Source organism: Desmodus rotundus, chromosome 4 (genome assembly GCF_022682495.2).
Source record: "Desmodus rotundus isolate HL8 chromosome 4, HLdesRot8A.1, whole genome shotgun sequence".
NCBI classification, from domain to species: domain Eukaryota; kingdom Metazoa; phylum Chordata; class Mammalia; order Chiroptera; family Phyllostomidae; genus Desmodus; species Desmodus rotundus.
Window position 1 is genome coordinate 8557973 of NC_071390.1, and position 141950 is coordinate 8699922.

General features: G+C 47.5%; 2 protein-coding genes, 1 long non-coding RNA gene and 2 other non-coding genes across 6 annotated transcripts; 4 read left to right on the forward strand and 1 right to left on the reverse strand.

Moving 5' to 3' along the window:
- Nucleotides 1-1563: 1563 nt before the first annotated feature.
- Nucleotides 1564-37599, forward strand: EIF3A (eukaryotic translation initiation factor 3 subunit A). Of its 2 annotated transcripts, XM_053922522.2 has the most exons (23): nt 1564-1772; nt 7466-7656; nt 8514-8650; nt 9034-9197; nt 11044-11243; nt 12502-12710; nt 14200-14371; nt 16198-16302; nt 16958-17056; nt 18114-18230; nt 18505-18690; nt 19277-19624; nt 20232-20336; nt 20423-20536; nt 22528-22650; nt 23178-23331; nt 24473-24657; nt 30085-30173; nt 30707-31036; nt 31067-31488; nt 34238-34439; nt 35289-35470; nt 36389-37599. In XM_053922522.2, exons 1-23 carry the CDS (start codon nt 1724-1726, stop codon nt 36616-36618), a joined length of 4113 nt encoding a protein of 1370 aa, XP_053778497.1. In that variant the 5' UTR covers nt 1564-1723; the 3' UTR covers nt 36619-37599. The 2 variants fall into 2 exon arrangements, with proteins under 2 accessions (XP_053778497.1, XP_024411323.2); XM_024555555.4 differs by having other exon boundaries at nt 1565-1772; nt 30707-31488.
- LOC112300535 (small nucleolar RNA SNORA19) lies at nt 16673-16801 on the forward strand. The gene has a single exon (XR_002974412.1). It is a non-coding gene; the product is annotated as a small nucleolar RNA SNORA19 (small nucleolar RNA).
- LOC112300534 (small nucleolar RNA SNORA19) lies at nt 17659-17786 on the forward strand. Its single transcript, XR_002974411.1, has one exon. It is a non-coding gene; the product is annotated as a small nucleolar RNA SNORA19 (small nucleolar RNA).
- A 3663-nt stretch (nt 37600-41262) lies between the features above and the next one.
- On the reverse strand, nt 41263-43030 carry NANOS1 (nanos C2HC-type zinc finger 1). The gene has a single exon (XM_024555533.3). The coding sequence runs from the start codon at nt 42908-42910 to the stop codon at nt 42059-42061; it is 852 nt and encodes a 283-aa protein (XP_024411301.1). The 5' UTR covers nt 42911-43030; the 3' UTR covers nt 41263-42058.
- Nucleotides 43031-43167: 137 nt separating this feature from the next.
- LOC123479270 (uncharacterized) lies at nt 43168-65431 on the forward strand. Its single transcript, XR_006654837.2, has 4 exons — nt 43168-43368; nt 45769-45876; nt 46786-46971; nt 65086-65431. It is a non-coding gene; the product is annotated as an uncharacterized lncRNA (long non-coding RNA).
- The last annotated feature ends 76519 nt before the right edge of the window (nt 65432-141950 follow it).

The following is a 141950-nucleotide window of genomic DNA, read 5'->3' on the forward strand; positions in this document are numbered from 1 at the left end:
TCTTGTTTAAGGTTTACCAAATAATGAGTATTAATAAGGTAATTTTACCATTTTCACTCAGATATGATCATGGAAACCTAAGAATGTTTGAAAAGTTTTTCTTGCTATTTAGGACAAGTTTCCCTTTATTTTATTCTGTTACTTCTCTCTATGGCCTACGAGTTTTCTATCCACAGCATTGCAAAGCTGTAATTGCTCTTAGGTGTAGCTCTTTAATTTTGACTTTATTATATATATAAACAAGTCTCTTGATCTTGCTCCATAAAAGTTCCTACAGCTTCTTAGTATTTGTTGCTCAACCCTGTTTCGCTTAGTTTTTGGAGAGTAAGCTCAGACGTTTAGACTGGTTTAAGCATTTTGGAGGAACTCTCTGAATTTTAATTTCAAAATAATCTTTTTTTTAGAATTTGTGATTTACTTTTTATCTGCATTTCCCAACTTTTCTTGCTTTACAGTGATAAATTTACTTAAGTAGAAAAAAACCTCTTTGCTGAGCCAGAAAAAATGAGGGGGAATGCTTTTTGTTTATGTACTGTGGTTTCTTCGTTCATTAATGTAGTACTATCATTAATTCACATATACCGCTCATTATTACAAAATATGTAATAAAGGAAGTTGCAACAATTTATTCCACTGCTGCTTTCTGAATTCTTCTTCTGAACTGTTAAATTTCATACCGCGGGCTTGAGTGACCAGGTTTGGTTTAAAAGACTTCCAAATTCCAGGTATAAACAGTTAATGTTTGGACACTTAAGAGTATTAATCAATAACAAAGACTGCAGCAAAGGGTCTATTATGAGTGGATGTTCTTTTCACTAACGATCCCGTTTCTTAGGTTTGCGATGTGTGCTGAACGTAAATGCGACCACTCGCCATGTATTTTCAAATGTGCAGGGCTGTCCTGCTGCAGCAGGGCTTTTGCCTTCTGCCAGATTGCTCTGTCACTGGTCTCTCCCCATCTTTAAAGTCTCGCCTTGCCTGAGTGCTCCCGTTCCTCAAGCATTGTCTGTCTGTGTCACCAACTTTTACAGTTTACCTAGACATGAAATAAGCTTGTGTATTTTCTAGTTATCTACTGCTTCCCTCCTCCCCAAGCTAGTCCGCGGTGTGACAGGTCACCCCTTTTTCCAGTGGTGAGCAGCGCTGACCTAAAGATACCTGCCCAATGCATTTCCGTTAAACGGATAAATTCCGCATTTTAACTCCAAGACGGGCCCATTCCCTAGGAGGCTGGGCCCTGATTGTGACTTTGCGTGACTCCGCACAAATCACGGTAAAAACGAACCTGTGCAGACGCCTGTCTTCCAGCCAAACAGAAACTCTGTCCCAAATCTCACCTTTCCACCCACAGTCTCGCTTGAGGAGTGAGGACCCTGAGAATCACCTCCCTAACGTTTAACCTCGGAGTTCCAAAGCGCCCCAAAGCGCAGCGACTACGCCTGCCGCCGCCACGTCAGCCGACGCGCGTAAAGCCCAGGGCGCCTGCGCGCGGAAGAAGGGCGGTGCGCACGCGGAGGACCGCCCTACATCCGGGGCCTTGGCGGCGGCGGTGACGCCGCCGTGCGGACGTCACGTGGCTCCCTCCTTTCCATCTCTCGCTAGCTGGGCGCGGGCGACTGCTAGCGAGGCGCGTGGAACCTCGCGCTGGTTCCCCTTCGTCTCCTCTCCCGCCCCGGGCCCCTAAGAGTTCAGTGACTCCGTGTGAGCTGACCCTGCCGCCAAAATGCCGGCCTATTTTCAGAGGCCGGAAAATGCCCTCAAACGCGCCAATGGTGAGTGGGAGCGCGGGGCGCAGCGGGCTAGGGCGGCCGAGGCCTCAGAGGTCGAGGGTCCCGGGCCTGCTTCTCGCTGCTCCGCTGCCTGACTGCGGCGCGGCCGGAGAGGAGGTTGTTGCGGCCTGCCCGCCGCCGTCCCAGCCCGTGGTTGGGCAAGGTTTCTCTTAATCGCTCCAACCGACCGGGGACAGGAACCGTCGCCCTGGGCACTCTGCCTTCCCCCCGCCGCTGTCTGCTGCGTCTTGGGGGCCTCGGCCCGGGAGACTGGACCACCCGGTCTGGTGCTCGTCCACCCTGTCTTAACTCCGCCTTGCTCTTTGGGTCATGGGTCTTTCGCCTGCTTAGGCCCCGCGCCCCGGGCCGCCATCTGGGAGTGCCGGGGAGGAAGAACATGGCTCCCTCCCGGGGACAATGCACGCGAGAACCTCGACTCCACCTCCCGCCGGGGCCGGGAGCCGGGCAGTCCCACCTCCGGCCCTCCCACGGCCCCCTCCGCCCCTTAAATGTAGAGCGGTCCTTTGCTGGGTCAGGGTCCACTTACCCTTCCTCCAACCACTGTCTTTCTGCTTCAGGGACTCTGACCCATTTAACCTGTTTTCAGTTTTTTTCTGGCATTGATTATTGGCAGCCAAAAACCCTATTCGGGATCACAGGAAGTTGGAACAGAGTTAGCACTGTAGGAGGGAGGCTTAAAAGTTCTCAAAGATAACGAAACTGAGACCTAGAGAGAGAGAGTGGTTTGCCCAAGGTCACTTGGGGAGTTAGCTGTTGATCCAGGGAATAAAACTCTGAGGTCTCTTGACTTCCAGATGAGTCGTTTTTTACGCCACTGCGTTACTGCCTGCGATTTCTATTTCCACATGTGCACTTAAGCCGCGGCCCCTCTTGGGAAAACTTGTGCCTGTATTCACTAGGTATTTATTACGTTGGCATTATGGGGGTGCAAATGTATTATGCATATCTCTGGTCCTTAAAAACTTGCTTGTGTAGGGTCCCCCCACCCCCAGACTGACTGTGTTAGGGAGTCCAAAACCCTTATTTTCACCCTCCTCCCAGACAAGTTTTGGGTCTGATCCATGTTGTAGGTGTATATACCGTGTGTGTTACAGTATTATATTTGTGGAGCTTATTTTGTAAGCTGGTTTGAAAATTACTCTTGCGGAAAGTCAGTGTCAGTCATGACATAAAATTGATACTACTGATAATCTGTTAGGGCCCGAGATCTGTTTGTCACATGCTTATTATATTAACTAAAAGTAACAGTTTGGGGGGAGGGTTAACAGTCTGGAATAAGGTAATTCTACATTCTGTGGAATACTAATTGTTTTAAAAAACAGTTAAAACTACAATATAAGGTCTGATCACTTCTCATTCTAACCAGCCATCTAATGGTAGAACAGGGGAGAAGTTTAAGTTTATAGGAAAGACAACAGATGGAAATTTATCACTACCCAAATAAAAAATAACTAACAAAGTTTAAAGTTAAAAATTTAGGATTATGTTAAATAACTTGGCTAAAATTACTACTGGATTTGCTGTTGTGGATCTGTTTTACAGTCATTTGGATGCTTTTACCAACAGGCATTCCCCCCACCCTCATTCTGATAGGCTGTAATCTCCATGGCCTAAATATTTAAATATTACACATTTGATGTGTTCAGGTCTTGTTTCCTCTTTCACGCCTCCTGTCTGAATCTTCGTATGAATTTAGTATTTCAGTTACTTTTGAAAATTAGTAGGGATACGTGATGTGTAACAAGTTTTAAAACTTTTTTTCACATTTCTGAAGTTGAAGTTGATTTGATTCATAACTGGGAAGGTGGGGAAAGCATCTTAAAGTGGGCAAGATGAGAAGGGGATACTGCTACTGCTTGGGAGGGCAGAGTGGATTTTGTTTCTGTAGTTTTCAAAAAAGGCTGTGTTGACTCTCCGCAGCCTTTTTTAAGGTGTAGGACGGGTGTTTCTGTGGTAGAGATGGAATGCCATACCAGTCAGGTAGTAATTTCTGTGCCTTTGATCTTTTGAATAAGAGGTCTCTTCACACAAAGTATCAAGGTAAGCAGAATGTGGATGGCATATGGCACTGATTACAAAACTAAATAGGGTAATAAAAGCACATTTTATTCAGTGGAAATAATCTCATTTTATCTAAATAAGTGTTTTATCTGTAACATTTGTAACCTCAAACACATTTAGACCTAATCCATTGTATTGTCTCACTAAAATGTGAATTACATTTAAGTAGAATAGTCTTTCAGGTCACCCTGAGTCTGTATATCAGAATAATTGCTTTTGGAAACAATTGTAGTACTCTGGAAGATGAGAGCTTGGCCCAGCAGTTACAGGCAAAAAATTTATACCCAGGCATCACTTGGGAAAAGCCCTCTTCCCAGATTATGTTGTTAGTGCCAAGTTAGCTACTCCTAACCCTATAGTAGCTTTTTAATTAAACTACACCCAGGACTTAAAAATAAAGTTGTTATTAAGCCCACAAATTGTGTAACATTATAGCTTATCTACTTGGTCTGTTGCATAAATAAACTAGTAAAATTGAAGGGTTCGCCTAAACTTTTACTTTATAGACAGATACATAGTTTCAGTCATTGTGTCTGAAAGGTAAACTCAGAATGTTCACCCTTCTGCTAGTACAGTTTAAAATTCCAGATTTTTATTTTTATTTCAAGAATATAATCAGGAAAGGAGCATTCTTTAAATGTTACAGTAGAGCTTTTAGTGTGTGACAGTTCCTTCCAGCCTCAGTCCCCCCCCCCCCCCACTAGATAATTCAGAGGAACTAAATCCTCCTTGTCTATGTTAAGAGTAAAAGCATCATGGATTATCATAAGAAACTCGCGTGCGCAACTGGAACCAGCCTGCAACCGAGGCATGTGCCCTGAGTGGGAATTGGACTGGTGACCTTTTGCTTTGCAGGAGGGTGCCCAATTAACTAAGCCACACTAGTCAGGGCGGTTCTGGTATTCATTTTTTAAAAAGATTTTACTTATTTATTTTTAGAAAGAGGGGAAGGAAGGTGGGGGGAGAGAGAAACATTGATGTGGGGGAGAGAGAGATTTGTTGATCAGTTTCCTCTTACACACCCCCCAACTAGGGACCTGGTCTGCAACCCAGGCATGTGCCCTGACTGGGAATTGAACCAGTGACTTTAGGTTCGCAGGCTGGTGCTCAGTCCACTGAGCCATACCAGCCAGGGCTTTTCTGGTATTCCTAATGTAAAAGATAAAATTTAACTAAAAACATTTGCTCCTCAATTTTTGACTAATAGGTACTGTTTTCTTGTTAAATCATTGTGAAAAACACCTCAAATTCTGTTGGATTTTAGGAAATAACCTTACATGCTTACTCCAGTAATAAACTAGGTAGGTCCACCCCTTAAAACAGGAAAGGTTTATTATTCCAACAAGGTATCTGGTTGTATTACATCTTTATTTCATTTTGTAGGATTTGGGAGAGGGGTAGTAAAATTGACAACTGAAAATGGACTTATTCTCATAATGGCAAGATCAATATTGAGTTTATTAACTTAAGTATTGAAGAGAGGTTCGTATTCATTTACATGTGAGGACTATGATTTGATATGATATGGGATGAAGTAGGATATTGTGTAAAGATACTTGTTTTAGTATGTGTTGTGATTTGTCCTGTTGCAAGCTTTTTGATATACTAGAGAGTTAGAATATTGTTTGTAGCTTTCCTGTGGGGAGGAATGTTCACAATCAACGTTCCTGAAAGGTGTGCTAGTTGGAAGAAGAAATACTAGAGAATTACTAAGTCTGTAGATCTAGTAAAACTGTCAAATAAGGGCTCTTTTTGCCTGTTCTTTGCCTAGCATAGAGTTCCATGGTAGATAATGCTATATATACATTGTTTGTTTAACTCTAAAAGAATGTCAAAATTTTTTTTAAAGATTTATTTATTTTGAGAGAGGGAGAGAGGTAGGGAAATGTTGATGTGAGAGAAAGATTGATTGGTTGTTTCTCATACACGCTGCGGCTGGGGACCAAACCTGCAAGCCAGGCATGTTCCCTGACCAGGAATTGAACCTGCCACCTTTCACTTTGCAGGACAGCACCCAACCAACTGAGCCACATTGGTCAGGGCACAAAGTTTTTTCTTTTTCTTTTTTTTTAAGGAGAAAGATCAAAAAAAAGGAGATGTAGTGGCTTAAGACATTTTGTTACTAGTGTAAACTAGAGTTTTAGTTCTCTCGAATTATATTTCAAGTGTTCAGTGAAAAGTTTTTGTCTGTGAAATGTGTCAATTATTGAATTTTAAGTTGAACGTAACCAGATGACTTACGTTAAATAACCTTTTCCCCCAGTTTACTGAGGGTTTGTGCAAAAGAAAGCCAAAATTGAGAAAAAATAAGACAAATTTCAACTTCAGTGAGAAATGATGTGATAGAGGAGCCTTTGCTTTTGACCAAGTTTCAAAATGAGCAATATATATAAAACATGACGTTAGAACTGGATTTTGAAATATTGCCACATACTGAATGCCTTCAGGTTTAAGTGGTGGTAATTCAAGAGTATAAATTTCTTCGCTCTTTATTCTAAAATATTTTTTACCAGTTTTTAATTTTGAGATTTATAGAATTATTACAAAGATAGTATAGTGTTCCCATTTACACCATGCAGAGTTCCCCCTATTGATATCTTTTCTCAGCCTGATGGTACATTTGTCACAACTAATGAATAAATACTGGTACATATTACTAATCAAAGGCCATATTTCATTCATATTTCCTTAGCTTTCCCCAGTGTCCTTCTTGTATTTCAGGACCTCATTCAGGATGCATCACAGTAACTTGTCCTGTGTGTTCAGGCTCCTGGTTCTTAAAGTTGTTTAGATTTTCCTTTGAGGGGTACTCATCTGTATTTTACATCATGTCTCTCAATTGGGATTAGTCTTAATATTTTCTCATGTTTAGACTGTGATAAGTGAAGAGATACTCTGTGCTTATGTGTTGGAAGACTAAATTTTCTTAAGTTGTTGGTTCTTCCAAACTTAAAGTATAGAATATCCCGATTGAAAATCCCCGTGAGCTATCTTGTAGGTGTTTACAAACTAATTCTAAAGTTTCTATGGAAAGGCAAAAGACCTTCTGTAGCCAACACAGCATTGAAGAACAATGTTAGAACATTCACACTAAGTGGCTCCAAGAGTTTACCATGTGTTCTTTTATAGAAATCAAGACTGAAGTATTAGCAAAAGACTAGACACATAGATCAGTACAGAAGGATCAATAGAGAGCCCAGAACTAGATGGACAAAAACAGTCAATTGGTCTTAAAAGCACGTCAGTCTAATGTATTTTTCTGCAAGTTTTAGGGTGAACTAGATAAAAATTACATCAGCCAGAACACTGGGGACTGAAGTCATACTTCATTTGTGGGGAATATATTTTCCCCTCCTGACTTCAGTTTCTGGAAATTTAAAATCACTTGGAATTGAATGAAATCTTGCTTTACTTGTAGACCAGATATTGAGATAATGCCAGGTTTTCAGTTTTACTTTGGATAATTTTGGCATAGCTTTAGAAGTCAAAAATAAATGTGACCTAAAAAGAGATGGTAATGAGTTCAGAAATTAAAACAGACTATTTAAAAAGCAAGATTTAGACTTTGTATAGTATATATCACTGATTTTAATTTTCTTGACTGACTTTTCCAGAATTTCTTGAGGTTGGCAAAAAGCAACCTGCTTTGGACGTTCTTTATGATGTTATGAAAAGTAAGAAACATAGAACATGGCAAAAAATACACGAGCCAATCATGTTGAAATACTTGGAACTTTGCGTCGATCTTCGCAAGAGCCATTTGGCTAAAGAAGGATTATACCAGTATAAAAACATATGTCAACAGGTATGAACAGAGCTGGGTTTAATTTCTGATAAGTGCTTTTAGTAATGTCAAGTTTACTTTTTTAAAGAAAAATTTATTTATTTTTAGAGATGGGGAAGGGAAAGAGAGAGAGGAGGAGAGAAATATCAATGTGTGGTTGCCTCTTGCACGCCTTCGACTGGGGACCTGAACCGCAACCCAGGCATGTTCCCTGACTGGGAATCGAACTGGCGACCCTTGGTTCTCAGGCCTGTGCTCAGTCCACTGAGCCATACCAGCCAGGGCTCTACTTCATTTAAATAAGTTATGTTGGAGAATGAACTGCTTTTGCTAAAAACTTGCTCCAATTTTTAACCTAACTGAAGTAAATCATAGTTCATCTCCTTTGGGTCAACCACTAAAGGTGCCCAGAGAAAGAGATTATAATTACTTTTAATCATACTGTTTTTGCTATATTAATTTTTGTTAGTCCACAGACATAGCTGGAAGTCATAACTACATAGATACATTTTCATTTTTTTTCTACTTATCAGTTAGAAACAGATTGTAAAGTGAGCAAGCATAAATGGGTTTTTTAAAAAAGATTTTATTTATTTATTTAGAGAGAAGGGAAGGGAGGGAGAAAGAGAGGGAGAAAAACATGGATTGGTTGCTTCTCACACACCCTCAATTGGGGACCTGGCCTGCAACCCAGGCATATGCCCTAACTGGGAATCAAACCAGTGACCCTTTGGTTTGCAGGCCAGCACTCAATCCCCCGAGCAACACCAGCCAGGGCTAGTTTACCTTTCAAAGTTAATATGTGTTGTATCATAAAATTTGCTTTTAAAATTCCTTTTTTTTGTTGTTGTTTTTTGTACTGTTTTTTTGTTTGTTAGGTGAACATCAAATCTCTAGAGGATGTTGTCAGGGCATATTTGAAATTGGCAGAAGAAAAAACTGAAGCTGCTAAAGAAGAATCCCAGCAGATGGTCTTAGACATAGAAGATCTGGATAATATTCAAACTCCTGAGAGGTATGTGGGTTAAACTGCTAATAACCTTTCCTCAGTGTTTTTCTTTACATGTGTCTCCCATTATTTGAAGTAGACGTTTATTAGAAATACTGGTTACCTTTGAAATTTTAAATGTATAATAACCAAAAAATCACGTTATTCAAAATTCATACAAGTGGACAATTGCGACCTGCAGATAGGTGGGTGTATACTGATTTCACTGGTCGTACCGCAGATGGGGAATCCACATACTTGGACACTAAGCGGGGCAGCTTTACAGTCTGTCCGAAGTTGTAGGAAGATTTACACTATTTTATAATGATCATCTGGTTTTGATGTTTCAATTGTATGGCAAAGTAGGAAACCGCGGCTAAAAGTGTTCTCGACATTTTTTGTTCCCGCAGCGTCCTCCTGAGTGCTGTGAGTGGTGAAGACACTCAGGACCGCACCGACAGGTTACTTTTAACCCCATGGGTTAAGTTCCTGTGGGAGTCGTACAGACAGTGTTTGGACCTTCTTCGGAACAATTCTAGAGTAGAGCGTCTCTACCATGATATTGCCCAGCAAGGTAAAACAAGAACTGATTTGAAAAGTTGGCTTAGAAATAGGTTTTGCAAAGATTAACTGTTAATGTTAACCTCCTTTTCTCCATAGTACTTATTTTACATAGCTTTTATTCTTACTGAAAGGTTGGCATTCATTTGAATATTAAATAAGTGAGTATAAGAAATTTGTTTTACTATTTAAGGTAATTGTATATGAAATTATTCCATTAATGGCTGAAAGACCTTTTAAAGTCATTTTGGAATTTTTAACTTTCTGATGGCTTTCTGATAAATGAGTTCTACTTTTGGCTCCACTGCTGCATATTCTTGGGAAAACTGCTGAACTGTGCGCTGGATGTGGAAGGTCTTTTAAAGCTCAGGACTTAGGATTCCATGAAATACACATATTTTTCTTAAACAGTATTATTAAATATAGAACAAGCCTTTTTGATGACTCTGGATCATTATTAAAAGTATTCCATTGCTGGCTGCTCTTGTCTGTGGCGTAGCCCCATTCTCTGTCTCTAATAAATTCACTCTCACTTTAAACTCTGAAAAAAAAAAAGCATCTAGTTGTTATACTGCCTATACTTTTAATCTGAAGAAAAGAAAGTATTTGTTCTCCTAATCTTGTCTCCTTCCCTTACCGTCACTTGTCTTGCGTCAATGCAGCCTTTTAACTCTGTGGGACTTGAGAGTGGCTCTTGGCTTTTTTGTCCTTCGGCCTTAGCATGAGCTTGGGCTGCCATTCCTTTTATCGTGGGAACGATTGGCATTTGTTGGTTCAGGTTTTAAGGGACTTTGTGATTATGGATGTTTTACTAGGAGTGTTAGAACCTGTATTCTGTTTTGGTTATGGCTAGCATATATGAATTTTCGCTTAACACAAGTAAACTCGGACTTTTTGATAACTGTTGATATAAGTAATTAACTTGAAGTTAAATTGCATCTCTTTGTTTGAGGCCTGTTGAAATAGGAATACTGATTTTTTAGAAAAGGGCAGGAGAGTTCCCCCCAATTATTCTACTATTACATATATGACAGAAGAAATTACTACTTTAATTTGTACTTTAAAATTATTAATAAGTTAATGTCCATTTATTAATAATTAAATGATTAAAATAATGACAGCAAGTAGTGCATGTGCCACGTCTATGTACGGAGTTGAAAGTAGGTTACCATAAGCCCCCAATTTGTGCATTTTTATTAGTGCAGAAGCTTGCTGTCTTTGTAAGTTAGATTAAAAAGTTGATTGTACATTTAACCCTTGAACAACACAGGGGTTAGGGGCACCAGCCCCCCCACGCAGTTGAAAATCTGCATACTCCTTCCTTTTGACTCCTCAAAAGCCTAGCTACTAACAGCCTACTTTGACGAGAAGTCTTATCAATAACATACAATGAACACATTTTGTGTGTAATAAGTATTATACACTCTATTCTTGTGCTAAAGTAAGCCAGAGAAAAGAAAATGTTAAGAAAATTATAAGGAAGAAAAAATAAATTTGCAGTACTTACTGAAAAAATCTATCTGTGTATAGGTGAACCTGCACAGTTCAAACCTGTGTTGTTTAAGGGTCATCTGTATTTCAGGATAGAATTTTTGCTCTTTTGGGATTTGAAATGGTAAGTTTTAGAAAGGTGAGCCCCTTCTAGACCTAAATTTGAATGATTTCCCATTCATACACTCAGAACCATATTTTAGTCCTAGGACAGGACTGATGACTGTCTGAAAGGGGGTCAGGGCACACAAAGTGAGTTCGGTAAATCTTGTTAAAATAACTGACCTTAATACACGGAATAAACCTTCTTCTAGTACTTAACGTTGATGATGGAAAGTACCTAATATGTCTTACATTTATGCTTACAGCTTTCAAATTCTGCCTCCAATATACCCGTAAGGCTGAATTCCGTAAGCTGTGTGACAATTTGAGAATGCACTTGTCTCAGATTCAACGCCACCATAACCAAAGTACAGCAATCAATCTTAATAATCCAGAGAGCCAGTCAATGCATTTGGAAACCAGACTTGTCCAGTTGGACAGTGCTATCAGCATGGAATTGTGGCAGGTATTGTGTGAAATACTAGCTTTTCTTTCAAGTAATAACAGTCCATATTAATTTTATCCCCTTCCTGAGTATCTTTATCTTGATATCTATTAGTTAATTTCAGTAGATAGGTCAGGAATTTTAAGATCATCTAATGGAGTAGGGAGAGCTCTGGACAGGGACACTCAGAATATTTTGGTTCTATTTTCTAACTATCAAGTCTGGGCCAAATCATGCCATCTCTTTCGGACCCAGTGTCTTTCCACATAAAGCAGCTGGCTCATCCTCAGTGCTGCTTGATGTGTAGTTCAATGCCTGGTGCCAGTCTGTGAACTTCTTACTGGTTTGTGATGAAAGAAGTCTAGAGAAGACAAATTTACAAAGTTTTTTTTTTTAGTAGCAATTTCATGGTAATTTTGTATCTGTTTACTTTGACTTAAAAAAAAAAAACAACTTTCCATTTTATTTTTGTAGTAATTTTATTGCATAGGAGTACTGGTGGTGAAAGGTTGGAAATTAAAAAACAAACTTGTCCTTTCCTGCAAATACAGATGTGCTGCACGAGGTTGTCTCCTACATTTCTTAGCGTTGCTTCGGCTTAGTTAGAATACATGGTGGGGATCCTACATTGGAGATCTCACCGGTGTTGGGAAGCATCTCTTTGGCCTTCTTAATCTTAAGAATTCCACAAAGACATTTTCACGTGATTTTGTAGTAATAACGTGAACCTTTTATATATTTGATCTAATTGAAATTATAGAGGAAGAAACTAAAAGTCTTATCAAAACTTTTTCAGCCGGGTGAAAATGTGATTTTATTTCCCACTCTCTCCTTATGAAACCTTCCTTTTCTGTAGGGATACCCTTAAAACAACTGCCTGAAATAAAAGTAAGCATGTTCATTATAGAAAATACGGATAAGTAAAAAGAGGACAATATTCATTCATGATCTTAAAACTTGAAAATAACCTCTATATTGTGTTTTGTGTCCTTCCAGATTTTTTCTATGTGTTCCCCCAAGTGGTATGCGATTATGTACATTTTTCTTAAAAAGTCTGCTCTCAACTTTAAGGAGTTTAAGGATTTAATATTTTTGCAATTATGACAGTTTTCAGAAATATATCAGATATTAAATTATAGGTGAATAAAAAGAACCACGCTTGAAAGCATTTTATTTGCCACTTTTATTAAGTGTTTTGTGCTTTAGGTTTTATAAAGAGATTTGAATTAGATTTTTTTTGGTTTAGAACGCAATGAGTAATTTATACTACTAATTTTAGGAAGCATTCAAAGCTGTGGAAGATATTCACGGGCTGTTCTCCTTATCTAAAAAACCGCCTAAACCTCAGTTGATGGCAAATTACTATAATAAAGTCTCAACTGTATTTTGGAAATCTGGAAATGCTCTGTTTCATGCATCCACACTCCATCGCCTTTACCATCTATCTAGAGAAATGAGAAAGAATCTTACCCAAGAAGAGATGCAGAGGTAAGAATGTTACAGAATTGAGATTATGAAACAACTGTCTACTGCTAAATGCCATGGTAGTATGTTGTAGATTAGGGCTTCTCAACCTCTGCACTGTTGACATTTGGATTTGGATAATTCTTTGTGGTGAGGGACTGTGCATTTAGGAAGCAGCATCCCTCATTTCTACCCACTGGATCCCTTAGCAGTCCTTCCAGCTTGTGACGACCGAAAATGGCTGCAGACGTTCTTCTTGGACGATATTCTTGGTCTTCAGTAGCTATCTTGTCCAATAACCAACTCTGCCAAAGGCGCAATTGAGAAAGATTGATTAGGAATATTGAATATAAAAGTGTTAAGGTACAAGCTTTCTGTCCCCATAAGGTATTTAGAATCTATGCTTACAACAAATTAGACACTTAAAAATAAATACTCTCCATAAAGTCACTTTTTGTCCTGATTATAAAAAAATATTAACTATGTAAAATATTTAGGGTACATATAAAAATGAATATTTAAAAGGGTCTATAAGCTGACATTTTAAAGACCAGTTTATTTTTAACATTGTATGTAGTCTGTTTTCTTTCAGTCATTTTCCACTTTTATAAAAATAGCTTTCAGTTGGACTTAGGTGATTCACACACCACCCTTTTTCTTTTACTGGTAGACTATGATATTTTGGCCTCTAGTAGAATTGTGTTTTTCTTTTAGCTTTAAAGCTATAATAGAACCAACTAGAAATGAGCTTTTCTAGTATATTTTTGAAACTTGAGGACAGCGTTCACTGTGCAATTTGCTGTCCCTTATGTAATCCCTTACGTCATCGTGTCTGTCTGAGGTAAGAAAAAGCTTGGTTTTCTTCAAGGTACTTCTGTAACCTCTCTTTCGAGAGTACTGTAATAAAAAGCACTAGGTTATTTAGCTTTGCGTTGTATCTTTGCTTCATCAAGTATGTGACCTAAGTTCAGTCTTGAAGGGGGAGAGCTGGGATGCCAACCCTCGGCCGGAGGGCTGCAGAGCTCGCAATCCTTAGAGTCCAGCAGAATTCAACTTCCCTTCCCTCGTGTGTTTTTAAGGGAGTTAAAGTTTAGCTTTTGTTTTCCCCTCTTAATTGTGTTCACTTATGGTCCTTACACGTTTTTTCCCCTTTCTTACTCTCATTTTTTCCCTTAAATTTTAAAGCTACCTTAATTGTTTCTGTAAGGAAGTATGAGGTATACAAATGAGTTTCTGTTGCCTTTTAACCTAGTCTTTTTCTGTATGTAGCTAGAAACCATTGACAGTAGTAAGTGGATGGATGAAGTTCTGATTCGCCAGGTGTTCAACTTAGCGTGGTCCATTTATTAATTAGCCTTATGCTTTGGTGAATAACATTTATAAATATAGTTCACATGGTAGTATACATATTCTGTCACTGGCATATTGTACCAGGTGATCAAAGGGTAATAATCTCTTTCTGCCTCTTATGTAACATTTAGAGATTTAATAGATTTGTAATTTTGTTCTCCAGAATGTCTACGAGAGTGCTTCTGGCCACTCTTTCCATCCCTATTACCCCTGAGCGGACTGACATCGCCCGACTTCTGGACATGGATGGCATTATAGTTGAAAAACAACGGCGCCTCGCAACGCTGCTAGGTCTTCAAGCCCCACCCACAAGAATTGGCCTTATTAATGACATGGTTGGTACAAGTTTGACATTCTTAGAACTTCAAACAAAACTTGGGTCAGGTTTTACAATTCATGATTAAATACTGGGGGTTCTGATGCATTGGACAAATTTTAAGAACTGGTCTTGTAGGTCAGCACTGTGTTCATTTGAGGTGATTCGTCTCTAGTGGCTGAGCTAGATTTAAACCTGATATAGGAGATGAAACATGGACTAGCTCTAAGGAATAGTGTGGACCAGACCACTCAGTGAGAGAAGAATGATGGCAAGAAGGTTCATGGCTTATTGCAGGGGCTGTAGGAAAGTAATCGAGTGTACAGGATTTGGAAATACGATGAGGCTAACATGCAGATTTCTAGGTTTCACCAACGACAGACACTAAATCAGTTTCAGAAAATGGAGACTATGCTTTGTATATTTAGTGTTTTACACTAATGGAACCTTTTCATTCAGCAAAAATTTATCATGTGAATGCCTGTTACCATATTTCTCAGACTATAAGACGCACTCCCCCCAAATTTGGGGGGGGGGAATGGGGGTGTGTCTTACAGGCCGACTGTAGCTTACATTTACATTGGTGAGATATGTTATTTATGTTACTAAATATTTTACAACATTTTTTTGCTTCAAAATTTTTTTCACTATTTTCTTCCTCTAAAACCTAGGAAATACAGTATATGCCAGGCTAGTGATATGTAAATGGAATTAGTATTCGTGGAGAGTTTAGATTTTAGGGATTCTGATTTACTATAGTGTGACTCAGTAGTTACTGTTACTGAAGCAAGTTACTTCACATGAAAAAACAGGGACAGGTGCTTGAGGAAAGGCCTTACTTTCTGGGCAGAATTGATCATTTTAGGTAAGGACTACAATAATTTCCCCCATGTTCATGGTGGATAAATTCCAAGACCCCTAATGCGTGCCCGAAACTACCAAAAGTACTGAACCCTGTATATGCTATATTTTTTCCTATATGTATTAAGATCAAAGTTTAATTTATAAATCAGCCATAGTAAGGTATTAACAACAGTAACTGCTAATAGAAAAGAACCATTATGTCCTATAAAAAATATTATGTGGATGAAAATATTTTAATGTACTGTACTTACCTTTTCACTTAAAGGAAAGCAATTTACAGTTTCGCATCTCCAAATTGTCAGCGTCTCTTAATCTGAGCATTAAGTGAAGTAAGGGTGACTTAAACACAAGCACGGGGACGCAGCTGATCAGATAACCTGTAAGGCCACACAGGGTAGATACGCAGGACAAGGGGGTGATGTGGGGTAGAGCAGGACAGCGTGCGATTTCATTACGTCACTCAGAGTGGCGCACAGTTTAAAACTTGCAGTTTGTTTGTTTCTGGTAATTACAATATTATAAATAGTGGTGCTGTGATAATTTTTGGGAGGTTTAGTTACTTATAAACTCTGGTATTTTACTTGTTGATAACAAGTTAGATTATTTTGGCCACATGAGTTATATTTATAAATATGTTATTGGTAATGTTTAGAGTTTTTATTTCCTTTTTAAGTTCTTGGGGGGCTTTTCAGTGTAGATAGTTGCAATAGTTGTAGATAATTTGGGGCAAGAGGCTCAGCAGTTGTCCTGGATTTCTCTCCAGTAAATTTGAAGATTGAGGCTAGATAGTCTCTCATTTTTCAGACTTCCAGTTCTGTTTTCTTCAATTTATCATTTGTTCAGAATCCCAATTTGAAAATTTCCTTTAGCAATTCAGCCTATTTTTTAATTTAATCTTTATTGTATTTTTTTCCTATTACCATTTAATCCCCTTAAACCCACCTCCCCCAGCAATTAAACCTTTTGTTTTGTTTACTGTAGGTCAGATTCAATGTACTACAATATGTTGTCCCAGAAGTGAAAGACCTTTACAATTGGCTGGAAGTAGAATTTAACCCACTAAAACTCTGTGAGAGAGTCACAAAGGTAAGCCTTCGTATTCCATTGTGTTAGGTCACTGTGCAGCCTGCCCTCTTGCAGTTCTAGTTTGTATTTCTGTTGAGGGCGAAGTATTATATTGTCCTTTGTGTTTGAATTCAGTGCACAATTCTTTCTTGGTTTCCTTGTTTCTTTGCCTCCCTCACTTTCTCCCTCCCTATCTCCCTCCGTCTCTCCTTCCCTGTCTTCCTCTTTCTCTTTCTTTCTTCACCTGAGGACATGCTTATTGATTTTTTAAAGAGAGGGGGAATGAAACATCGATAGGTTGCCTCTTGTATGCGCCTGGAGGACTGAACCACAACCTTTGGGTTAGTGGGGCAACACTGCAACCAACTGAGCCACACTGGCCAGGTCTGCAGTGCACATTTCATTGTCTTTTTTCTTTGCGACAAGAGAACAGGTATTTCTGATGTGTAAACAAACCTGTGGGGGTATGTTAGCAGCACGACTTACCTTAGCTGTTGCTGCCGGTCACCTTCAGACAAGATCCCTAAGTTTCGTAATACATTCTGCATTTCTGTGTGTGGTGTGATGTTTTCGTATGTTTAGAAAATTGGGTAAAAAATTGAAAAAGTTTTGTAGATGTTTTAGCGTCTGTCATGTAGTAAATAAATGTCTTTCTCAATTTAATGTACTTTTATAGGTTCTAAATTGGGTTAAGGACCAACCTGAAAAGGAACCGGAACTGCAACAGTATGTCCCACAGCTGCAAAACAACACCATACTCCGTCTTCTGCAGCAGGTAAAAATGAAAAATGGGTGTCTTATGTAATAACTGGAATTTCTTCCCTTGATTGTTTTGAGTGTGAAACTGAAAAATTTAGGAATGGCCTAGGAAGTGAAAGACTTCCCCAAATTCTGCTCCCTGTCCAAAATTAGTCTTATTTATATTCGATCTGGGAAAAAGACTTTCGTTGAACACTCTTTGTACATTTTCCCCTTGTTGGTAATTGCTTTTCTTTGCCTAAGGGTACCATAACTTATTTATTCAGACTATTGATGCAAATCTGTATTTCTGGGCTTCTTGCTGTTAGAAAGTGTTGCAGTGAGCATATTTCTTTCTTCTTTGAATTTCTGTAGCATAAGTAGTAGAATTAGTCATAGAGTTTATGTGTTTGAAGCTTTAATAGCTCCTGAAAAGATTCTATTAAGGGACCCTCCCACCAGTTGTAAATGAGAGCCTTTTCTCTTGCAAACAGGTATCATCAGTTTTTTAATATATCTTAGTCCAACTTATTAGTTGTTTGACTATTTTAATTTATAATGTGGTTAAAAGTTCCTGTTTTGCTTCCCATTTGTTTCATTTGGGGGAGGGGATTTTATTGTATGTTCTCTTCAGTATTTGTGCACATTTCATTGACCTGCTTTCTCATGTATGTGAGCAGTGTTATTTCTCATGTGCTATACAACTAGTTGAAGGTTAATTAGCAGTATAACTAAATAGTAATGCTGCCAGTCTCCTTCAGACAAATAGTTTTAGAAAAGTGTTCAGATGAATCAGGTAGCAGTCTTTATCTGCAAATATGTCATCAGTTGGGTTTTTTAAATTTTGTTTTATGAAATAAAGAGATGCTTTTCAAAAATGATGTAATATGATGGTTTGAAGCATAGGATTGGATGTTGAGAGCCTTGCATTGGAATGCCAATTCCAGCAATGTACTGTTAACATAGATACTCTGAACTTCAACTACTTTTCTCTGAATAATGGGCATAGTTTCTACTTCCCATGTATGAGACTGCACGTAAAAACAGCTGAATAAATGATAGCTATTATTAGTAACCTTGTGTTTTTTATGCAGGTGGCACAAATTTATCAGAGCATTGAGTTTTCTCGTTTGACCTCTCTGGTTCCTTTTGTTGATGCTTTCCAACTGGAACGGGCCATAGTAGATGCAGCCAGGCACTGCGACCTGCAGGTATGTGTCGTGAGGAGGCACTGAGGGGGAGGCTGGGCTTTGAGGGCTAAAAACACATCTTTTGTGTCTCAGCTTTCGGCACACCGGCACCGTTTTAAAGCTTGACTGAGTAAATCTTCTAGGTTTTTTATTCAACGTCCTTTTGTTAATTTGTTTCTCATTCAGTTGAAATTTTTAATCAAAAGTCATTCATTCGAAGAATGACTTTCTGTGCGTATGGATTTAACTACTGATAATATTATTTAATTTTCTTTCTTAAAAAATTTTTTTAAAGGTTCGTATTGACCACACTTCTCGGACCCTCAGTTTTGGATCTGATTTGAATTATGCTACTCGAGAAGATGCTCCACTTGGTCCTTATTTGCAAAGCATGCCTTCAGAGCAAATAAGAAACCAGCTGACAGCCATGTCCTCAGTACTTGCAAAAGCACTTGAAGTCATTAAACCAGCTCATATACTGGTATGCATCGTTGGGAGAAAAGAACTACAGAAATTTTGAGGGGCCTTTGTGCTAACATCTTTCACAAAAAGGTTTGAGATGGTGTCTGAGAGAAGGGACTTCCTATATTACTGATTCAGTTGTATTTGGCAGTTTCGGTATTCTTATCATTTCTTTATCAGGTACATGCATCAGTGAACTGCCTTCTGTGGGATAAAGTGATGCAGTCCACATAATGAGTGTTGGAACTGACCACATAGTGATGACCGCCCCCCCCCCCCCCCCATAGGGAGTACTGGGCTTTTCCCTCATGCCCAAGTTGTTTCTTTCCTTGGTGCATTCTATTAGTGTTTCTTCTTGGCCAGAACATTTCAAAGTAGATTGGGTGCAGCGAAAAGTGGACTTGGTAGCAAATACAGGTTTTTCAGCTGTGTTACTGCTGTGGGAGGAGTGTCATGGCCTTGGGACTGAGAGCTGGTAGCTTGAATAATCATCTTGTGTTGCTAAATGCAGGCACATAAAGATAATGCTTCGGATTATTTAGTAATTTTTGATACCTAATACCATGGTAGCTCACTTAATCTTTTTAATACATTTGTTTTTGAAGCAAGAGAAAGAAGAACAGCATCAGTTGGCTGTTACGGCATATCTTAAAAATTCACGAAAAGAGCATCAGCGTATCCTGGCTCGCCGGCAGACAATTGAGGAAAGGAAAGAGCGGCTTGAGAGTCTGAATATTCAGCGTGAGAAAGAGGAATTGGAGCAGAGGGAAGCTGAACTGCAGAAAGTACGGAAGGCTGAAGAAGAGAGGCTGCGACAGGAGGCAAAGGAGAGAGAGAAGGAGCGTATTTTACAGGAACATGAACAGATCAAAAAGAAAACTGTTCGTGAACGGTTGGAACAGATCAAGAAAACAGAACTGGGTGCCAAAGCATTCAAGGATATCGATATTGAAGTATGTAGCACGTCACTCATTAAACTCAGTTTTATCTAGCTCTCTCAGAAGTACAATCCTTTACCATTTATTGGTTTATTTTGAGTTATTTGGTTGTTTCACTCATTTTGGTACATAAGATTTATTAACTAATATCTGAAGTAAGCATTTATTTTTAATGGTTCTGCAATTTTTCAGCACATTGGAGGAGGGAGAAATAGATGTTTACTCCTTATAATAAAGTGGAAATACGGCTATTGCAAAACATTTTTATGTTGCTCAAATTTACCCTTTGTAAACATTTACCCATTATGTAAAAAGTAATTTAGGATTTGATTCTAGAAGCAGTGCTTCATTGCATTTCTTTTATATTCTTATTTATTTAAAGATTTTATTTATTTATTTTTAGAGAGGTTGAAAGGGAAGGAGAGAGGGAGATATCATTAATGTGTGAGAGATACATGTTTGCCTCTCCCATTCCCCCAACTCGGGACCTGGCCCACAACCCAGGCATGTGCCCTGACTGGAAATCAAACCAGCGACCTTTTGGTTCACAGGCCAGCACTCAAGCCACTGAGCCACACCATCCAGGGCTACATTCTTGTGATTGTGCCATTTGTATTTTCAGGACCTTGAAGAGTTAGATCCAGATTTCATCATGGCTAAGCAGGTTGAGCAACTGGAGAAAGAAAAGAAAGAACTTCAGGAACGCCTAAAGAATCAAGAAAAAAAGGTAAGCAAAAAGACTGGTAAACTTTTAATATGTCAAATTAAGAGATTTTTTTTTTTTTAAATTCCATTTGTTTTCGTGTTACTCAGATTGACTATTTTGAAAGAGCTAAACGTTTGGAAGAAATCCCTTTAATAAAAAGTGCTTATGAAGAACAGAGAATTAAAGACATGGATCTGTGGGAACAACAAGAAGAAGAAAGAGTAAGATTTCAATTTAATTGAAGTATTTTTAGACTGTAAGCTATAATTACTGTGTTTTTCGGACTATAAGACGCACAGGACCATAAGATGTACCTAGGTTTTAGAGGAGGAAAACAGGGGGAAAAAACCCTGCTCCCCCACCCCCACCCCCAAGCGAGCCAGGTAAGCTACATTCGGATTATAAGACGCACCCCCATTCCTCCCCAAATTGGGGGTGGGGGATGCGTCTTATAGTCCGAAAATGCGGTAAATCCTTTGTCAGCAGTGGGACAATTGATTTATTTTGTATTCTTTTGCCAGATACGGTGTTTTATGTTTGCATATGAACAGATAGGTGGGCCTATGCAAATTCTTGCAGTGAGATTAAAAATGAAACTTGTAAAATAACAAAGGACAGCTGAAAAGTTCAGTTTAGTTTTTAAAACAGCTTTATGGGGATATACCGTACTTTTGCCATGTATAATACACATTTTTGCCCTAATTTTTGAGAGGAAAATAAGGATGTGCACTATACATGGGTAGTACTAATTCCATATCTATATGAATATTTTAATTCTTTTGTTTATGCTTATGTGTTAAAAGTATAACTCTAGAGAACAATAACAGTATTTGTGTTCAAAAATAAATGCTGAAATTTCTTCATAATATAAAAAAGAAGTATCAAATAAATAAATAATTGAATTAAAAATTCAAAACGAAAGTTTTTTTCCCTGAAAGCTTGAGCCAAAAACATGGGTGCACATTAAACATGGCAAAATACGGTAACTTTTTTCAAAGTGTGCAGTTGAACGGTTTTTAGTGTATTTCCAGAATTCTTCAACCATCTAATTTTGTAACAGCTCAAAAGAAACTTGGTACGCATTATTAGTTATTCCTCATGTCGTTTCTACCACCTGACTGTAGGCAACCTCTTTTTTGCCTTTGGATTTGCCTACTTTGGGTATTTATGTAAGGGAATCTTACAGTATATGACTAAACTCCATCTTTACTTCTGTTAGTCTCTGTTTACCTAATGATACAAAAATAAGGTTTGCAAATGCTGGTAGTGGCCGAAGTTGTAATACAAAGAAGTGACCTCATTCTGGATAAGAAGAGTAAGGTAACCACAGGCAGGAGATAGCGTGCACTTATGGGGACTGCAGTGTGGAGAATGTGGCCCCTTCTTGGTTCCATCGACTTGTTGTCATTTTGGGCCTAGTGTTGCCAGTTTGTTTGTTTGTTTTTTTTTTTTTTTTTTTTAAGAAGTTGGGATTTTAGTGATAATTCTCTTTGAAATTAGGAAGAATGCTTCAGACCAAATAAAATATTTAAGATGATTTGCTGCAATCTCTGCCCCGAAGCCTTACCTTTTTTTACTTGGGGCACAAATAGAAAAGCCTGAACCTCCAATTTTATTTCTTTTGTGTGTGGGTTATTTATTTATCTATTTATACATACATACAGAGGGGCAGGGAGGGAGAAAGAAGAGAGAAACATCAGTGTGTGGTTGCCTCTTGCTCGCCCCCTACTGGGGACCTGGCTCACAACCTAGGCGCATGCCCTGACTGGGAATAGAACTGGTGACCCTTTGGTTCACAGGCTGGCCCTCAATCCACTGAGCCACACCAGCCAGGGCTACAGTTGTTTTTAAGGAAGAAATGCCTTTAATAATTAAACCATAGTGCGTATTACCATTTTTTTTGTATTTATTGTTTGTACTTACTGTTTGTTTTAACATGCACATTACAGTTTTTCCTTTATAAAAATTTGTGGTACTGTGGGCCTAAATAAAAACAGTGATTTACAGATGCCCAGGGACTCCTTACCCATCTCCCCGATCGTATTCCTAGGGACCTGTTGGCACAAGGAATAGTCACCCTTCCATTTTTGTGGTAGGGTGGATGGGGCACAAGAGCTGTTTGTACTCCACAAGAATATGTCAGGATGTGGGGTAAATCAGTACTCAGACAATGAAAGCTTTGGAAATTTAATTTTGTGTTATGTATTTGCAGATTACGACTATGCAGCTAGAACGAGAAAAGGCTCTCGAACATAAGAATCGATTGTCTCGGATGCTTGAAGACAGAGACTCATTTGTGACGCGACTCAAGGCCGCACGGCAGTCTGTGTATGAGGTGAGCGGGGGCTTCAGGGACGCGTTTGCTCGGGAGTTTCAGTTGTGCCCTAGGGGTTCTTTTTTCTAACACAGTGGCACGTTCTGTACTGCTCTGACAGACACAATGTTATCGTTCAAATAATGTTTCGTGGAAACATTTCTTAAGTATTTTCCAGGCTAAGCAGTCAACCATTACTATTTTTCTGAAAGTGAAGGTGGACTGCATGAAATTTGTTGTTGATGCAAGCTTTTGTTCACTGTTTAATTCAGAAAGAAACTAAGTGTCCCTCTCTGAACGTTCTAATTTAATCATTCAATTTAGTTTGTGTGGGTGGCAAACTCAATATTGTCAACAGTTTAAATTTTTGGAAATCTTACATTCGAGACAAACTTCAGTCATTTGGAAACCCTGGTTTTTATACTTGAAGGTTGCTTTTTATGGTTCCAAGAAATCTGCAATGGTTTTGTAAAGTTTCAACTTACTGCTATTTGTAGCTCTTCAAAAAAATCTGATCTTAAAAAAAAATTTGGGGTAACCAATTACAGGAAAAACTTAAACAGTTTGAAGAACGATTAGCAGAAGAAAGGCATAATCGCTTGGAAGAGCGGAAGAGGCAGCGTAAAGAAGAACGCAGAATAACCTACTACAGAGAAAAGGAAGAGGAGGAGCAGAGGAGGGCAGAGGAGCAAATGCGAAAAGGTAACTGAAGACCAGTATTGGAGGTGTACACAAGGTTGATACCAGGTCAGATCGTAGCAGTTTTATTTAGAAAATAAAGAAATTGAGGAGACAGGATCGTTGGCTTATTAACTATACCTAACTAGTTTTCGGGTTCTGAGATCTTAACCTAGTTGTCTGTAATTTATTGCATTTAAAGATACTAGGTCTTAACCTACTAGCTGAATTTCATGTTTTTGGTGTTCCTTTAAAAATTAATACTGCCTTTTGAATTTTTATCACTGTGTCTTCGAGGGAAGACCCCAAAAAACCTCAGAATTACCTTCTGGAGGGCGGGCCCCTTGTGGTACAGGCTTCCCCTGCTAGGTGAGTGTTCTAGGAACCCATCTGTACCAGTGCACCAGCTGGCATTGTTGTAAGAAGCTGTGTTTGGCTTCAGTGATTATTTTTTTTGAAGAGTCTCTCAGTGCATTTCATGATGGGTGATTTACATGTGTACCTGCCCACACTGCACTGAGTCTTCGGCAGTATTTGACCAAAAATGACATGACCCTTGAGCCTTGCCCTCCCCATTCACCCGATCTCACCCTGATTTCCCCAGATGAAAAAAGCCCTTAACAGGAAATGTTTTGCTGATGTGGAACAGGTGAAACAAAAAATGACAGAAGCACTAAAAGGCATCAAAATTGACGAGTTCAACAACTGATTTGAGCAGTGCAAGAAATGTCTCGATAGGTGCACTGTGTCAAATGGGGAGTACTTGGAAGGTGACTGAAGCTTAACCATGTAAGAGTACACAGTTTTTAATAAATAAATTCCGAGGTTTTTGGGTCCCCTCTCGTAAGTAGTATTAACATTTATTTAGGATTACCTGCCAGATGGAGTCTGTCAAATAATCCTTTTTCTGGTATTGCATATGCTTAGGAGTTGGAGGGGATTCCTAGTATTTTCTTAAGTCATTACAAAACTGTTAATGACGAGTGGCATAAAACTTGTTTTCTCAAACATCTTCTGTCCTTTAGCAGATTGTAAGCTATTTTTACATTCTTAAAAAACATTTATTTCTGTGTTATGCTGCCTGTTTAATACCAGAAAAGTAGACCTAGCTCTGAGGGAAAGGTGTGGGGAGGAGGCACACTTTCTAACCTAGTAACTTACATAGAGCGTGAAGAGAGAGAACGTGCTGAACGGGCCAAGCGTGAGGAAGAGCTTCGAGAGTATCAGGAGCGGGTCAAGAAGTTAGAAGAAGTAGAAAGGAAGAAACGCCAAAGGGAGCTGGAAATTGAAGAAAGGGAGCGGCGCAGAGAGGAGGAGAGAAGACTTGGTGATGACCCCCTTTCCAGGAAGGTGAGGATTTAGACATTGTTTTTCCCTGGGACGGCTCGTGTTTATCAGCGCTCCTGTTCTTGCACAACGTGTGTGTCCCTGCATGGGTCGACGTCTGGGCTTAGTGCTCTAAACCAGTTACACTCACATCTCTGGTATTGCTTTGTCTTCCCACAGACAGAAGGTTCTTAAAGAGAGAAAATAAAACTTAAATTAGTGAGGCTGAGATTTTTATAGGCTTTGGTTTATTCAATCTGATGAGACTAAATAGTTGACAAAAGATAACATTCATTAGTGCTATTGAAGAGGGATTGTTCTGTGTTCCTTGGAAGGAGTTGCTGTGAGTTAAGAGGGTGAGGTGAGTTCTCTAACTTCTTGGCACTCAAAGTTGGGTCTGGTTGATCATCATCAGTATTCAGCATCCCCTGGGAGCTTGTTAGAAATGCAGAATCTCAGGTCCAACACCAAACCTTCTGAATCAGAACCTGCCTTTTAACAAGATTGCTAAGCAGTTCAAACACTGCTCTATTTATTATGTTTAATTTGCACACATGCCCAGAACTGACCTATTTCCTCTCCCTCTATCTTGTGTCTTTAATTCCCTCTCCTGACTGGTGGCATTGTTACCCACTTAAGTCACAGAGGTTTGAATCCCTCTCTGTCCTTTCTGTTTCTACATTCCTGCCTTAATTCAGAGTTTTCTTTCGTCTGCTGTATTTACTGGTCTTCCTGTGACTCTCCCTGGTCGTAGTCTTCCCCCAGCTTCAGGGCTCCCTCTACATTGTGACCTGCTTGGTTTTTCGTACTGCGTATTTGATCATCCCACTTGCTCTTGGGTTTCAGGCCTGTCTTTCCTTGGTACTCATTGCATGGAACTGAAGGTTAAAACATGTCTTAGCAGGCAGGGCCTTTCCTGTTTACTGCTCTTTTTCATGAGCTTCACCTGTACCATTTTCTTCTTAGTTACCTGTTCTTCAGCCAGTCTGAGCTAGTTTTATGCTTTATCATGTGTCTGTGACATCTACCTATGTGTTCTTTGTTTTCCCTGGGATGTGCCCAGGCTGCCTCTTAAACAAAATTCTGCTTGTTTTTAAGGTTAAGAGCTAAGTAGCTGGAGGATTTCTTGCCTGCCTTTTCTCCACTCCTTTTTTTGTACCCTACCTTTACCAAGCCCTTGTCTGCATTGGAAGGAACCCTTAGTAGGTTAGGTTACCTGTATGGTGTTTGATTTCAGTTTTGTATATATGTGGATAGATTGTCAGTTTTATTACTCTTTGTTGCTAATTTCTATTTTCACTTTCTGGTCATTGGTGATTGTGGCCTGCATGGTTTTTAGATTTTTGGAATTTAATACACTTTTTCCTTTGTATCTTAAAACATGGTCAGGATATATGACTACTTTTGGTTGGGCTTCAAGTTCTGTGCATGTGTATGAAACCAGAGCAGTTGTGTTGTTTGATTTAATTTAATTTACTTCATCCTGTTGATTATGGGAAGTTCATCCTCCGAAGAAAGTGAGGTAACTTACCCGTGATTGTGGGTTTGTGACTTAGTTTCTTTTAGTCTTTGCCAATCTGTGTTCATCCTTGTGTTTCTGTTTTGTGCCCCCCGCCCCCACCTTCACCTTCTCTTTTAATTGGAGAGTTTTTTGTTCTATCTCTTCAATTCAGCATGGTAACTGTTATACTTGTTTTATTTCTAACGTACGGTTTGGACCTTTTTATTTGTTTCCATGTCCCTGCCATTCCTTCTTTTCTTTAAGCCAGACTTAAGAAGTTCCTTTTCTTTACTCTTTTAGTGAGGACCATTAATGTTTCCCAAGATCTATGTAAACTTCAACAGTCTGTAAGTTTTGTGAACTCTTCTGTCTCTTCAGAACAAAACAAAATTCTGAGCATACTTTTATTTGTGTTTTATTGCAATCAGCTGTATATTTTTGCCTCCAGAGCATTAAAACATGTTCTGTCTTTATTTAAGGATTCATTATAGCAATCATGGCAAATATGATTTAGTTTCAAATACATTTACACTGTATCGCCTTGTCCTGTTCGCAGATAACATTTTGTTGTGTATTTTATCTTCTTAATTTTTTCCAGAACGTCTTTGTGTGTGTCTCAAAGGAGGTTTTTGTGTGTGTATCACGGTTGAACCAGGAGTGCGGCGGTTTGGGCTGGTACAGAACCCTCCTCCCTCGGAGGCTTGGAGACCGAGCTCGCTGCTCTAGTCCATGCAGGGGTGGGGAACGGCAGGGGTGGGGAACGGCGGCAGTCTTGGGAGGCTCTGTTTTATTCCCTGGAAGCTTTTAGAGTGTTCTCTGTCCTCGGTGTGAAGGGGGTGGAAGGCCATGTGGAGGCACCAAGTGCGTGGTCTTACCGAGCCGCCCTTTGTGGCACACGTGTCCTTGCTGTCAGAGGAGGCGATTTACTAAGCTCAGAGAGGAAGTCCCTTTTCTTAGGGAAATTTTCTTCTCCTTTTCTCTCTTGTGGGCTTTCAAAGTTCATCTTTTTTAATATTTCACTTTTTTCAACTCTTTGTCCTTTTGTAACTGGTTTTCTGAGATTACTTTTAATTTATATGTTTATCAACAGAGCCTATTCTGCTGCTTGATCTGTCAAGTGAATTTAAAGGTTTGGTGATCATGTTAAATTTTTAGAGTTCTTTTTTTGTTTGTTTAATGGCTCTCATAGCCACCTAAAAAAATCTTTCGAGATTCTAATACTTGTCCTAAAACCTCATAATTTGAATTCTTTGAGTTTAATTTGCAGGGTGAGTATGAAGGGCAGGAGAAACTTGGTCTTCTGGGTGTGGACATTCCTTCCCTTGGAGTGACCATAAGTGACACTGACAGTTGAGGTCCTGTTTTCTCCCACAGTGTTCACTTGGGAATGTCTCGGAGAACAACCCAAGACAGCCCCGAGTCAGTAGCTATGATGGCAGGTGACTTACTCGGCCATTCTAGTTTTTGGAGGTTTTTGTTGCCAAGACACCTTTTAAATTTTAAATTGAGATCCTCATATTCACCTGTCAGGGATCGTAGTTATTCTTAGTTTAATTAGGTTTTTATTTTAGTGCTTGCACGTCACCCCTAGGGCTTCTTTTGTTCTTTTCTGACCGTGGCCTTAGGTTGTGTTTGTAGGAGCAGTCAGGCTGTGTCTGAGGTATTTGTGATTAAACTGTGTGATCTCCCCTTACAAAGGTCGTACCGCATTCACATTTTCACCTGAGGGATGTTGAGTGTCTCCCACGCCCTGTCCATAATTTTCATTGAGCGCAATACTTGGGGTAGGGAACTACTGTTAATCTAACCATCCCCTGTTGGACACTCACGTGCTCCACCTCTGTTTAGTAGGCACTGCCCTGTACATTTTGGGGCACTCGGCTTTTTTCACGTAATCTTTTTTTTTTGATATATTTATTGATTATGCTATTACAGTGGTCCCATTTCCGCCCCTTCACTCAACTCCATCCTGTCCACCCCCTCCCTCCCACATTCCCCCCCTATAGTTCATGTCCATGGGTCATACTTATAAGTTCTTTGGCTTCTACATTTCCTACCCTATTCTTACCCTCCCCCTGTCTATTTTCCACCTATCACCTGTGCTATTTATTCTCTGTGCCTTTCCCCCCCTCTCTCCCCCTGCCACTCCCCTATTGATAACTCTCCATGTGATCTCCATTTCTGTGGTTCTGTTTCTGTTCTAGTTGTTTGCTTAGTTTTCTTTTCTTTTGGTTTTAGGTGTGTTTGTTAATAACTGTGAGTTTGCTGTCATTTTTACTGTTCATATTTTTTATCTTCTTTTTCTTAGATAAGTCCCTTTAACATTTCATATAATAATGGCTTGGTGATGATGAACTCCTTTAACTTGACCTTATGTGGGAAGCACTTTATCTTCCCTTTCATTCTGCTTCCTGGACTTCCTGGAAGTCTATTTCCTTTGCCAGATGAGGGAAGTTCTCCTTCATCATTTGTTCAAATAAGTTTTCAATTTTTTGTTCTTCCTCTTCTCCTTCTGGCACCCCTATAATTCGAATGTTGGAACATTTCAAGATGTCCTGGAGGTTCCTAAGCCTCTCCTCATTTTTCCGAATTCTTGTTTCTTCATTCTTTTCTGGTTGGATGTTTCTTTCTTCCTTCTGGTCCACACCGTTGATTTGAGTTCCAGTTTCCTTCGCATCACTATTGGTTCCCTGTACATTTTCCTTTGTTTGTCTTGGCATAGCCTTCATTTTTTTCATCTAGTTTTCGAACAAATTCAACCAATTCTGTGAGCATCTTAATAACCAGTGTTTTGAACTGTGCATCCAATAGGTTGGTTATCTCTTCCTCGCTTAGTTGTATTTTTTCTGAAGCTTTGAAGTGTTCTGTCATTTGGGCCTTTTTTTTTTTTTTTTTTTTTGGTCTTGGTGTGTCTGTTACTTTAAGGGGCGGAGCCTTAGGTGTTCACCGGGGCGGGGTAATGCTGGTCTCTGCGCTGTGACGTTGTACGTGGGGGAGGGTCCGAGAGGGAGCAATGGCGCCCGCTCCACTCTCCACCGGACTCCAATCTTTCACTCCGTTACCCACAATCAAATTGGGCTCCTCTGGTGCTGGTTCCTGAGTGGGTGGGCCTGTGCACACTGTAGGCCCCTGTAGGTCTCTCCAACGACCTCTCCTGTGAGGCTGGGAGTCTCTCCCACTGACACCCCAACCCCCACGGGCGCTTTCAATCAGAGGTTTGAGGCTTTCTTTCCCAGCGCTGGAGCCCGGGGTGACGCGGTCTGCTTCGCTCCCCGCCCTTTGTCCGGTTTATCTGTGCACGAATGTGAGGCTGCGGGGTGCTACCTGCCGCTCTGCCTGCCCCTTTCTCCGCCACTCTGAGTCCGGCCCTCTCGGTTTATCTGTGCGCCAATGTGGGGCCGCAGGGTCTGCTAGTGGTCAGACTGCCTGCCCCATTCATCCCATACTCCGCCAGTCTCTGTCCCGCCATGGCCACGCAAGTCCTCTCCGCCCCGGTGCCCGTCTCCGCCCCTCCTACCTTCTGGATGTATGTTTTTTTTTATCTACTTGGTGTCGGACTTCCCTGCCATTCGATTTTCTGTCAGTTCTGGTTGTGCGAGGAGGCGCAGTGTGTCCACCTACGCTGCCATCTTGGTTCTCCTTTTTCACATAATCCTAAAAGGGAATTGCTAGGTCAAAGAAAATCTGTAGGCATTTTAAAAGATTCTGGGGGATGCTGCCAGCTTGTTTTCAAGTGGAGTTTCACCATTTATAAAACCACGCAGTTCATGAGAATACCAGTTTCAGTGTACTGCCAGTCTCATTTCAGGTTAAAAGAGAAACGGTTTTAAAACTTACTTATGTTTGAAGACTTGAGCTTGCTTAATATAAGTACAAAAACGTTTGAATGATAATACCAGTAGTTGTAATTGTTGCCAATGTAGAGCGTCTTACTAACGTTTCCAATGTAGGACTCTCGCTGGGGAGACAGAGATTCAGAAGGCACATGGAGAAAAGGACCTGAAGTAGATTCTGAGTGGAGAAGAGGCCTGCCAGAGAAGTGAGTAGAGTTATGGAAAATGCTACCTACTAATCATAGGTTGTGGTAATGACTTTATAGTGGTTTTTCTAATTTGGTTTATTTTGTAGGGGGGAGGAAGCAGAGCTGTGAAGAATTGTGTGCATGTCTGTTACTGAAATGTTTCTTGTAGTTTACTTCAACATTGCTGTAATTACTTATAAACATCTCAAGAAATGAGTTTTGGAACAGTATTAAACTTCGAGGAAGAATGAACAGTTTCGTAACAAATATTTTTTCAAACCATCCTTTAAAATGAAATTGCCAAGGGGCTCCTGGAAAAGTTCAGATACTCTTTTTAAAAAAAAGCAGTTGTCTACTTATTGTTTTATTATTTGTTGCTCTAATATTTTGAATTTAGTATTTATTTGTTTTTATTAGGCGCACATACTATTTTAGGAGTTGGATTAATGAATTTACACTGAAGTGATTTTTGAAAATAAGTGAAATAATTCTCAATAGGACTATGTGCTTTTTAAAGAACATTTAAAGATGTTTGGCCTGTTGCTCTGTAGGGAGTGGAGGCGTGGAGAAGGGCGGGATGAGGAGAGGCCTCAGAGGAGAGATGAAGACCGCCCGAGGAGGTTGGGGGAAGATGAAGAGAGAGAGTCTTCTCACAGACCAGATGATGACCGGCTTCCCAGGCGCGGTGTGGATGATGACCGGGGCCCCAGGCGTGGTCCTGATGAAGATCGGTTCTCTCGCCGTGTGGCAGATGATGACCGGCCCTCCTGGCGCAATGCTGATGACGACAGGCCTCTCAGACGAGTTGGCGACGATGACAGGCCTCTCAGACGAGTTGGTGACGACGACAGGCCCCTCAGACGAATTGGCGACGATGACAGGCCTCTCAGACGAGTTGGCGACGATGACAGGCCTCTCAGACGAGTTGGCGACGATGACAGGGGAAGCTGGCGACATGTGGACGATGACAGACCACATAGACGAGGACTGGATGAAGACCGAGGAAATTGGCGGGCAGCTGATGAAGACAGAGGACCAAGACGAGGGATGGATGAGGACCGGGGGCCGCGGCGAGGAGGGGCTGATGATGAGCGGTCATCCTGGCGTAATGCCGATGAGGACCGGGCTCCCAGGCGTGGGCTGGACGAAGATCGAGGAACTTGGAGGAATGCCGATGATGATAGAATTCCGAGGCGCAATGCAGATGAGGACAGGGGTCCTTGGAGAAACACGGATGATGACCGCATCTCAAGACGGACGGATGATGATCGGATTCCCAGCAGAAGGGGCGAGGACTCGAGACCTGGTCTCTGGAGACCGTTTGTCAAGCCAGGTAAAATTAGTTTAAGGGTTTATTACTTATTTATAATAATTTTAATTTTTATTGTATCTTTATTCATTACCATTTATCCTGTCTTCCATACCGTCTTCCACCTCCAACATCCCTGCCTCCCCGCAGTCACCACACTGTTGTCTGTGGCCATCAGTTCCTTTTGTTTTCATTGGCTCCCTCCAACACTGCCCCCCTACCCATCCCAGCTGTCAGCCTGCACTGTCTTGAGTCTGTTTCTGTTTTGTTTGTTCAGGTTTAGAGAGAGGGGAAGGGAGGGAGAAGGAGAAGGAGGGAAGCATCAATCGGTTGCACCCTGACTGGGACCCAATCTGTGACCCTGGCATGTGCCCTGACATCTAACCCAGTGACCTTTTGCTCTGCAGGCTGATGCCCGGCCAACTGAGCCATACCAGTCAGGGCTCAAATGACTATATTTTGATTTTTTTTTAATAAAAGTTATTTTTCAATGGAAAAAATGAAATTTTAATGGATATATGACAGGTTGGTCCATATTCCTGTTTCTAGATAAACTGATCTTTTCTTTTTGTCTTGAAAATATCTGCAGTGACTTTGGTCAAAGCTCACTTACCTTTAATATCCCACACACCAAAATGGAGTGACTTTGCCCTTTTTTCTGCTCTTTTACTGCTTTAAGGGCTCTTCTTCCTGTGTCCATACCTTAACTGTCTGTTCTTCAGGTTCAGTCCTGACCAGCCTCCTTGTAATAAATAACAAAGAGCAAAATACACTTGCCAGCTGTGGGATTATACTCATGGCAGGAGCTTGTTTCCTTGTCAGTCTTAGGACTGATTGTCTTTTCATACTTTTACTATTCTTGAGCAGTTGTATACGAGTCTGTGAACTTTATCATAGTCTCTGGATGACTTCTTTCCTGCTTTCAGACCTGGTGTTTCCGACTGCATACCGTACACAGCACATCTCCACCCAGCAGTGTCCCTGACAGTCAGAATCAGTCTGTCAAAACTGTGCGTGCGCACACACACACACACACACACGCACCTACTTCTCTTCAGGGACACCTCTCTCCATCTAGCTGTGTAAATCTGGGAGTGCTTTGCTCTTTCTTCTTTAAGTGAAGTCTTTCATTTAGTTTAGTTCTGTCTTGTCAGTGTTCTTAAGCCCACCCGCTTCTGTCCCCCCTGCATGTAGTTGGCTCTGGGCCCGTCATTCTTTCTGTGAGCCCTTGCTGGTACTGTCTCTGCTGGCTCTCTCCCCTCCGAGCCCAGTCTCTGTGCGATAGCCAGTGCAGTCTATTCTAAATGTGGACGTAAGCGGGCAGCTTCCTTGCCTTTCCCCTGGGTGGTTTCTGTTGCATACTCCCGTCTCTTCTGGTCTCACTGCATTCTGCTGTCTAGTCGTGTGAGTTTGGGCGAACCACTTAGCTTTTCTGTGCCTCATGCAAAGTGAGGGTGGCAGTATCATTAATTCATGATTGTTGGGTTTTATAAAGCCTCTGTGAATACTGAACCATTTGCTCCTAGGGAAAGTACAAGGTTAGGTTCCTGTGAGCCTTTTGGTTACCACAGTTTTGTTAACCAGTCAATATATTACTTGTTTCTTACGTTTATATTTAGAGATACCTTATTTAATATATATTATTGATTCATTGGCATTGAATCATGGCCAAAGCTCTGTAATTCCTGAATGAAGCCTGTCTGACCCGTGTATTTTCTCCCATCCATTGCCTTCTTGTGCTTGGGAACACTGGAAAACACTTGGAGGCCATTTTAAACAGTGAAATTGCCAACTAAAAGCACAAAAATGCAAAAACATGGCACTAACTAGACCTTCAAAAGGACACTTATTTCAAGTATGAGAGATGTAGCAAGAAGACAGAGCATTGCCTTATTCAGCCTCAGCTGAGAATGTATTGCACTTGTCAGACAACTGAAATATTTTGCCACTTCGCACATGTCTGCAAGTGACTGTAAACGTTCTCCAATTTACTTCCGGGAGTACAAGTACATGTTAGCATATAGGCAGACTAGCAAGTATGGTCAGGATTGAAAGAGGTAATACATCAGTTTGGAATAGTGCCATGGCACGTGGCAGTTGAGTGCTAACAGGAATAGTAATTACTAGCCTTATGACTGTAATGTGTTTTCATTGAAGTCTCTGCTGCCTTTGGCCTCTTTGTGTGCCACACATAACACACAAAAATAAAATCTTCCTAGATATGGACGGTCCCTGAGTAAGTGTGAGGTATCGGGCAGGGTCTCAGGGTTTATCCTCTTTTCCTGATTCCGTGGGTGGTAAATGGAGGAGGGCAGGAATGTGAACTGAAAGGGTAGTTTTGGTTACAGAGGTTTTGAAATGTTGCAAGATATAAATGAAAATATAATTGGAGTTCTGTCTCAAAGATCTGGCTTCTACCCTTTGTCCTTTAAGTTCTCAGCTTAAATAAGTTGTTTACCATCAAAACAGATTTTTTACACTCAGAATATCTGCGTACAGGTTACTCAGCCCAGGCTTATATAAGTTTCTTATGTCATATTCCTGTATGTTAGAAAAACAGGATAGGTAGTCATGTAAATAGGAGCTGGGGGTTTTGTGAAATGACGTAAGTGGCTTTAGTTTGTTTGTTGTTGTTTTTTTTAATGAAGTTGGGGGTGTCTTATATTAGTATTTAGAATAGTGATGGATTAATGCCAGCATTAAGCTTTCTATTCATTGTTGCCAATCTGTGTTTCTTGAGTAGAATTTTTTTTTTTATTCTTTAAAAAAACAGGTGGATGGAGAGAGAAAGAAAAGGCCAGAGAAGAGAGTTGGGGTCCACCTCGAGAATCAAGACCATCAGAAGAACGTGAATGGGATAGAGAAAAAGAAAGAGAGAGAGAGAGTCAAGATCGTGACGAGAGCAGCAAGGACCCTGAGAGAGAAAGGGACAGAGAGAGAGATGGAGATCGAGAGGATCGTTTCAGACGGCCTAGGTTTGATGCTCTCATTGAAACTATTTGTGGAGTTCTGATTAGGATCATCTTACATACTCTTGTGTGTTCCCAACTGCTTTTGAGAGATGGCGCTCCTCATTCTTCCCCCTGCCTTTAATTTATAAGAATCATAGCTTTTTTTTTTCTCTCTTAAGAATTTTAGAGGTCATCTAGTTGTCAGTGGTCCTCCTTATTAACAAAGTGTGAAAGCATGAGCTCTGTGGCTGTCTGTAGTTCTTGTAACTCTTCAGTAGTGGAACAAGCGCTTGGTTGTCTTTATCAGTCCATGGCTGTTTTCCCTTGTGGTTTAGGTCAATCAGTTTTATTGCCCTTAAATTGTTAAAAGCCCCTTCTTTTTAAATTGAATTTATTGGGTGACATTTGTTAATAAAATTTTATAGGTTTAAGAAAGCTACTTTACTTCTAATAGTTCTTTTGGCCAAAGTGGCTTTGTACTGATAAATCTAGACCATCACTGTTTAATAGAATCTTCTGCAGGGATGAAAATATCCTGTATCTGTAATGTCTGTTATGGTAGCCAACACTCATATTTGGCTATTGACCATTCGGAATATAGTTAGTGTTACTGAGGGAGTGTCTTGACTTTAGTTAAATTTAAGGAGCCACGTGTGGATAGTGGCTACTGTGTTGCATAGCATACACCCAGGTGTTCTTATTTGACCTCCATGCCTGAGGCATGAGATTGAGAGTAAGTGATGAGTTTGAACTTTATCCCTAATACCACATCCCTAAACACTCTGAGCACCATGATGTATTATGATGAATTCACTTATCATTACCCGTGTAGTCTAACATCAGAACTTAACATGTCATTTTGAATGACTGCAGGGATGAAGGTGACAGGAGAAGAGGACCAGCTGAGGAAGCCTCAAGCTGGAGAGATTCAAGTCGCCGTGACGATAGGGATAGAGATGACCGCCGACGGGAGAGAGAGGATCGCCGCGATCTGAGAGAAAGACGGGATGACAGAGACCGCAGGGGACCTCCTCTCAGATCAGAGCGTGAAGAAGGTAGATTATGTGTACAGCTGCTGAACTACTGCAGAACTGTGGCTTCTGGGGAATTTGGGGTTTTAACTGTCTTGTAAATTTATGTGAACACCAAAAATATGGCAGCGGTGTTGAGTGTAGAATTCACAGTTCTCATAAAGTTAGTCAGTGGTTGGTTGCTCAAGACACACTTTCCATTTTCACCAGTACCTGCTATTTGGATAGTGTATGTTGGCCAGTCTCCCTCGTGGTAGAACATCGATTGTTCTCAGTGTCTCAGTTTGATCTCTGTCAATTTCAGCTGGTCTGCCCAACCACGGAGCATCGTCCAGCGAGAAATCTGCAGCATGAAACTTCACAAACCACTTTCGACACGTTCAATCAGTCACAGCATTGTCTTCATACACTGCATAAATCTTTTTTTGCATTTCAGTTGCATTTTTACCTTTCTTGAAATAGTAAAGCATAATATTCCATCTTCAGTATTAGAATGGCTACATACCAGTTTACCAATTTTGATGTTACTGTTTTAAATGCATGCTGACATGACAGCTGTCACAATACAACCTAACCAAATTGTTTCAAATGAAGTTAAAGACAACTAAGCACTACTAGAGCCATCTTATGGGGAAAAAAAACAAACGAACTTTTTTGGCCAAACCAATAGAACAGGACACTTCCCAGGCTAATCATTTCTGTTTGCAAATTTCAATCATATATCTCTTAAGTCTGCATGTTTTCAAGGTTTTGTTAAGAAAATGTATCAAAATGATTATAATGTATTTAGCTTTTATTGGTTTTTAATGCCGATTCTGTATCATTCTTTTCAGCTCAGGATTTCTGAGTAATTTGAGGCATTTCTTTTGCTGAAGTTCTGTTTAGTTTCAGCCAGTAGAGGATAGTACAAACTAATACTCTTTCCTTTAATTTAACTTTTAGCAAGTTCTTGGAGACGTTCTGATGACAGGAAAGATGACCGGGCAGAAGAGCGGGATACCCCTCGTCGTGTTCCTCCTCCAGCTCTTTCCAGAGATCGAGAAAGAGACCGAGACCGCGAAAGAGAAGGTGAGAAAGAGAAGGCTTCGTGGAGAGCTGAGAAAGACAGGGAATCTCTTCGTCGTACCAAAAATGAGACTGATGAGGATGGATGGACTACGGTACGACGTTAAGTCTCAGAAAAGTGGATTCAAACTCCCGTCTCCCATAGGTTTGATCACATCCGAGGATTATTATACTTGTGCTTCAGCCAATCTAAATTGGATTCGTTACTGTTGTCTCACCATAACACAAAGCATGAACTTGTACTAACCCTATACAATAGATCGATCATGCGCCGTTTCCACAGAAGGTTGGAAAACCATGCCATTTTCTGGAATTTAAGGTGTTGCATTCTTTCATCAATCACTTGTTTACAAAAAAGGAAAAATAAAAAATAAATTTAAAATGTGAACCCTTCAGGTATTGAGTAATACCCGTATCTTGGTATAGAACTGATATATTTTTTTTTTTGATTTCTGAAATATATTAATTTGGAATGAGGTAAGGTTCTATTATAGAAAGTGTATTTCAAGACTCTTCAAAGCAGGGGGATAAAGCAATTTTCACACCACTAGCAGTTGAGACATGCCTCTAGATGTTTTGAGGTACCAACTGAATATAAAACGTTCAGGTTCACTCCAAGTGCAGTAAATTTTACGAACTTCGGGTGCAGTGGGATTGTAGATTTTACTCGAGAGAAGGTGAGTGTAAAGCAATTGGCAGTCGTCGTCGTGATGACAAGAATACTGCTCACGTGTGAATCCAAGAGTTACAGCTTTTCAATTTTAAAGTATTTGGTAAACCTTTGCCGAGTTTTTTTTCTGTTGCCAATAGCAAACTGCTTTTCCATTAACGGAGAATTCAGCCTTTCAAGCATTTTAAATAAGACAATATTTATAAGTGTGTGGTTTGGAGGAATTGTTTAAATTCTTTTTCTTAATTTCTTTTCAGGATAGATTCTTTCACCAAGTAATTTGTAGTAGCGACTGTGTTGACTTCAATTTTGGGGTATAGTGGCTGTGTTCGAGATTAACTTTGGTCTCATTGAAGCCAACACAGAACTTGCTGCTGTGTTTTTTCTTTAATGATAAATAAAATACTTACAGAATTTGTTTCTGTGTTGATTTGTGATTACATTTAAAGTGTTTTGTTTATAATGGGGAATTTGTGTATTCAGTTTGTTTTTTACTTGACTTTTACCTGCACCAGTAAATGTCTTAGTTTTTAGTATCAAAACAACCTAAGTGCACTATTAAGCTAACGGGGATAGGATGTGTCCCCAAGATGACGTCCTTCATTACAGCGGACCCTTGGTTCCTCTGTATAGTAGTGCTGCTGTCTCTGTGAGGTTGTGTGCATTGCGTGGTGTGCATGTGTGCACGCGTGTGCTCTGCCATCTTGGATTACCCTCTGAAACTAGAAAAATCGTAATTCAGAGACTGCTAGTTGCAACTTCATAGTAGCTGTATGCACTTAAATTATTTCTGATACTGAGTGGTGAGCATTCCTGTTGGTACAGCTGTAAGACCAGAAGAGGGAGTATTGATGCTTTTTTACTTAAATACTATCACATATGGCCTTTTCTGTTTGATGTTACCAATGATAGAAAGCACATTTTACATATTTAGCTTTCTTTTCAAACAAGTAGAAGTCTTTAAAAGGTCTTGTGGGGAAAGGGCCTTTTCTTTTGTAACAAATAAAGGAAGTTGGGGCAGTAACCTACTCTGAGCTGCACCCCCTGCACCTGGACTCCATTCCCTCCCCCCCAACATGCATGTGGTTTTTCACAGGTGCCAAAGCTGACCAAGCAGCCTACTTACTAATGTGTAGAAGTCTCCATGTTCCCAGTGGCTACTGCATTTTTAAATGAAAGTACCATTCCTGTTAATAAAAGTGGATAAGGGTGAGTGGAGATAGACATTGGCCAAAAAAAGACAATCCCACTAGTTGTCCACAGTGGCCACCAGGAGGAAGTTGGCATCTGTGTGGGGGAGATGTTTTTATGTCCAGGACTACCTGTGTTTTGTTTTTTACTACTTTGACTGTAGATTGATTTATAGTTTTATAAGGGTAATTGACATACGGGACACTGTGGAAGGTATGTTTCTCATGTGGCTAAGAACAGACTAGTAAATTACAACTTTTCGCTGAGAGTACATATATTTGTGGTATAATTTTAAAATGTCATTTTGGCTTATAATAAATCTATGCCAAATGTTGTAGTCAAAGTTAGTAATTTTGCAGCTTCCAAAAAGGACTTCACAGGAGAATTAAAATTCAAAGGCATAAAAAGCCACTGGAAATGCCACTATAGAGGACGGGCAGGTGAAGGCAATGCATGCCTCCAGAGTTGGTAAGGCTCTTCTGAGGATTCCATACACTGTGTTGTTTTTAGCCAAATTTGTAGCATGTTTTTTTTTAAGATTTTATTTTGTAGAGGGGGGGAAGCGAGGAAGAAAGAGGAAAAGAAACATTGATTGCTTCTCTAGCACCCCCAACTGGGGACCTGGCCCGCAACCCAGGCACGTCCCCTGACTGAAATGGAACCAGCAATCTTTCGCAGGTTGGCGCTCAATCCACTGAGCCACACTAGCCAGGGCCGTAGTATGCTCTTATGAAAATATTTTTTTCCATACTGATTTTTAAACTGAAGAATTGGTAGGTTACATTTAAATATTGCATTGGCCAGAAAGTTTTAGTTTTTGCCATACAATGGCTCTAGTAGTGCTTAGTTGTCTTAACTTCATTGGAAACAATTTTGTTAGATTGTATCGTGACAGTTGTCCTCTATCAGCGTGCATTGAAAAAAACTTAGCAAAAGTGGTGAGACTTTGTGCAGCCGTTTTAATATTGAAGATGGAAGAGTATATGCAACATCTTCGGTGTATTATGTTTTATTATTTCAGGAAAGGTAAAAATGAAATTGAAACGTAAAAAGATGTGTGCAGTGTACTGAGAAGATGCCCGGACTGATCGAACATGTTAAAACCAGTTTGTGAAGTTTCTTCGTATTAACATTTTGGTCAAGTAATTCTTTGCTGTGGGGCTATCTTATGCATTGGAAGATGTTCAGCAGCACACCAGCCTCTACCCACTAAAAATTAATAGCTGGAGATAGCTGATACAGCCAAGTCAATAAAGTTATTGGTCAAAATGTCTCATTTCACATAAAAGACATACTGGACTTTAAAGCCAACCCAATACATGAGTGTGGTTACTATACTTCTAATAAGAGATCTCTAGAAAATTAATGGTGGTAGTACCCTCTGTTACACAACTCTCAGTATTTTAATACTAGCTGGAAAAGGCAAATTTTGGGGTCGGGTAGTAATATGGGTTGTGTTTTAAATGGATTAGTACAATAGTTGCCAAACTGGTTGAGGGTCTTCTGGATACTCTTCCCAACACTCTCCTGACCTCGAGACTAAAATCCACGTTCAGTGTGTTCCCAGGTAGGCACATCCCACCCAGTGACTTTTGTACTGAAGGTCTGTCTAGGAAAGCTGCATGCCCAGCACCTGGAAACAGTGTCTCTAGTTTGGCTCCTTAAAAATACAAAGAGACTGCCTGCCTACTCCTCCTGGTCTGAAGAATGCACTGATCTGTTCATAGTGACTCCTGAAAAGGTAGAGAACAACAGTAGGAGGGGTAAGGTGAGTTCACAGTCACCTGAAAAGTACCCCGTAAGCACAACTAATTTATGCTGGTATACCTTGTAGACAGATGAAGGGTTATGTGGCTTTATTAAGCTACTTGAGTTTAGGCCCAGTCAATTTTGAAGTTCTTCCACCTAGGGCTAGACTGGCAGGAGTGGTTTTTTTTTTTCCTGACCAAGAAACTGCATGTCCCCCATCCCTCTCCCTTGTGATGCACTTTCTTCCTCTAACAAAAAGGCTCACAAGCTACCCAAGGGTATTTACCTCAGCCTCTAGTGCACCTTCAAGGTAGTGTTTAAGCCAGTTTGTTATGGAGGAAGTGAGCTCTTATATATGAAAGTAGTCTAATCTCTTACATTGTCCTCCTGGAATCTTTATATACTTAGATTAAATCTCCTGCTGATATTTTCAGATTGGCATTTTATGTCAGGTGATTTCATCTTTATTTCCATTTTTGCCTGTCTTGATAAGCTGCCTGTGATGGTGTGGCATTCAACTCAGGGGATTTAAAAATGAGGATGACAGAGTAGCGGTTAAGAACCTTAGCCTAAGAATCAGGTTCAACCTCATTTATGTGTAACTGGTAGGGTCCCGGAAACATTGGGGTCTTCCAGTGAGAATGGGAACAAAGGTTTTGTTCCTTGTCTCCAACCCCCAGCTCCATAATTACCGCTTATTCTGGTTTGAGGACCTTCTAAGAGTATTCAACAACCCATAGCCTGTGGGCCGCATGCGGCCCAACACAAAATCATAAATTTCCTTAAAACACTGAGTTTTGTGATTACCTGTCGCAATGTATTTAATGTGTGGCCCAGACACACCAAAAGGTTGGACACCCTAAAGCCAGACAGCCCAGAGTGGAACCTTCTTGAACACAGGTTATTACATGAACCTTCCAGTGTGCAAAGGTTTTCATCTTCCACTTAGCTTGAGAGGCAACAGCTGGCATGAGCTTTCCAACTACTTAGGAACCCTGAAATTGAGTGATTCAGGGTCATTTCTATCCCCTCTCGATCTTAAGTGTTTTTAAAGAACTGGAAATGGGGGGTGGGCACACAGACAAAAAGCAAAGTAGCAAAGTTATAGGTAAGATTAATGAAATCATATACTGTTACTGTATAAATACACAAGTCAATTTTTTTAAACAGCACCATTTCCAAGTGTATACACAATATGATTATAACGGCACAATTTTTAAGGGTGGAAAATGCTAGTTGCTAGTTCAGTAATAAAAGATCCGGTACCGAAGAATAAATTGTATTCTACCTGCTACAGATTGTGCATTTTTATACCTCCACCTAGGACAGAAACAAGCCACAAGGAGGGAAAACCCCTCAAATCAATACTGGGAAGTTTACTAATTCTTCACTTCTCAAAACAGATGCTACCAGAGGCTTGCTTCACCTGGAATTAGAATAACTGATTAAGGGCAACTAAAAAATGTTTCAAACAATAAAAGTCATTTTGCCAGCATTCCCTAAAATCATCAGTTTTAAGTTCAATTAAGAGGCTTTTAAAAAAATATTCTAGACCTAGTAAAGTGCCTCCATTAATAAAATTAAACATCCAAGATTTGATTGAGACAATTTCATATTGATGCGCATCTAAAATAGGTCGACGTGTACAGTAAATAAACAGCGCCTCTAAGTTGCCATATTTCAGTTGGAATACACACAGCCTTCACTGTCCGGATGCGCACAAACTAGAACCTAGAGATAAATCAGGATTTTAGCGTCTTGACTCAATGGCAGTACTCCGAACGGCCTGCTTGCTTTGAAAAAACCGAAACGACATCCCAAGTTGAAGCAACTGCTGAGCTCCACGCCTTCCCAACAGCAAGGAAGAGATGGTGCGCAGACCAAAAATGAGTGGGCAGGCGGTGACCCTGGTGGCGTCAGGTGGCAGCAGGCGGGGCTCAGCGCAGCTTCTTGCCGGGCAGGGAGTCCCTGGGGCTGCGCGGGGGCGGCCGGGCGGTGGGCGGCGGCACTTTGGAGAGCGGGCAGTACTTGATGGTGTGCGCGTTGTCGCCGCTGGCGCCGCACAGGGGACACGTGTAGCGGCGCAGCACGGGGCACAGCACTCGCCCGTCGGGGCCCTTCAGGATGTGGGTGGTGTAGAGCGCCACCGCCTCCTTGTTGTTCCGGCAAAACACGCACACCTGCAGCTCGGGCTTGAGGAGCCGGGCAGCCGCCGCCCCGGAGGCTGCGTGCACCCGGGGCTCGGCCGCCCACGCCGGGGCTCGCTCCTCGCGCGGCGTCACCTCGCCCGTGGCTCCAGCGGCGGGCGCGCAGCCCAGCAGCACCGCGGCGGCGCGACCCGCGAACGGGCTCAGCTCGGCGAAGCGCTCCTCGAGCAGCCCGGCCTCAGCGGGGCCTGCGCACAGCTCCAGCGCGCCCCCCAGATAGCGGGCCCGGCACCCCGGCTCGTCACTGTCGTCGTCGTCGTCGTCCTCTTCGTAGTCCGGCGGCCCCAGCACAGGCCTCAGCGCCCCGGGCCCGGGCCCGGCGTGTGGGGAGCAGCAGGAGGAGGAGGAAGAGGAGGGCGGGGAGCCGCCGCTGTCTCTGTCTTCTCCACGGGCACAGCCGAAGCGTTGCTCGCCGTCCACCGCCTTGGTGATGAGCGTGGCGAGCCCCAGATAGTCATTCCACGAGCTGAAGGGCTGCGGGTGCGCTGGGCCCTGGGCGCTCACGTAGCGGGCGCTGGGCACGAGCGCCATGGGCGGGGGGCCGCGGCGGGGCGAGTGGGGCGCCCAGGGGAAAGCCTCCATGGGCGGGCTGCGGGCCGCGCGGGCCGCCTCCCCGCCGCCGGCGCGGGCCGGACGGAAGGGACGCGCAGAGCTTGCCCGCTGGCCTGCCGCGGGGGTGGGGCTGCCTGGCCGCCTTTTATCAGGCCCCGCTCCTCCCCGCCCCCCGGCCTCGCCGCCGCGGCCCTGCCCCCTGCGCTCCCCCGCCCCGGCCACCTCGCCCGCGCCCCGGACGGAGGCGGAGCAGAGGCGGGCACGCGCTCCGCTCCGGACAGCGAGGCTCTAGCGCCCAGCGCGCTGCGCCAGCCTCGCCAGCTGCTGGGTGGCTTTCATTCTGGGAGGGGCGGACCATGCACCGCCACGGGCCCCGGCGCTAATTGGCTGCGGACCAGAAGCCCCCTGCACCACGGGTGCCGCTCCGGACGCTGATTGGTGAAACCGGGGGAGGGGCGTGCCCTGCCCGCGACGTGAGGCCTGGAGGGGTAAGTAGAGAAGAGAAGAGCCAGGGAGGGCTGTCTGCTGGAACCCGCCTACCTCTGAGCTCTGTGCCCTGGGGTTGAACAGGTGACTGGGACCGGGGTTTCAACAGGTGACCAGGCGTCGGGCTCCCTTGGCTTAGTGGTGAGACTCGCCAAGGACGGGATAGTTATGGCGATGGAGGAATGACCCAAGGTCTACACACCCACCTCCCAGCCTTTAATCCCAGAGCCAGGAGCCTCTTCTCGCCTCCTACCTGCTCACCAGCATCAGCAAGAAAAGCTGTGGGGAGGTAGGACTGGGCGCAATCTAAGGATGCAGTTTTGGAGCCAGAGACACCTAGCAATCAAGTAACTTAATGTTTGCACAGCACTTTGGAGAGATTTCAGCTGGATGAAATCCTGCCCAAACCTCTGAGGTTCACACAGGTTAGGGTTGTCGCCTTAGTAAGTAGTGGAAGAGACACAGCACTTCCTATAGGGGCTTCCCAACAAGTGTTCAGAGCCTGGGTGCCATTTAACTGGTGACTTAGGTAGAGGTGGGAAGTGGGCCAGAAAACTTTCCGGCCCTAGGATTAGGGGTGTGCGTGAGAGCAGCTCTGACCCATCCCCCCTGGATGGGGGCACTGTTTCGAGATCTGAGGTGTATGTGCCATTTGAAACGCAAAGCATATTTAGCACCACAGTTTAATACTTTGAAATGCATACAATATTTTTGTAAAAACAATGGAAAAAAGTAGGATTTTTGAATAGGAGGGTGTGCAGTGGTCATGCCTTTCCCAGGAGAAGGGGCAACACTTTTTTGTGTTTTCATGGAAGGGTACTGGGAAGGGGCCTTGTGGGATTCTGTGGGGCTGGGAACATGCCTCTTCTGGTGGACGGGCTGGCAGGGGAGGGCTTTCCTTCCCCCATGGCTATTGAAACAAGGAGCTGGCAGCCCTCATTAGGCAGGTGGCTGTGCCCAGCAGCTTGAGAACGGCCCAGGGGAGGATGCCCAGAGCCTCTGCTGCCACCAGTTCCCGTTAGAATGAAAGAGTGAGTCAGCATGTCAGCGGTGGATGGGGTCTCTAGGGTTAGTCAGATCAGTCTTACTCCCCACCTCTCGGGGAGAAGGACTTCTTTTAGGTCACACGGTGAATGCACTAGCAAGAACTGGGTCCCATCACGCCTAGCTTGGTGGCTTTCCTGCTATACCATGGACCCGGAGGTGTTTCACACCAGGAGTCCATGTGTGCACCAGCAGAAATCAAGTGTAGGACGCGGGACACTGGAAGAAGGGGCCATACCTTTGGCTTGGGCCACTGCCCTCCAGGGCCGTCCAGGGGCCAGGCGGCCGGCATGGGGAAGGGCTTGAGGTGGTGATGTGATTCCGTTCTGGCCACCTGTCCCTGTGAGGGGTCGAAGATTTGTTTCCCTAGTCTCTTCCTCACTTCCTCCTCCCTAAAGCTTGGTTGAAGTCCCGAAACCAGGCAGTAATGCTCTCTCCACTTGCCAACCCAGTTCCTTTTTCAAGTTTGTGTTGGCACCCAAGTGAAAAAGTCATTCCTTTATTTCCTCCCCTTCTCCCACCAAAAATAAATAAAAGAGCCTGTAAGGCGTGGGGCTCCTGCAGAAGTGTGGCAGGTTTGCTGACACAACTCTGAGCTCTTACCACGAGAACGAGGCCCCCAGAGGGGTATGAAGGTTATTTTCTATAAATGGAAAATTCCACTCTGTTCGCACAGCCCTGCAGCCTGCATACTTCCAAGGTATGCAGACACTGCAAGCTCTGAGGGGTGGGAGCCACTGTTCTGAGGACAACTTCTGCAAGGAGAGTTTAAAACCACCAGCTGCTGTGTCTGACCCCTTGGGTGGCCCAAAGAGAGGATGGCCGAAGGTGAGGCCCCTCTCCTCTCTACATGCTGTCACCTTGGGGTTTTACAAGGGGAGTGAAAACCTTTCAGTGCACGCGAACGAGAACAAATGCCTTGATGTAGCGCTGCAGGGTGGGTGGGTAGTGATGATTTCCAGAAGATGCCCTGCCCAGGGGTGGAAGGGAGCTCCTGTGTCCTGCGGGAGGTCTGGCGGCTCCGTGCTGTTTCCCCAGGCTGCTCAACTTGTCTGCTATGGCCTTGGCCATTGTCATATGCCAGTAGGTCTTTGTTTGGAGAGGACATCTGGGAGTGGAGCCCAATGTGCATGAGGGCTTTTGTTTTCCAGCACACACTGGCCTCGGGGCACTGGGTGGCCACAGGAAGGCCTGGGTGGGTGCCTGGTTCAGCTTTGGGTTAACTGGGCGGTTGCTTTTGTTGCCCAGCTAGGCTGCAGCCTGGCCGCGAGCTCTTTAGCTCTCTTTGAGGTGGTGGAGCTTACTTCAGAGATGTTCTTAGCACCTCCAGTGAAGTCTGCCTTTTGTTCCCTTTGCAGAAGTCTGAAACAAAAGACGGAAAGATCCAGAGTGTGAAAGTGTCTTCAAGGGACATCCTCGGGTTGGTGGAGGCAGGAGATCAGATCAGCATGGGCCTCATCACAGAGGTGAGAGGTTGTTGCTGTTCAGTGTCCTCAGGGATGGGCCTGCAGGCACAGGTGGAGGGCTCTGGCAGGGCAGAGGTGGGGGGTGAGGATGGGCTGCGGGGCTCTGCGTACCCCCGCTCTCTGCATGGCCCCCAGCCTGAGCCATTTCCTTTGCTGGCGGCAGAACTGAACCAGGGGAGGCAACACACAGACCTGAGGCTTCTTGAGGCTCTTCAGAAACATGAGGTCAGCCCTGGGGAACGAGGCAGCTTGGCGGGTGTCCAGCCAGCTACAGAGACGCCGTTTGTCAGGCTCTGGGTTCCCGCCGACTTGCCTGCCAAGCTCTTTCGTGGGGCAGGAAGGGCTTTGGCTCCTCAGCCGTGGGGCTTGGATGAGGGTGAGGGGCGTCTGGGCCCGCTGGGGGCTCTCTTCTGTAATAGTGTTGACTTTGTTCACACCGTGTCTCCGGCTAAGCTCCGAGAGGCCTGGGGATGGCGCTCCTGCCCTTTGGGGGCTTAGAGTTGGCCAGTGAGTCGCGAAGGCATGTGGGGAAGTGGTGGGAGCTTCCTGGGCCTTCTGCAAAGTCACGTGTCCTTGGATGAGGGACCTAACCAGTCTGGGCCCCAGTTCCTTCCTGTCATCAGTGAGGGGCTCATGGTGTCGAGTCGCAGGCACTTTCCCCTTCTTGCTTCCTTATTCTTATTCCAGGTAAGTCCGCTCCCTCCACCTCGGATGCGCTGTGACAGGTAGAAGCCAACAGAAACACCCATTTCCCCTGGGCAAGGGTTGGGTCAGGCGAGGGCTGGAGGCCCTGCCCCAGTTCCTGATGTGAAAGCGGAGGTGTGTTAGGGGGATTCTGGGAGGGAATTGGCTCCCTTGTTGATAAAGAGAAAAACAAACTGACCGCTTGCCCTTCTTCTGGCCCACCAGGAGGTCGTGGAGCTGAGGCCACCCTGAGGGGCAAGTCTAAGGACAGAGCGCTGGCACGCTGGGCACGGCTGACCTCGGGATATTTCCCTCGGTGACTTGCTACACAAGATACACACCTTTGTCGTTGCGGCACTGAGTCCGGTTTTCTTTTACCTGCAGCTGAATTCATTCTAACTGGAACACGCAGTGAGTGATATGAAGTGAATGCATTTGGTGGTTCTGTCGGAAAGGTAGGGCACAATATTCTGGCCCGAGAGAGGTGACAGCTGGGTTGGGACTGTGTGTGTGGACAAGGGCAGGAAGGAAATCAGAGAACCGAGAACACGGGGCTTCATGGAGTCTCCTCGCTCCCAAGGCCCAGGCCTTGCGGCAAAGCCTCCCAGCTGTCAGTGATGCTAGTGAGGCCGCATCGTCAGACCAGGTGCTCTACTTTCCAGCACTGGCTCCTGGCCCTCGGCACGACGGCCACGTGAGGCAGGTACCGTGATCGCCACGTGTTACTGCAGCTGAGGCGAAGGCCGCACAGCTGACACTCAGAAGGGCTCGTGCGGAAACCTGTGTCTCTCTCGCTGCAGAGCTGGGCCTACTCAATGCACCTGGTCATCTTCTGGCCCTGGGGCTTTGCGGACCCGTGGGAGAGGCTGGCCAGCAGCACAGGCAGCGGGGGCCGGAGGAGAGCACGCAGGGAGCTCCCCGTGTCAGAGATCGCCCCCCAGACAAAACCCACTCCAAGTCAAAGCAGTCCGGGTTTTCCCGTTTACCCAGGAGTGGGCACTTGGGTACAGTGAGTACTCCTTTCTGTCTGCGTTGCACCTGCCGCCCCCCAGGAATGAGGTTTGCTTTTACAGGTCTGAGTTGTCCCCGTTTGTATTTGGTTTAAAGCAGGATAAGGCTGGAGGCTGACAGTCTGAAAGGCAGATGTCCCAGGGCTGATGGTGCTGATAATAACAGTGATAACAATAGCTCTCAGGTGCGGTGCCCTTGCAAGGCACTGGGCATGAACTGGTATCATTTCCCAAATCCTCCCAGCAGTCCTGCAAGCAGTCCTTTCGTCTCACAAAAAGGAAATGAAGTTTTGAGAAGCAAGAAGAGTGCGCCCAGCGTCTCCCAGTGGGCTGGTGGGTGGGATTTCTGCCAGACCTGTGCTGTGAGCCACCGTCCTTCCTCCACCCTCTCCTGGCCCATGGACGCTCATTCCGTTAGAGTTCACTGCATCCTGCCGCCCCACCTCCTTGAGTGCTTCCCTGAATGGGCCCATCAATCTTCTCGTGCTCATCTTCAACCCCTGCTGTCTGCAAGTGGGGAGGAATAAGAGCTGGGGCCCCGAGCAGTGGAGTTACACATAAAACAGCAAACTGTGAGGTCCAGGTTGTTCTCCAGGGGGCCTGAGGTCCGGGCGGGGGGTCAGACCAGGTTGCCAGGCAGAGTTGTTGTGTACAGTTCTGCAGCTTGTGCACCGACCGCCCCAGGGCTTCCCACTTAAGAGGATGCCTTTTACTGCACAGGCATGGGACTACATATTCCAGTGAATCTATGATCGTTTTCTGGCAGTTCTGGAGTGGTGTCTTTTTCTAATGGAATCAGTCTATTGTGACAGTTTTCCGACAGGCGGAAAAAATTGTTTTGGGGATGAAGTGCCAGTTTCCCAGTTTGCCTGAAGCTTTGGCTCTGGCCAGAGGTGTGAAATGCTAAGCTTCTTGAAAGCAGGCTTCAGGGTGGCCGTCAGCTAGGTGCCCGTGGGCCTTACTAAAGCTTCAGGTGAAAGTGCCTCCCTAGTTGAGCTGATCAGGCAGGTGCTGGTCCTAGAAGGTACAGACGGGTCAGCTGCGCTGCGTGGATGAACATTTTAAAGACTGCTCAAGTCGTTTTAGCCATCTTCTGGTCTTACTTGGCCTACACTTACATTTTCCCAGCTGTCCTGAGTTCCCCAGGCATTTCTTGTGCCCCGCAAGTGCCTGTCCATGATGGTGAGTTGGCAATAGTGTCTGTCCTGGGGCTTCTGTGGCCTAGTGACTGAAAAGAAGGCAGGTGGTGGCCGAGGCTGGTATAAATTGAGCAACCTCGAGCAAGTCATTCCCTTCTCTGGACCTCGGTTTCTCTCATTTAAAATAATTGGATGGCCTAAGGGTTTTCTTGGCTCTTTCCAGCTCTAAAGTTTATTTGTTCACCAGCAAGGCCTGGGACCACGTGGTGAATGGGACTGACCTTCTCCTGAGCTCCTGGAGTTTACACTCTAATTGGGCAGACAGACAAGCAAACAGGTGCTGATGCTTTGGTGGGAGGCTAATTGGGTTTCTCTGGCTGCTGTGATCAATTACCACCAACACAGTGGGTTAAAACAACACACACTTATTTTGTTACCATTCTGAAGTCAGAGGTCTGAAATGGGTCTCACTGGCCTGAAATCAGGTGTCTGTCTGCAGACCTGGCTTCTGTCTGGACGCTCTAGGGGAGATCTGCTTCCTTGCCTTTTCCAAAGTTTCTAGAGGTGCCTGCATTCCTTCGAGTCACCCCCTTTCCCCCTCCTTCTTCAAAGCCAGCATCTACAAACTAAGTCCTTCTTACCTTCTTATGCTGCCACCTGTTTTTTTCTTCTGCTTCCCTCTTTCAAGAAACTCTTTAAAAATTCATTTTAGCGAGAGATATCAATTTGTTGTTCCATTTAGTTATGCATTCATTGGTTGATTCTTGTATGTGCCCTGATCGAGGATCAAACCTGCAACCTTGGTGTATCAGGACAATGGTCTCACCAATTAAGCTACCTGGCCAGGGCCCTCTTCCACTTTTAAGGACCCTTGTTGAGGACATTTTGTTCATAATCCAGGATAACCTCCCTATTTTAAGATCAGGTGATTAGCAACCTTAATTCCATGCCCAACGTTAATTCACTTCGCCATGTAAGGTAGGAGTCAGAAGTCAGTGTGGCCGCTGTTGTGCCAACCACAGTGGCAGTGGGGCCTGGAGCAGGTTGTCCTCCTCCTGAACCTCAGTTTCTCCATTAGTAACAGGCTCCTTAACCTCAGCACCACTGACATTCACTGACAGGAAGACAGTTCTGGGGGCCAGTCTGCACATTGCAGGGTGTTCACAGCATCCCTGGACTCTGTCCATTAGGTGACAGTAGCAACTGCGTCCTTTCCTGCCACGTGACAACCCAAAATCTCTGCAGACTTCGTCACATACCCCATGGGGGCGGAATCACACCTGGTTGAGAACTCATCTGTGAAGTGGGTGCTTCGTGGTGTGGTTGTGAGGGTCAGACCGGGGGTGACAGTAAGAGGTTTGGCACAGTGGCTAGTGGGTGGCGAGGTCCCCCGACGTGGCGGCTGTCCATGTTTTACTTTTCCGAAGGCACATGACTGTTACCGTAATTAAAACACAAGTTTTTAGAATAAACGTTTAGCAGTGGGGCACCAGGCTTGAAGATGAAATATCCCCAGAGCCCAAGTTACCTGTTCAATGAAAATATTACAAATACATTTTAATTATTCAAGTAGTGGATTAATTTCTGTTGTGCAAAATTCTAACAATATAGACAAGGCTGATATTTTCTGTCATCTCCCCAACCCCCCCCCCGCCCCCCATTTCCTTCCCCAGAGGTGATCCCTGAATATAAGTTCCATGAGGACAGGGGCTTGATTTGTATTTTTCATCATTTTATCTCCAGAGCTTGGCATGGTGCCAGGCACACTGTAGACATTCAATTCATGTCTTTTGAATGAATGACTAAATGAGTGAGTTTAGTGTGTATTTGGATTTAAAAAAATTTGCTATATACAATAGAAGGAAAAAGCAAACAAAATATAACCAGAGTCATTGAAGTTAAGAACAATCTAACAATAGCCAGGGCGGGGGTGGGGGGTGGGGGCGGGGACAGTGGGTAGAGGGGATTACAGGAACTACTATAAAGGACACATGGACAAAACCAAGGGGGAGGGTGGAGAGGGGGGAGGGAGGTGGGTTCAGCTGGGGTGGGGTGGAGGGATGGGGAGAAAAGGCATACAACTGTAATTGAATAACAATAAAAAAAAATTTGCTATATAAATTTTAGTGGTGCTTATTATTTTTTACCTTAGTTCCGCAGCTTGCTAGCCATATATATGGTCGAGTGACCTAACCTCACAGAACCTTAATTTCATCTGCAAGCCAGGGTTAAGAATACTACGGCATGGGGTATTGAAGAGGTATGACAGTTCTTCAGCCAGGCATCTGTATGGGCACACACGCGTTCCTTTAAATTGAGCACGCTGCGTGGTGGTGTGCAGCTTGCTCTTTTTCACTTAGTACGTCTCCGGAGTTTTCCGGGCCAGGATATATAGCGCCGTCTCCCCCTCTTTGGCTGCTGTGAGGATGAGCCGCGGTCTATTTAAGGGCTGGTGTCAATCTCCCTGCTCTCCGACTCCCGGTGTCTGGCAGGTGCTCAGCGAGCAAGTATCTTATGCTGAATCATTGGGCAGAGTGCTCCACCAGCTGGAGGAGCCTGTTGATATTTCAGTTTCCATCAACTGTTCAAGTCTTTGAGTCTTTTTGGTTCCAGTGCGTCAGAGTCTGGCCTGGAAATCTGCCCGAGATTATTTTTAGCCTTTTTGGCCAGGGGACCAGCTGCTCTATGGAAATGCGCCCTCGGGCCGAGGCTGGTCTGCACGTGCCGCCTGCGTCAGGCCCCCACAGGCTCTGGAAGGTGTGCCTGGGCCTCGGGTGGACCCGGCTCGGAAGCTGATGCGGTACCTTGGGTTCTGAATCTCCACGCAGGACTGGGGGTCTCCCGGGGTCAGCTGTAGTCAGTGGGTAGGGGACCCGAGGGGAATCCCGGGTCCTTTTCGGTCCCGCTCAGACTGTCTCTGTTGTGGTGGTTGGATGCCGGTGGGACATTTTCACTCGGGCCTCCGCCGCTGCCTCTCTTAGCACCACGCAAACTGTGAGTGTGCATATCTCAGTACCTTTGCACAAGCTGTTCCTGTGCCAGGAACACCCACCTCCTCCTCCTGTCATTCAGAGGTCAGCACATATGTCCCTCTTTGGGAAAGCTTCCCCTTTCCCACCAGGGAAGAGTCAGTCACTTTCTTCTCTGAGTGCCAGGGACTTCGTACCAGCTATATTCTGGTCACGAGGTAGGGCGGACCGCTGCTACCCGTCTACTGCCCTCATGGGCCAGGGGCTTATGAAGGCAAGGACCGTCGGTGCCCTCCTCATGCCTGGCCTGTCGTAGGGCTTTGCACGTGTCTGCGGCGGGAGGGAGGCTCAGTGGCTTCGGAATAAAGATGCTCAGGAACAGGCGGGTGAGCTGAGGGAGTGCGGCGCAGAGGAGAAATCGGGTGATGCGGAAACCCGGGCTGTCTTTAAGAGGCCACGCATAGCTGGCTCTGCTCAGACGGCCCCTCCTCGCCTTCATGGTGGTCCTCCCAGGCTGGCACAAGAGACCCAGGGCAACAGAGACTTCCATTCAACTCTGCTGAAACCGCTTTATGTTCCAGCAACATATTAAAGGAGGGTGGCAATCATTTCAGTGATACTGTATTTTTATTATTTGTAATATTACATGTTATTATGTTGTATGTGTGTGAGACAAAGCATCTCGAAGCACTCTCCACAGTGGAGGTCACGGCAGACATCCATCCCCAAAGGCCACCTTTCCAGGGTGTCTGACCCCCAAATCCCCCGCTGCCTGGTGCGAGGCTACGGAGTGAGCAGTGGGTGTGAAAGGCCTTGGGTAACTCGCTCACTCAGAGAGCCCGACCCAAGCATTTCTGTGGGGCCGAGGGGTGGCTCCTCTCTAGGGACCTGTGAGCTCTTACTTCACGTGCATGTGTAACAGGCACCTTAGTCTGGTTTTTCAGCCCAAACCGCACGGTGGCAGTGATATGGGAGGTAGTGCTGGGTGGAGCAAGCCTGCAGAAAGCAGCGAGACACGGGGACTGAGGACGGGACACGGAGGGAGGACAGCAGCGGCCTGTAAAAGGCGGATGCGGGCCTTGTTAGAGCAGAGCCGCCGGGGTTCAGGCCATTTCGCGTTTGGACAAATAGTCCGACTTGCCTCCAGTCACCTCTGTGGATTTTACTGTATGATGGCAGGATATGACCTTCTGGTGATGTTAATTCTGAATTATTGGGAAAACATTACATTTCAGTGAGTCTGTTTAAGAAGGCAGGCGATGCATAGTGCAGCTGAGAAAATGATTCGCACAGTTTGGTGTTTGGAGTGTATTTCAGGTGCCTGCATTCACCTGTGTGATCTCTCTCCTTTCTCCAAACCAGCAGCAAATGATGGTAACGGTGGGTAGTGTGGCCAGCACTGTCTGAGAGCTCTACCCTTTACCTCCTTCAATCTCTAACGACCCAGGGAGGCAGGTATTATGGGTAATCGCACTTTATAGGAGGCGGAAGGTGAGGCTCAGAGAGAGAATGCCACACATCAAGGTCACACAGCCAACAAGAACTTGAAGGGACTTTGAACCCAGGTTAACCCACTCCAAAGCCAGAGCTCCTGGCCCCTTGGCCCTGCCCTGCTGTGGTTTTCCTCTCTTGCCTTGGCCGACTGCCGCCCTGTCGGGTGTGTCTCCTGCTGTCCTTTAGTCTCTCCACGTCCCCCAGCTCTCTGGCAAGGTTCAGGTGATGGAGTTGCTGCCCAGGAGGCTGGCTGCATGGCCAGGGTCCCTGCTGTCCCCTGCTGCCATATTTGCTGATGAACAAAGGGCTCCCTTCCTGGAGCCACAGCATTCATTGTCCAGTCACAGGAGAAACCTCCCAGGTGTCCCCTGACAGCCCGAGGGTGAATCCTGACTGTCTGCCTGGACAAGCTGCAGGTGTGTCCATGGCCTTTGGTTGAACCGATCGCACCTTGTCTCTCTACCAGGTAAAGTCTGGGGGCATGGTCCTGCATAGTGAAGGCTCAGCTGGAGGGCAGGAAGTGGCAGAGTCCAGGGTTCTGGCCAGGAAGGCACTTTGGCCGCCTCACAGGTTGCTGTGAGGCCGAGCCCTGGAATCTGCTGGGTGGTCTAAGGCATGATCGGACCACCACTCCCTAGGTGCTGCCTTGGGCCGCCCCGGGTGGAACACAGTGTCACCTTCGGAAGGGAACTCATCAGCAGCCACGTCTTGGGCTGGGACGGGCCCTGAGTGAGCTGGAGCTGGGGGAGCTTTCTGACCTACTGGCAACTTGAAAGCTGTTTCCCTCCTCTGGGCCTCAGGTTCCTCAGCATGAAATAAACTGTCAGGCGATGGCGTGGGAAATGTTACCGCCTGGCATGGTTAACAAGGGCCAGCAAACTGTAGGAGCTCCCCCGTGTTGTTAAAGGAAACATTTGGCAGGCAGAGTTGCCTCTGCAAAGTTTGTGTAAAATGCATAGAAATATATAAACATATGTAAAAGTGTAGAAGGACATTTATAAAACTGCTAACAGTGGTCATCAGGTACTGGAATTATGGGTGAGTTTTTCTGCATAGTAATACAGTACTTATTTTAAAAATTTTATTTTTCAATTACAGTTGACATTCAATATTATTCTGTATTAGTTTCAGGTGTACAGCATAGGGGTTAGACAATCCTATGCTTTACAAAGTGCTCGTACTTATTTTTTTAAAATACAGAAAAGTCAAACCCAGAAAAGCCCCCAGTCAAGCACAGAAAAGCACTGTGCTCCTGGCTCATCTGCACTGCTTCCTCTGCCCCTGAACCCTGACAGTGGCTGCCCTCCCTTGTCCCTGGAGCCTGTGGCCAGCTCTCCACAGCGGCCAGGTCCACCTGCCGGGGAGGTCTCAGTTGGCGTGCCTGCTGAATTCTCTGCGTTGCATACCTGAGTGGCAAACTCCATTTCCAACACAGCCCAAGTGGAAGTCTGGGTCCCGTATGTTTTGTTCACCTCTTGCCACTGCCCCCACCATCCTCATCCCCAGGTCCCGGGGTCCAAACACCATGCCGACCCAGGAGAGGTGAGAATAGGAGCAAGGCGGGGCAGGTGAGGGGACCTTTATGGGTCTCCTTCGCTTTCCTCTCTGTCTTAGCTTGAACTGCTGTAACAGGATACCACACACGGGGTGGCTCGTAAACAACAGAAGTCTATTTTTCACAGTTCTGGAGGCTGGAAGTCCAAGGTCAAGGCAATGGAGGTTTGGGTGCCTGGTGGGGGCCTGCTTCCTGGTTCGTAGATGGCTGTCTTCTCCCTGTGTCCTCGCGTGGCCCTTCTGAGGAGATTGGGCGCATTTGGGGTGGTATGGCCGTAGACCATGGCCTCTTCTGTAAGGACACTGCTCTCATTCATCAGGGCTCTACGCTCTTGGCCTAATCACCTCCTCAAAGTCCTACCTCCAAACGGCGTCCTATTAGGGTTAGGTGTCAACATGTGAAGTGAGGCTCACAAACAGTTGGTCTGGAGCCTTCCCCTTCTCAGCCACTGGGCTCACTCCTGTCCCACACTTCTCCCTCTGCTCTCCCAGCTTTCATCCCACAGACCCTGCCCAGCCATCAAGGCCAGCACAGGTGTGTCTGCTCAGCAAAGCTACAGGCAGTTGGCTGGGGTGGTGAGCTCATCTGCCCAGCGCACTTTCCCACACTCCTCTGGTTTCTCTGGAGAACACCCTAGTGCCACGTGCTCCTGGTAGGGCTGTCAGTCATGGCTCCGCCCCTGCCTCGGTGGAGGTCAGGACATAGGCAGACCAGTCAAAGAATCCTGCCCCCATGGCCACAGAGATTGGCTCAGGGATGGCCATGTGACTCAAAGAGGACCAGTCAGACTCTTCCCTGAGATTGATGTGAGAATATCGCCAGCGAGAAGTGCCCTTTTCACCGCCATGGCTCACCTGGCATGCTGCGAGTTTGTAGCTGTGGGGAACCGTTCTGCCTGCATTGGAAGAGCACCTCTGTGCCGAAGAAAACCAGGTATAGACAGAGCTTCTGTGTGCAGCTGAACCTGAAGCAGCTAGCCCTGGACTTCCTGTGTTTTGTTTGAGCTGGTTAGACATGGGGTTCTCTTCCTGGCATCTGAAGGAGACCTGCCTGGGACAACCTCCCTGACCCCGGGGCCCCCCACCAAGTGCAGTTTTGGAGTTAGTGACCCATTTTTTCTTCTGTGCACATTGTCACCACTTCCTGCTATCCTCCTCAGCAGGACCTCCCACAGCTCCAAGGCCACAGGTCATTACAATTAGTGAAGGGTGACTGAGTGAATGGGGGAGGGATGAACCTGTGGTTGCCTGGAGACCCTTCCTGCAGCTGCTACCGCTTCTACCTAAGGACACGCTGGGTCTGAACTTCCCTTGCAAAGAGATTTTGAAGAGAACAAGCAGACCTAGCCCCACCAGCCTGCATTCCAGCTTCAGGAATGAGGCTCAGCCTGTGGTCAGTGCCTCGGCTGTCTGGGTCTGACCAGCTGTGGGCCGAGAGGACAGACAGAACTGTTTCTGGAGCAACCAGAGGGCCCAAGGCCAGAGCACCGGCACCTGCCAGGGACAGCTGGCATCAGAGTGCATCTCGGCCCCTTAGAAGGCAGTCAGGAGGTCAGAGGCGGGTCCCACTGTGTTTGTGGGGCCATGGCTGGGGACAGCGGTCCGTTGGAATGGATGGAAAGCTGAGTTCCTGCCAGGAAGCTCGACCATCTACAGCTTCAGCTCCTGGGGGAAAGTTCAGATTTATTTACTGTGTTGCCACCCTGGGTACCGTCTTCAGTGTGGCTGCAGGAATAAAAGTTATGGCTTTAAAAAAATAAAAATGGAATCAGAGGAGCAACGTGCTTCCAGGCCTGCGACTTTAGAAAGCTTGGCAGGTAGTTGAAGAAATGTTTCCCTGTAATAAACTAGACAGTGTTTTATTTTTCCTCCAGCTAATCTTTCATAATAAATTCTACTGTGGGGTGGTGGGGCAGGGTTCTTTTAAGTAATTCTTTCCTGAAACATAACACCCGCTGGTCTTGAGAGCCAGAAAGGGCCCACGATAAGTCTCATATTGATGAAGATAAAATATTTACAATTCGCATACATTTTTGTTTTGGTTTGTGGAAGTCACCCTCTCCCCCTCTCCTCCTTACCCTGAGTCTTAAGAAGTACCACGGTTGTGACTTCGACATTCAGTGAGTCCATGGTGGTTTTAGCAGGAGCGCGGCTCGCAGGGAAGTCACCTCTGTTTAGAGATTCTATTCCCGTGACAGAAGTGATCCAATGCAATCAACTCACCACTGGCTGGATCGCTGGCTCGTCCCCTTGGGGAATGAACGGTGACACATCCGGAGCCAGATGAGCCTGGAGGAGGTGAAGTCCATGTTGCTGAGCTCGTGCCTCAGCTCCATTCATCCAGGTCCCACGGCTCAGTGGTCACCAGGAAGTCCAGGTGTTCTCCAGTGCGCAGGAGCCTGGGGACCTGGGGGAGGGCTGTGTCGTGGCAGCAGACTTCCTTCTCAAGGGGCCTGTGGCGGATTGTCACGCTTTTGTGCTGTGACATGGGGACTCCCGACTGGGCGGTAGAGTCTGTGATCTCTTCCCTTGAATAAGGACTTAGGTAAAAAACTCATAGCTGGGCTGTAATGGTTGTCACGTGCCAACGTGAGTCAGTTCGGGGATGCTCAGATGGCTGGCAGAACACTGTTTCTGGATGTGTCTGCGTGGGTGTCTCTGGATTAGCATTTGAAATGCTGAGCTGAGTACAGCAGACGGCCCTCCCCTGTGTGGGTGGGCGTCATCCAGCCCACTGAGGGCCTGGATGGAGCACAGAGGCAGAAGAAGGGCTCATCCACTCTGCAGGAGCTGAGACGCCCATCTTCTCCTGCTCTCGACAGCGGTACTCCTGGTTCTCAGGCTTTCAGACTCATACCAGGTGTTACACCGTCGGCTTCCCCGTCCCCTCCCCCATTCTCAGGCCTTCATTCTCGGGCTGAATTATACCAGCAGCTTGCCTGGTTCTCCAGCTTATAGATGGCAGATCGTGGGATCTCTTGGCCTCCATAGCTGTGTGAGATGGTCCCTAGAATAAATCCCCTCTTGTATCAGTCTGTGTCCGATTGGTTCTGCTTCTCTGGAGAACCCGATGAATACAATGGCAGTAGTGATGCTCCTTGGCATCTGGGGCTAGGCTATAAAAAGTACTCCGGTTTCCACCTGGTGCTCATCACGGAAGCTATGCCAACCTTGTCTCTGTGATTGAATACCATCACTTGGCCTCCATGTGCTAAGATTTCATCTTCCCTGTTGAACTCAAGGAACCCAGTTGGATGTCCCCATCATTCCCGGTCTACAGAGAATAGCCACTGTGGAGAGACCTTCAGGGGTGCCGCACAGCCCCCACCGAGGCTGGGTTGGGAGTGTGAAGTGTCTGCCCCACACAGGTACTCTGTCCCAGCTGGTGTCCTTGCTGATACGGACCAGTGGCAGCTGAACCCTTACACCGTGAGGCAGCAGCTGAGTCCGGCTCAGGGGAGCGTGTCCTGTCTGCAGCCCAGAGAGGAAAAGAATCTACGTAGCATCGAAACAGGCAGCAGAGGGAGGCCGGCCAGAGCCCCTTTGAGGAGCAGAGGATGGATGCCACGATGAGAGCGGCAGGGGTGCTACACATGGCAGGCTGTAGGCACCTGAGATGACCCTCAGGGTCCCCAGCGCAGGACAGTTCCACTGGGGCAGCTGGGCTGCAAACCTGAGATGGGGAGGCCAATTGTGGGGTCTGTCTCCTGCCCGGCGGGGCCCCTCCTCCACCCTCTCCACCCCTGACCTCCTGAGTACGTGTGGCCGTATCATTTGGATGTCTCTTTTGGGGATGCCACCTCTCAAATTGGCCACCTTCATCCTGCCCCTGATGTCTGGAGTCCTTCGAGAGCCCTGGAGTCTCGGGGCTGCTCAGGGGTCGTGGTGAGGTTGGGAGTGGTCAGAGCAGAAGACCTGGTGGGGGACAGGTGCCTGAGAGACCCCCACAGGGACCCTGCTCTGAGAGGAGGTCCCCAGTGGTCCAGCACTGTGGTTCAGTGCCTCCCGCAGGTGTTTCTGTTCATGGGTAGAGTTGTGAAGGGCCCCTCTCTCTGAGCCTGAGTTTATCCCCGTCCAGGGGGTGTGGCCTACAACAGCAGCTCACAGACCCTAGCATGAGACATGTTTGCTAGACTCATTTTTGCCAAGGCCTTGCCTCTGAGCCTGGCCCTTATTTCTTCTAAGGCAGGGATGTCAAACTCATTTTCACCATGGGCCGCATCAGCCTCGAGCATGCCTTCAAATGGCTGAATGTAATTTTAGGACTGTATAAATGTAACTACTCCTTAACAGTTAAGTGAGAGCTAGGCACTGCCTCCAGGTAGAAACAAGGTGCCAGGCTGGATAAAACAAGGTGACAGCTGGATTCGGCCTGCGGACCTTGTATTTGCGACCCTGCGCACCTATTCTAAGGATACATAAGACTGCCACAGCCTCATCCCCAGGAGCTTGTGCCTTCCCCTGTTCTACGCTGGGCTGCCCCAGGGGTGAGGCTGGGTATGGAGGCAGCAGCCCAAGATCCACTCTTTGCCATGGGGCTCCCCACTGTGGGCCCCCCCCCCCAGCTCTTTTTAGGCACTAGCTGGGCATCTAGGTGTGGCCCTGCAAAGAGGCAGGAGCGTCAGCTGCTGGGGAGGTCAGAGGCTCCTGACGTCCCTGGGGAGGCCTTCTTGGCCACATGTCCTTAAAGTTACTTTGTGAGGATGGCGAGGCCCCTCCCCTCCCCCACCCCGGCCAGCTAGGCGTCTCCTTCGCACCATTTATCCAAGGCCTAAGTCAGCTGAGCTGTGCCCTGCTTGTCTCTCTTCCAGAGCACACTCGTGCTGTAGGGGAAGAAAGAAGCTTTACTCTTGGTCCTGCCCCTGAGGCCTGCAAATGAAACTGACAAATGACAGATCAACAGGGGAAAGGCATACCGAGGTTATTTGATGTTGATATTTTAATTTCTCTGCGCATGGAGACCTTCATGGAAAAGAAGACCCAAAGAAACGGCTGGACCTGGGGTCTTACAGGGTATTTTAGTGCACTGGGGACCATTCGGCCTTCCAGGGGTGATAACTAGTGGGAAGGTAAATGTAGGCGAGGTGGATGGAAGGGCAGGGGGTTTTAGTGGGGTTTGCTGTGCAGGCCCACCTCAGCGCTGACTTTCTGTCCCCAGGGCCAAGGGTCGTGCTCCCAGAATGGGAGGGGGGAGGGGGGACATGTTCCCAAAGGGAAATTTATGTCCTGCTTTCCGGCAGGTAGGGGAGGGGCTGTGTGTCTGCTACTGGCGTGTCTCCAGCTCGAAGTTCTGTGCCAAAGTGGCATGGTTTGGGGTGGCGAATTCTGGTCTCCCTCACTGCTCCCTCCCCTCCCCCCACCCTCCCCTCGGGTTCATATGTTTGCCCACGCTTACTTCTGTAAACAATGTCATAATGCTCCCAAACACCCTTGGCAGCTGGGGTCTAACAAATTGCCCCAGAGAAGGTGACAGTGCAGGGAGGAGGCCGGGGGGTGAGGGAGGGGTGCGGTGGGACTTCCTGGGCCCCGGGCCTAGGAGCTGGGCTCTGCTCTTCACTTGCGGAGAGGCCTCAGGTATGTGGTTTTGCTTGTGCTGAGCCTCGGGCACGTTATCCGTCCTGTGGGGCAGAAGCTCCCCAGCCAGCTGGTGTGAGGATAGAGTGGGGAGGAAGGCATTCTGTAAACCATGGAGTGTTGGGCGGGGCCCAGCGGCCCCTCAGCCTTTCCCCCTAGTGCTGACCTTGAATTCTGGCCCGCTGTCAGGGACCAGCTGGGATGGGGACAGCAGTGAAACAAACTGATTCACTCCAGCTCAGAGAAGCTGGCAGGGTGTGCAGGAACTGTCTGAAGGGCTCCCCCTTCTCTGCTGCCTGGTGAAGCAGGAGCCGGTGGTGCTAGTGCACCACCCTTCCGCTTTCCTCCTCATCAGGCTCCTACCTGCACAGGAGCCAGTGCTGAGTAACACCCACTGCTTGTTCTCAAGCCCCGGAAGCGCACACTCTGTGTCCTGTTTACGAAAGCTTTGCCTGCCCCAACGTTATGAAAATAGTCTCCTCATCACTTTCCAGAATACTTTTGCTTTACTTTCCATGGTCTATACTTGAAAGAAAAAAAAAAAAAAAACACCCTAAAATTTGCTTAAAGATTGTTTGCTGTAGAGTGAAATTCAGTTTGGGGCAAAAATAGGTTCAGCTGGGAAGTGGGGCCATTGTCGCAGGGTTGTTGTGACATTATGGGAGATAATTGGAGTGAAGTGCTCAGAGCGGGGGTGGGCGCACAGTGAGTAAAACTCAGTGGAGGCGCTAATGGCTGTTGTGGACCCACCTGATGGTTTCTATGGCCGCCTGGGTCCTGTTTGACAGCGACCTTCACGGAGGGGAGTTCCATTTCTCCACTCTGACGGTCCACGCAGTCTGGATATGCTCGTAAATGCAGGCACTTACAGTATTTCTGCAGAACACAGTGTATCTATTCTTTTAATTTTTTAATCCTCACTCAAGGCTATGTTTATTGGTTTTAGGGAGAGAGAGAGAGGGGGAAGAGCGAGAGAGGTGAAAAAGAAACATTGATTGGTTGCTTCCTGCGCCCCAACCAGGAATCAAACCCGGAACCTAGGCATGTGCCCTGACTAGGAATCGAACCTGCAACCTTTTGATGGATGGGATGGTGCTCCAATCAACTAAGCCACCTGGCCAGGGCAAACTTTTTTTTTTTAAGAAACAACTTTGCTTCTGTTTTGCACAGAACCGTGATGGAGAGAATCACAGATGCTGCTGAGCAGCGAGCTTGGGGATTTGTGCCACACTCCCAGCTTTGCATGGCTTTCCTCTCCCCATTGCTGTTGGAATGTGTTCTCTGGACTCTCTCCCTCAGAGCTGGAGGTGTGCATTTGATTTTGTTTGGGCATAAACATTTCTCCCTCTGTTGCCAAATACCAGGATTTGTAAAGTTGCACTCTCAGCTGTGGACTGAGAAATGGATTGGACTGAAAGAAAAGAATTCAGAGTTTCTCGGTATTGGGTTTCCAGGGAGGTGCCTTGAAGTCGGGATCCACGGGGGTCTATATTTGACCCAGCAGTTCAGGCAGGAGTGGAGGTGAGTGGAGGGATTAGAGGCCCAGGGGCGAAGCTGTTTGTGTGTGGCTCCCGGCTGCTAGTTGGGGTGGAAGCAGGCACAGCTGTGGCCAGGTGGAGACCCGGGTTACTTGAGTAAGACTCCAGACCTCAGGTGGGGAGGGAAGTGTCCGGAAATCCGGACTCATGGCTACAGGCAGGTTGCCAACTCTGGTGAACTTTTGACGAACCATTTCAATATTTTATCCTCCCTAAGGTAGAGGGAGCTCTGGGGGAGCAGACAGGGGCCATATTACAAGGCAGGAAGGCAGAAATTGCAAGTTAGAGAGTGCGCCTCCCCACTAACTCTCGGCAGGGGTGGGCACACTTTCTTTACAGGGCCAGATAGCAACATCATGCACTTTAGGGGCTGTAGGGTCTCTCTTGCATATTCTTTTCCTTTTTGATTTTTTTTTCTTTAAAATATGTAAACTGGTTCTTGACTTGCTGGCACGCAAAGAGGCCGAGGGCAGGATGGGGCCCACGGGCCACAGATGGCCAACCCTTGCATCCCACCACCCTTGCTTCCCTCATGAACCCTCCAGCAAGCTGGGGATTTTGTTTTATTTACTTCGTTTCCTCTAACAGGGGTGTCCAACCTTTTGGCATCTCTGGGCCACAATGGAAGAAGAAGAATTGTCTTGGGCCACACATTAAATACATTGTGCCATGTAATCACACACACACAAAACTCTCACAATGTTTTAAGTAAATTAACGATTTTGTGTTGGGCTGCATTCAGAACCATCCTGGGCTGCGCGAGGGGCTGCAGGTTGGACACTGCTGCTACTAGAACGTGACCTCCACAAGGGCCAAGGCCATGGCTCCTTTATTCTCTGCTCTGCCCTTCAGGCAGAGGCTGACAGAGTGGGCACTCCAATCTGAGCTGAAGGATTGGATGTGGTATTAGTTCTAATTTCATCTGTGGCGACTCATCTGTGAAACAAGGGACGTGTATTGGGTGGTCTTGGAGGGGGACCTTCCACAGCTCACGTTCAGATGTTCTAACTTGCCGACAATGATAGCAGCACAGGAGTAAAGCAAATAACGCATGTGAGCCGAGGGCTGGCTCTTGCCCACGTCCTGCCGCGGCATCGGCCCTGTTTTGCTGGTGCTCAAAGAGAGATGGTTCTCTAAAAACCAGTCTGATCCTCTCAGTCCTCTGACCCTTTGCTGTTCTAGCCCTCATGCAAGCCTGCCTGAGAGCTAAATTATTCAGCAGCCGATACAAGCACAGGCACTGACCAATCAGGATAGATGCTGGCTCAACCAACTGGAGCTGCCATGGCGACGCCTGCAGCTCTTCTCTCCGCCCACTTCAGCATTGCCCTGGTTGTTCTCCACCTGGGCATGAGCATTCCGTGCCCAGGAGACTCCTATGCACCCTTTCAGACCCAACTCAGCCCACGGCTCCTGTGTCCCCCAGGCACACTTAACTGTTCCTTTCTCCGCACTGCTGTAGCACTGAACCCTTCTTGATTATCACACTTGGTTTTGTCACCGACTTAAGTTTGTTTCCCCTCTGGACTCCGTCCTCAATGCCTGCAACACATCACTGGCTCCTAAAAGCCTCAGTAAATGTTTATGGAAAGAAAGGGATTTAAATCAGAAGAAGGAGACTCACATGGCAGATTTCTGGGACCATGAGTCTAGGATCAATATGACATCTCTCCTGGGTTTTGACACTTGGCTTCAGTTCATCACAGTTGCAAGTGGGCATTTTCGTGAGGCTCTCGCACGATGAGAGAATTGGGTGGCAGCCCCAGGCAGCTGGGCCTTCAGGAACTGGCGCGTGTCCTGATGGTACCCAGACCACCATGGCTGTCTGCAGGAGGCAGGCTGTCTGGAGGAGGCAGAGCTTCGAGGCTGGGAGGCGGGCCCTGGGTCTCCCACCCGGAGACACCTCACCTCTCTGGGTTGGGTCCCTTGCTTGTCTGCTGAAGGGATCACTGGATTCCCTCCAAGGTTCCTTCCAGAGCTGAGGCGTCAGTGACTCCACTAAAGAAATGGGCCCTTTTCCTTCTGATCAAACACGACCCGTTCTGTAAGTGCGCCCTCCTAGGTGGTGCACACAGCATCGCTGTCGTTCTGTGCCCACAACTGCCCTCGCTGAGTGCCAGGCACCGAGCTGCCAGGGCGCCCGCCCGACGCTTCCTGTCGTTCAGCCTTCTCAACACTCCTGTGCCCACTTCACAGTGAGGCTCAGGGGGGAGTGAGGGACGGAGGATGTGCTCTTTGCCCCCGTTCTCTGAGGTCACCAACAGACCTCCTCTGTATGCTGCTGACCTCCTGGCTCTTTCCAAGGGTGTTCTCTGTCCAGGGGTGTGTACTGGCCCGTGGTGCGTGGCTGATCCAAAGTGGCAGGGAGCTGACATCCTGGAGCATTCCCCAAATTCCCAACCAAGAGGGGGAGAGGGGTTGGGAGGTAAATGCTGCCCTGCCACGCCCTCCATGGGACGGCTCTGCCCAGTCTCCCGGGGACTCGCTGTGGATTGAGCCCCATCCACCCACCGTGGTTGATGCTCATTAACACACCTTTTGTTGGTGTTCTTCCCTTCCTTGCCACACCTGTCGGCTTCTGGGACCCTGTGCTTCCTGGGATAGGGTCTCAGGTAAACTACCTGCTCCCAATGCATGCATTGTGGCCTGGCTTGGGGGAGCCCACGTCTGCTAAGTGGTCGAAGAACAACTGTGTTTATGGCAATTGAAGGAAGAAGGCCGCAGCTGTCCAGGAGAGTTTCCGCAGAAGGCGGGAGGATTGTTAAGTCCTGGTAGGCAACAGAGGGGACACCCAAGTGGGGTCCCTGAGGAGAGACAGAGCTCAGGGACTGCTCAAAGGGGAGGGCAGGCATGAGAGAAATCGACCTGGGATGGTGCACTTATCACCCCTGGCTGGAAGGGTCAAGGGCAGGGAGTGGCGTCAGAGCCTGGAGCTGGCATAGACTACCCAGTCTGGATAGGCTCTGGTCGTTTGTGGCTGGGTCAGTTGCCCCCACCATGCTCTCCCCCCAACCCCAGCTTTGCTGGGGCTTTGCAATGGGTGAGCCTGACCAGAAGCTGAGCGGCAGGACAGGGAGGGGAGGCCAGGAAGACATCAAACACCGGGGCTTCTGTGGACCCCAGCCTGCACTTTCATGGGAGCAATGTCTGTCTATACCACCTTACTGCTCCTGCTTACTCAGAAAACGTGCCTGGAACTCGGTGTGCCGTTTTATTTCCGACTGGATGCCTCCTTTGCTTTAAACAGGAAGCCTCTGAGCAGCCCCACGTTTGGAGTAATTGCTCCTTCTGCTCCTCTGCTTGCACTTGCCTGACCTTGAAAGAGCCATTTTCTGGGACCGTTGCTAATGGACCTTCACATGATGACATAAAATATCCTGGTGCGTGCAGGAAGAAAGGAGCAGCCGTCTGGAGTGATCCTTCACGTTCTCCAGTGTCGTCTGATGAAATGGCCAGGGTGATGGATTCCCCTGCCACACTCCCGTGGTGCCTTCACCCGCTCTGATGCTGGAAATGACATTGCCTTTAAAGTGTTTTTTAAAAATCCTCACTGATGATATGTTTTTTTAAAAAAATTGATTTTAGAGAGAGAGGAAGGGAGAGAGAGAATGAAACATCAATTGGTTGCTTCCCATACATACCCCGACTGGGGATCAAACCTGAAACCTAGGTATGTGTCCTGACTGGGGATCGAACCTGCACCCTCCTGGTGTATGGGCAATGCTCCATCTACTGAGCCACCTGGCCAGGGCTGACACTGCCTTTTATTTATTTGTTTATTTATTTTTAAATTAAAATTATTGTTCAAGTATAGTTGTCTGCATTTACCCCCCACCATTTCTGCCCCCAGCCCAGCCTCCCTCCCCTGCTTCCACACACACCCCCCCGCCTTGGTTTTGTCCATGTGTCCTTTGTAGTTGTTCCTGAAAACCCTTCTCCCCTTTCCCCTGATTGTCCCCTCTCACCTCCCTTTTGGTTACTGTCAGATTGTTCTTAGTTTCAATGTCTCTGGTTATGTTTTGCTTGCTTGTTTGTTTTGTTGATTAGAATCCTTTACTGTTGGTGCAAAACCCACCTTCCCCTACTGAGTAACACAACGGCCAACAGCTGACCCTCCGTTTTACAGCCTTCCAAGGACGAGGGAACATAAATGCTGAGAGCTGGGGCTGGGCGGCTCGTCCACCTGCCGAGGGGGAGGATCTGCCGGCGGATGCATTTGGAGTGTTCAGTGCATTTTCTGAGGCCCGAAAGATCCCTTTGACTAGGAGCTGGATCTCTGGGCCCTCAGTCATGTTTGCTCTCTTCCCCCACTTCCAGCACACAGTCCGCCTTGGAGCTCGTTGCCTGTGCAGAGGCCTGACCTTCATGTCCCCGGCGGGACCTACTCCTTCCCTTCTGGCTGGAGGGCGGAAACAAATCCTTGTGCGGGACAAGCCCCTCGAACCTGGTCTGGGAATGGGTGACAGCTTAGCTGGTGGCCCTGGCTGTTGTCTAACTGCTGTCTGGCCTCCTTGGATTGGCGGGCGTCCAGCAGGGCTGTGAGATGCCTCTGAGCCACGCCTTCTGGGGCTGTGAGTGCAGGGGGCAGAGCTGTTACGGGGTCTGACATCCACGCCGAGGTGGAAAACCTCATTCGGAAAGCCAAGCTGTGAGTGGGGGAGCCTCCTTCAGGGGCGGCAGTGTTCCCAAGCAGACCCCTGACTCCCGGGCTGCGTGTCAGGAGACGTGGGTGCTCGCCCTGACCCCAGCCTCGGGCATGCTGTCGGGCCCAGACAGGTGTCCATCCTCCTCCAGGTTTCTTCTCAGCAAAACCAGGGCCCCAGGGGTGACGCGAGGTCCCTGTGGCTCTGACAGCCCAGCTTTGCTGTTATCTGGGGTCCCCTTGCTCATTCCCAGCCCCTGGGAGCACCTGGGGCCTCATCCCTCATGACCTCATCACTCCAGCCAGTCCTGCAGAGCAGTTGTGATGAGACCCTCCCTCACTGCAGGACACAAGAGAGCGCCTTTGACCTTGTTTAAGGTCCCCGAGTTGGAGAGTGGGGACCAAGGTCCGCACCTCTGACAGCAAACCTCACAGTCATTTCACTTTCTTAGACCCCTACCTGAGCCCCTCCCTTTCCAGGGAACGGGAGGGCACGGTCCACGGTACTGGTTTTCGGGTGCTGCCGCAGGAATGACTACAAACCTATTAGTTTAAAACAGCACAGACTGATAATCTTACCATTCGGTGGGTCAGAAGTTGGCTACAAGTCTCCCTGGGCTAAAATCAAGGCCTGGGCAGGCTTACTTTTCCTCCAGAAGCTCTGGGGGACAATCAGTTTCCTTGCCTTGCTGGAGGCACCTGCATTCTTTGGCCCGTGGCCCCTCCCTCCATCTTCAGAGCCAGTGGGCGGAGTCTCTCACCTCTGCACCTCTCCTGCCTCTTCCTATTTGATCACATCTCTGACCCTCTCTGCCTCCTTGTCTGTGTTTAAGGATTTGTGGTTAGATTGGGCTCATTGGGATGATCCAGGATAATCTCCCCCATCTGGAGGTCCTTAACCTTATTCACATCTCTAAACCCTGAGGCCAAGTAAGGTAACGGATTCACAGGTTCCAGTGATGAGCATGTGGATGTTTTGGAGGGGCCATTATTCTGCCTGCCACACCCTCCCCACTCGGAGGCTTGGGGCTTGAGCATGACAGTTTCCCTGTGGGGTCTCCGTTCAGGTGCTGGGAAGGCATCTTCTCTTTGGAGCCCTACCTGATGGCACCAGGGAGAGGTGGTCGCTCTGTAATCCTCACTCCTATGGCCCCAGGTGCACTTAGTCATACCTGTGTGGCAGGGCTCACAGGTAGGTCTGGGAGCGTGTGGGAAGGGACCTTACCTCCTTCTCTCTGGGTCCGCAGGGAGTGGAGAGCGAGCGTATAGGGTTGGCCTCAAGAGCAACAGTAGAAGCTATTGGGTGGGACGAGAGCTTCTCCTGGGGTCCAGCAGGCGCAGATGGGGCCTCCCATCCACACACTTCCACGGATCCTTTTCTCTACTCCTTGGACAGTCTTGGTGGCAGAAGGAAGCACAGGTCATAATCTCTGCTTTGCAGGGAGGAAAATAGAGGCTCCGAGGAGCGAAGTGACGGCCAGGCTTCCAGGGGAAATGATAGAACAGAATTCAAACCAGGCCTCTCCTCCCCCGTCTGTCCCCTTCTCTCCCCTTCTCACTCAGTTATCCTTTATCCCTCAAACTGGCAGTTGTGGGTTGAATTGGGGCGCCCACAAATTTAGACATTCAGGTCCTAACCTTCAGCACCTCCGATTCTGTTTGGAAATAGAGGCACTGCAGATGGAAGGAGTTAAGATGAGGTCATGCTGGAGTGGGCGGGGGCAGGGGGTGGTGGTATGGCTGGTGTCCTTATCAGAGGGGAGGAGGCCATGTGAGGACAGAGGCAGAGACTGGGGCGATGCTTCTACAAGCCATGGATGGCCCGCAAACCCCCAGGAACTGGGGGAGAGGTATGGAACACATTCTCCCTCGCAGCCCTCAGAGGGGAGCAACCCGACCAACACCTTGGTCTTGGACTTCCAGCCTCCAGAACTGTGAGACAGCACGTTTCTGTTGTTTAGGCCTCCATAGCCTGGAGCTGAAGATGCTGCCTGCAGGTAGGGGCCCATCCCCAGAGGCCCATGACACCTGGGGAAGGGAGGCAGAAAGAGAGGGAGAGAAATGCCAGTGTGCTAGAGATACATCAATTGGTTGCCTCTTGCACACCCCCAACTGGGGGCCTGGCCCGCAACCCAGGCACGTGCCCTGGCCGGGAATCGAACCGATGACCTTTGGGTTTGCGGGCCAGCACTCAGTCCACTGAGCCTCACCAGCCAGGGCTACATAATTATTTCCTAACAGCTCCACTGGGGTGTGATGGACGTGCAACAAGCTGCCCACAAAGTGTGCAGTTTGGTGACTTTTGACACGTGTGTGTGCCCGTGCAGACATCACCCATCATGAGACAGTGATCGGGCCAGCCACCCCTGGTAATCTCCGCCCCGCCCCCCTTTCAGGCTGGGCAACACTGTCAAGATGGTTTGGGTTTTCTGGAATTTTAGATAAATGGAATCTTCCAGTAAGTTCTCTTTCTGATTTGTGCACTGGCCTTCCTCCACTTTCTCGGAACTCCCATTGACCTCCTGCCACAGGGTCTGGTCTTCCTCTGTCGACATCCCCCACCTCTCCTCTGTTCCTCAGCCAAGCCTCCCCTGGCCCCCAGACCAGGAGGGCCCCCATTTACCACACGTTGCCAGCCCTGCACCCTCCCTTGGACACTCACCGCAGGTGCATTTTATGTCACCCGTGTGATTGATTAACGCCCACCTTGCCCCCCCAGCCTCTACAAGGGGCACGCCCCTGATGGATTCTGCTCACCATCATCCCTGGCACCTGGCACATGGGTGGCACCCAGGGGGTACTGGAGGGCCAAGTACGCACATGAGGCAGGAGGAGCAAAATCACAGAGCGTGGGGGCTGGGCCTCTGCAGTCAGCCCGCCCAGTGGTCTCAGGCAGGCAAGATCCTCAGGCCTGACTCCGGCAGCCCCTGTGTGACATGGTGCAATGGTGGTGCCCCTGTCACTGCGTTGTCGTGAGGTCTAAGGGAGCCGATGCGGGGAAGGGGTTTTGAAAAGCACCTAACGTGTGCTTAGCACTCAGTCCGTGATGGTCTGATGGTTTGGGAGCTATCAAGGAATATAAGATAGTTTTGTGACTCGAAGCTGAATTTCTTCCAGAGAGTGCGTCTACAGGGCTCGTCTCCTTCCTCCTCTTGCTCACAGGCGCCTTAGTTACAGGTCTCTTGCTGGATCAGCGATGCTGGAGAATTAAGCAAGCAGGATAAATCACTGGTAGGAGCCTGGTTTCAGGCCAGTGTGGGGATTTCATTAGCTGCTCTCAGCGCTGCGCTCTCTTCCCGTCCTCTTCCTGGGGACTCCGGCTGTGTTTATTCTGTGCAGGTGTTTATGCGGGGACACTGAGTAATGGCCCTTGAGGGGCCCATTGGAAGGTAGAGCCAGACAGGTGGGCAGGCGAGGTGAGACTGGCTGGGGCTGGGGGGTGGCGGTGTGGATTTCCCACTGACCTGACATCAGGAAAGCCCCACAGGCTCTGGAGGCCACGCCCTGGCCTCAGGCTGGATGTGGTTTAGGGCGAGAACGGATTGGGGCAGGCTCTTGAGTGACACTGTCCCGGCTGATGTGGCCATGCCCAGCAGAAGGAGCCCTTAAGACAAGGTCAGGGGACACTGGACTCTGTGGAATGGAAGGGAAGGCTGAGCCAGGCTGGTGTGGGGTACCACTTAGGGCAGAACTCCAAACATTGCAGTCTATGTGGATGGCGCCCCCTGGAGTTGTGCAGTGTGCAGCCTGCGTGGCTGTACCAGGCTGCTCTGCCTGGGGTCCTGGCTTATGAATTAGTGTTCAGACCCTTGGGGACATTGAAGAAAACAGTAAAGCGTGAAGGAAAAAGCTGGTGACCTGTGGCCCGAGCAGATGGCACAGAGCCAGCTCTTCCACGAAAGCTTAGAACGGCGGGCGGAGCCCTCCTGGAGCCTCCCTCACTCAGCTGTAACACAGGCCTCCTTCACTGCATAGGCCTGTTGGGAGAGCTGGGTGAGCTGGGGTGTGTAGACTCTAAGTTGCTGAGTAGGAGGGACAAGTGCTTTGTCCTTAGGAGTGTGGTCCAGGTGAGCATTAGAGGCCCTCTGAGTTGCAGCTGACCCTGGGAAAGGCACCAGGGCAGGGTTTCTGGGGTTTCTTGGGGACTGGAGCTGACATGCAAGAGCCAGAGCCCCACAAAGGTGGCTTTTGGGGGGGGAAAGGGGATCTGCAAGGAGCTGCAGCACCTCCTTCTGTGCGGCCTCCTGTTGTTGGGGACCGTGTGCCCGCAGGTGGCCAGGGCAAAGCAGACTGAGTGGCTTGGAGCAGCTGGGGATTTGAGTCCCATCTGGTGGGTGTTGGCGCACGGTGACAGCAGACCACAGCCCTGGGGCACCTGGAGCAGGTAGGTTCCTGTCTCCTCTGGTATCAGGTGGAGGTTGAGGATGAGGGCTCTGGAACCCGCCTGAGTGTGTTAGAATCCCTACTCCATCTCCTATTTCTGTGGCCTTGGGTAGACCACTCTACTTTTCTGGGCCTCAGTTTCTCCACCTTTAAAATGGGGATAATAAGAGCGCCCCCCAGAGTGTGCTGTGAGAATTCAGTGAATTCAGTTGCCAAGCTGCTCTGTACAGACTTAAGAACTCGGGTCAGGCAAGTGAGAAAAAGCACCAACGGAAGTCACCTGCTTGGGGACAGTTTTGTTGAGCCAGGCCCTATTACCCATGGGGGTCCCTGGTTCCTAAAAGCAGAGAACTGGGTGTGGCTTCCTGTAAGTCCGGGCTTTGCGCTGATGGGCTGCCCCTGTGTGTGTGCATGTTCCTGTCCTTTACAGCCCGAGTGAGGGGGGGCGGGGGGCCCTTGTTGCTCACGGCCCGGGGAACTGGTAGGATATTTTTTCGGAGGGACAATAACAGCACTAAAAGTCTTTAGAACAAAACCCAATCCATCTCAAAGACTCACTTAAAGGAGGTGGTACAAAATACTGATCTGCCTTCCTAGACTCTGGGACAGGCACACGCCGAGGAAGTCCCCGAGACACAGGTTACCCACCCCCACCGCGTCTCCAGCTGCACACCTGCGGTTCCACTTTCTTCTGAGTCCTCGAGGCGTCCCCACGGAGGCACAAGGCCCCGTTTCTCTGAACTGTCACCAGCTGGTCCTGGCGCTGTGGGGTATTTGGAGAAATAGCAGGGTAGCGATCCCTCTAAGTCACTTCTGTCTCCTGGGATGAATCACGTGGCTCGAGGCTGCACCTGGACTCCTGATAGATGAAAGGTGGGCTCCATCCATCAGCATTCTGGAACCGTCCCCCGCTGCCCAGGGTTCACGCGTGCCGGGGCTCTAACAGGCTGTTTCGTTCCAGGGTGCCGTGGCCTGGCCAGGAGGCATCGCGCAGTGGGTAGCTGAACTGCAGGTCCATGGCAGCACCAGGAAAAGTGTCAGGCATGGGCTGGGTTGGGTGTCTCTGTGAGGAAGGAGACTAGGGACCCAGGGCTTTCAGGGTGACACTTGAAAATCTCCTGCCTCAGATCAAATAGCTTATGTAGATGATTATTAATCAGAGCCGAATGAAAGATCATTTATTTAGCATTCGCTCTGTCAGACGCTGAGCTCCAGGGGCCTCCTACACGTACCCTGGTTGCTATCGGGTCCCCTGTGTCCCAGTCTCCGTGGGGAGCCGCTTTCAAAGAGTATAGTGTGGCACCTCCGAAGTAATTAAAGGTAGTTCAAAACCCGACTCTGTCTCTTGAGGAATATCAAAGGCAGGAAAGAATATTCCCCGTGCAGCGTGTGAATTTCTTTAGAAACACCTTTCTCCACCTTTCAGCTTTCCAATGCCTTTCACACGGTTGCTGTCCCCAAACCAATCCCTCACCCTCCATCCTTAGTGCCAAAGTCTCCCTGAAAACCTGTTCAGCTCCTCCCCTCTCCCATCCCGATTCTGTACGATGCACATTCCCTTTCCACTGCCGTCTGGTTCTCCAGGTGTTGCCCTGTTTTGGCATCAAGAACCTGGGTGAAGAGAGAATTCTTTGGGGAGTAGGGAGATTGGTGAAGGCAAAAACTTCTAATCTGAAACTACTTTTATTTTCACATACGTTATTCTTAACAACCCTGACATCACAACTAGGTGTGTTCAGTACTGATACCCTCACTTTACAGACAAGGAAACCGAGGCCTAAAAAGGCTTAGGGAATCAAGCGCAGGTGCCCGTGAGACCAGGCCCAGACTTGGGCCCACTGAGGGGGACAAGGGGGCAGCTGTACCTAAGAATGTACTTGGCGTTTTTCCCCTTCTGCTACCTTTTTTTTTTTTTTTAAAGGGCCACCTCTTCCAAGGACTTCATATTTTCATGAACCCTCTCTTATTTCTCACTGAGTTGTGCTCCTCCTGTGTTCCCGGGGGGCGGGGGTTGGCCGGCAGTAGGTGGTGGAGCAGGGTGTTCTGGGGACCTGGTTTGCACGCTGTGTGAGTCGGCTCGGACCGCCAAAACCCAATACCACAGGCTGGGGGCTTAAACAGCCCAAAGTTCTTTTCTCCCAGTTCAGCTCTGGAGGCTGGGAGTACAGGATCGAGGTGCCGGCAGGGCTGGTTTCTGGTGACACCTCACTTCCTGACTTGTAGATGGCTGACGTTTTGATGTGCCCTAACACGGCCTTTCCCCTGTGCATTTGCTGAGAGAGAGAGAGGGAGTGAGCCATGGACAGCTCAGGTGTTTCTTCCTCCTCTCCTTAGGACACAAATCCTATAAGATCAGGGCACCACCCTTAGGACCTCATTTAACCTTAATTATCTCCTTAAAGGTCCTGTGCGCACATATGGTCACGTTGGGGGTTAGGGCTTCAGCATATGCATTTTGGTGGTTGTGTGGGGGGTACACGCAGAATTTGACCCATGGCATATGTGCAGCTGAGGATGGTGGGACCTGAAGGGGCTGTGATGGGGCGAGGCCCAAGGTAAGGGAGGAGAAATCTAGAGTGGGCAGGAGATGCTCAGTTAGCTCAGGGAAAGCACCGGAGAGGACAGTGGGCTTTGGTGGCCACGGGAATCCTGGGCTGTGGCACCTTGACCCTCACTAGGCATATAAGCTTGTACTTGTGATTTAACCCCTTTGAGTCTCTATTTCCTCATCCGGGAAACGTGAATGATAGTCGTACCTGCGTCAGTAGGTGGCTTTGAAGATAAACTTAGGCCATTTATCTGAAGGCCTTGGCACTGGCTCTGGCTCCTGCTCACTGGGGAGCAGAGGAGACGGGAGGCCGGCGATGGTGCTGGGCTCCAGGTCAATGCCCTGTGATACCAGCGTGAGGCACGAGCTGGGCAGCGGGTGCCCCGCGCTTTAGAGGAATTCACCTTCACAATCTGATGGATTAGAGGGGAAGGGGCTACTGTACTCGGCCGGGAGAGGGGGTGCTGGGGCCCGAGTGAGGGGACCGTGTCAGACAGGGACAGATGTGAGACTTGTATCAGGGTCTCTCAAGGTCGCGGAGAGGCAGGGTCTGGCAGGCAAAGGAGGCGAGCGTCCAGGGAGCTGTCTCAGTCACAGACCAGCACAAGTGCTGCAAGACAGGAACAAGTATGTGTTGGGTTGTCAGGGGCCAGCATGAGGGGGGTTGGGGGCCCCCTCCCTTCTCTTCTGATAGGCAACACACCACTCCCAAGCGTGGTGCTCTGAAAGTAGTTGGTGAGTCATTTTATCTTTTTAAATGAGATTAAACATTTTTTTTGGTCAAGTGCAAAGTTTCTTCTGTGTGCTTCGTTGTAATAGGGTCCTTTTAAAGGATGGGTGCTTGGAAGCTGAAGCACCAGAGTTGGATAAATCAGAATAATACATGTTTTCACCCCGAGGTGCCTGGCGCTTCCCTAAAGGTGCTTCCCCGAAAGCCCTGAGTGCCAGCTGTGTCTGAAAGGCTGAGGAATACAGAGATCAAGGGTCAGACCCGCTGGCAGATAACCAGCTCTGGGGTCCTGTTTTAAAGGACCCAGGGGCTAGCCTGGGGTGGTCACACATTCACCTGAAAAGTCCCTGGGAGGATTTCTGTGAACTTTCATGGAAATGGTCCAGGTGTAGGTGGCTGCATTTCATGGATCTGTTTGGATATTTGTATGGGCTGAATCACCTGCGTCCCTTCCAAATCCTCAAGGCTTGGGGAGAGGATGCCACTTGTTAGAGGTCCCTCTGCCCACAGCCTACTGCCAGCACAAGACAATGTCCCCACACCTGAGGGGACTCCACCTGCACCTCCTGACCTGGCCTGTTGAAGAGGCAGGTGTTACAGTGTTGGTTTTGGTTTTTTTTTTTTACACGCCAGGCTGGTTCCATCATGGGGAGAAAATAAACTCCAGGTTTCTCCCGGGGCTGGGAGAAACTCAAAGGGAACTTTCTCGGAATTTCGGTGGTATTTCTTGGCGGAGCCTTATCTTGGGAAGGAGGAGGCGACCCGGAGGCTTGGATCGGTGGTGGGAGGGTGGGATTTCCTGGGGTCTCACTGGCGTGAAGACCCCTTCTTGTCCTTTGTGGAAGCCACAGGCCCGTTTCTGTCCTCATCGGACCTTGTCTACAGGCCGTGTAGCTGTGTGCTTTGCTCAGCTGCTGGGCAGATGAAGGTGATGATGCCACGCAGTGAGTGCTTCCTCTGTACAGGTCAAGGTCAACTGCTTGATACATAGTAGCTCATTTTACCTTCACAATAGCCCCATGTGGAAAGTACTGTCCTTTCTGCTTCTTCCTGCTGTGGAAGCTGAGGTTGACCAGGGAGGTTTCTAACTTGTCCAAGGTCACACAGCTAGAAATAGATGGATTTGAATCTAGACTTTCTGACTTGAAGTGTAACTGTGCATCAGGGAGCTTCCTTGGTATAGCTGGCTTTAGTCTCTTGCCTCCCCTCCTTGTCCCCAAGGTACCCCAAAGGTCCTTGCTGCCACACATGTGCTTCCTTGAGCTGGAATGCCCTTCCACCTGGCCAGCTCTTACTCATTTTCAGGACCTGGCTTGGTGACCACTTCCTGCAGGAAGCTCTCCCTGACCACCCCAAAGTCCAGGCCGGGTACCTCTCCTGGTGCCCCCACGGCTTCCCTGCCTTCTTCCCAGCAGTCTGTTCACCACCCATTGTTAGAAACGGGTCTCTACTTGTCCATGTCCTCCGCAGGGCAGGCAGCTTGAGGACAGGGCCTGCTTACGACATGCTGGGGGGACGAATGAGGGAACGAGTGAGTGGTTGACTCATGCCCCCTGCCGCAGTGTCCGAGAGGACCAGCCCTGTGTTTCTGGTCAGCAGTGCAGCCTGCTTGCTGCGTTTCTTGCCCTCCTCGCCTCCCTGTGCCTCGGTTTCTCACCTGGGAGATGGGGAGGGTCATAGGTCATCCTTGCAGTGTTGTTGTGAGGCGTAAATGAGTGAGTGAGCCCACACAGCACTCAGAGGAGCACAGCCACCTGCGAGCTGGGCGCTTTTCATCCTGGGAGGGGGAGGCGGAGGCGCTGGCCCAGGCTGACCTACTTCTCCCTCAGGCACCGCCCTCTGGGGTGAGTGACTCAGCCTTTGAAAATCTGACTTCTTTTTTAAGGAGCTACATCATTCCCCCATAAAATCAAAGATGTTAATCAAGGTTAAATGCCAACCAGCTGGGGTTGGGGTTGGAGTGCTGGGTAGCAAGAAAATTGTTCACATAAAACCGAAAGACCGTTTGCTGTGGAGGACAGCAAATCAAATGTGTGTGTGTGTGAGAGAGTGTGTGTTTGCGGGAGGGAAGGGGTGGGTTGGGGAGGGAGAAGGGAGGAAAACATGTCTTCCATGGGGGCGGAGGGCTATAAACTCCAGGAAAGCGTGTTCTTTTCTCCTTCAGTTCTGTGTTCTTTCTTGCAGAGTTTCCCCAAACCTGTTCCCATTAGTGCATAGTGTCTCGTTAGGGCTCAGAGTACTGTTTGGAGACGTCCTGTTAATAGCACAGTCCTGTGCAAACAGAAGGGTGAACCTGAGCCTAAGCACCGAAGGCAGCTCTGGGTCATCGAGGGCTGAGTCTGCCGGTGAGTTCGCGTGGCTTTCTTTAATCCTCACAAGGAAGTGGGTCACAAGAATCTGACTGCCATTGTGTGGGAAGGAGACCAGGTCTTGGAGGGGCTCGGTGACTTGCCCAAGGTCCTAAGGAGGTGAGAGGCAAAGGCAGAACTTGAGCCAGGCGGTTTACTCCGGAGCCCAGACTCCCCAGCCCTTCATTTGCAGTTGATTTGAGCACACAACTTGGTCCCAGTTATCAGCAGGCAGTTGGACCCCAGCTCTGCTTAACCAGCCATGGACCCCCACTAAACCCCTGCTACTAGGATGCGCGGGACCCCGGGCTTCCCTCAAGAATCACGTTAGGGGATTAAGAGGCAGAAATCGATTCAGAATAGCTATTGGAGCCAACAATTATTACTATTTATTTGCTACAATGGGTAAAATTTTCCTCTCTGTTCTCGTTCCCCTGCTAAAAGATTCAATTGAATAAGCCAGGGACACAGCAGCGTGTGTTATTTGAAAACTGTTTAGTGTGATTACTGCTGCAGACTTGACTGAATTTGAAAACGATAGATGGCAAATCTTCATTTCCTCAGCTCTCTGCCCTGGCCAGCAGTGTTTTAAAGGCTAGTAGTGCGGCTAATTGCCGGTGCGTAATGCCCACGAATACACAGTTTTCCCTTTTACATAACGCACCATGCTAATCACCCTGTATTCCATTTTTCAATAAAAGGTCAGCAGAGCACTGTTTGTTCAGAATGTGCAATTTAAACTTCATGTCTGTCATTAGAGATAATCTAGGTTTGCTGTGTCAAGTAGGGTTGTCATAGAAACCAGACCCGCAAGCTCTGTTTACAGCCTTCGGAGAATAAACACTTCGCATTCATTTCTCTGGAAAGGAAAAGAAATCAGAAATCATCGAGCAATTAAGTAACGTTGAAAACAAAGCGGTAATAACCCAGAAGAGAGAACTGTGTCATTCATCAAAAACCAGTAACTGTCGCACAGTCAGCCTCCCGGGGCATTCAAGCAGGTGACTTGACGGACGTGGTCAAGTGTCTCCTCTGGGAAGAACAAGTAAGGGGAGGGGGTGTGTTTTTATGCTGAGTACGAGTTAATGCTGATGGGTTTTATCCGAGCAATTATATCCTTGAAAAATATTTTGTGTGAGTCGCATTGAGCGTCTGATCAGGCATCTCACGCCACATATTGGACTCTCACTTATGAACCCCACGGAGCTGAGATGACTCCATGTTATGGTTTCTCTGATCTTCCTTCTGTCCTTTAAGGACCCTCCAGGGGGAAGCAGTTCCAGGGTCCTGGGCTTGAGCATTTTAAGATCCTGCCTGAGTGGCGTCAGCATATTTATCAATAAAAATAGAGGATGCCCAGTTGCATTTGAATATCTTTTTAATGTAAGTATGCTCCCAAAATTTCGTTCAATATGCTTATGCTGATATTACTTGTTGCTTATTTGAAAGTCAAATTTAACTGGGTATCCTGGGCTAAATCTGTTACCTTGTGCCTCAGGGGCCCAAGGGGATGAGGAGGTAATTCTTCCATCTCCCCCGTCAGCCTCAGGCTACGTTCCCTTTAATAGGGGAATGAGAAGTGTGGGCACAGGAGGTACTCACGCGTGACTAACTCCGTTTAAGTCACACTGTAATTGTGACTCTAATTTGCTGGAGGCATCTGCAAAGTCAAGTTCAAAAAAGTCACCCACTTGGAAAGGACCAAACACACGCTCGGCAGAGCTACTCCCTAGGGGTAAAGCTTCTGGGGGCTTTTCCACCTAGGGAGGGTCCGGGCCTCCACTCCTGGGGGAGGAAAAAAGCATCCCCAGTTGTTTTTGGAGCTGATCCAGAGGGAGAACCTGAACTTCTCTGTGGGGTGCGATGTTCAATCTGGGCTGAAAGGGTGGGTGACATGAACTGCGGCCCCGGCCAAGGAACCCCGTTGTTGTAACCCCCGCCCGTGCAATAGAGCTCACAGAAACCTGGTGATTGGCAGAAGATGCATCACTAGACTATCGTATCAGGTTCAGGCTGATGGAGCCAGGTAAAGCCCAACACACACACAGTTCAGCAAGTGGGAATTCAGTACGCTCTGCCCTGGGTCAGGCGCTAGGGGACTCAAAGCCAGTTCATGGTCAGTCCTCTAGGGACTGACCTTGGCCAGTGAGAGAGAGTCAGGCACAGATGTCACTCTAGAATGAGCAGACAGGGCCAAGTGCCAGAGCAGAGGTGGAAACAAAGTGTCACGAGAAAGTTGGTGGATGAAGAGATGAATTTCCCACAATGAGTCTGGGAAGCCTTCTTGGAGGAGGGGGATTCTCAGCTGATCTTAGAAGTGGCTGTGTACTTAAATGAGATTAATTAATACTAGAAAAATCTGTCTCTTACAAAAACAGTCACTGCATTTGGAGGCTATCTGAATTCGGTATGACCCCTTTATCAATTCTTAACCTCAATGATGTCTGCAAAACCCTATTTCCAGATAAGGTCACATTCTGAGTTTCCAGGTGGACATGAGTTTTTGGAGGACACTGTTCAACCCGCTAGAGTTACCAGTGATTAAAACTTGGTAGATTTCACAAAGTATAGAGATTTCTGCCTTCTCTTGAAAAATCAGCTGGCCCCAGTGGGCCTGCAGTAGGCTGGGGTGGAGGGGCAGCTGATCCTCTTCCCAGGCATGTCCTCTCCAGGCACTGGGGTGCTCTGTTCAGTTCTTCACCTGCCCAGGCCCTGCTTTCGAGTTCAGGTGAAGCAGTCATACCCGAGGCTGGAATCTGCCTCCTGCGCTCTCTTCTCCTCCTCATTGCCTCTTTACGACAGGCACTCACTGATTCTGTGCATGAACCACTGGGTAACAATATTTATTTCCAGAGTCAGAAGTATTTGATTCCAATTAGGAACACCAAATGGAAACCCATGCAGCATCAGAAATGCAGGTCAGGTAATAATTGAGGGCCTGTGACGCAGGGCAGGGCAGGAGAGTGTGCGCTCCCGGATCAGCCGAGCCATGCAGCGCCTGCTCTGATCCCTACATGATCCTGGGTTCATAGCTCAGTCCTAGCTAGCCTCAGTTTCCCACCTGTGAAATGGGTGTAATAGTAGTTCCGTTCAATGTCATGAGGACTTGGACTGCTGTGTGTAGAGAGCTAAGCATAGTCCTGGAATGTAATAGAGGCTTAGTAAGTGTATGGTGAATAAATGATGAATGAACTAGTTCTTTGACCTTTGTATCGCTTCCAGCTGAAATAGGAGAAATAGTTCAGATGCAAATAATAATCTCTAAACCACACTGACGAATTCAGAAAAGCATGTTCCAAGAAAGATTCTCCTTGGCCCTGCAGTGCAATAAACTAGGCATGTTCAGTCAAAAGGGAATTCACTCCAAGATCAAGATGTAACAATTCCAAAAGTAAAAATAATGACAAACATCAATGGCTATTCCAACAGAGGGGAAGTTTACTTAATCAGGGAGCAAAAAATGTATTTTTCGAGCATCTCATATAGCATTTCCAGTTGTGTGTGTTCTAAAAGAAGTTAAGAGGCACCCTATAAAAAAAGGTTCCTGGCTCTTCCCAAAAGCGACCAGAGGTGACCTCTGAAGATGGTTCGCTATTCACTTGACCCAGAGAACCCCACAAAATCATGCAAATCAAGAGGTTCAAATCTTCGTGTTCACTTTAAGAACACTCGTGAATCTGCCCAGGCCATCAAGGGTATGCATATTCGAAAAGCCACCAAGTACCTGAAAGATGTCACTTTAAAGAAGCAGTGTGTCCCATTTCGTTGGTATAATGGTGGAGTTGGTAGGTGTGCCCAGGCCAAACAGTGGGGCTGGACACAGGGTCGGTGGCCCAAAAACAGTGCTTAGTTTTTGCTGCACATGCTTGAAAACGCAGAGAGTAATGCTGAACTTAAGGGTTTAGATGTGGATTCTCTGGTCGTTGAGCACATCCAGGTGAACAAAGCTCCCAAGATGCAGCGCCGAACTTACAGAGCCCATGGGCGGGTGAACCCACACACACTCTCCCTGCCACATCGAGATGATCCTCACTGAGAAAGAGCAGACTGTTCCTAAACCAGAGGAGGAGGTTGCACAGAAGAAAAAGATATCCCAGAAGAAACTGAAGAAACAAAAGCTAATGGCTCGGGAATAAATTCAGCAAAAAATAAATACTAATAAAAGTTAAAAAAAAAAAAGGTTCCTGGTTAATTTTAGAAAATACTCAAATGCAAAAGTTTTCTTTATGGCAGGATTTTCCAGAGCCTTTAATATGTTAATATGCAGCATGAATTTCTTAAACGCAGATAGAGTATGAAGTATTTTCCAAATATATTTTGCCTTCCCCCCAACTCTTTATTGGAGCTAGCATTGCATGAAACAGTGCTGGGTGATTTTTGATGAATATGGCCCCCCACCAAATGACAGACATTCTTACAGGTTTTAGGAGGGTTCTCATCCTGGGTAGAGCTGGCTGGCTTCACAGTCCTATGCTTTTGGTTGTGAAATGACAGACTGATCAGAGAGGGCTTTGGGTATGGAAGGAAAGACTCCAGGCATTGAGCCTGAGAGGTGTCACCTTTAAGGCAATTGGTGAGAGATTCCTGCAGGCTACCTACCGCCTGCCTGAATAGGAGGGGTTGGGGAGAGCCAGGGCAGGGCTTCAGCTACCCCAAGCAGGCTCTCATCTCTCTCTGCTTCCAGGTCTTTGAGGCTAGTTCCCAGCAGCACCTCCTGAAGTGCTTGAGTACAGATGGGGCTTCCTGGAGCCTGGGGCCAGGGGTTGCCTGTTCCTCAAGCTGTCACTTATAGTCTCCTTATCTCTCTGCCACTAAACCCCACCCGCTGATTCTGCCCAGTAACCCCCTCCCACACATACTCAAGGACTCACATAAAATTTGACTTTAAGCCCTTAGACTTTACCTGTAAGTCATTCTTTATCATTTCTCTGCTCATATCTCTTGGCAATCAGTCATATTAACTTTCCTAGCTGCAAGGGAGGCAGGGAAATCATTCTTTTAGCTGGTTGTCCTTGTGCCCAGCTAAAAAAAGGGCTCTCTTAGGAAGGGAGAAGGGAGGTAACTAGAAGTCTGCTACAATATCCCTTACTTTACTTTGGACAACACATTCTTTTTTGTTTGTTTTAATTAAAAATTCCATACATGCTCATTGCTGAAAATCTGAAAAATATCGACAATTTTTAAAAAGAGAAGAGCTATCAATGAGCGCTAATCCTGCTTCCTAGAGATAACCATTATCAGCACTGTATACAAACATCCTCGCCCCCCAGTTTGAGGTCATATCTTTTTTTTAAGATTTTGTTTATTTATTTTTAGATAGAGGGGAAAGGAGGGAGAAAGAGAGGGAGAGAAACATCAATGTGTGGTTGCCTCTCATGTGCCCCCCACTGGGGACCTGGCCTGGAACCCAGGCATGTGCCCTGACTGGGAATTGAACCAGTGACCCTTTAGTTCTAACAAAGGCTGGCCCCCAATCCACTGAGCCACAGCAGCCAGGGCTGAGGTCGTATCTTAAGTTTGATTTTATATGCTGCTTTTTCATCTTTTTTGTATGTCATTAAGAACTTCTTCACAAATATTTTTAATGACATGAAATTCTATCACGTGGCTATAATTACACATACCATAATTTACCTAGTCGTTCCCCTAATGGATATTGAAATTTTTAGCAATTTTTTATTATTAACAATAAAGAAAATTGCCTGGGCTTTGACCTCATTTTGGCTCATTTTTCTCAGGCTTGATTTCTAGAAGCAGAATTTCTGGTTCACTTGGGCTGACATTTGAGTTTTTTTGATATACAACGCCAAATCGCTTTCCTGAAAGCTGATTCACCTCACTTTCTCCATGATTGAGAAGAAATACAGGTTTAAAAAGATAATCTTGGCCTTTTATGATGGTGGTAGGCAATTGATTGTTAAAACATTCTCCCTGAGGGCAAAGTATTTACGTAACATATCTGGAATTTTTCTACCCTATCTTCCCCCATTTATATATTTGTTTACTTATTCAACTGTTTATTTATACCAGTATGGACTCATGGATGTTTTTTGCACAAATTACACATGTATATTTTTATAACAGCTTTATTGACACATAGCGTAAACTCACCCATGTAAAGTATACAGGCCAATGGCTTTTTACTGTATCTAGAGTTGACAACCGTAGACACAATTAATTTTAGAACATATTCATCACCACAAAAAGAGACCTTGTATGCATCAACAGTCACTACCCATTTCCTCCTGACCCCCCCACCCCCAGCTTTAGGCAACTACTTTCTGTTTCCACAAATTTGCTGCTTCTGAGCATTTCGTGTTAATGGAATCATATAATACGTGGTCTTTGGAGGCAAGCTTCTTTCACCTAGCATAATGTTGTCATATTTCACCCATACTGTAGCATGTATCAGCATTTAATTTCTTTTTATTGCCAAATGTATCCTATTGTGGGGATAGACCACATTTTACTTTATCCATTCACCAGTTGATGGATATTTCTGTTGTTGCCATTTTTTGGCTCTTATGAATAATGCTGCTATAAACACTCATGTTCAAGTTTTTGTGTGGCCATATGCTTTTAATTTCTCTTGGATGTATGTGACTAGGAAGAGAACTGCTGAGCAGTGGGTGTGAAGTGCTGGTTGTGGTTATGAGTTACGTTTCCCTGGTGTCTAATGACATCGAGCATCTTCTAATGTGCTTGTCGGCCATTTGTATATCTGATACTTTCATAATTATAAATTGGGTTAATTACCATTTTCTTGGGGAGTTATACAAGTTTTTTCATTTATCCTAGATAAAATCCCTTGTCAGAAATGTGAGTTGCAAGTATGTTCTCCCACCCTGGATTGTCTTTTCACTTCCCTAGGAGGCAGATAGCATGGTGGTGGACCTCCTGGGCTCTGGAGCCAGACACTGCCTGGGTTCGTTTTCTTGATGTTATGCTTCGAAACACAACATTTTTGACTTTGATGAAATCTAATTTACTTCTTTTTCCTTTTGTTGCTTGTGCTTTTGGTAGCACACTCAAGAAGCCTCGTTGTAGTTACAGTTTACATTTCTGTAATGACTGATACGGTTGCACATCTTTCCACGTGCTTATTTGTTATGGCTTATTGTCTTTGGTGAAATGTCTGTTTATGTCTTTTGCCCATTTTAAAATTAGATTATTTATCTTTTTTACCTTTGGTTCATTCTGTATTCTAGATACCAGTCCTTTGTTGGATATGCGTTTTGCAAATATTTTCTTTTACTCTGTACCTTGTGCTTTTGTCTTAACAGGGTCTGTTTAGAGCAAAAGTTTTTAATTTTAGTGGACTCCAGTTTGTGAGTTTTTCCTTTTATGGGTCGTGCTTTTGGTATCAAATCTGAGAGCTGTTTGTGTAGCCCTGGGTCCTGAAGATTTTCTCCTGTTTTCTAAAAGGTTTACAGTTTTATGTCTTACACTTAAGTCCACGATCCATTTTGATTTAATTTTTTTATATAAGGTATGAGACTTAACTAGATGTCCATTTTTTTGGCCTACAGATGCACAATTGCTCTAGCATGATTTATTTAAAAGACTATTGTCCCTTCATCGAATTGCTTTTGCACCTTTGTCAAAAATTAGTTGGACATATTTGTGTGAGTATGTTTCTGGGTTCTCTATTCTGTTTTGTTGTTTTTAGAAGATTTTATTTTCAAAGAGAGGGGAAGGGAGGGAGAAAGAGAGGGAGAGAAACATCAATGTGTGGTTACCTCTCATATGCCCCCTACTGGGGACCTGGCCCGAAACCCAGGCATGTGCCCTGACTGGGAATCAAACCATTGACCCTTTGGTTCGCGGGTCGGGGCTCAATCCACTGAGCCACACCAGCCAGGGCTCTATTTTGGTTTATTGATTTCCATGTCTATCTTTCCACCAATACCACACAGTCTTGATTATAGTAGCTTTATTTTTTTTCAGAATTGTTTTAGCTCATGTAGTTCCTCTGCTTTTCCATACGAACTTGAGAATAACCTTGTCTATATCTACAAATTTTTTTTTCTGGGACTTGAAAGTAATTGCATTAAATTACTTGCATATCCATTTTGGGACAATTGACATCTTTCTTGTGTTGGGTCTTCCAGTCCAAACATGCTGCGTGTCTTTTCTTATTTAGAAATTCTTTAATTTCTTTCATCGGCATTTTATAGCATTCAACATGTAGTCCTGTCCATACTGTGTTAGATTTATGCCTAAGTGTTTTAATTTGGGGGAGCAATTTAAAATGATACTGTATTTTTTATTTCATAGTGTACATGTTCATTGCCAGTATTTAGAAATACAATGGATTTTTGTACATTTATCTCATGTCCTACAACCTTGCTGAGATCATTTATTAGTTCTAGGAGTTTTTGTAGATTCCTTTTAATTTTCTATGTAAATGATCCTGTCGTCTGCAAATAGAGACTGTTTCATTCCTTCCTTCCCTATCTATAAGAATGTTGTTTCATTTTCTTGCTTTATTGCCCTGGCTAGAACATTTAGCACTATGTTGAGTGGGAGTGGCAAGAGTGAATATTCTTGCCCTGTCCCCAGTTTTAGAGAGAAACTATCAGTCTTTCACTGTTAAATATAAGGTTTTTGTGGGTGTGCTTTATCAATTTGAGGAAGTTCCCTCTGTTCCTATTTTGCTAGGAGTTTTTACCATAAATGTGTTTTGAATTTGGTACAGTGATTTTTTGTATCGGTTGGGATGATCATGTCATCATTCTTTTTTAGCTTGTTCATAGGGTGGATTATACAGATTGATTTTGTAGCCTTGCCTCATGCAATGCACCTCAGTTGGCCCTAGAGTGGGATTCTGATTATCTGTTGCTGAGTTCTATTTGCTTGCGTTTTGTTAAGGATTTTTGTGTCTATATTCACAAGGGATATTGGTGTGTAGTTTCCTCCTTTTGTATTGTGTTTGTCTGGTTTTGGTACTGAGGTGATAGCAGCTTCACGGAACGGACTGGGAGCTGTTCCCTCTTCTTCATTTCTTGCAGACATTGCGTAGAATTAGTGTTAATTTTTCTTTACACATTTTGTAGCATTCACCAATGAAACCATTTGGATCTAGAGATTGCCATGTTTTTTTTTTTCCTTTTGTGGAGGGGGATTTAAATTATACATTAAATTTTCTTAATAGTCAGAGGGCTACTCGTATGATCTCTTTCGTATCAGGTGAGTCGTGGTAGTTACGTTTTTCGAGGAACAGCCCGTTTCGTGTAAGTGGTCACGTCTATGCGTGCGGACTTGTTGGCAGTATTCCCTTCTTATCCTTCCCATGTCTGCAGGGCCTGAGTAACAGTCCCTCTTTCATTCCTCATTTTGATAGTTTGTGTCTCTTCTCTTTTTTTCCCACTTGTTAATATTACTAGTGGTTTGTCAATTCTGTTGATCTTTCCAAAGCAGCAGCTCTTTGTTTTGTCGGTTTTCTCTATTGCTTTTCTTTTTTTAATTTTTTAAAATTTCATTTATTTCTACTCCTGGCTTCATTAGTTTCTTTATTCTGCTTGATTGGGGTTTATTTTGCTTTTTTTCCCCTAGGTTCTTGAGGTGGGAGTTTAGATTATTGGTTTGAGACTTTTCCTGTTTTATACATTTAGCATATACATTTCTCTCTTAAAACTGCTTTAGCTAGGTCCCTAAATTTTTGATATAGTCTATTTTTATCTTCAATTAGTTCAATCTTTTTTTTAATTTCCCTCGAGACTTCCTCTTTTATTTATGATTTATTTAGAAGTATATCTTTAATTTCCTGAAGGATATGTTTGCTGGGTATGGGATTCTAGGTTAACAGTTCTTTCTTTCACCAACTGAAAAGTGTTGGGCTACTTCCTGCTGGCCTCCATGGTTTCTGAAGAGAAACCGACTGTTATTCTAATTGTTTTCCCCTAAAGGTAAGGTATCATTTTCCACTGGCTGCTTTTGTCTATGTCTTTTGTCTTTACAACTTTATTCATTTTTTTCTTTTGAATATATATTTTATTTTTAGAGAGGGGGGAAGGGAGGGAGGTAGAGAGGGAGAGAAACACCAATGTGAGAGTAAAACATCGACTGATTGCCTCTCGTATGCGCCCCGACTGGGACCGAACCCTCAACCCAGGCATGTGCCCCAACCAGGAATTGAACCGACAACCCTTCACTTTGCGGGATGACACCCAATCTACTGAGCCACACCAGTCAGGGCTAGTTTGGACAATTTTAATTATGATGTGTCTCTATGTGGATTTCTTTGGGTTTATCTTATTTGAGGTCTACTCATCTTCTCAAATTTTGGTAGGTTTGTATCTCTTGCTAAATTTGAGAAGTTTTCAAATGTATTTATTTAAGTACCTTGTCAGCCCTCACCCTCTCTCTCCTCTCCTATGCAATACTGATGACATGAATGCTAGATCTCTTACTGTACTGTAGGTCCCTGAGGCTCTGCTCTGTTTTGTTTTTTAAGTCTATTTTCTTTCTGTTGTTCAGGCTGGGCAATTTCTGTTATTCCGTCATCCAGTTCACTGATTCTTTCCTCTGTATCCCACTTGACAATTGAGCCCATCCACTGAGCTTTTCTTTCAGTTCCAAAATTTCTGGTTCTTTATGTATTCTGTTTCTTTGCTGAGACTTTTCTAGCCCTTCATTAGCTTCAGGTGCAATTTGTAATTGCTCACTGAAGCATTTTTATCACGGTTGCTTTTAAATCTTTGTCCCATGATTCTAACATTCCTGTCATCTTGGTGTTGACATCCATTGATTGCCTTTTTTGGATTTGGTTTGAGCTCTTCCTGGGTCTTGGTATGATGAGTGATTTTTGGCTGCGACCTGGGCATTTTTATATTATGCTACTTGACTCTGCATCATATTTAAAGCTTTTGTTTTAGCTGGACTTCTCCGACCCCACTTCAGTAGGGGAAGTTGTAGTGCTCTCGTGTTACTGCTGGGTGCAGGTAGAAGTCCAGGCTTCCTAGTTTGTATGTGCTGACAGATGAGGCAGAGGGCTCCTCGTTACTGCTGGTTAGGAGTTCTGGCTCCTGTGTAGTCCTCACGGACACTGCAGGGGTGTGGGCAGGGGCTCATTACCGCCATGCAGGGATGGGATACAAGCCCTGGGTCCCTCCTTGGTCTTCTCTGTTACAATCCGGGTAGGGGTGTGAGGACACCTTGTTAGAGCTTCAAGAGGGTGAAAATCTAGGCTTCCACTTGGTCTTTGCTGGTAGGGGTAGAGGTGGGATACAGTTATTACTGGTGATGACTGCAGTGGTTGTTGGCTAAAAGTGTTCTGCCTTGCTAGGCTGGTCTTTCCAGCCCTTTGGCTAGAGAGAGGAGGCTTTTTTTTCTCCCCCTCCTGTGCGTGTATTGGCATTTCTGGGTTGTTGGCTTTTTCACTCCATGACTGGGGTATGTGAAGCAAAAAGGAAACCCAGGAAACCCATTGTCATTCCTTCGATACCGAGGTCTACCTTCTTCCCTTTACCTTCAGTCTACTTACGTGTTTTATGCAAGACGTTTAAGGCTTTTGGTTGGACATAGTAGGAGTATTAGGGAAAAGTAGGTCTATTCCATTTTCCTAGAAGTGGAAGTTCTGGACTCATGGTTATTTTATACTTTAGCTTCTAATCTACTACTACTCTTTTTTTTTTTTTTTTGCTCAAAATTTTCCAGGTATAGTCATTGGGAGTGTCTTTTCTTTTTTGCACCAGAATCCACCTGAGCTGCTTCAATCACCAGGGAAGGAAGGACCCTCACGGAAATGGCAGACCTCTGTTTCAGTGTGGGAGGAGAGACTTGGCTTCCTTCAAGCCCTTCTTCCATCTGACAGCTTCAGCAGAGGCCTGACGTGAAGCCAATTCCGTGGTTCCCCCAAGAGCTGTCCTACGTAAATTGGAGGTGGGCTACTAAGAGGTCACCGAGCAAAGGCCTCAGACCCCTCCCTTTCCTTCCTGGAGCCTAGATTCTTTCTGCTCGATTCTGACAGTTCTTCCTCCCATCTTAGCTTGTGAAGAACTGGGGTACAGCCAAGGTGGTCACTTATCTGGGGCGACAACAAGTAAACATGAAGAATGTGCTGGGGAACACAAAAGGACAGGGATCAGAAAAGCTTTTTCTTTCATCCTAAATCAGGGTGTTCGGGGCGTCGGCTAGAGTTTCCCGGGTTATTTGTAACTGTCCATCCCTGTTAGGGGATATATGTTTTATCTAAAAATAGGTAATCTTCCTAACCAGATGATAAATGTGTGTGTCCCAAATGGAAGCCCCACAGGTAGCCATCTCATTAGAGATGTTCAGGTGCATAATGGAAACATTACCAGCACGACACGGGAGGAGATGCTGGAAGATCCTCAGTGTCTGGCTGTCAGGGCTCTTTGAGATTTTTTGGTGGAAGACCCTTCATGTTAGCAGGAGGCAGCCCTTCCAAGCCAAGCCCTCTTATAATGAAATTCAAGGTACTTCCTCCTAGCAGCTAATGATTATGTGTGGGAGGTTGTATTGTGATCTTTTGGAATTTATGTTGCATTTAGCCAGCATCTGGCTCCTTATTTCCAATCCTTCTTGAGGGATCCCAATGGGGCATTGCAGCCCCAGACTTAGTGGGTGTGTAGTACTCACTCATTTCTTATTCACACAAAAGGAAATTCACAGAATGTTGCAGCTGGCAAAACCTAATGATTACTTCTTAACCCTGGTTGCTCTTTAGAAACCTCTTGAAAATTAAAAAAACATTAGTGCCTGGGCCCCACTTTCCAGTGATTCTGACTTTTTATACCAACCAGGAAAAACAGGTAGTGTTATTATGTCCATTCCACAGATAGAGACCCTGAGGCCCAGGTTAACTTTCTCCCAGACCCCATAGTTGCCTGTGGTGGGGTAGGATTTGAACCTAGAAGATCTGAGTCTGGAGATTCGGATCTGAATCAACATACTACCTGCAAGTGGGCCTTGACGCATGTTGGTTTCCCTCTACACCAGCGCTTCTCCAGCTGGGCTGAAGGTTAGACTCACCTGGGGAGCGTTTTACTAACATGGACACCTGGACCCCACCCTCTGGTTAATTGGTCTGGGGTAGGGTCCATGCACTGATGGGCTTTTTAGTGTTGCTAGGTGACTTGAATGGACATCCAGGGTCAGGAACAACTTTATAGGCTCAATCATGTAAACCACCTTCCACTTTCCAGAAACAGACCCCACTGCCCAGAGGTGCAGGTGAGCCAGAGGCAGTGCCCAGCATCCTCAGGGGCTGCCCAGTTTTCTCACAGAAGGGCATCTGACTGAATTAGACCCTTCATCTTTTTTAAAAAAATTATTTACTTTTGGGGTTTACATTATATTGAAAAAATTTTTAAACTGGTTAAGAACATTAAAAAATGGAGAGATTTCGTATGAAAGTCCTGATTTCAGAATCCACATCAGAGTACCTGGTAACACTCGGCTGGAGCTGAACAGGGGCTGCTGCCTTGTGGCAGGGTCGTCCTCTCCAATTAGACCTGTCCCCTCTGCCCTCCCATCCCTGCCCCTGAGGGCTCAGCAGTTCACAGCCTCGGCACTCCTGCCATTACTGTCCTGTGATGTCCGCGCCACGAACATCTGGGTACTTGTCTTAGCGGATCTTCTAGATTGCAGACACCTTCAGGTTTCCAACCTAGGGGCAACTCTGCCTCCTAGGGCCAGTTGTCACACTGGGAGTGGAGGGGCAGTGCTACTGGTGTCCAATGGGTAGAGGTCGTAGATGCTGTTCAGCATCCCATAATGCACAGGACAGCCCCCCCTCCCAACTAGGAATTATCTGGTCCCGAAGGTCAATCATGTTGAGGTTGAGAAACTCTGCCTGGAGCATAGTGTGTGGCCTCTTGCTCATCTCTGAACTTTCCAGCCTGGTAGCACAGAGGAGACGGTCAATTAAACGTCTGCTGGCGGCCTGACGGATGTCAGGCTGTGTTGGCTTTTTCCCGGCTCCTGCTGGGTTTCAGCCTAACGCATCGGTGCTTTCCTCTGTGTGCACCATATGGCCCCGCAATAAATGAGTGAGTCAATAAAAAGCCTGCCATATGCGAAGTAAGTGATCTTATGAATGAAATCCAGCGCAGGGACACAATTATTTCATCTGAAGAGAGAGGCTAATTAAACACAGGATAGCAGGGAGCACATTTGTGGGGAGAACCAAGGCGTTCTGTTGCCGGAAGACTCACTGCTCATCCCTAGAGACGGGTAGTAAGAGGGAGGAAGTCCTACTCATGTTTTTAATGATCAAAGGTGTCCTTCAAAGTCAGTCCTTTCATTAACTGGGTGAAGAACAATACTGACCTAGTGGGATGTTTCAGGTGGCATAAATTAATTCTAAATTGCTGCATATCATCTGCCTGGTATCCAGCACCCCTACTTTTGCAGGAAAGGGTCTGCAGGAGCTGATAATTAAGTAGCCCAAGCTGGGGCGTGCTGAATTAAGGCTCCACGTTACCCTTTCGGTGACCATTTGGGAATATGGGCCGTGCCAGACTTAGCTGGCCACCACTATGTCTGCCTTGCATTGATGTCTGTGATGAGGTGACAAATTTAGGGTGACCAACTAACCATCCAGGTTTGCCTGGGACCGTCCTAGTTTTAGTGCCGAAACCCTGTGACCCAGAAAATCCCTCCTTAGGATGTGAAAAGTCCTGATTTTCAGCGATGAGTACAGAAGGTGTACGGAAAGTACGAAACCTGTCCTACAGCCCCGGGTATAGGCTGGAAACAGTGTTGCTCTAGTGTCACCCGGATGTAGCAGAGGCCATGGGCTTTCTGCGGTTGCTGTGGCTGTTTGTTTCCCCGATCGGTCTGGCTCAGATTTATCAATTTCATGAATGTTTCCTCGATTTTCTCTATTGTTTTTCTATTTCCTCTTTTGCTGAATTCTGACCTTTCTTAGTTTCCTTCTTCTTCTTGCTAGGTTTAACTTGCTCTTCTTATCTAGTTGCTCAAGGTGGGAGGTGAGGTCATTGGCTGGAGACCTTTCTTTCCTAACACAGGTGTTTAGTGCTAGAGAGTCCCCCTTACGCACTGCGTTAGTGGTACCTAACATATTTTTATATCTCGTTTTAAGTTCACTTCAAAGTACTTTCTATTTCCTTATGGTATTTTCTTTGACCTTGGAGTTATTTAGAAATGTGTCAATTAGGCTCCAAACATTTGAAGACTTTCCAGAGATCTTTCCATTATTGATTTCTCATTAAGCTCTGTTGTGGAAGGAGAGGATACATTGTGACCTGAATTTTAAATTTACTGAGACCTGTTTTATGGCCCAGAATCTTGATAAACGTCCCGTGTGCACGTGAAAAGAATGTGTGTCCTGCTGTTGTGAAGTCTTCTGCAAATATCGGTTCCATCATGTTGATTGATTGTACCCAGTCTTCTCTGTCCTTTCTGATGTTCTGCCCACTTGTTCTATTAGTTGTTGAGAGAAGGGTCTTGAAATATTTAACTATATTAGTAGATTTCTCTCTTTCTCCTTTAAGCTCTATTTTTTTCATGTATTTTAAACCTTTGCTATTAGGGAAATAGATATTTAGGATTGTTAATTCATCTGATGAATGGACCCATTTGTCATTATGAAACACTGTTCTTCATTCGTGGTAATATTCTTTGCTCTCAAATGTATTGGGTTGGCCAAAAGGTCCATTTTGTTTTTTCCATAAAATAAAAGACATGTTTTTCATTTTCACCAATAACTTTATTGATTTGGATATTTTGAGTACGTTGGCTGTCTCCTGCATGGTATAAGGTTGATTGTTTTCAATTAATGTCTCAATGTGATCACTATCAACTTCAACTGTTCTACCCAACCATGGGGCATTGTTCAGCGAGAAATCTCCAGCACAAAACTTTGCAAACTGCTTTTGACCGATGTTCAATCAGTCACGGCACCTCCTCCATACATTGCACAAAATTTTGTGTGTGTGTGTGTTTCAGTTACATTTTTACCTTTCTTGAAATAATAAAGCGTAATGTGCTGAAAATGTTGCATATTTTCTTCCACCTTCAATATTAAAGTGGCTACACAAAAATTCACCAATTTTGATAAGTTTTAAAAAAATACACAGTGATGTGACAGGTGTCACAATATGATCTAATAAAATGTTTTTGAATGAAGTTAAAGACAACTAAGTGCTACTAGAGCCATATTACAGAAAAAATTAAATGAACTTTTTGGCCAACCCAATACTTTATCTGCTGTGAAAATAGCCAATATGGTCCATGGAACTGTGGGATAATAAATTTGTTTTGTTATAGGACTCCAAGTTTGTGATAGTTATGCAGCAATAGAAACCAATACACAAGGTATACAGTTCAAGCTTGAAGGTTTTTCTCTGGACTTTGAAGATATAGTCCCACTCTCCTCTTGCTTGCATCATTTCTGAGGAGAAGTCTGCCACCATTCATCTCTTATTTTCCTGTGTATGTAATGCTTTTTAAAAAGCTGGCCACTTTTAAGATTTTTTTCTTTATAATTAATTTTAAATAACTTGACTACAGTGTGTCTTGGGATCATTTTCCCTTTTTTTTTTTAAGATTTTATTTATTTATTTATTTTAGAGAGGGAGAAGGGAGGGAGAAGAAGAGGGAAAGAAACATCAATGTGTGGCCACCTCCCATATGTCCCCCATCGGGGACCCAGCCCACAACCCAGGCATGTGCCCTGACTGGGAATCAAAGTGGTAACCCTTTGGTTCGCAGGCCATCACCCAATCCACTGCGCTACATCAACCAGGACAGGATCATTTTTTTTATATGTTTTTGTGTTTAGGTGGGTTGAGCTTCTTGGATCTGTGGGTTTATAGTTTTCATTAAATTGGAAATTTTCATTCATGATTTCTTTAAATATTTTCTTGTGTGGTGCTTGCCCTCCTTTCTCTTCTTTGAGTCACACATACTGCAGTTTGTTCTAAGCTGTTTCACAGCTCATTTAAAAACCTTTTTTTCCTATTTTTCATTTTGGATAGTTTCTATTGTCTTAAGTTTACAAATCTTTTCTTCTGTGATGTTTAGTTTGCCATTAATCTCAGTGGATCTATTTTTAATCTCAAACATTATAGTTTTAATCTCTCGATTTTGGTCTTTTTTTTTTCTTTTATATCTTCCAAGTCTCTACTTAACTTCTCAAACCCACGAAATGAGTTTGACATTGTCTCAGTGCTCTCACTCGGTAAGTCTAATAACCATGGCAGTTTGGGCCAGTGAAAACCCATCGGCTCTCCCCTTCTTGTGGCTGTTATTTTTCTGCTTCTTTGCACGCCTGGTAAATTTTCACTGGATTGCAGACACCTGACTTTTGCCTTTTGTGTGCTGGATGTTTTGTTTTCCTATAAACATTATTGAGCATTGTTCTGGGGCTCAGGGATATGACTTGAGAACATTTGATCCTTTTGAGTCTTACTTTTAAGATTTGTTAGGCAGGACCAGGGCTCGCTCGGTTGAGTTTGGCATCATTATTCCCTGGTACTGAAGCAAGGCACTTGCCTTGTGAATTATGAGGGTTTCCGGTCTGGTGGGACAGGCGCCATTCCCAGTCCTGCTGAGCACTGTGTACTGTTCCCTCCACTCCTGTCGGGTTGTCATTCCCCTCACTTACTGTGCTGAGCAGTACTCTGCTGAACACTCCCTGGGGGCCTTCTGCAGGTGTCTGGAGTCTCCTCTCAGTGAAGCTGTCTCCTCTCTGGGACTTTTCCCTGTGAACCCTTGCTGCTCTGTTTCCCTGGATTCTCAGTTCTGTCTCCTCAACTCGGGGCTTCTTCTGGGTGCTGCCTGGATTCTCCCTCTTAGTGCTGAAGTCTGGAAGCTCTGCCAAGGCAGCAAGCTGGACCATTGTGGGGTCACTCGGTCTCTTTCCTGTCTTTCTGGGACCTCGGTCTTTCATTGTCTAGTGTTCAGTTTCTTGAAAACTGTTGTTTCAAACATTCTGTCCAGTTTTTTAATTGTTTCAGGCAAGAAGGTATATCTGGTTGCTTTTTTCCACCTGGGTTGGAAGCAGAAGTCCAAATCCGTTTAATGTGCTCCTATTCCCCCCACATTCTGGTTTAAACTCACCAGGAGATTGCAAGAATTAGAACACTTTGCTATCTTCCTCCTCTTGTCTAATCTGCTTTCCCACAGTGTTTGCATGACCTCTATGCTTCCCCCAAGTCTGTGACTTAATACATTCTATTTTTACTCACTAATCTTGATTGACTTTCATCCTCTAATGCAATGAATTTCTCTCCTGACCAATACTATCTGACATACACAAAATGCATTTCTTCTTCACCCTCTCACACCCCTCAACCAAGGAGTGGCAGTGCTGCCCGGCTGCAGCGAACTGAATTGTTTCCCCACCCCCATTCATATACACCGAAGCCCTAACCCCCAATAGGATGTATTTGGAGGCGGGGCTTTGGGGAGGTAATTACATTTAGATGAGGTTAGTGTCCGTCTGAGAAGAGCTCTCTGTTTCCACGTGCATGCACTGAGGAAAGGCTGTATGAGGACATGTTGAAAAGTTGGGCATCTGTGAGCCAGGAAGAGCTCTCAGCAGAGGCCAAGCCCTGCTGGACCTTCATCTTGGATTTTGCAGCCTCCAGAATGGTGAGAAAATAGCTTTCTGTCATTAGGCCACCCAGTCTTTGGTCTTTTGTTCTGGCAGCCTGAGCAGACTACCCTACTGCCATCTTTAATGCAAACCTTTGCTCCCTCTCTCTGTCTTCCTGCTTACGCTGCCCTCTCGGGGTTTTTCTCCCCTTCAAGCTATTCTACAACCTGCACGCTAGTGTATGTCTTCCTGTCCAGTGCTTAACCCCGGCACTATGCCAGGCCTGTCTCAAGCCTTCCTCATGCTGGTCTGCGATGGTCCTTTTCTTTCTAGGCCCTCTGTTCTACGCATGTCCTCAGAAATGGTGTTGGAAGTTTTTGTGTCCTTTGGTCTGCCAGTTGGAGAGGCTTTATCTTCTGTGCCCCCACAGGGCATTTATTTTCTCCCCTAGTCATTGCATAGATCGTCTTCCTCCTTTTCCTTAGCCGTGGGCCACCCTCTCCTCATTGGCCCACACCCCCGGAAGGTGCACCAGGACCAGGGCTCCTTCCACGGCCGTACGCACACGAGGCGCCCACTGAATGCCCACATCAGAAATCCCAGTTTCTGTTAACGATCTAGATTTTCAAATGACGTCAGAAGCATTTTTTAGAGAAGAATAGAAAACCACCACCACAACCCTACCCTGTACAGTGCATCTTATTTTTGCAGTCTTTCCGTCTTCGTGTATTTTCAGAGCTATAGTCATAAGGAACATACAAATCAAAGTTCTTTTTAGAAAACATACAACCTTGCACATTTCCCCCAATATCTAGTTTTATCATTGTAGGTAACTGTAATATCCCATTAACTAGAAGTATAATAACTTACTAGGCTGTATTAAGATTTATTGGATTCCGGCCTGTGGAAATGTAACCTGATATCAAGTGTCTCCTTGTTCAGGGCACCTGACTGTTTTGGCCCCAGCCCAGGGCTTCCCATTAATGTAGCTTAGCCCCTTCACTGGTTTCTGCAAGAAGTACAAGCTAACCAAGCACTTTTTGGCCCTTTGAAGATCTGTGGGTCTAGGAAGGGATCACATTGCATGGCGCAGAGCCTTTTACTTGAAAAATCCTCATTAACCGTAATTTCTTCTCTATGGAGAACCCCCCCACCCCCACTGCCCCTTCCCATACCCAGTGTCCAGCCTTCCTTCTTAGTTTCCCTGGAAGTTTAAATATCTCATCCTTGTTTTATTCAGAGCAAGGCACTTTGCCCTAGCAACCTCTTCCAGGGTGTAGAACCAAAGTCAGGAAAACAAAGAGTCTTGCAGTGATGGGACTTACCCTCCCGGGTGGTCACAAAGCATGGGGGTGATAAATTACATCCTTCCAATCACCCCCCACCTGAGCTATGGAAGGGATGGGAAGGTCTGTTGCAGGGGCAGGTGCTGATGCATCTTTGAAGGTGTTGGCAGGGCCTGACTTTGGCCCTTGGGAAGGGGCACTGTGGACAAGTGGGCGCTTCCATGGCAGTGCAGGAACTGGGAATGGGTTCACGGTGCCAGGATATTGCTGAGGCAAGCGTTGCTCTCAGGGAAGCCGAGATGCCTCCTTGTCTTCCAGGAGCAGCTGGTACGGGTTGAATGATCCCTCTCCTGGTCTCCATCTTCTGGGAGAAACAGTGTCTTGTGGTGCTGGGCTCCCACTCTTCATGACCAGGTTTGGGGATCCTCCAGGTGGAAGAAACCAGGTCTTACTGGCCCAAACAAGGAGTTTATGGCTTGCATTGCTGGGAAGGGCCCCGTGACAGCTCGTGGGGTGGCTAAGAGCTGTAGCAACCAGGTTCCAGGATGAAATTATATTTAAAACAGCTGTGACTTGCTCCTTCCCCTGTAGGTCCCCCTCTCATCTCATGCTTAGGTATTCTCTCCAACCGAAAACAGGCTTTTTCCCCTCCAGGGCAAAAAAAAAAAAAGAGCCTGTTTCAGGGCAGGTGGCCACTGGCAGGACCCCCCTTGTGTTCTTCAGGCACCAGGACCTTCAGCTCCACATCAGTAAGTCTTAGGGGGAGGCCTATCGGTCCAGCCTGAGGATCACGGCCTCCTGGACCAGCCCCCCCAGGGGAACTGGATAGTGTGATGGGTCACAAGTCCCAGGTGTGGAGGTAAACAATGGGAGAGGGGAGGCTGGGAAGGCTGAGCACGGGTTAAACAATACTGTTTATAGCGCTGGGGCTCAGTCCCTCCTGCTTCTGGGAAATGGCTGCTCCTCCTGGTGGCTCAGTTTTGAGTTGATGTCTCCGTGGATCCTGAACCCAGTTCCAGGTCAGTAAATCTCCTTACCGCCCTTGCTTAAGCTCAGGTGTGATTCCAGCCATTTTGGAACTCCTTACTGGAAATCATGGACAGGATTGGGGACATAGGACCCGTGTCACACTAACACAGACGAGCACCTTTTTGCCCCTTTGTATGAAGGTGTTCAGTCTCTGCATGTGTGTTTCATACAGTACGCGTGTCTGTGATCAGTTACATTTGAACTACTTGCGGGAAGGGCAGTCTGGATTCGGACAATGTCCGATTCCTGATTTATATTCCTGATTTTAAATAATTCAAAGTGTTTGTGTGACTGATCAGGCTTCTAACTACAGTCAAACCAAACCCTCTTGGGGAGGTTTAGACAGGAATGACTTGCTAGGAAATCCAGCTAACCCACAGAATGGTCAAATGGCTAAAGAGACAGACTGGGGGCTGTCCTCCAGGAACCACGCCCAAAGCCACACTGCCAAACTGGGCCACCAAGGGAGCTGCTGCCTCTCCGTGGTCAGAAAGCTGCTGGGTGAGGACGCTGCCTGCCCCGGCCCCTGGCTCCGGAACTGTTCCATCTCTGCTAGGATCTGCCAGCAAAGCAGACACGTGTGATTCCTCCCCAACTCAAAGCCTCACGCAAGCACCTCTCTCCATCAGTTAGTTTGCCATCACGGTCTTGTGCAAGTACAAGCAACCACTGGACCTAAATCACACCTAGACCCGCAGCAGTAAGGGAGTTTAGGAAAGCCAGTGTGCGGACTTTCCAGCCTCTGTGCAGGCGAAGGGAGGTAAGGGATGGAACAGATGTTAGATGAGCATCTTTTCTGTTTGGATTCCCCGTAATGCCTCACGTAGAGAAGAGGCTTGGTGAATGTTGGCTCAGATGTGTGTGTGTGTGTGTGTGTGTGTGTTGTAGACCAAATATTTGTGTTCCTCCCAAAGTCATGTTAAATCCTAGTCCTCCGTGTGATGGTACCAGAGGTTGTACCTTTGATAGGCAACTAGGTCTTGAGGCTGAAGCCCTGTTGAATGAGATTAATGTTCTTATAAAAGGGACCCGAGAGCCTCCCTCGTCCATTCTGCCATGTGAGGATGGTGAGAAGACAGTCACTTTTGAACCAGGAGGTGGGCCCCCACCAGCCACTGAATCTACCAGTACTTTGATCTTTGGCTTCCCAGCCCCCATAGTGGTGAGAAGTAAATGTCTGATGTTTGTAAGCCACCTGTCTGTGGTCCTTTTGTTACAGTGGACTGAGATAGTGAGTGTGTGGTAACAGAAAGTGGGGGACTAGCGGTAAGCTGACCCCAATTCTGAGTAAGTCCCCTTACCTATCTGGGCATCACTTTCTTCGTCCATCAGGTCATGGGGTTTAACCAAAGGGTCTGGAAGGCCCCCCCCAGCTTGAGTACTCCACCATCCTCTGATTTTCTTATGATATCCGAGAGGCAGAGAAGAGAGTCACTGAAGTCCATGAAGAAGCTTTGTTTTTGACTTATCGGTGCCTATTTCCTAAAAGGATCTGGGGGGATGGATAATCTTTACATAGTTTTGCATTATATTTACACACCAGTGCATACCTTTACCTAAGGGACAGTGGCTGTCTCTTTAAAAGTATAAATTTGTTAGTGTCTAACAAGAGCCTTCTGTTGCTGCTGCTACCTATAGCAGAACATACCTGGTTTGATCCCTATCTGGACCAAAACATCTTGTGCTTTTAAGCAGGATAAAATATGTAAAGAAAATGTGGCTCGGGGCATGGTGCAACCCGTGCCCCGAATGGTCTCTCGGTAGAAATTTCATTTTGTTTCTAGTTATTTGGAGTTATAGGGATTGTATCTTTTAGGCAGGGGAAGTCATTCATCAAGAGAGGGGCCTCTTAATCCTTCTCCTGATTTTAATGAGACACTGCAAACCGCCTTTCGCTGGCGAATAGCAGGTATCGGCTGGGTGTGATCAGCAGGCCTTGGTGGCGTGTTTGCCGTGGTGCTGTACCCAGTTCCTCCCCAGCCCAATCCCGCCTGACTATCACAAGGGGCAGAAATGGGCCAAGATGGCTTTGCAGCCTCTCTCCAATGGCAGGCTGACAAGGGAAGGTGTGGACACTAGCATGTGGGATAGGCCCTTGGACATCAGGCCCCGATGCTGGAGTAGTCCCCAAGCAGAATTTCCAAAGCACAGATTATGTACCAGAAACAGAACTTCACTGTCAGCATATGGGGCCTCCCTCCTCTGCTGAGCCCAGAACTGCAGACCTGGTGGGGTGGTGGTGAGAACCGGGGTTTCCCTCCCTGCCCCCGCTTGTGTGGGCCGGTAGCTGTGCTGGTTGCCAGGGAGACAGTGACGTATAAGAGGCGATTCCTTCCCTTCTGCGAGAAGCCCAAAGGATAGGAGTGACAGGTGTGTTCTTGACCTACCTGATTATTAGAAGGTGGTCTTGCCCTCCGTGTTTACAACAACCACTATCTCTAGACCAGCGCGTGCCCTCCGTGCTTTCCGTGAGCAAGGCCATCTGCACTCTGTCCTCTGGCCCTGGAGCCCTTTGGCCTCTGTTCATCAGGCCATCTGGGTGCCCGGCCCAGCCTGCCTCCTTGGAGTTGGAGAATGCCAGTGTCTGTACAGAGGTTGGCCTGGTGTGACCCAGCAGTCACCCTCCATGGCATCCCATAGGTGGGTGCATGCTGAGTGCTGCCACTGAGATCCCTGTGGGCCTCAGAGGAAGGGCACAGAAGGGCAGTCCAGGTTTGGGTGGCTGGGAAACACCCCTGACCAGTGGATTTGCAGCAGGGGGCAGTGGACTCATGAATATGCATGTCCTTGAATTAATCCCTGAACCAAATTGAAAGTTTTCCTTTCCAATCCTGCTCTCTCTTCATAAGAAGCTGAGAAAAGAGGAGAGAGAAAAAACACACACACACCCCAGAAATCAGTAAATGAAGACTAAATCCTAGGGAGAGAGGGTTAAAGCTCTTGTGTCTCGGAGACTCTGGAGCACCCATGGAGGGAAGTTTCCTTCCCAAGTCAACCACCTGCCACTAGGAGCTGAGCAGCCCTGGGCTTTTCCTGGGCCAGGCTTGCACAGGGTTACCTGCACTGGTCTCCTGGGGAGGGACTGGCTGCTCCCATTGGATGGATTCTGATGCAAAATTTCCTAATGATTGGCCAGAGGGAGAGGAGAGGGGCTTAGGATGAGGGAAATTCTCTCCAGTTCATGTCTCTCCCTGCAAGGTTATACAATGTGAGTCTATTAGTTTCCTGTTGCTGCGGTAACAAATTACCACAAACCTAGAGGTGTAAAGCAACACAAATCTACTTTCTTACAGTCCTGGAGGTCAAGAGAGGGGGCAACAGGGCTGAATGCCTTCTGGCATTCAGGGGCAACACAGGGGGCAACAACAGGGGCAACAACAGGGGCAACACAGCAAGGGGGCAGCAGGGCTGAATGCCTTCTGGAGATTGCAGGGGAGAATCTGTTTCCTTGCTGTTTCCACTTCCAGAGGCTGCCTGCATTCCTTGGCTCAGGCCCCACCCACCGCTTCAGGGTCAGCAGTGCAGCCTTCCAGACCTCCCGCTCAGCTCTCATCGTCCTCACCTTCCGCCTTCTTCTTATTAGGATCCGTGTGATTACCTTGGGCCAACCTGAATGAATCTCCCCATCTCAAGATCCTTAATCATGCCTGTGAAGTCCCTTTTGCCATGGAAGCCTCCCATGGCCACAGATTCTGGGGAGTAGGACACAGGCATCTTTGGGGTCCATTCTCCAGCCAGGCACAAGGGGCACGAGTTTTCTGAAGAAATGACCTGCAATGTCCTGGCTTTCCGACATGGGGGCAAAGACGTCAGCTCTGAAGCCTACTCACCTTCAGTCAGGAGAAGGTGTATTTTTTCCCTCCGATATCCGTTGGGGTTCTGTGGAAGGTGTCATTTGAAGACAAGTTTGAAAGCCACTGATTTAGTCCAACCCCTTTAGGGGCCAAGAGGAGGAAGGCGATTTTTCCAATAACGAGCAGCTAAAAATGGCAGACCTAGTGCTCAATGTTGGTCTCTTGTTGCCTAGTCATGTGCCCTTCCTAATGGCCCCTCTCCAGGATGAAACAGCAGCCAAATTAAGAAGGCTTGTGTGTATGCACACACCCAGTTGTCGGCACCAAGATCCTGCGTAAAAGGCAGAGAGGCATTGCTGCTTTGCCCCATGAGGGTGAGACAGGCCCTGGGTGGTGGAGTTCCTGGTGTGTTGCCAGGAAGGGCCCCAAACCTGGCTGAGGCCTTCGGACAGGCCCCCTCACGTGGCCTTTTCTCTCCTGTCCCCTCCCGTCCCCTTCTCTGGCTCTGGCCAGTTGAAATTGGTGGCGAGTCAGACACTCAGCCACATTCCTGCTCTGGGGCTCTGGGCCACAGGTCATCATTAAATTAACTCCGTAGATTTTCCGTGTGGGCCGGGAGGCAGTGACTCAGGGGAGGTGGCAGGACTCGGGAAGCTGTCATCTGCTCCCCGAAACCCAGCTCAGAGCCGCTGCCCTGAGCGCCTGGAGACGCGATAATTCAGTCCCCAGAGCACTGCCTCCTGCAGCCCCGGCTGGGCCCAGACACACGTCCAACCTCCCCGCAGCCAGACGGATTTGCGAAATGGAACAATTAAATTTAAACTGAGCTGTCTGAACTGATTTTTCCCCTTCATCCTCAGCCAGTTCGGCAAACCCTCTTCCCAGCATTGTCTTCATTAGTGGCCGAGACAGGCTGGACAGCACTCAAACGGCTGGCTCCAGATTGTGCGTGCTGCGCCCTGAAACCCCCGCTCCCGTTCCGCCCACCACCTGCCTGTGTCTGTTGGCTCTCCCCTTCCTGGCTTCCCCAAAGTCAAAAGCTCAGAGCGTGCCCTGTCATTGCCCGGGCCGGGTAGCTGAGTCTAGCAGCACAGCTGTGCTGGGCCCCACAGGGGTGGGGTGGGGGCAGCGTTTGCTTCCAGCCCATTGTGGATGGCGCCCCCTGGAGGTATGCAGGCAGTGCTCGGTTCCGGCTCCCCTCAGACCAGACAGGAGGGATTCATTCTAATTCATTTGTGTCTGGTGCTCATTGGTGATGGGGAGGAAGAGAAAGGGCCTCTTCCTCCATTAGGTGAAAAGGCCCGTTCATCAGTCTGGTAAGTGGGCACTGGTGGGGTGCCCCTCTCATCAAGGCTGGTCACATCTGTCTGTGTTGAAAGCCTGGGGGCAGAAAGAACAGCGAAAAGAGAGGGGTCTGCAGGCGATGTAACTTCTTGGAAAGATCCCATGTCAGTACTCAAGATGGGGAAACTGAGGCCCAGAGGGGGAAGGGGAAGGCTCAGAGCACACAGTGAAAGGAGTGGGTCAGGCCTAGTCTCTTTGTTGTTCCTGGTCACGTAACTCCTGGGCACAATGTGGTACCTGGCCCACAGCAGGTGCTTAATAATGGTCGGTTGATTATGTAAGAATAGTAACTAGATCCTCAGCTCTTCAAGGTCAGGGCCGTGTTGCCTTTCACCTCTATATTGCAAGAGCTCAGAATAGGCCTGGTATGCAGTACATGCTCAATAAAGATGTATTAAATAAGTCACTCGGCTGGTGTGGCTCAGTGGATTGAATGCCGACCTGAGAATCAAGGGGTCACCAGTTCAATTCCCAGTAAGGGCACATGCCTGGATTATGGGTCAGGTCCCCAGTAGGGGGCGCACAAGAGGCAACCACACATTGATGTTTCCCTCTCTTTCTCCCTCCCTTCCCCTCTGGCTAAGAATAAATACATAACATCTTCCTTAAAAAAGATATATTAAGTAAATCAATGTAACTGGGGGCAAGATGGCTCGAAACAGAGTCCAGACCTCCCCCATTTAGTAGTCATTTTGGGAAATGAAAGGAAGCCATCCTTACCAGGACTTTTGGCGAAGCTCAGGCAAGTTCTGGGAGTGCGGACTATATTTCCACACTAGGTTGGGGGTCAGGAAGCTCAGGTTCAAGTCTCCATTGTGCATTGTTGGTTGAACCCCTTCTCTTCAATTTCCCCTTTGATAAAGGAGAGGATTGGGCCAGCTGGTCTCCATGGCCCCATCTCGCTCCAACGCCTCGAGGAAACGTAAGGTCCTCTAATGAAGCCCGGGCTCGGAGAGCACAGCAGTGGTGCTGGCTTCTCATCCCGGCTCTGTGGCTGTGTAAAAAGTTGTCAGACTCCTAGTGCCTCAGTTTTAGCATCTGGAAAATGAGCATAAAAGTAGTATCCCCTGCATAAGGCTGTGAGAATGAAACGAGAAAACACAACTCTAAGGTGCTTTGGATAGTGTCTGGCTTAGCGTAGGTGCTCACTTGTGATAATGTTATATTTTCCTTATTGTGTTTTTGAATGTGCTTTTTATAGATGTAAGATTACTGGTGGGTCAAAGGTTAGGAGGTTTTTATGGCTCTCGAAATGTTTTGACCACTTGGCTTTGGAAAAGATTGTGCCTCCTTCCATCTCCTCAGCCAGCCCGGAATAGCAACTGCTTGCTTTCTCCTGTCTTCCTGCAGAGTATTCACAGCTCAGGTCTTTGGAGATGCAAACCATAATGGACTCCTTCTCTGGGTTTCGGATCCTCCATCTGCCCACCCTCACTCAGTCCAGTCCTCTGCTCCCAGGTCCAAAGGCTCTTTTGCCTTGAGCGTGCCCCAGGCTGCTCAGCACTGCATTTTTCTATAATTATTTTGTGCCACACTGATTTCTTGAGACATTAACTTATGCTTTGTTTTCAGCGTGATTACTATCATTCCCACCCCATTTCAAGATGGCAGTCAAGCTGGTTCCTATTGCCAGGTTTTGTGTTGCAAGGCATCATGGGACCTGCAGGACATGCAGGGTAGTCAGGGCAAGGGCAAAGGCAAGGAGACAATGCAGGGGCCTAACCTGATTGTTGGGGTTGCCTGTCATGCTCCAGCTGTGGAAGCACTCGGAGATGGGGGCCAGGGCAGCCGGGGGTGATGTAGAGTCAGTAGGAATTAATGGATCTGCGTTGCGGGGAGGATCTCTGTCAGTGACTCTGAACCTGAAGCCTGGGCCCTGGTCAGAGGCCCTGGGTTCAGGTGGGGCCTGCTTTGGAGGGCGTGAAGAAATCAGGAAGATCTTAGAGTGTTCGAACAGGCCTAGGAGTTACCTACAGTCATGGGAAGAGGGCAGGAGGGGATGGTGGGTCCCAGGACCTGGAAATGGCCCTGTCCTGGCTCTGGCAGGCTTGCAGGTTGTCACTCCAGGCCATGCTGGCTGGTGGCCTGGAGTCACCCCAGTCATGGTCATTGTCGTTTCAGCCTTGACCCTTGCTATAGATGGTAGCAAGATGACTGCAGAAGGGGAAGGCCTGGCCATCTGCCAGGACCAATAACTGTGGTGGGTGTGACTGCTGCCCCCACAAACTGGGGTGTGTCAGAAATGCCCCAGTGCCTCTTTAAAACCACGTTAGCTTTGACTCTGAGCCCCTCATCCTTCCAGGCCGGTGAGGACAGTTGTCCTGATCAGCTCCTTACCCTGCCCCAGGGCTGCATGCAGGTCCCCAGGGTCTCGCGTTGAGCAAAAGCACCTTTAGGCGTTACTGCTGCTCATGCTTGGCCTTGGGAGTCCTGGTGTCTCAGCCGCCCCCCAGGGCCAGTCCCTGGGTGATCTTCACAGTCACTTCCTCCAAAGGTCCTCTGGGCGGCTTTGGCTTTGCGTCTAGAAACTGCACACTTCTGTCTTCCTGCCCAGCGTGGATAAGCAACCTCTTGTCCCCCACTTTCCTGCTCTTCCTGTTCCCCCTTCTCTAAGACTCAGCTCTCTCATCTCACCTCCTGGATCCGCTAGCATCGGCCACTCTGTGAGCTCTCAGGAGCCAGGACACCGTTTCTGCAGACAGCCTCTTTTTCAGCCCTGGGCACGCAAGCTGCCTTTGAGCCAAGGGGACACTTAGGCCCTGGCTTGGAGGGCCAGGCGGGGCTGTGAGAAAAGCGTGGCAAGAACAAAAGGCAGATTAAGGTTTTAATAAATTGCTTTGCACCCCAGCATCAACCATTCTGGACATATGGCAGGACTTTCATAAATTCATGCCAATTCATTGAAAATTCAGGCTTCCCAGCCCCCAAAACCCCCTGAAGTTACAGGAGAAGGGAGGCTTTTGTGTTTTTTGGGTTTGTATGGTGAGCAGAAGACCTGAGGTAGTCTGTGGCCCTATTTACAGAGAGTGAGTTCAACATGTGCTGCGCAGAACTGTCTTGGAGACTGTGGGTTGGTTAAAAGCCTTATAATTAAGTTAATATTGCATTGTCATTTCAGGTTCCAAAACTGGGAGATCTTTAGCCCCTCCCTAATAAAAACCCCTCAAATCCACCACTAAATTACAGTCAATCCAGCACTGATTTAAAAGAACAACATGAAATCACTCATCAGGCATCAGTCCCAACAAATCTGAGTCGTTTATTCCTAAGTCATTTAGTAGCTAATTACATGCTGCATAACGTAGAAATGCAGGCGGGCCCCATTAAGAATAAATCCAATTGTTTGCAAGGCACATTATAGAAATGCAGGTTGGCGTGCTCCCACGCTCAGTGACTGCGTACCCAGGCCCTTGGCAAGTGAAAGGCCTGGAAATAGAACCGCTGTTTTCATAAGAGCCCTGTTACCTTTAATGACCATTTTCTCCCCTTAAGTTCAGCAAAGTATGGAAATACTGCTTTCCTTTTTGGTGCAATTTTCCCACTGTGATTTTTTCCCCTTTAAAAGCCCCAAGAGAGTGGTTCTCTATCCACTTATTTGCTACTGTCAAAAGAGACCAAAATTCATGAAAAAACTCAACTATCAATCACCAGCAAATATGCAATTGTTTCAGGCTGGTGTTTTAAGCAGACATGGGTTTCATGGCAGAAACTTGCTCCTATTTTCTGAGCAGAGATGGAGGGATGTTTTTGCTTCTCGCCGTTCCCCTTTCTCTGGGCAGCTCCTAGGAACACCTGTTCTAACACGCAGAGGTAAATTTCCACTCATGGGGGCCCCACATCTGGCTGAATTAAATGCCCATTTTGGTGTCCTGCTGTGCATCCATTAGTGGAGGGAGTGTGGGGCTCAAAGTCATTTCTCTTCCAGCCTCACGAAGCCCATCATTCCAGGACATTCCACTGGGATGCTGGGCAGTAAGTGACAGAAGGGCTTGGGAGGGAAGAGAAAATAGATGGTCCTGTCCCCTCAGTAATACAGGGGAGACAGATAAAGGGAAGTAGGTGGTAATGTTCTTGAAAGACAAACAATTGACTGCCTGTCACAAATAATTGATGACCGAGATGCTAAAGAATGTGGCCATGATAAAAAATACAGAAGTGTACACACGCCGTATTCTCCTGACAGATCGTTGCTTTTCTCTTTGCAGGAATCTTTGCAGGATCAAATTAGAAGCACTATTTGCTAAAGGCAATATCCGCCACTCTAGGCTTGGGAAAGCTCGGCTCCTGGTCCCCCCGGGGAGCCTTCGTTTGACTTCCATCCCGATAGCGAAGTAAAGCCTCATATTTTATAAGTGCACGCAGCCCTTGGCCCACCTGGTAATCACTACCGCCCCTGCAGTGCGAGTTGCATTCACCAGAAGAGCCAGGTGCACACAGGGCTGATTCCTTTAACTTCTGTATCAATGAACTGAAGTCTTTCTCTGGTTTGAACAGCCCTTTGTAGGATTCTTCCTAAAACGCATTTGCTTGCTTTGCCGCCTTGCTGGGGTTGAGAATGCTGTCGTGAACAGCACTGAATTCCTAGAGGAAGAAGGCTTCCTGTGCGCTCAGGGAGCAAGGCTGAGACTGGCAGGTGGGGGCTGCGGGATGCTGATGTCGGTTCCCAGGGTGGTGAACTTCCTGACCTTGAGCACTTCCTGAGAACTGAAATGCTGGGCTGCCAGGGGAAGTAGGTGGCGAGTCCCTGGTTACCAGGGGAACTGTTGGTGGAGTGGGATGAACTCTTAGAAGGGCTACTTATCAGTTGGCATCACTGAGTCACACAGCCTTTAAATGTGGTGACCCCGTGACCTACCCATATGCCCTCATCCTTGCAAGTATGGCGCAAGAGGACCCGACTTCCAAATGTCAGCACTGAGGGCATTTCTGTGGTGCTGAAATCGTTTTGCTTGCTCATGCTGCTCTTGCTGGGAGGGCCGGGGAACCAGTGACTGCTGGGTGGTCTGACCCTGGGGCATGTGTCCACACTAGTTCCCAGAGCTTCCCCAGGGGCTTAAGCTTCCCCTGCCTGCAGTGGTAGCTGGCCGGATAAAGCACCGTGTGCTGGGCTAGGGTAGGGTTAAGGTTAGGGAGGCCTCTGCCCCACACATCCCCTCGGTCCCCTCTTCTCCTCTGTGCCCTTCGCCTCTCAAGTGTACTACATCACCTTACCCCAGGGTCTGCTTCTGGGGGAACCCCAACTAAGATAATGACACTCTGTCCCAGATAACATAGGGGCCCATGGCCTGACAATGGAATATATTCAAAGTCAGGACAGGCGGACACGGTCCTGAACTCCCAGGCACCGTATTGCGAGGGGCCTTAGTGTCTGAGAGGAGAACAGAAATAATTCTCTGATAATCCATGCCTGCTGTCCCCACTCCCTTTGTCTTTGCACCTGGGCCCTGGCTGGCCCCACCACCTGCCCTGCGGCGGGCTACCCACTGCCGTTAGGCCAGAGTTCCAGGAGACGATGCCCTGGCCTTGCTTCTTATGACCCGCCTCCCTCTCGTACCCCACTGCTTCAGAGCTGAGGATCCCACACTTGGCACCGCAGTCCTTCTGGGTGCTGTGGGCCGACTTCCTGTTCTTGGACAGTCCTGAGACGGCTCTTTGCCCACTCGGGCCTGCTCTCCCCTGTTCCTGAGGCAGCCGTCCATTCTGGCTTTTTTCCCTTTAGCAGCCAGGGCGCGATACTGAGGAGGTTGCGAGGCCAGAGAAGCACCATGCTGAATGTTGTCTTTTATTCTCTTATTGTGGATTTAAGGGCAGAAGCAACGGGAGACTGGGTTCAGTGTGTCCTGGCCTCAACAGGACATGCATGCATTGAGATTTCATTGTGTTCGCCTCCGTATTTTTGAAGGGCAGAGGATGAGTCACAGAGTTCTTCTGGTTAATGGAAGCTCCCAGGCGCTGAACGTCCATGAGTTCCCACACTCAAAGTCTGAGGATGTTTCTGTGTTTATGAATGTCATGGGCAATGCTCGTCTCTGGTGTTTTCATAGCATGACCGGCTCTGAGTCAGCTTCTTGCTCAAAGTCTGGGGGAGAAATGCTTGAATCCAACACAGTAAGTCAACTGTAAGTGCTGTGCTAGTAAGTAGCGGCTGGCTTTCAGGGTCTCGCCACTAAAATGTGTAGGTGGCACGTTTCTGGCTGTTCCTGCCTTTTCTCTGCGGTGCCCCAAGTGGGCCTCCCCCACTGCCGGGGCATCCGAATGGGAGGACCCAGCCTGCTGTGTCATCACGGTGGACGGCCCTTTGAATGGTGTTGCATGTGCCACCTCGTTCTAGGCTGAGAGAGTCTGATTTCCCCACCAGCTAGTTAGTCTCCCCAGTATTACCTGCCTTGCCTGTGCCTGAGAGCCCTGTCTGAGGTGTGGGCTTCCGCATGCTCCCCTCGTGCCAGTGAGGAAGGAGCCCCTCGATTCTGTCAGTTGGGACAGGAGTTTTCTTTGGCTTCCAGTCATCTGCTAGAAGGTGCCCAGCATGCTGGTCACTTAAACCTGTAAAAACAGCATAGCATTCAAATGAACCCTAAAGAACATTTTATTAAAAAAATCCCTTAAACTTCCCCCTTCCCAAGACAACTCTTTGTGTGTGTGTGTATGTGTGTGTGTGTGTGATTGTTGTGCTATCAGGCTGACCCCACATCAAACACGGCTTTTTCTCTTCACGTTCTATCAGAAACGAATTTCCATATTTCTGTAGAGACTTCACAGTGAATCTTGAAATGGCTGCAAGATCTCACTCAGTGTGCGGTTGTACCAGCCTGACCTGGCTCATTGGTGATTGGGTGGGGTTGGGGGTCAATCTTGGGTTCCTGTGATGAACATCTTTACAAGGAAAATGTTTGCTTTGATTTTTTTGAATTTTATTTACTTACTTTTAGAGAGAGGGGGAGGGAGGGAAGGAGAAAGAGAGGGAGAGAAACATCAATGTGTGGTTGCCTCTCACACACCCCCGACTGGGGACCTGGCCTGCAGCCCAGCCATGTGCCCTGACTGGGAATCAAACTGGCGACCTTTCGGTTTGCAGGCCGGCACTCAGTCTGCTGAGCCACACCAGACTGGGCATTTGCTTTGATTTAATACTCCCTCAGCATGTAGTGTAGGAGAAGTGGGATTATTGGGCCAAAAGGCGAAGATGTTGCTCTGGCTTTTGAGAACTATTCCTGTATTGCTTTCCAAAAGGGTGAGTCAGTGTACCTGCCATCCCTTGGGCATTATGCACCTGTTAGACCCATGTATACAGAAAAGTCTATGAGGATTCCCAGCTCTCTGCTCCCCCAAAATCATCCCCGACCTCTGAGGAAGAGTTAGAAATGACATCTTCAACCAGAAAACCCTGGGATCGCAGGTGACCTGGCAAAGGCCCTAAGTGCCCCCAAAAGGTTAAAGGCGATGGTCATGGCGTGCACTTGGTGCCAGGCAGTGCCAGCTCTCTCACTTGCTTTGCTTTGCTTAGTTCTTATCACAACTCTCCAAGGCCAGTATTGCTAATCCCTGTTTAAAGATGAGAACACCGAGGCTGAGAGGTGAAGTAACTTGCCTCAGGTGAGTGCCAGGACTGGAATTTTGGTCTACCTTGGTTTATAGAAACAAACATCTGTGAGGTTAGGGTGTTACATGTGTAGGTGAAGGAAGTACCACGAAGATCATCGTTGGCTTCACTGCATCTTCGAGAACAAGGACTGGGGCTGGGGCTGTGGCTGTGGGTGAGAGACAGTCTGAGTGAGGGTCAGCCCGAGCCAGATCTAGTCTGGACCTGCACGCTGAGGTGCAAAAAAGATTCAGAAGTGCACTGTCAAAGGGTATGGCTGACCAGGGGAGCCCAATGTCAGCCAATAATCCGCAAGTGCTGTAGTGCTGGGTAAGCCTCTAATTGGGGGAGTTGATCTAGTCTGGGGAGTCAGGGAAGGCTTCCTGGAGGAGGTATTTGAGTTGTAATTCAAAGGGTAACATTAACTAGAAGAAGAGGGGGCTGCGAGAGGTGGGGGACTATTCTGGAAGGGGAAGTAGTGTGTGCAAAGGCCCTGTGGCTGGGGAGAACTCGGCACTTGTGGGAACGGAGAGAAGGCTGGTATGGCTACAGTGCAGAACAGGCAGCCTTGTGTCCTCAGTGGTACCAGTTTCCATGGGAAGGCAGAACAGGGGTGCCCCCCTTTTGGAGGGGCTCCGGATGGTGATAAAAGCACAGGCTGAGGGTGAGCTGTTGGAGAGTATGGCAGATACCGCACCTCGGCTTCTCCAAGTGCGTTCCCGCCCGCCTTCATTCAGGAGGTTGGAAAGCCGCACACCACATTTCCCAGGCTCCCAGACAGCTGGCGTTCTGGGTGGGTGGTCCTTTCCATTAGCCACAGGTATACCATTTGGACCTGGGAAGTGTGGCAGAGGCCTCCTCCCTGCCCCTTCAGGCTGTTTTCTGATGATAAAGAAGGTCATGGAAGTGTGAAGATTTCTGCAGCCCTGTGACAAAGCCCATTCGACAGCCTCCTGGCTCTGGAGAGAGTCAGGTGGCAACAGCAGCTGTGGTGACCCCACAGGTCCCCACTGGGTCAGTTCCATTCGTCTGGGAGTCGTCCTGGAGGCCAGCCTAGAACAGCTCCAGTAGCCCTTCCAGCATTGTGAGTGTCTAATTCCGCGTATGAAATCTCTTCCTGTTAAAAGGCTGTACTGGATGCTGATGGCACTCCACCCGCTACCACCTGGGCTCACCTGCAGCTGTGGCCCGCAGCTCCCAGCTTCCTTCCCGCAGGGCCTGAGCCAACCTTGTTCTCTGATTGAGGGCTTTCCCCACTCACTCTGCTAAATCCAGGGCAGTGGCTGGTGAAGGTGTCAATGCCCTGGGGGACATTCAGCCGATGGGGGTTGGCAGGTAAGTGGGAAAATTCCAGGATGTGCCCTGCATGATTTCTTGGAGGGCCCCCAGTGAGACTGGCCTCCCCTTGCCCACATGGGTAACTACTCATTATTATACTCATTTCTGAGTTTTCTCCCTATCTGGCCCCACTTTCCCTACTGCCTCACTGGTGCTTTATGGGATCACTACCTCCCCAATAAACCACCCGCACCTCAACCCTTGTCCTTGGATCTGCTGTGAGCTCCAGCTAAGGCCAATAAATCCCTTTCACAGTTTATGTATGTTTTTTACATTACAAATCTGACTAGGATGGAGAGGCACAAAAGACTAATTTGCAGACACAGGTATCGATACTTATTAACCAATTTAAACACATTCCAAGCAATCACATGACTGTGTTTTGAAATTAGGTCCCCAGGCTTTCGGCTTCTTAGTAATATGATTGATATCCTAACCCATTAAAATATACTGCTCAAGTTGTGTATGCACCCATCTGTCCAGCCAGCCGTCATTTAGCAAACCTCTGCCTGGGCCCAGCATTATGCTAGGGATTGAGGACACAGAAACTGATTAGACTATCTGCCTGCAAGTAACTCACAGTACGATTGACTGAATCCTATGGCAAATGTGATTCTGCCATTCAAAGTACCACTCTTGATTTCTGCATAATACAGTTAGCACAGCCATATAAGCTCAACGCTAATGCCAACTAGTGGTCTTATCAGATAAATGTACAAATCATAACATTTTCAACTACCCTGGAAAGCGTGTCCGACATTCAGACTGTGTCTCTATTTTATTAAAATGCCCTGTATTATAACACCACTTCTAAGCAACTAAATTTAGTCTGAGAAACTGCTCTGAACTTGGAGTCATTAAATGTAGCCTTTTTTTATATGTGCTTGTGACAGAGAAAAATTACAGCCAGAAGCATCTGTACTGAAATCCTGCATTAGATTGCCATCAATTACTAATAATTCATCATAATTATTCTTATAGGGTTAAGCTTTTCTCTTTCCTCTTCCACCCGCCTCGTCGAGATAACCTCTAAGGATGTCCTGAAAGATGGTGAGGCTGGAATTCAAAAGCTTTCATGACTGCCGAGCTCTCTGTGCAATTCATTACATTGAAAAGGTGGGGAGGAGAGGGTTGTCTGCGGAGATAATGACCGTGCAATTTCCGGGCCATCTTCTTTGCAGCCACATCTTGGAGGCAGCCTGTGAAGCAGTGTCATCGAGCAGACCCTGCTCATGTCTCATCTGCTGTGGGGGGAAGAGGTTGCGTCAGGTTCAAGCAGAGCTAGGCTGAGATCCTGGTAGCAAGGGCCAGAGGTGGGGGGTGGGGATGGGCTGGGGAGGTGGCCGGGGGCCTGCAGTGGGTCTCCTCCCCAGAGTGCTCGCTGCTGGGGATCTGAGGTATGGTTCTGCTGTCGTCCGTATCAAGGGGGATCGAGCCAGAGTGGGGGTGCCTGGAGCAGGAGATTAACTCCCAGCCCATGCCACAGCCCTGGGCTTTCTCTGCATTCCCAGCTTGGAGCTCAGAGCCAGGCAAAGTAGGAGTTTAGTGACTGTTAGTTATCACCGAGAAAGCACTGGTATGAGATTACACGCTGCAAAAAAACGAGCCACACGTGGCTCCCGCGGGAAATGCAGCCATGCTCTTCCCCAGTTCCTGTGGAACGGGATGCGTGGTAGGAACGTTCTTGCCCGTCAGCAGTGCCAACATTGGACTGTCTGTTGAGGGGAAGGTCTCCTAGGCTTGGCAGACACCCCAGCATGGCCCAGGAAGGGACGCGAGATTTCCAGGCTCTGGGCATGGGAGGACCAGGGAAATCCTGGGCGGCCCCCAAAGGAAGGCCAGCAGAGCCTTAAACACAAAGGGGCGGTTGCTTCTGACTGGAAGGTGGCGAATGTCACACATGCCGTGTCTGCTGTGCAGGTTTTCATTCACACTCTCAAGGCTGTTTCATTTTCCTTCCCAGCCCTGCTACCCTCCTTCCTTTGTCCCCCTTGCATTTGTTACCAGTGAGCCCTTGGCAAGTTCTCAAGGTTATGGTCACTGCAGAGAGAATGGCCTTGACTGATTACAGTAGGGAAAAGGAAACATTGAACAATTACAGAAAGCAGCATAACAGCATAAATTAGAACTTTATAAATTATAATTATTTGAATCTTCCTTGAGGTATTCCCCCACCCCCTGCCAAGTCCGTCAAAAGAAGAATCATTTCTTTATTTGCTTGGCCAATGGCAGAAACCATTAGTCATCCCTCTGAATCAAGTGTCTGCTTTCTTCTACAGGGAAAGATCCCCCAATTTTAACTGAGCACAAAACTACTTAGAGTAAAGACTGCATTTCCTGGTCTCCCTTGCACCTCTAATGGGTAGAGGCCAGGGTGCTGTTAAACATCTTCTAATGCATTAGCTCCACAGCAAAGAATTATTTGGCTAAAATGGCAATAGTGTCAAGAAACTTCGCAAACCACTTTTTGACACATTCGATCAGTCACAGCCCTTTCTCCATATGCTGCACAAATCTTTTTTTCTTTTGGCTTTTCTCTTTCTTGAAATGATGAAGCATGGTGTGCTGAAAATGTTGCGTTTCTTCTTCCATCTTCAATATTAAAATGGCTGCACAAAAATTCACCAATTTTGATGTTTTTTAAATGCATGCTGATATGAAAGCTGTCACAATACAATCTAACAAAATTATTTCGAATGAAGTTAAAGACAACTAAGCACAACTAGAGACATTGTATGGAAAAATCTAAACGAACTTTTTGGCCCACACAGTACACGCCGGAGGTCAGAGAGTTTACTGGGAAGCCTCGCCCCGCTGACGGTGGGCACCTGACCCGCTCCTCTGGCTCTCACGAGATCCCCTTCGTCTCCTCTGAGCTGTGAGTCAATTGCCTGTGCACCTCTGAGGCAAAGGGCATTAGCTTTTCCCATAGATCACCCACAGCGTGAAGTTTGGGAAATGCGAGCAACAAATGCGGGTGCTAATTTGTCCCCACAGTCCCAGTTTGTGCTATGATTCCCGGTTGTCCTTGCCTTCAGCCACATTCACAGCCCCTTTCCGACTGCCACTCTGGCTGGCCTCCAGTGATTTCAGGCTTAGCACTAGTTCCAGCGGCCACAGCTTGCGGGGACTGTTCCACCAGCTCCCCGCGTTGCACAAGGTCAGACTCGTGGGATAAATCAAACTCATGAGATAAGGTCGGACTCACGAGATTCTGTACTGGGGGCTGCACTGCTTTTCCTCTGATTGGCCCCAGCTGCTACACAGTCAGCTGAAGCTGGGCTGGTTCCTCCTCCTTCCTGGAAAATCTCTCCCCTCCGGGCATGCCACAGGGACCCAGGTCAGCTTCCCACCTTTTCCCAGTAGGCGAGCTGCCTTGGCCCTCTGCTCACCTACGAAGGGCTCCTTTCTTTGTGGAATTCCATTCATCAGGGCTTCCTTGCATTTTTCTCTCTTAGCTAAACCCATAGAAAAGTATGACTTTAATTTTTGTTTAAGTTTTGCTTGTCATTGTTACCACAGGATCGAGTCTTTTACATCTTTCTAGATCCTAAACAGCAGCAAAACTGGACAGTGGCCTTAAAGGGAAGGGGCTGGGATGCACATGGTGACCGATGCCACAGCAGCCGTCTTAGACCTACCTGGCAACAGAGACCAGTGGCAACTGGGGCCCGGGCAGAGGGGCCGGCATGAGGGAATTGCTACCTCTGCCCTGGACTGCTGGCTGCCACATCCTGACATGGGAAACTGACACCCTGAGTGTTTAAGCTACTGATACTTTCCCGTCTCTGATTCATGCAGATTAACTTGTTTCTAGCGGCTGGAACTGGCCACTGGGGTTTTGTGGGGGTACTCAGGGGGGGCAGTGGAAAAGAGAATGATAGAAGAGGGGAGCGAGCCAGGAGGCTCTGCAGAAGACGGACTGCTGGGGAGGGAACAGGAAGCGGAGATGAACAGTGCTGCGGGCTGGGTGGCAGTGGCAGAGGGAGGCCAGGAGGCGTGTTGAAGAGAGGATTTGAGGGGAAGGAATGTAAATTATTTTTAGGCAGCCTTGCTGTGTGTCATGTGATGTAACTTCTCTTTTTGCCGCTTCCTTTGGAGTCTTTCTGCATAGAATTGTTTCTTTTCAAAGCTGTAAGCCCTGTGCTGAGATGGGCCTAAAAGAGGCCCCGTTTTCTTAGGGTCCAGCATATAATTTGACGAGAACCCCAGGACAGGAGGTGGTTTGGTTGCTGAGTGTTCCCTGGGGAGGGGTAGTTCAACAGCCTTAGCGTCACACAATGTCCAGCCCGTACGGCTCTTAGGCAGCCATCCATCCACACCTGCCCCTGTTGCTACTGGAGGCAACGTTTGCCCTGACCGAGACTCGCTCTCACTGCCCATTTTCTCCCTTGGTCCAGGTTATTTTCCGATGGGACTTTCCCCCTGGGGTTCTTGGTCCTACTGGGGACTGCTCGCTTCTCAACCTGGCGAAGAGTTGACAATCAAACAAATTCAATCCTGTTTGTATCCGCAGTTCCCAAATGGGAATTCTGCCTTGTGAAGCTGATGAGTGCGACTTGTATCATTTGTAGGATCTTCATTGAATGACTGAAATGGAGGGGAACTCCTTTGGCCAGCCCAGAAGAGAAAACGGAGGCCCATGCAGAGGAAGTGACTCACCCAGACGCATGGAGCCGGAAGGGGCTGAGCTGGCATTAGATGCTACATCTCAGAGCTCATGGTGCAGAGCGCTTCCTGCTCCGCCTGTCTTGAGGTGGCACGGTGCAATGAAATGACATGGCTTAGAAGCCGGATTGACTGGCTTTTTGTGCTGGCTTCCCTCTAAATTCTTGTTGACCTTCCTTCCATCCCGTTGGTGGCTGTCCTCCTCCTGGTGGCAGCAGAGAGATGGAATGTAATGGCAGCGGCCAATCACCCCTGACCACAAAAACAAATGCCACTGTCTCCCAGTCCTAGGGTTTCCTTTCATGAATGGGTTCCAGGTAACACAGATAAGGTAACATGAACTCATAAAAATGTTTTAACGACCTAGTGGTTCTCAATGGAGGGCTATATACCCCCTCCTCTCTGCTTGCTGGGAATACTTGGCAATGCCTGGTGACAATTTTGATTGTCACAGTGGGGTAGGGGGGTCGGGGAGAGATAGGCAAACACTACTGATATCTAGTGGGTAGAGGTTCGGTTTGCTGATAACCATTCTACAATGCAGCCCTGGCTGGTGTGCAAACCAAAGGGTAGCTGGTTCGATTCCCAGTCAGGGCACATGCCTGGGTTGTGGGCCAGGTCCCCAGTAGGGGGTGCTCGAGAGGCAACCATACATTGGTGTTTCTCTCCTTCTCTCTCTCCCTCCCTTCTCTCTAAAAATAAATAAATAAACATCTTTAAAAAGAAAAACATTCTACGGTGGTATAAGACAGCCACCCAGCACAAAGACCTATCCAGGCTGATTTGGCAAGACCCTGCCCACCTAACCATGACCAAAGCGATGGGAGCTAGATCGAGTGCGGCAGCCAGGTGGTAGCAAGCATGTACGCTCAATATGCACCCTTTAATTTACAGCCTAAGTCCATCTCTGTCTGATTTTGTCCTTCACCCACATCCTAATCATTTCCCCCACTCCTCCTATTCCCAAGTGTGGATCTACAAAGACCAGAGCTTTCCAAATTGTGATGAGTCACCCAGGGACCTTGTCCACATGCAGATTCTGATTCGGGGAGTCTGGGGTGGGTTTAGACTCTGCGTGTCTGACAGACCCCTGGGTGGTGCCAGTGCTGCAAAGACCAGACTTTGAGTAGCGGGGAGGAGGACCGCCTGTTGCTCTTCCCCTAATTGCTATTTATTCTTGCCTGTGGCTTTCCTCCTTATGTCACTAAGGTGCTGGGGGTGGCATGTGTGTCTCTGGGATACCCTGGAGAAGGCTGCTGAGCTCAGTCTCAGCTGGACCCTCTGCGCCACTGGCTGCCTTCCAGTCCCACTCACCTCCTTGTGCCGTTGGAAGAACGCAAACAAACAGCCCGGGAGATTTGATACAGTGATGCTGGCCATTTCCTCCTAGTTATTTTGTTAATTTTCCCCAATATCTCCTCTAAACAGACCCACTTAACATATTTTATCTCCACTACCTAAGCCTAATACATCTCCCTCCTAAAATAAAACATTTTAATTTGGATGCCCAGTGTCCATATCTCCTAATATCTTTAAAACTTCTTATATCTCTGTAAAAAGATGTCTACTGCATGCAGCCTCCTAAGCTTATGATCAGTATTCCCTGTCAACCAACATCAGCAAGTTACTCAACCCCCTGAGCTTCACTTGCCTCCCAGAAGACGAAGCTAATAAGTCCTACTTTGCAGGAATGGTGTGGAAGACATTACTGAAGACGGTGCAATTTTCTTCATTCTATCTAATCTGTTTTAATCAGGTACAGTGCAAGGACAGGCATGAGACAACTGCCTTGAACTAAGTTCATTCCCAAGAGGAGGGGGGACACCAGGCCATGCAGGGCCACATGGGGATGCCCCCCAGGGCAGGGTGCAGGAGGCAGAAGGAGCCAGGGGAGAGCGCAGCCAGAGCCTCATTGTGGTTCCTGGGGTAGGCAAGTTTGAACAAATTTAGGGGTGGGTCGTTTGAATAATGCCAGTGGGTTCTGGGCCAGAAGGGCGGTCTCAGCTGTCCGGCAGCAGGCCCTGGGGTGATTTAGGGCAGGGGACATTTTGGCTGGTTTGCGAGCATGAGAAAAAGGAGGTGGTTGTGTTCACGGCCTTTGGGTGGGTTGGTTGGCCTAAGAACGGTGTGCTCCAAGGCTGTTTGCTGCTTTCAGGGATTAGCTAGTCCAGGATCATCGAGGCCCCATGATGTCAAACATACAGAAAACAAAAAATATGATTAATAACTGGTGTCAAGCATGGCCTCAGGGTCCTTTACACCCTCTCCCCCGCAGACTGCCCTTTGCCACCTCGCATGAAGAGACAACTTATGGAAATGTGACTTCCAACCAGACAGCCATGGTGTCCCTCCTCTGGAAGACGACTCCTGCTGTCCCTTCTTTCTAGGCAGTCCTGGACAGTGCTGCTTCCCCCCACCACGGAATTTCCAAACGGCTGTGTACTCATAGACCCGCGTAACCCTGAGCCCCAGTGTTCACAGGGAGGGGCAAGAAAGCCCAGATTCTTGCCTCTGTGAAGCCAAAGGACCACTTCTGCATCTCTTTTTCACGCTGGTAGAATGAGCCTAATTTGGACTTCCCAGTGGCTCTGCTGCCAAATGAATAACTAGAAGCAGTGAGCGCCAGGATGGGAACCTGCTGGTGCAGAGAGAAAGACAGTGTAGGGGCACGGATCCGGAGGGAGGCCGCCCTTTGTGGGGGAGTAGAAGGGGAGGCGGGTACTGGGAACAGGCTAATCTTCTTCGACCAGCCTCAGCACCAGGGCTGCTTCTTGGAAGGATGACTCCCAGTACGGGACAGCAGCCTCCCCTGCAAAGTTCATAAAGCTGGCAATGCGATGCCACAAGGTCAGCAAACGGCCATTGGAGGATGGTGAGGAGGAGGGAGAAGGGTATGGGGCTGGCGAGACGGGTACCACTATAACCTTGGAGCTCAAGGGGGCGCTCAGTCTGTCAGGCTGTCTGCTGCCGGGCTGCCTCAGGGGACAGGGGGCCTGCGTCCTGTAGGAGTGTCTTGACCTCAATAAACAGGTGAGCCGAGTTAATGTGGCTTCGGGGCTGCGTGGTGCTGCACTTCATGAGGTCATCACGGATGCCTGGTCCTTTCTCTCTGTCTCTTCTGTCATTTACATCGTCAGCTTCACTTTAGAGCTGGTTCCCGTATTTGCAGGTTTGCTGCCAACAGCAAATGAGGCTTCCTTCTTCCTCATTTATTTTAGGAAGTGAGAGAAATGTCTTAGTTTTGCTCTTAAGAGTAAGGAAGCATGTCCAGGAAGCCTCCAGCAGACTTTATCTTGTCTTGTTGGCAGGAACCAGGGGTCAGGCCCAGGGGAGTGGCGTGTGCTGAGCAGCCTAGGCCTGGGCTCTTGCTCCAACCACTGAAGAGGGGACATGGGATTCCCTGATTTGTGTTGACGGAGCAAGGCCCACCCGCAGGCAGGGTGGCCACAGGTGGCCACCCAGCGGGAGGGGAATGGACACAGGGGCGTCATCCACTGTGTCTGCTGCAACATCTTATCACTGCAGCCAAGAGACCTGGGTTCACCCACGGAACCACATGCTGGGTATGTGACGTTAGGGAAATGGCCTTACCCCTCTGGGCCTTTGTTTTTGCATTTTTTAAATGGGGAGGAAAAAAAGTTTTACTTAATTTTTAGATTGTGAGGGTCAGATGAGGAACTGGGTGGAAGAGCCCTTCTCAGGGGGCACATATGGGGTGTCAGGAACATCCATGTCTCAACTGGCTCCTTCCGGGTAGATGAAGCAGGCCAATCCCTGCTTCCTGAGAGATGCTGGTCCCAGACAGTGCAGCAGCCGAGAGCAGACGGTTTGCAAACGAGAAAGAGTGGACGGCAAAATAAGAAGCCCGGAGACATGGAAAGAGTGCAGGAAGCGGTGCTGTGCCCCCCTTGTGCTGCTGCTGCCGACGTGAACTTGGGTTACTTGGTTGAGCAGCTGTCCCTGAGACCCCTCACTTTCCCCGTTCATATTTTCCCTGTATACGTAATGAGCACTTTGTAGGGAAGTCTTGTTCATCCTCCCATTTTAACCCACAAATTCTAGCATTCGTTCATGACTCTTACCCGAGTCGGTTGTCACGATGGTGCTTGCCAACGTGTGATTGTCCAACTCTATCATTCCCAAATTATTTTCCAGCCACTAGGGCCACCTCTGCCTCCTTCCAGACCTGCAGCCAGAAGGCCCCAAGCTGTAGCCTGTTTTATGTTTTATTTTTGTGGGTTTTGGTCCATGGAGATGTTTATCTTGTTTCTAATGAGGATGTAGCTTTGAATTTTTCTTTTTATAGTTTGTTATTGCTTTGAGTTTGGAGTTGGGGCATGCAGCTCAATATAGATACTTGTCTGGATTCCATTAAAGAAAAAAAAAAAAAAGGAGGTGGTGTTGCCCAGAAGGATGCTTCTCTAACAAAATGCTGTCCTACTTTAGCCACATATGCCAGGGAGACGGGAGAGGGATGAAAAATAGACCAGTGTGCAGGAATTCAAGAATCCAGGACTCGTTTCCTGTAATATTCTCTATCTGCTAGCTGGCTGTGTAACTTTGGACAGATGACTTAACCTCTCTGGCCTCAGTGCCCTCCCTTGAAAAACAATGATGTTGGACCACTTTAGCCTCCAAGGTCCCTGATGACTCTAGAGTTCCAGGAGGCCACAGGGGAATTGTTTACAACAATGTTCTCTGTTACAGTGGGAAGGACTGTTCAGAGTATTTGTTCAGTTCAGGCAAATGGTAAATGTGTCGGCCACCTTAATGAAATGAGTACATTTTTGCTCTAAATGTCATGGATGTTTATTATCAGATTAAAACTACAGCAGGCCCAATTTTAGCTCTTCCAATTCAAGTGGAGCAATGAAGATTAAATGTTAGGCATAATTAAAGATGCAGATGTAGTTATATTGAATTATAAACCTCATTAAGTGCAACGTCCCAGGAAGGCCCCCGAGACCAGCTACAAAGGCCTTCCCATTGCAACACTGCAGTTATTAAAATATAGTAAAGTAAATCTCACTCCCAAAATATTATGACTTGCATAGAAAGATTTTGAAAAACATGGTTGGATTTGGTTTCACAGGTAATTTCCTTGTTCCATTTGCAGGTGGTTGGGAAGGGAAACCTTTATCTCAGCATCTGCACAGAAGGCCACCCTGGAGCGTGGTCTGCCCCACCCCCGACCAAGGTGGGTTCTGTTTTCCTGAGCTAGTAGGAAGGGCCACTGCAAGGTCAACTGTATTCCATTCTAGAAGTCGGTACCAGGGGAGCTGGGGGAGAGGACAGTGGGTTTCTAAGGACTGGAAGGCCATGTTTTTATACATACAGGGACAGGTTCTCATGGTGACATTGCTGTTTTTTCTGTCATTTTACCGGTTCACACAATATGGAATATGACAAAGAAGTGAAAAATACAACCATTCCAAGATAATCACTATTAATATTTTGATGCATGTATGGTATCTCAAATCACACAAAAAATAGATTATACTTTAAAAGCTGTTTTTCCTTCCCAAATGGCTAATGAGATTCCGTTGTATGGTCCTCATTTGTAAACCCAGCCCCCACTGTTGAGCATTCAGATCATTTAAAACATACTTTAAACACACTATTATAAATAACACTCTAAGGGCTCTCCAAGTTTGTAGAGAAGTATAAGGTAGGCAGTTATCTATTTGCACAATAATGCTGTGTAACAATAACCCCAAACTCAGTTGCTGAAAACACTAAGCATTTATTTAGCTCATGAATCTGCGGTTGGCAACTGAGAGGGAGCTTGACTGCGCCGTTCTTCTGGGCTTGGCCAGTCTCACTCACGTGTCTGTGGGTTGACCTTGGGTTGACTGCGCTCAAATGGCCTTGCCTGGCACAGCTGGGGCGGCTCAGCTTTGCTCCATGGCCCAGACACATTCTCAGGCAGAAGCAAAAGAACAAGACAGAAAGCAGAAACGAGCAAGGGCTTTTCCATGTTTCACTTGAGGCAAGTCTACTAACTTCCCCTTGGCCAGAGCAAGTCACATGGCCGAACTCAACCACAAGAGGTAAAGATGGGAAGAGTTCAAAGTCATGTTTCAAAGGGCTTGGATGCAGGGGGGTGTAGATTTGGGATTGTTAATGTAGTCGCTCTCCTGTAGGCGGTTAAAGCAAATGCACATTTAACATTTTTATACCTATTTATAAACTCCGGCAGATGGGACCAGCTGACCCTGCCGCTGACAAGGAATGAGTGTGTCCTTTGTGGAATGTCCCCTTTGGTGGAGCTTACTTGTGCTGCCGTCCAACAGGCACTCCTTGCTCAAGGGGACCCTCTCTCTCCTCACTTTCCCACCAACACATCAGGCCATTTTCTCCCAGGCTCCTGCAGGTCTTTTCCTGTCCCGGATGTTCTCCTCTCTCCACCCTTCCCAGGTTCCACACACCCTGGCTCCAAATCCTGCACATTTCCAAGGCTCGCCTCTGTCACCTCTGCAGTGCCCATGGATCTTGCTCTCCTCTGCGCTTCTCTAGAGCAGGTAGCATGACAAACCTGTATCAGTTTACCCAGGATTCCACTGGTTTTAAAAAATTCCCACATCTCAGGAACTCCCTTAGAGCTGAGCAAACGCAGCCAGGTGATCACTGTAAAAGAGGGGTTTGGCAAGCTTTAAAGGGTCAGGGGGTAAATATTTTAGGCTCTGGGGGCCACACAGTCACTGTTGCCAACTACTCGGTTCTGTTATTGCAGCATGAAAGCAGCCATAAACAATGTGTACCAAATGGGTGTGGCTGTATTCCAATAAAACTTTATTTACAAAAACGTGCAGCGGGCCATTTGGTCCAGATGCTATAGTTTTCTGACCCCTGCTCAGAGCTTAACATTGAATTGCACAATTTAATCATACATCATATTTTTTAAAAGATTTTATTTATTTTTAGAGAGAGGAGAAGGGAGGGAGAAAGAGAGGGAGAGAAACATCATTGTGTGGTTGCCTCTTGCGTGCCCCCAACTAGGACCTGGTCCGCAACCAAGGCATGTGCCCTGACTGGGAATCCAATGGGTGACCCTTTGGTTCACAGGCTGGAACTCAGTCTACTGAGCCACACCAGCCAGGAATAATCCTATGTCATATTTTCCTCTTATGTTGTTTCATATAGACTAGTCTTTCCTCCTTGGTTGGAATATAAGGGAAGTTTATTCTTTTTCTTTTTCTTTTCTTTAGGGAGGTTTAATATCCTGACATCATGCTCCGTCACCTTACAACCATATGAACTTGAGTAAGTTACTTAATCTTTCTGGGCTCATGTGTCAAATGGGAATAATAACAGTACTGAACCCACAGGTATTTGTGATAAGATAAAAGAATGAATTGTTGTATAGTGTCCGGCACAGAGTGAGTGCTCAATGACTATTCATGGCCATCATCATCATCATAATCGTCATCGTCATCCCACATGCCTTTTCCAGCAGCTAGCACAGTCCTGGTTACAGAAGAGGCTCCACAAATGGCGTGAAGACATGATGCCAAAGTGGGAGGGGCCCTGAGAGAATTACAATTCAGCCTCACTCAGAGATGGTTATCGGGGAGGTACCCCTGCATTAGGAGGGTTGATGCTGTCAACCACAGCTGACAGTGCCTGCCCCAGATGTTGCCCACCCTTGTTCCCATGGTTACCATAAGCCCCGTGTGTGCCCAGGGCCCAGTCCCAGGTTCCACGTCACGGGCAGCTTGAGAAGGTCAGTTCTATCTCCTGGTCTGTCTTTGGGATGGTGTCCCTCCGCCTGGGCTGTGCAGGGGAGGTGCAGAGAAGGACCAGCCTGAGGTTGTGGCTGGAAGGGCCCAAGCCAGTGGAATCAGGTGTGAGGAGCACCGCACTGAGGCCAGTGGGCAGAACCAAGGCTGTGGGCACACAGGTGTGCTGTGCCCGCCTTGAGTTGGAGCGGGGCATGCAGTGTGTGGGCAGATACTTGGCTCAAGCCACACAGGGCGCCGGGCTAGGCCCTGCCCTTTCCTTCCAGTGGGAGGGCAGAAGGGAAGACCCCTTGGGAAATGCTGGTCCAGTGACCTTTGGTCCGGATCCTGTAGCCTGCTGCTTCTTCAGGAGCATCTCCTCAGGGTGCTGGCTCAGCTTTGATCTGGGAAAATGAAAGGCCAGGCTGCTGGGTCCCCTGCTGCCATCTTTTGCAGCAAGAGTGAAACTTCATGATCCCACTGGCTCGAGCACACATTTGCCAGTAATTAAACAAGTGGAGATCAAAGCCGGCAAATCTGCCCCATCTCTCAGCACAGCAGATGAAAGGTAAATATCTCCCGCAACAATTCTTTTCCTCATTAAAAGTGAGATGTGAACTGTCTTTTCCTTACTTTGAAGAATACTGGTAAGTTCAAGGTCACTCCAGATAAGATGGCTGGTCTGACTCCCTTTATTATTCCACACCAACTTTTATCCTAGATAAACTGGGCCAACTTGAGGGGACTGCAGAGGCTAAATTGTATCAATAAGTCAGAAAGCAAAGGAAGCCAAGAAAGGCACCAAAATGGTCATGGTCAGTGCCGCGGAAAAGCCTGCACCTTGCACACGGTCGGACAAGCAGGGTTTTCTCTTTACTGGACGGGACTGAGGGCCACCAAGGCCAGTATCTAAAATGAGCCTGGCGTTCTCCACACAGACTCTCAGGCAGCTGCTCTCTTGGCTGGGATCCTGAAAAGGCCTTTTGAGATTTGCTGTTTTCTCCATAAAGGATGCTCACCGAAGAACCCATCACTTAGGCCACGAAGCCAGGGGCAGCTGGTCTACCCAGCCTGGGTCTGCAAACGCCTGCTGGGTGTTGTCATCCGGGTCTTTTCAGCGCAAAGCCAGACCTCACTCAAATGAGCTGCGGTGGAGGGCAGGTGGCTACTGTAAGACATGACGGGGACCCACAGGAATCCAAGAGCAGGGCTTGGAGTGCAGCCCGTGGAGCTGCTGGAGCCATGGGGAGGGACAGCACCTCTCTGCCGCCCACTCTTTTCTCCCCTCTGACTGCCCCTCTTGGCTTTTGTATCATTGCTGCTTGCTCCCGACGTCTACCCACTTAACAGCGCAAGGGCAGCTCTGATGCCAGCCCGTGGCTGCTCCAGGGCCCCCCTTGATTCCGTTAACTTTAAGGGTGGTGCCCCCTCCCCAGAGTCACATGGTAATAAAATGGCAGGCCCCCCTCAGCAGCAGATGTGGGTGGCCCGTTCTTCTCGTGAGGGACTCTGGTGTGTTAGGCTGGGGTGGGTGTGATGAGTGGGGTCAGAACAGGGTGTGAGAGGCTGATTGCCTGGATTAGAATCTTGGAAGACTTTCTATCAGCTCTTTCTTTAAATAAATAATTCACACACACCATTTTGAAGTGCACAAATCAGTGGTCTTGATTATGTTCACATGTCTTGCCACCCTCACCACTATCGAGTTCCAGAACACTCTCATCACCCCTAAAGGGAACTCTGTGCCCATTAGCAGTCGCTTCCCATTGCCCCTCCCCCGCAGCCCCAGGCAAACCCTGGTCTATTTTCTCTACTGATTTGCCTGTTCTGGCTGTTTCAAGTAAATGGATACAACGTGTGGCCTTTTGCCTTCGTCTTCTTTTACTTAGCGTAATGTTTTCAATGATCATCCATAGTGTAGCGCGAATCAGTGCTTCATTTCTCCTGCTGCCTGAATGATAGTTCATTTTAGGGATGTAGCGTAATTTATTTGCCCGTCTGCCCGTGGATGGACATTTGTGTTGTTTCCTCTTCCTGGGCTGTGGTGAATAATGCCGCCCTGAGTGTTTGTGTGCAGATGTTTGTGTGAACCCGTTTTCAGTTCTCTTGTGTAAAGACCTGGGAGTGGAATTGCTGAGTGCTATGATAATTCTCCACCGAACCTTCTGCGCACCTGCCAGACTGTTTGCCAAAGTGGCGGCGGCATTTTACATTCCCGGCAGCCGGGCACGAGGGCTCCGTTTTTTTCCTGTTCTCACCAGCGCTTATGATCTGTCTTTCTGATGATAGCCATCCCAGTGGGTATAAAGTGGTATTTCAATTGTGGTTTTGATTTGCATTTCTCCAATGACTAATGATGTGAGTGTCTTTTAGGGGTGATAGTTCTATTATGAACATTTTTTTTTTTTACAAGGAGAGCTCTTATCTGACGCATCCTTTTCACAGATGCACACTGAAAGGTTCACAATGGCTCCATCGCTGACCCCTGGATAGTGCTGGCCACTGGAAGGCCTCACTTTGCTGGGTGTGATGCTGGAGTGGAGATGGCTGTGATGGTCTGGGGGAGACAGGACCTCCCTCCTCCTCTCAGACCCACAGGAAGATCAAGCACGTGGGTGGTTTGGAAACCCTGGAACCAGCTGGTGAGGACAGGGGAGGGAGTTGTGATCATCAGCGGCCTGGGCCGTGGGTCTGGTTCCTGGGCTCACTCCGTGAGGCTCCAGCCCCATTGAGACACAGAGTGGCCTTGAGTGTCCCGAGTTGTAGCCAAGGGGAAGGGGAGGGAGAGGTCTCTTTTTCCCCCCTTCTTTAAACGAAGAGAACAGCCTTTCTGGGTGGTCTAAGCATTTGTCAAGGGCCCTCCTTCTCCTAGACTCACTCCCAAAATTCTGGGGTGGTGGCTGGCCTCAGAACTTGTAATTTTAATGAGTGAGTCTGATGCCTTCCAAAGTTTGGGCACTACTGGTTTGGGGAAAATTTGCTAAGGAACAGGAAGAGGCTGTGTATTTAAATATAAATATACTAGGGTTTAAGTGATCTTTAATAGAAGAAGCCATTGGGTTCTCTCCATGGGAAGCTGCCAAGAAACTTTAATCTTGAAGAAGTCCTTGCAGGTTTGGGGAAGAAATTGTTACCTTTTTGTAAGTAGTAAGAACCCTGACTTTCTGTAGACCTCACCTCAGTCTACTTTCTGTAAACTGAGTGTATAGAAGAGTCATGTTACAGGTAATAATCCCAATTAACCTGATTGTATCCCAACTGTGCATATGGGAGCTCTAGCTCTCAAAATGCCTCCTGAGCAACTGAGGAAGTAAATTAAACATGCTAAGGGTAAAGTTCTCTGCCACCAGGTGGCGCCATGGGCCACCCAGAGTTCTAGGCATCTGCCATCTTTGACTGGGCATCTCCGGAAACCACAGTATGGGCTGGGCACCATCACCCCCACTGAAGCCCAGGGGCCAACACTATTCAGAGTTTGACTGCAGAGTCGTAAATGTTCCAGTGTGTGTCTGAGAGAAGGATTCATCAAATAAGAACTCTCCTTGTTAAAAAAAAATATCTGTAGTAGAATTATCACCCCTAAAAGAAATTAGTAATGATTTCTTAATAGCATCCACTCGGTGTTCATATTTCCACTTGTCTCATAGATGTCATGCTTTTTCAACAGTTTATTTATTTGAATCAGGATCCACAAAAAGTTCATACGCTGTGATGGGTTGAGTTAAATTTCTTTTCTTCTATAGTTTCCCCATTTTCCCCTCTTGCAGTTTAATCATGCAAAAACCAGGCTGTTTGCCCCATGGGGCTCCCCCGTCTGGGTTTGCTGATTGCATCCCCTTGGTGTCCTTTAACATGCTCCTCTGCTGATTTCCTACAAATTGGTAGTTGAATGTAGAAGCTTGATCAGGTTCAAGTTCATTGGGGGGTGGGGGGGCGGTGTCGTTAATGCTACCACACAGGTGGTGGTGTGTTCTTCTACCAGAAGGCACACAGTGGCTGCTTCTCTGTCTCTGTCTCTACCTCTGTCTCTCCACCTCTGTCTCTTTTCTATTGCCATCTCTGTCTCTGTCTCATGTCTGTTTCTGTAGCTCTTTGTGATATTAGGAACTGTTGAGGCTCAGCACCTACGTAGGTCCATTAATTTATTAGGGATTGCAAAATGGTGACGTGCTAATTCTATCATTGCCCTTTATTAGCCGGGATACTTCTATGGTGAGAAACGTCCCTGCATCAACTCTGGTTCTTCCGTGACACAGTCATTCTAGGGAGGACAGGCCAAATGCTTGATTGCTTTGCTCTAGTTTTATCCATTTTCAGAATAACAAAGGGGTTCTCTAGCATCCTCCAATGGTAACCAGCTACTTTTAGTACCGTTAGACCCCATGTGGATTTAAACATACGTGGTGTGTTCCGATCCATGGTAGTTATTACCCTCCTAGTGCTCAGGTTTTCCCCACCTTGGCCAGTGGGAGCCTCTTCCCCACCGGCCCCTGAGTCCTTTGCCATGACCCCGAGTCTTTGCAAGGGTCCTGGCTAGTCTCATCGTACAAACTTCTTGTGCCGGTCCTGGAGCCAATCGTTTCTCCAAGTAGCCCTGGTTCCTCTCAGTAGGAAACGATATTTCAAAAACACTACCTGGGGGTGAGGGATATTTATTTCTCTCGGGTTGGTGATTGTTTCTAGTCCTCTTCAGTGAATAAATCTCAGAGCTAGTTCTTTTCTTTTGTAAGTGTAAATATATATTATGAATACTTATTTATACTTCTATTCAGATTCAGCTATAGGATTTTTACCAGATTTCTTCTATCTTACTTTTGTGTCTCCTTTCTCCCATGCCAAGGATATGAGAATGATAGAATTAGTAAGTCACAAAATCATTCTTTAAAAAAAAAAAATCCCATAATACAATACACCCAGGTAAGTCATGTGACTTCCACAGATCACACAGGTATTAAGAGGGAGCAGCAGGACTTGGCTCAGGCTGTCTGGCCTTGGAACCTGGCTCTTAATGAGCACACACGAATTTGCCTTTCTCTCACCAGCTCTGCTCTCTGTGGAACTCTGTCGTGGATCCTTGGGGCCAGCTGAGGGACCAACCATCGCAAACACCAAATCCCACACCGAAATTGGGGTCCACCTCCCCTCCAACAAACCTGTTGACTGGGCCAGTAGCTTTCGCCTAGGCTTCTTTTCCTGTGGAGTGGGCTCTCTTAAGATGCAACTTGACTTGGTGCATACCCAGGTGGAGCAGAGCCCCACATGGCTTCCCCAGGCGTGCCCCTGCAGGTTGGTCCTCACTCGGACCTGAGCGGGGCTCCAGTTTTTGGGTTTTTTTACATACCCCTTCCCTATTTTCTCTTTTCTCTTGCTCAGGGCCAGGGCCCTCCACTTCCCCACCCCCACTGAGTCTTGACTTGACCTCAGAGTTTGGCTGGGTTTGGTGTGAGGGCTGAGGTGGAAGAGTGGCTTAGGGTACCATGGGTCCTATCACCAGGGTGTAATTGTAAGAGCTTCCAGCTCTCGCTCTGCCTCGATGACCTCTGTGAGCCTCCATGTTCTCCACCGTAAAATGGGGTTTCCATGTGCACGAGGCGGGGTGATGCTAAAACCTCCTCTCAGGAAGGTTGTGAGGATCAAATGGGATCCTACGTAGAGATTGGGCCGTGACTCCAATCTGCTTACCATTTCCGTAAAGGGCCTCTGCACCCCGGGGTGCAGAACGGTGGCTCGGCAGGGGTTTGGGTCCCAACCATCATTTGTCACTGGTGGCAAATCAGGACCAGAACATCTCTGCTGGCCAAAGCTGTCAGGGAATTTATTTTGCCTCTAACTGCCTGGGTGAACCCCTGCGCAGTGGGTGTGCCGGCATAATCGCTCAAGTACTTTGTTAAAAGAGAGAAGCTGTCTGCGTTTCCATTAACCCCCTGCGCGGGGCAGTCCCAGCCCACTGCTCCAGGTACACTTACAGTTCAGCTTCTCAGTCGCCGGGGGCTGAAATGCCTGAGGTTGACTTCTCCTGTCTGCGAACCCCACTCACAAGCAGCAGAGGTTCATCAGCTCGCTCTTCACTGGTCCCTTCTTGTTAATCACCCCCTCCCCCTCTTCAACTGATAGAGCCAGGAGTGTGGCTCACTTTGAATTTCAAATGTCCCAAGAAGTGCTTTCATTCACAGTGGGGACTGATGAGTTAATGTCTTAGGAAATAAACTGAGCGCACAGAAGCTGTTGTAATTCCCTGCCCCCAATGCCGACAGCGCAAAGAACAGAACAGCAGCCCATACATCTACTACTTGCATGTTTACTTAATCACATTGGAATTCTCTTTGAACTGGACCCCAGGGGACAGAGATTACAGAACTGGCTGGTAGCTAAAATAACCCACTGAAAAAGAGTTTGTGTCACAAAGAGAGAACTTCAGGATACAATGCAGAAGGGGGCTGTTTGTGGAAAGCATCGGACCAATGTGACTTCTGCCCCTTTTGATTTTGACAACGGGCTTACCCAGAGCTGGGGATGCCTGCCCACCTGGGGCCGTGGTTGCACACTGCCTGGGAAGACATGATTTTCAAAGAATTTCCCTACCTTGAATTTCCAAGTGGTGTGCCAATGAAGGGTCTGGTTTCTGGAAAATGCAATGGTCAGCAGGGTCCTAGGCTAAGCTGGTCGAGGCAGGGGCGGTGGAGTGAAGAGTGTTGACACTATTCAGGTCCAAGGAGCCAGTGCAGATCTGGAATCAGCAGGCCCAGGGGCAAGCAAAGAGGTGCATGAGCAGGGGAGCAGGGCCTGAGGTGACGAGTTCAAGACCAAAACTGCCCACGGGACCCTGGCGCCCAGCCCGTCGCTACGGACAGTTGCTTGCCTGATCTGTGGAAGGGTTACTGCAGGGGTCAGCAGGCTGTGGCCTGCGGCTGAGTCCAACCTGAGCCTGTTTTGCTGTGGCCTGTGAACTAAGAATGTTTTTGTTGAAAAAAATCAAAAGAAAATATTTTGTGACACGAAACAAATGCAGTTCAAATTTCAGGGTCTAGAAATAAAGTTTTATCACAACACAGCCGTGCTCGCTTAGTTGCATAACGTCTCAGGCTGCTTTTGTGCGGCCTTGGCAGAGTGACGTCGCTGCCGCGGAGGCTGTGCGGGCCACGGAGCCTAAGATATTCACTGCCAGGCTCTTTACAGAAAAAGTGTGCCCACCTGTGGATTAGTTTGAGGTGCACAGGTGTGAAGCACAGGTGTGAGACCACGTGGGCTCTGGATGGAATTCAGGCCAAGTGAAACGAGCCATGAGCTAGCTGTTCTCAGTGTGGGCCAGTTACCATATCTGTGAACTGGGTGTATTAACATCACCTGCCTGGAAAGGTGGCTGCCCCCTAAGAACCTGCTGACGGCAGCCTCGTGCATATTTCAAGGCTGGGAAGAGCCACAGAAATTAGCTGGAGAACATTTTCAGAGCTGGTCACCATGTGAACCACTTCCTTCTGGGACTCTAATTACACATATACTACACTGCTTTATTTTGTCCCAGAGCTTACTGATACTCTTTGTTTTTCCTTCTCTGTTTCATTTTGGATAATTTCTATTGCTATGTCTTTTCCAAAAAAAAGAAGATTGTATTGATTTATTTTTAGAGAGAGGAGAAAGGAGGGAGAAAGATGGGGGGAGAAACATCAACATGTGGTTGCCTCTCACGCACCCCCCACTGGGGACCTGGCCCGCAACCCAGGCATGTGCCCTGACTGGGAATCAAACTGTGACCCTTTGGTTCACAGGCTGGCACTCAATCCACTGAGCCGCACCATCCAGGCCTATTGCTGTGTCTCCAAGTTCACTAAGTCTTACTTTTGCAATGTCTAATCTTGTGCAAACCCCATCCAGTATTGTTTTATCTGTGATACTGTCGTGTTTATCTCTAGAAGTTTGATTTTGATCTTTTAAAAAATATCTTCCATGTTGCTGGAATACAACTATAGTCATTGTTTTAATGTCCTTGTGTGCTGATCCTAACATCTGTGTCAGTTCTGGATTGATTTCAACGGACTGGCCATTTTCCCCAATACACTCATGTTGTTCTGCTTTGTTGCATGTCTGGTAATCTTTGGTTGGATGCCAGATATTGTGATTTTACCTTGTTGTGTGCTGGGTGTTTTTGAATTTTTGAGTTTTTTTCCTGGGGTGCAATTAAATTGCAATTTGATCCCTTTGAGTCTTGCTTTTAAATTTGGTAGGCAGGACCAGAGCAGTGCTGTCCAGAATTAGTTGTTCTCTACTTCCTAGGCAAGACCTTTCTCCATAGTCAGTGTGCATGGAGTTTCCCTGTCTGGCTGGTGGGAATACACGCTCCTCCTGGCCCTGCCTTTGGGAGGTTTTTCTTTGACCACAGGTTTTCTTCACGTGTGTGTGCAGTCAGTCTCTGCGAAACCATGAGAGATGACCCTCTGCAGGTCTCTGGAGCTCTGTCTGTGCGGATCTCTGCTGCCCAGCACATTGTCCTTCAGCCTCTAGCCATGTGGGTCTCCCCTAGCTCTCAGCTCCCTCTCTCCAGCTCACAGTCCACTAGGCTCCTCTTAGGTTTCCCTTTCCTGCCCTGTGTCTGGAAACTCTCCGAAGGCAACAGGCGAGGGCAATCACAGGTCTTATCTTGTTTATGTCCCGGGTCTCAGGACATAACCCGGGTCAGCTATTACTCGAGGTCCAGTGGTATCTAAACCATTACTCCATCTGGTTGAACATCCTTCGTAAGCAAATGTATCTCTGATATTCTGATTGGGCCAAAGTAGTAACTCAGACTTTATAAATTTTAGACCACAGGTGGCAAACACAAGGCCCGGGGGCTGAATCCAGCCCTCCACCTTGTTTTATCTGGCCCTGCACCGTGTTGCTACCTGGTGGCAATGCTGAGCTCTCACTTAACTGTTAAGAAGTAGTTACATGTATACAGTCCTAAAATTACATTTGGCCCTCTGAAGGCAACCGCGAGGCTGATGTGGCCCCCGGTGAAAATGTGTTTGACACCCCTGGTCTACATGAAGAATTGAAGGCTCCAAGCTGAGCTTGCTGAGTCCTCACAGCTAACACACAGTGCAGTTCCAGATCCAAACAGGTCTCGGACTCCACCTCTGCGCTGGGTCATTGTTCCCTGGCGCCTGGCTGCAGTGTGGTTCAGAAATGTTGTGCAGGGGCAGACACTGGTGGGAGGAGTCTGGGAACCCCCTGCCTTGAGTTGCAGAGTTAGGAGAAATATTCCACTTATGCTTGGAGTGGTCTCTTTATGGAAAGAGCATGATAGCCTGGGAAGAGGATGCTGGCTTAGAATTCTGTTAAGCCTTTCCCAGCTCTTTGGACCTTAGGGTACCACCCTCACCTGGGGTCAAAGTAAGGGCCTCCAAAGAAATAAACAAGAAATAACCCCCCCCCCCCCTTTAACAGCCCTGCCTTCTCTGCCTCTGTGGTTTTGGTCCACTAGGACCATTTGCTCAGAGGTCCCTGTCCTATTGACAATGAATCTGGAGGCTTTTGCAGAAATGGTCTCCTTGAAATGTAGAGACAAAGTCTCAGAAGGTAAGTATGGAGGAACCCTGTCCAGCTGTTTTATGACCTGACTGGTGTGGCTGAGCTGGAGGGCTGGGGAGTGAGGCAGGGCCCCCGGCGAGCCTGCACCAGGCCTGCAGGAAAGGCACCGAGCCAGCGCCCCTCCTCACTACTGCCCCCTTCCTCTTCTCGCCTCTCCCCAAAGGCCTTCCTGGTTCCTTCACCCACAGTTCAGCTACTGGCCTCCAGCCAGGCCAGCACCTGGCAGGTGAATGAAGGTGGGGTGAGTCACAGCTTCCTGGAAAACCATGGTCTAGACAGACTGCCAGAGGGCAGAGGCCTGTCCAACTGGCTTCTCTAGGAGCCTTGTCCAGGGTGGGCTGTGCAAGCACACAAATGGCCGTTGGAAGAGAGGTAGGGACCCACAGGCTCACCCTGGGTGCAGGAGGTCATTTCCAGCCATGCCTCCTCTCCGTTCAGCTCCGTTCTCTGCTTCCAGGGAGCCAGGACTGGGCTCAGGAGATCATCAAGGCCTGGGAACTACTTCTAACGTAATGTATCTCAAAGCGTAAGGCACACAAAAGGCGGCCAAGATCTTGCTAACGCGCAGGTTCTGATTCAGCAGGGCTGGGACAGGGTCAGCCCCTGCGCCACTAACAAGGTCCCAGTGCCGCTGATGCTTCTGGCCCCTGGCCCACACCTTGAGTGGGGAGGAGGCTCCAACCTGGTCTGTTTCACTTCCAGGGTGGGCTTTGGTTTGAAGGGGAGACCCACCCCCCAGCAGGGGCTCGCAGATACACAAGAAGAGCAATGTCAAGTAATGAAAATGGGAGAGCTCTGGGGTCAGGCACAGAGTCGCTTCACCTGGCTGAGCCTCAGTTTCCTCAGCTGTAAAACGAAAATAACTACTTCACTGGAGTTTCTGAGGAATCAAGTGGCCTAAAACAGGGGTGTCAAACTCATTTTCACCGGGGGCCACATCAGCCTTGCGGTTGCCTTCAAAGGGCCGAGTGTAATTTTAGAACTGTATACATGTAACTACTCCTTAACAGTGAAGCGAGAGCTCGGCGCTGCTGCCGGATAAAAACACGGTGCCAGGCAGCATAAAACAAGGTGGAGGCCTTGTGTTTGGCACCTGTCATCTGGACAATGGGGTACTAATAAGACCCACCTGAAAGAGTTCCAGTAAAGTGAGCTAGTGTACGGACCAACGATGGTGCTTAGTTTTATGTGACAACTTGACCGAGTCACAGGGCGCCCAGGTACTTGGCTCGACACTTCTGGGCGTGTCTGTGTGGTGTTTCCAGATGAGGCCAACATTTGAGTCAGTGACTCAAACGCAGATTGCCCCGCCTCACGTGGGTGGGCATCATCCAGTCCACTGAGGGACTGAAAGGAACAAAAGACATAAGAAGGGAGGATTGGCTCGCTCTTCTGCTGGACTGCTGAGCTGGCACGTGGGGCTTTTCCAGTTGGTGGACGGGGACTTAGGCCTTTGGTCTCAAGATGAGTTACGTCATTGGCTTTCCTTGCAGATGGCAGATTATGGGACCTCTCAGCCTCCATAATCATGTGAGCCAATTCCTCATAACTCCTTTATTTGCATATACATCCTATGGGTTCTGTTTCTCTGGGGAACCCTGATGAATTCACCAGGTGTACAGCAAGTACGCAATACCCAGGAGAATTTACTGCAGGGTTAGAGAAAGGTGTCAGGACACACCTAAGACAGGACAAGTTAGGCATCTTGCCCACTGCCTCAGTGTCACTTGGAGGGCCCGTGAACTCGCAGGTTCCTGGGCCCTGCCCCCAGAGTTTCTGGTTCAGCAGGTCTGTGCCAGGAGAACTTGCATTTCTAACGCGTTCCCAGGTGCCTCTGGTCTGGCGACTCACTTGGAGAAGCACTGGCCTGGTGTAACTTGTTTCTCCCCTGGAGTGAAGAGAAGGCAACCTGGCTGTACACTGGAGTTACCTACCTGGGCAGCCTTTCAAGCTGTTTGGTTGCCTGGGTCTCACCTCAGACCAGTCAGGTTGGATCTTTGCAGAGAGTGGCTGAGGTAGAGGTTCCAAAGCTCTCCCAGGGATTCTAGCGTGCATCCGGGTGGAGAACCAAGCTGCATGCTCGAGCTGAGATTCCTCCTCGGGCAGATGAGTGATTCTGGTGCTACTGTTTGGACCTTAAAGATGCCACACTTTTGTACAGGGCTTACTCTGACTTTTAATTGAACCAAACTCAAACCTTCAGTAAGTACGTCCTAGTCTAGCCACATTGCCTCTCCTGCTAGCAGAATGAATGAGTTCTTCCTCTGTGTATGTATCCTGTATCGGGTCTCCCTCCATCAGCTCTGACTTCATTCTAGTTTTTAAAAAGAATTAGATGTTTATACACCTGCGCCTCCCTTCTCACCAGGCTGTGAGCTACCTGAGGACAGGGACCCAGGTCTTCAACTTTACGGTTTCCCCACAGAGCCCAGCTAAGCACCCAGCTCAAGTGACCTTCATCCCTGGTTTTTGTTGAAAAGAAACAAACTTCAACCGAATGGTGGTCCTTTCCAATCTCCAATCATATATGTCTACTGAAATAAAGCAGAGAACTGCAGACAAATAGCTAAATAATACAGCCTAAAACACCGCCTAATTGAAATGTAAATGCATGTCTGATTTATCTGGAGTTTTGCGGCAGGTCCCTGCTTGTGCTCTCCAGATGCACCTCACTGTTAACCCAGCCCTGCATCTTGGTACAGTGACCGAAGCCACTTGGAAAGAACTCCACTGTGATATTTAGCAAATTATTTTTGATCTGGTGGGTAAACGCACATGGGTGCAGCTGTCCCTGTCAAAGAAAAGGGAACAGAGTGAGGGGTGTCGGGGGCGCCTGCCGGGCTCACTTCATAAAAGGCAGCTTGTTATCTTTCATTCTGTCTCCCGCAGGGCCGTTTCTGCTGGGGTTAGCTGTCACGACTTGTCCCTGGCGGCAGTAATAAAACTTGAAGAATGGGCAAATACCCTAATTCAGTTAGAAGGCTCCGGACTAATAAGTGCCCCATCTCAGTCTCCCAAGCCCCGTGCTGGGCGGTCTTCCTGCACACCCGCTGCTTCACTGGGTTTTCTCTTCCTTCTGCAGCACTCACACCCGAGGCAGAGTGCCTCCCGGCCTTGCTCCCCGGCCACTTTGGTTCACCTGCCCCTGGCACTGAGATCTTCCAGCTGAGGCCCTTTCGGAATCATGCCCTTTATAATTGCTGTTTCCTCAGCTGCACACAGGCTTCCTCTAGGCTTTTGCATGGCTGTGTCCTTACCGTTCAGGCCTCAGCTAAAATGTCACCTCCTCAGAGAAGCTCTCCCTGACTACCTGTCTCAAGCAGCACCCCCCTCCCCCACTAGCATCCCATCCACCGGCCAGCCCAGGAGAGCCCTCAGGTGGCTGCAGGTCCAGCCACTGTCTGACTGTGAGGACGAGAGAGACGTTGTGAGCTGTTGTTGCAAGCCACCGAGGGTGAGCTCGTTTTATCCTCCCTACAAACCCACGAGGAGAGACATCCTTACCCCTTTAGAAAGGAGGAAACGGAGACACAGGAAAGCCCCACAACTGTCTTATGGGTCATTCACACCTCATTTTAGAGGGGTACACTGAAGTTTGGAGGGGTTAGAAGGTCTGTTGGGAGTCCTGGCTGGTGGCTGGAGGGCCAGTAAGAGGCCCGAGGGGCTCCAGGCCTGAGCTCCCACCTCCACCTGCCCTGCTGCCCTGCCCTCCCTATGAAGTGGGGCTGTTTTCTGAGAGAGGGAGACTGTACCTCTCCACCTTCCTTCACCATGGCGGCTACGGGGTGCCCCTGACCGCAGCCGTTCCTGGCCTGACTCTGAGAGGCAGATGGACAGACTTCTGGGACTTGGAAGGAGGCCACCTCCCTGGCCAGTGGCCTCCGAGGGAGAGCTGCCAAGCAGAGCTGGACAAGGCTGAGGTACAGGAAGTGAGGGCCATGGCAGATAAGCTCCCACCTGAGCCCCAAGGCTATGTGGTTCCTGTTTACCTGAGCAGTAGATAAAATGAGCTTGAGTATCAGAGGAACTAGAATGTTCTAAGCCAGGGAGAGGAGGAAGGGCAGGGTCAGTGTGCCTAGAATGTGTTGGGGAGGGTCACCGTGGCCAGAATTTTGTCCCCTTTCACAGAGGCTTCCCCCTCACAAGTAGTTGTTTCTTCTTCCTGTCTGAGAAACTGAGAGAATCAAACCTTTGGGGCTCTCCACTGCAAAGCCTGAGGCAGCCATACCTCTCACTACATGAATGAGAAATACTACTCGGTTCTGAGCAAAGAGCCTCAGACACCCCCTGATAAAAACCATGGCGCTAACACATCCCCTCTGGTGTTTAGCTTTTCCTTTGAGGCACAAGTCAGGGCTAGTGTGGAGCTGCCCAGTGATCAGAGACCCAGGCTTCCATTCTCAAGCTTGCCTCCGCTCCAAGATGCTTGTGGGAGCGCCAGCCATCACATCTGCATCCCAGGCAGGAAAAAGAGGAAAAGGGAAGACCAAAATGTGCTCTCTAGCTTTCTGCTGTTCTCAGCAATCATACCCAGCAACCTCTGCTCTCCTTCTATTGACCAGAATTTAGTCATGCAGGTGCAGGGGAGGCTGGGAAATGTAGTTTTCTAGCTAGGTGCATTGCCACCTGGTATTAAACAAGGGTTCTGTTTCTAAGGAAGGAAGGGAGAAGGGATGTTGGTAGGTGACTAGCAGTGTCTCCTTCACTTAGTCACAGCCTTGAATGAATTTTTGTGCCAGCGAGCTACTCTGTCCCTCCTTGCTGCATCACAGGCCTGGCTGGGGATGGGAGGGCACGGGAAGCCAGCCGACCAGTCTGTTGGACTTGTCTGCCCTGACTTTGATGACCAAGCCTGAGCATTCTGCCTCCTGACCTTTGTAAGACCAGAGCTCGGTGGAGGGTGGGGTGACAGTGGCTTCAAGCAGGTCCCGCAGGCTGCACCTGGGATGCTGTGGGTGCTTCCGTATTTATCCTTTCCGCCCGGCAACCTCACAAATCAAATATCAGGCCTCGTTTTTAAAGCTGTTTTCATGACAGTGGTTCTCCATTTAATCCCCCAGAGCTAACAATATGTAATCAGCTTTCCTTAACAAATGACCTCCTTTAACTTCATTAGTTCATAATTAATTTGCTAGCATGTAACCAAGATAATTAACACTCTCAATTAGATACAGGCCAAAGAAGGAACCTCTTTTCTCATGGCCAAGGTAAATATTGATTAAAATTCGAGCTGTTTCCTAATTCTCCTTACAGTTTAATTCAATGAAGGTGGTGGTGGGTGATTTGTGAGTTTTGTTTAAAAAGCTGAAATGTAGTCTTGCTACAGAGCATTTTATTACCAACTCCTCTGTTGAATAATTTTGCTTTCTTTTCCTCAAATACAAAGATATGAAGCCAGAGAATCAAGTGGCAACTGAATATGTTTCATGGAGACTTTAAATATTTGGAAAGACTGCTTTTTAGGAGGGTTTGGCAGGGGGGTGTGGGGTTGGGCGCGGGAGGTGGTGAGGTGGGGTGGGGAGAATGGAGAAAGACGCACAGGGCTTAATAATAATGGTCCTGACCCTGAGCACCATCTCTTAAGTGGCCGGGTCCCCTGTAGTTTACAAAGCTCCTTCACTTCTCTCTGTCACCTGGTCCCCGCACAGCTCTGTGATGAGGTTGACGCGCAGGGACCCACTGCAGAGCCTCAGCATTTCAGATGAGCAGTGAGAATGAATCAAAGAAGTGGAGCCAAACCAGAAACTGTGCCCTCTGCAGGCTGGACCCTGCGCCTTCCATCCTTCATGAAGATAGATGCAAATATTGGGCTTTTTGGATGTCTTAGTTTTACCTGCGCGTATTATCAGTGCAGGAGCGTGGTCCCAGGCCGCAGACTTAAAGGAGCCCTCCCTCTGAGAACCCTGCATCCCATGCCCTCTCCCGGTTCACTGCAGCCCAGGTACCGCCTCCGCGTTCTCTAGCCACTGTGTCAAGCTTCCGCCCTGCCGGCCCTGAGCCATTTGTCTTTATGCATTACCTTATTTAATGCCTAGGAGCACCCGGTATCTCCATTTTTACCAACAAGGACAATGGAGCTTAGGGGGGAACTAGTCCAAAGTCACTAGGCAGGGCTTGCTTGCTTCCTTGCGGTTGTGGCTCCAGGACCCGCCTTCTTCCAGCAGAACCCCGGATTTCCCAGGTGGAGAACCACTTGGACCTGGACATCACCTGCTCAGCCGCCCTGGCAGGCAGTTCCTCGGAGAGGAGCCGGGGAAGGGAGAGAAAGTACTGTGAGTGGCCCAGAATGTGGGCTGGATGTCTGTGAGTGGTGATGGGGAGGGCAGCGGCTGTGGGGAGGACACCAGGAATCTCATTCAGTCCCCTCAGGTGGGCAGATCCCACTGATGGAAACAGGGCTGCTTTCACTGTGGCCTCTCACACCTCCCGATCTTAACTACAAAATTCCCCCTGGGCATGCTGCTCTTCTGGGCCTCGTGGGCCGGACCCTGTCCCAGATGGGGTGGGCAGGCTCAGTGGGGCTGGGCTTGGGATTCAGGTGGTGGCCAGCTCCAGGCCTGGAGGCTGATGGGAGGGCAGCTTCCTGGGAACCCCCTCAACCCCAGCCCAAGGAGCAGTTAGTCTTTGGGGGAAGGAGAGATGGCGGCAGGAGGGCACTGCAGGGGTGCAGAGATCCCCTGGGCCATGGGCAGTGCTCTCGGGGAGGCAAGAACCAGAAAGGCAGCTGATTGGACCACAGGCTGTGATCTATAATTTACACCCGGCTCCTTCCAGAAAGGGCTGGTGGCTGCCTGCCAGGGGTTTGTAACCGCGGGCTTTGCTTTGATGAAGTCAAGGGGGTTTCAGGTGGTCCCTCGGCTTCAGCGTTACTGAATTAAGACCATGTGTGAAGCAGTTTCCCATGTTAACTTCTTCATCCCCACAGCAGCGCTGCAGAGTCAAATGATGACCTCCGTGTGACATGCGGGGAGACTGAGGCTCAGGGGGCGAAGAGATGTGCCCAAGGTCCCACACCTGGGGAGGCGGATTTCAGTCCAGGGCTGATTGGGGCAGCATCCGAGACAGTTCCCTGGGAAGCAGATGGTGAGACCATTTAAAATCTCTGACTGAAATCTTTTTGGTGCCTACGGCATTGTAGGCATAACCCAGCCCTGCTCATTCCCCAGATGGTTCCAGCCACCCCCTGTACTCTGGCCCGTATTTCCCTGTGACTGTTGCCGCTCCAAACACGGGTCTTGGCTAGTCCCGAATAGACTGTCCTTTGTGGTGTAGAGGAAGGAGGCAAGGGGTAGATCTGACCATCTGTGTACTTCGTACACACAGACCAGCCATACGGCTATCTGCTGCCCGCCTGTCCAATTAAAAGGTTGAATCATAGATGATGAGGTCCCTCAGAACATGGCTCTGAAGTCAGATTGCCTGGCTCCCATGCTGGCTTTACCACTGGGTGATTATTATGCAGCTCCTGCTGCCATAGCAGAGTATCCAGACTGGATGGTTTAAACACCCGAAGTTTATTCTCTCACAGTTCTGGAGGCTGGAAGTCCAAGACCGAGGTGTGGGCAAGTTTGGATTCTCTTGAGGTGTTCCTCCTTGGCTTGCAGATGGCCACGGTCTCCCAGGCCACGTGCCCTCACATGGCCTTTTCTGTGTGAGCTGATCCCTGGTGTCTCCTCTTACAGCGACACCAGTCCTATGTGATAGGGCTTTACCCTCATGACCTCATTTAACCTTAGTTACCTCTTCCCACGCCCTGTCTCCAAACACACTCATGTTGCTGGGGAGCGGGGTGTGGGGGGAGGGCTTGGCCAGAACAGGAATTCTGGGGAGAGACAATTCTGTCTATACTCGGCGAACATAGACAGGAGCCTCCTAAAGCCTCAGGTTCTTTATCTGTTACATGGGGATAATCAGAGTGATTATTCCAGAGTTGCTGAGGGACTCACGTGAGGACATACATGAGGACGCTGCCTGGCACGTGGGTAGCAAGTGCTCGGTGTGCTGCGTGTTACCGTTGTTTATCACCATCATCATCACTGCCATCACCACATCATCACCGTTATCACATCATCATCACTGCATTATCTCTATCAGTCCAGAGGGAATTACCGGGACCTAGGGGGCTGCTGGTTTCAGGACTCTGCATCCTGTTTGTCATTTGTGGCTCAAGGTTGAAGTCACATTGGATCAGAGTGGCAAAGACCTTGACCTTTGACACTAAATGCTTATTTCACAAATGAGGCAACTGTGGCTGAGCCAGGGGCTCCTCTAGGGTCAGAATGCCAATAACCTACCCCTTGGCCTGTTGTTCCCATGGCTTTTTGAACCATTACAGTGACTCGGAGGGGATAGGAGGTGGCTTCCCTCCCCATTGGAACCACATATGACATTTTGGACAATTCAAGTTGTTTTTTTCCTTAATGTTAATGGACTGTTTCTCTCATGTATTAGCTGAGTTCCTGTCATATAGTGAATGCACAGATGCTATAAATTACCCAATCCCCCTATGCATGGGTCCCCAGCCCCGCCCCAGCACAAACCCAGCGTTCCAGCTCCCGGTGTGATGATATCCAGCCCTTCCAAGGGCAGCCTAACGTTCCCTTGCCTCG

Coding starts and splice junctions, on each gene's coding strand:
- EIF3A (XM_024555555.4), top strand. CDS start 1,724: ATGCCGGCCTATTTTCAGAGGCCGGAAAATGCCCTCAAACGCGCCAAT. Junction 24,658..30,084: donor ATGACCCCCTTTCCAGGAAG/GTGAGGATTTAG, acceptor TTTCCAATGTAG/GACTCTCGCTGGGGAGACAG. Junction 30,174..30,706: donor AGAAGAGGCCTGCCAGAGAA/GTGAGTAGAGTT, acceptor GTTGCTCTGTAG/GGAGTGGAGGCGTGGAGAAG.
- NANOS1 (XM_024555533.3), bottom strand. CDS start 42,910: ATGGAGGCTTTCCCCTGGGCGCCCCACTCGCCCCGCCGCGGCCCCCCG.